The 144,179-nt window shown below is 38.0% G+C and overlaps 1 protein-coding gene across 1 annotated transcript; it reads right to left on the bottom strand.

Moving 5' to 3' along the window:
• Positions 1-61,787: 61,787 nt before the first annotated feature.
• LOC149141977 (uncharacterized) lies at positions 61,788-95,715 on the bottom strand. The gene is made up of 3 exons (XM_089448549.1): positions 94,970-95,715; positions 94,732-94,861; positions 61,788-62,486 (listed from the first exon to the last, which is right to left on the bottom strand). The coding sequence occupies exons 1-3, from the start codon at positions 95,360-95,362 to the stop codon at positions 62,260-62,262; spliced, it is 750 nt and encodes a 249-aa protein (XP_089304675.1). The 5' UTR covers positions 95,363-95,715; the 3' UTR covers positions 61,788-62,259.
• Between the last annotated feature and the right edge of the window lie 48,464 nt (positions 95,716-144,179).

Here is a 144,179-nt window from a genome sequence, read left to right on the forward strand (position 1 = left end):
AGAAGAGATCCACGACTATACATTGAAGAGGGGTGAGTGCGCTGAGACCGTGAAGTACGAGAGCCCATACCGATTGGACAAAGGTGCAGCTTAGAAAGAGGTGGTCCAAGTTTTCAGATGTCGATCTAAACAAAATGCACCAGTGCGGCCCTATAATGCCTCTGCGGGCAAGATTTTCACCTATCAACATTTTCCTATGAATAAGTAGCCAAGTGAAAAAATTCACCTTGGGGATTCCATATGCATCCCATGTGCGCTGCCAGATGGAAGGGTTGAGAACTTGATTTTGCGTGGATTGTAAGGCTGCAAAGCCAAGCACAGGGGTGTAGACTCTTGTCTTCCCCCATCTCCATAGATCTGATGCATGTAAGTTAACAGGTGTCGAGCCCTTTAACTTATCCAAGAGAAGGTGATTTTGGTGAAGTAAATGTGCTGGCAGGTTGGGGAAGACCCAGTCCTCCCAATTCCCCTGACTGTCCCAAGCAGAGATGTCGGCAAGACTGTGCAAGCCGTGTTGGGAGAGCCAGTCACGAAGATCAACTAAATCCACTGTATGTTCTAGGGGGGAATTGCCCATGATTTTATCTTTCCATATCAAAATATTTGCTCCATTTCCAGGCACCCTGTAAAGCTGGTTTTGGAAGGTGGCAAGCCCTTTTCTACATAGGTTCCAAAGCGGCGTGCCTTTGGGAACATTGTCCACTTGGAGGTTTCTCAATGAGGCTCCTTTGAAGTATTTATTCCGAAGTAATTGGCTGACTGGATGGTGTTTATTGGAGTAGAGCTGCCAAAGGATTTTTCCACCTAAGGCAATGTTGGCCAGGCCAGGGTCTCTAATTTGAAGACTTCCTTCCATCTTTGGCCTTTTCACTGTATCCCAACTAAATAAGTGAAATTTATTCTCATTTCCTATGCCTCCTTGCCATAGGAAGTTTCTGAGCAGATGAGAAATCTGATCCATGATTGTCTTTGGATCTAGGAGGAAGGAGGCCTGATAGATAGGGAGAGAGGAAAGGACGGACTTTATGAGGATTAGCTTGCCAGCATAGTTGAGCCACTGCCCACCCCAAGCAGCTATCTTGTTTCTGGTCTTACTGATGACTTCAGTCTAGAGTGAGGCTCGGTTAGCCCCCAGGGTTAAAGGCAGTCCCAGGTATTGTATTTTGTCCCAGGAGGCATAGCCCGGAAAGTCCAGGATTCTAGCAATTCAAAGTATGGTTTGCTCCTCTGTATTCCAACTGTACATTGCACTTTTTATTTTATTAATAAGTGCTCCTAAAATGATACAGAAGCTTTGCAGGGTCCCATTGAATTCCTTTGCTATTCGTGTGGAGGCTCCTCCCAACAATAGAGAATCATCTGCGAACAAGGCATGATTGATTGGTTCTAATCTAGTCGTCGGTCAGATGCCTGGGAGAGTACCTTTGTTTCTTTCTGCTATCAGTTTCCTGCTCAAGGTGTCTGCCATTATTATGTACAGAAAGGGAGATAGCGGGCATCCTTGCCTTATCCCCCTTGAAGCTTAGAAATAAGAGGTAGGTCGGCCATTTACCAGCAGGGCGATCCAAGGTTTGTCAGTGCAGGCCTTGATCAGGTTCACAAAAGCTGGGCTAAAACCAAAGGAGAGAAGAACTTTGTAAAGAAATGATAATTTTATCTGATCAAAGGCATTGGTCATATCCAACTTGATCAACATCCCTTGCTCCTTCCTCTGGTGACTGGAGTGCATGGATTCTTGTACAAGTATCACATTATCCAAAATATGTCTTCCTACTACGAACCCTCCTTGACTGGGAGAAATAAGCTTACTTAGCAGGGGTTTAATTCTGTTTGCGAGCAATTTAGCAAGAATTTTGTAAGAGACATTACATAACGAAATGGGTCTAAATCTGTCAAAGGTAGCTAGATTCACTTCTTTGGGTATTAAGGCAAGAAAGGTGGATTTGGTGTTGCCTCCCACTTTTGCCTTTTTCTGAAAATCCTTTTCCATTCTTAGAAGGTCAGATTTGATGATTGTCCAACAAGCTCTATAGAAGTGTGCTGAGAAACCATCTGGGCCTGGGGCTTTGTCAGGCTCCATGTCCCATATTACATTACTGATTTCTTCCTTAGTGAAGGGATTCATAAGATTTGAGTTATTCTCCTCATTAACCAAGGAAGGGATCTGGGAGAGGAAGTCATTGGAGATCACCTCATCTCCTATTCCATCCTCTGTATATAACCGCTGAAAGTGAGTTTCAGCAGCTTCTTTAACTTGGGAAAATCCTTTGGCGATTATCCCATCTTCTGAGGTGATTTCTGAAATGTGATTCCGGGAGAGGTGGGCTCTGAACTACCTATGGAAGAAGGCTATGTTTCGGCCACCTGCTTTCAACAATAGGCTTCGGTACTTAAGCCACCAAAATTCTTCTTCTTTTCTGAAGGAGCTAAAAGAAGCAAGTTGGGCAAATTTTTCTTTCTCCAATTCTTGCGTGGTTATGTCTTTGCCCTCCAACTCCAACTGCAATTATGCTAACTATTGGACAGTTTCTTTTCTATATGTGGTGAAGGTGTTGGGAGGCATTTTGACCCACTCTTTCAGAGCTGCTTTGGTTGCTTTCAATTTTTTCTCCCATACATAACTGGGTGACCCGGTGACCGTGATAGACCAAGCCTTGGCAAAAACTTCCATAAACCCTTCTGCTCTATCCACAAAGGGCTAAAGCGGAACGGTATAGGCCCCAGGTTTTCTTCCTCATCTAGTTGTAAGAGGATGGGTTTATGGTCTGAGGTGAGCTTTGGTAGGATTTTCGATGATACTATTCTCTTATCCATCAAACGAGAGTTCTGCACTAGGAATCTGTCGAGATGGGTTTAGATGTGTGTTGCCCCTATTCTGTTGTTGGTCCAAGTGTATCTCCCCTTCTTGGGTTTAAGATCAAGAAGATCCCACTGCTGAATTATGTCCTCCACAAGGGGTAGCAATGGATCTCTGCTATTGTTACCCCCTCTTTTTTCTTTTGGGTCAAGAACGATGTTTAGATCTCCTGCGATTACAATGTTCATGGGAGAATAGCTATCTACAAAATTGAGAAGTGTTTGCCAACACTCTTTTTTCTCAAGGTAAAGAACAAGAACATAAAGATTAAACAGGGCGAAAGTGAGCTTACTTGCTTTATGTCGAAGCTCAGTGTAAATCCAATGTTGAGTCTCGAAGGAGTTCTCCAGCTGGAACAATTCCTCCATCCAGACCGTGGCAAGTCCTCCTGAGGTTCCCCTTGCACTTATGGCCATCCCAGCTTTGGTCTTCCAGTTCGTTCTGCTTAAATCTAGAAGGGCTTCCCCTTCAATTTTTGTCTCTTGGAGCATGAGGATCTCTGGGGTTTCTATTTTCATGAGATCTTTAACAGCTGCAGCCTTCATGGGATTCCCCAAGCCTCTACAGTTCCAAGAGACTATACGCATTATTTAATTGGGGTAGTGGAGGAGAAGCCTCCCTATGGTATTTTGACTTATGAACATTTCTAGAGTGGACTGACTTCCTTGCATTTTTTTCCTCTCTGTTTCTTCCTCTCTTGCTTCCTTGAGGGATTTCCTCCCTGCCCGTTTCAAGGGCCTTTCAAATGTCTCCTCTTCCGATGAGCCTGTTAATTCTGATAGCGTCTTTCTTATCATGTCTACATGAGAGGATGGAAAAGAGCCTCTTTCTGGGGAGTCAGTTTGGGCGAGGGGAACCCCTGCGTTTCCGTCCTCGTTTAATGGGGGATTGACCTATTGTTCTGCATCACTTGCTATAACAAGGGTTTCTTCCTATGTGCTGAGAGCTGCGAAGGAATTTGAGGTAAGATCTGTTCTAGTGGGTATTGCCCCTTCCGGTTGTAGCTCTGTGGATGGCACAATGGGTCCTGCTTGAGCCGCTTTCCCTCTCAGTTTGATGGGCTGCTTTGATGAGGCCATCTTCTGCACTGTTGTCCATTTTTTTCCTTTCATTTTCTCTGCTTCTTCCTCAATTTTCTTTTTACAGTTTCTTGCAAAGTGCCTGTACCCATGGAAATGCTTGCACTTGAAAGGAAGTTGCTCATAATCCATTTCTTGCACGTGATACCATTCTGCCACTATTAGTTTTATGGCTTCTAGAAGCCCAACTTCCAAATCAACCTTGACACATATTCTGGCACAGGAGTATTGTCCCTTCATGTCTGCTCTGTCAATGTATTTTCCAAGGGTGTTTCCGATGGATTCTAAAGTCTTCAGACTCCAACAGTGCAAGGGTAAATGAGGGAGGCACACCCAGACAGGGACAACCGAGGGCACATCTTGGGTTGGGTCAAAGTCCAGTGTCCATTTGTTCAGGTACAGACCCTGGGGACCCATGAAGTATGGCCCATTTCTAAATATGAGGTTCCTATCTTCAATGCAGTCAAAAATGAAAACGAAATAACCCTTACCCACGAAGTGGCATTTTATTCCTTCTTAAACCAGTAGTCTCCAGTTACATTGCACCCATGATTCGATGGCTCTTGGTGATGGCCATAACCCAATGAACTGGCCGATGACACCTCTTTCGGCGATATTTAGTGTAGCTCGACAGGTTTCTTCAGCTGGGAGAGCGATGGTCAGGATTGCTTCCATCTTCTTGACGAACTTCTGTTGGGAGGCTAAAATAGGACATTGTTGCAGTCGCCCACCAGCTTCTTGAAAGCCAAGAGCTTAGGAGGAAGGGAGGAAGGAGGCTCAAAGCCTCCCTCTGAAGCCATGGTTGTGAGGAGGGGTCGTAGAGGGGTGCTCGCAGAGGTAGCTGCGGCGTGCGGGAGTAGGTCTTTCCATTTTTATTTTCATCTAGGGATACAGACTTGCTTTTATTTCATATCATATGTCTAGAGCAACCACTATCCATGTACCATTTACTGTTTTGACCTTGAGCATATAGAACTAGGTCACACTTATCAAATTTATTTTCTTCCTTCTTCTTTCTCCATTGCATGCATCCATCTATTCTATAATTGTTTTGAGATGATAATATATTGTATTTAAGCTGACATTCATATGACTTGTGCCCAAATTTGTGACAATAGATACATTCAGTGATATCAAGGAGAGAGGAAAATGCATTTTTTTCTAGATTCATGTTTGTTTTGATGTTTGTGAATCCATTATTAGCCTTACTTCTCTTAGAATTTCCCAAATCATTTTTTTCTGACATAAGCTCTACAATATATGGCTTTATGTCCAAAAATTTTACAGCAGTAACAATATCGATAGAAAAAATATGTGTACCTAGTAGTGCATGTCATTTAAGGATATAGCCATCTTGAAATTTGATAATCTTGTCTCCTCAAGAAGTATGGTCTTTGATAGTTTTTGTTTGATTGTCCATTCCTTTTGTATTTTGTACTTTTATGGCAGTGTTTCTTTGCAGTTGTTCATTTGATGTTTAAGTGTTGCTCAAATTGTTTTTCTCATCTTGACGTGAACTATCATTGTCTCCCTTGACAGCTTTTACAAAAATGATTGTCTTTTTTCCTCTACCTTGGATTCAGTGAATTCTCCTTCATAGCCTAACCCAACATTTATGAGTGGAGACTTCTGAGCATTTAATATCACATTCAGTTTTTTAGATCCTTTTATATGTTGAATATTCATGTTTGATTCAATTTCTGTCTTTTCTAACCTCTTTTTAAGACTTACCTCCTCTTCTTCCAATATTTCACACTCCTGAATTTTCTCCTTTATTTTCTACATCAAAATATCTTCCACCTTATTTTCTTCTTCAAGTTCAACTTTCAACTTGATAATTTCCTCTGAATTTGATTCTTCTTTTACATATTTCAATAAGATCTCTTTCAGCTTTCTATTCTTTTGTTTAAGCCTGTCTATTTCATCCCGAGCACTGATCAACTCCCCCTCAAGATCTACCTCACCTTCCTCTTCTTCTTCATATTCCTCACAATCTTTTTCAATTTATTCGAAGGCCATAAACATGAATTCATTAGTTCCATCTCCACTAGAGAATTCATTGGAACTTTCAGATACACTACTATCTTCTTAAGCATAGAATATTTTCCTTTTAAATTTTTTCTCTTTCTGCATTTTATTAGACTTGTTATTTTCTTTCCCTTTAGGTTTATTTTCTTCTTTCTTATAAGGAAATTTGGAGGCATAATGTCCCACTCTTCCACAATTAAAACACTTAAATGGAAGTTTTCCTTTGTACTTACTTGTACCTTTCTTCAACCTTCTGACAAATTTTTCTTCTTCTTCATTAAAATCTAAGCATGAACATTCATTTTCTTCTATGGACTTCTCTACCTTGAAATCCACCTATAATGACTAGCTTCCCTTTTCGAATTCTCATCCCATATGTTGTTAAGGAACCAACTAGTTGATCCCTATTCAAACCATCAATTTGTTTGTCTCTAATATAGTTGAAAACTTAGGATTGAATTTAGAAGGTAATGACCTCAATATTTTCTAAAACTATTACACTTCATTTGATTGTTTTTCCTAGACCGATCATGACATTTAAAACTTCATCAACTTTTAAAAAGAACTTAGTTATATCTTCATCTTCGTTCGTTTTTAAAGTCGTAAACTACTACTTGTAATTTGGCCATCTTTACCTTTTTATATCCTTCATGAATATTTTCTAATTTAACCCAAATATCTTTAGTTGTTTGAAATGCATTACTTTATTAAAATCAGACTCAAAAATTTGACTCAGAACTGCATTCATAACTTTTGTATTAGCTATAAAATCTAGTTTGGCATCTTTGTCACTCGTTGTTTCCTTTGGTTCTACATACCTACCATCACAGCAGCCCAGACTTCTACTCCAAGAGACAATAAATATGTCTTCATTCTCACTTTCCAGAAGGCATAGTTTGTACCAGTAAACAAGGGGGCTTTATTTGTTGAGCATCCTTCTTGACTAGATATTATACTGACTCAAGAACTCCTTTCATTTTTTAGACTACTACTGAAGGAATCTGCTTTGATACCAATTGATATTTATGTTTGGAAATCACTAAGAGGGGGTTGAATTAGTAATTTTAAAACTTCAATTTTTGCTCAACTTAAATTTCTTCTTATGTAGCTCATGATTTATGTATATACTCAATTATTAATAGTTTCCTTTTGTAGTTACCAGAGAGAGAAATTTGTAGATATACTTATTCATAATTCAAGAGCATTCACACAATATTCAAGAAACAACACATGAAGACACCAGATATAAGTGGAAACACATAAGGGAGAAAACAAGCCATACGGAGTCCTTCGTTAAAGACTCTACTTCTTTTATTGATGAACTCAAGGACATTAAGCTTGACTCTAGGGACATTCTTGTTAGTTTTGATGTTGTTTCCTTGTACACTTGCATCCCTATAAATGACGCTATGGAGGTAATCAACCGCCTAACTGATCTTGACATCGCTTGGCTAGTTGAGATCTGCCTCACTTCCACCTTTTTCAATTTCGAGGGTGAGTTCTTTGAGCAAACCTGTGGGGTTGCCATGGGCTCACCCCTATCCCCTATTGTTGCAAATCTTTTTATGGAATATTTTGAATCCAAGGCTCTAAACTCAGCCCGCCTCCTGCCTAAGCTTTGGAAAAGATATGTAGATGACACTAATGTCATCTGGTCTCACGACCAAGACAAGTTAGATCTCTTCTTCTATCATCGCAATAGTCAATCCTCGGCCATTAAGTTCACTAAGGAACAATAAGTCGATGGTTGCCTCCCTTTCCTTGATATTCTTATCTCTAAGAATAGTGATGGTTCCCTCTCCCACTGAGTGTTTCGTAAGAAAACTTGTAAGGAGCAGTATCTTCATGCTAGTTCCCACCATTTCCTGGCTTAGAAGTTGGGGGTTCTCGACACCCTTGCTACTCGTGCCTTAAGGATCTCTGATGAAAAGAGCTTTGAGGAGGAGAAATCCCATCTCCTTAATGTCTTTGTTGAGAACGGTTATAGTAGACACATGGGACAGAAGGCTTTCCTCAAAGCAGCTAGGAATTCGTTAACTAAAAGAGAAACGAAGGAACAGATTCCTGGTGTCCATCTTCCGTTTGTTCAGGGGACCATGAATAGGATTGCGAGGATCCTTAAGAAGCATAATGTCCCCTCGACCTTCAGACCTCTTAACACCATTCGTAGGTCCCTCGGATCAGTGAAGGATCCTATCAACCCTAAGGACATGAAAGGGGTATACATTATTCCTTGTTCATGTGGGACCCCCTATATTGGTGAAACTGGTCGCTCCATTAATCAAAGGATTAGTGAGCACGCAGCTGACCTTAAGCATAGAAGAACCAAGTCTTCTGCTTTGGCAGAACATGTGGAAAAAACCAATCATCATGTCTGTATCGAGGAGGCTGGTGTTATTGCTAGAGTGTCACAATTCCATCACTGGAAATTTAGGGAAGCCCTTGAGATTGAAAAAAGGCCGAACAATCTCAATAGAGAGGATGGCTGGAAGATCAGTAGTTGCTGGGTCCCAACCCTCTCCTCCTAGTCGTTTTCTTCCTTTCTTCCCCTCCCTAGGTATAGCTTTTTCTTGTTGTCTTTTAAGTAATTTCCCCTGGTTTCCCGTTTCTTGTGACCTTTGTTCTTTAAGGTGTGGTTGATATAGTTGGAGGTATTGTAATAGCACTTAATTTATGCTATTTGTTTTATTCTAATAACATAATGAAATTAATCTATGATAATATACTAATTTTAACCCTTAAATAAACTATTAATTAATTTTAAATATTAAAATATTCTTTCTAACCCTTAAATTACTCTAATATTTATATATTTAATAACTTTTATAAATAACTATTAATTTAAAAATTTATTTATTTTATAATTAACTTATTTTAATTTACAAATATAAGTGTATGAAACAGTCCCTTTAACCTATATTTTAATAAAAATATAACTAACTATTTATATATTACTCTAATATTTATATATTTAATAACTTTTATAACTAACTTTAATTACTCTAATATTTATATATAATAATTTTGATAACTAACTATTAATTTAAATTAATTTATTTTATAATTTATTTATTTTAATATATATTTATAATTATAAGTTTATAAAATTGGTCCATTCACTTTGATTTTAATAAGAATATAACTAACATAATTAACTTATTTAATTAAATAAAGGTTTTACCCCTAATCCTGTCTAAACTAACTGTTTACCGGTCAATTCTAGTCGTTGTCAATTTAGCCGTTACCTGGTCATGAAATATAGTTGTTGGATGTTCTGCTCTATCTATTTAATATGTAAAGCGAGATCTGTTCATTCAACTTGTCTTGACGATGAACCACACTGGTTGGTTCTAAACGCATCGACAAATGAAATACCATGTGATTTACGCCCAAAAATCTATCGTAAACGAATTTTTAGTTGAAAGTGATGTGAAGGCAAGCTCCTACTTCCTCATTACATCATATTTTTGTAGGCTACAACCTACAAGAGGCTCCTACCTCAAAGGAAGTTCCAACTCCCAAAAACAATTGTAGGCTACAAACCACAGGAGGTTCCTATCTCAACGGGCTACAACATGTTATTTATCAAGTTTCAACCTGAAAATAGACTGCAATCTCTCAATCACAATACTAAGTCAAGGATTCTAGTTACCTGATATAAATTTATGCTATCAATTCTACTGCACATATTCTATGCTTCTCCTCTTTAATTTTGTTCATCTTTTGCTATTGCTCATGAACCCTATCATACAAACTGCTTAACACCAAAAAGTTCTTTTTATATTCAACAATGTATAGTTTATAAGCATGGCTTATTGGTTGTTTGTATTCTCTGCAGGAATATGAAATGAGGAATTGTCTCTTGGTCTTCTAAAATTGTTCACTACTTGTCTCTTCATTTTCAATCGTGAAAAAAACAAAAAACAAAACAAAATTTTGTAATATAAAATAGAGAAGAAATAATATAGCTCAACAATAATGATTAAAAGAGAAAAATCATAGTTGTATTGGCTACACTTTCTAACCTTGTACCATATAGTTTTCTAGTTTAATGAAAGCATATGTTTTTTAGCTTGTGTTTCAATATATCATGTATCATTTTTCATCAATGGCAACTAGTCAACAATGTTCAACCTTGACACTAATTATCATATCCTTTGCACTTCACTTCACTTTCAGCCTTTGCATTCCAATCAATTTTGTAACAAAGAAATTCAACATAAATTAATGTTAACACAATGAACACCAATCAATTATGACCATTTGACATCAATGCCAACATTACCAACACCAAGTTCCCTTCTTTTCACTGCTTGACCTACACCCCCATCGAAACTCCCAAATGGATTACTAGCACTGCTTTTCCTCAAGAATGGAAGGGGATCTTCATCCTTGCTTTTCTTAGATGATGCAGCCACCATTGCCACACCAAAATTGACCTCTCTTTCTAATTCTTTCCTCTTAGATGCAGTCACTCCTAAACATGCTCCAATTCCACAAGATGGTAAGCCCAACAAATGCGCTTTCACATGAAAATAGTTTCTCTTGAATTATGTGTTGTAAAAGTTTCATTTAGAAAGAAAATTACCTCATCCCTTTAATCTGTTGCCTAACACTTGATCTCTTGTAACATACTTCCATAAGGGATATTTACTTTCTTGAGCTTGTTGTCTTGCTAAATTGATGTTTCTCTCAACATTTGAAGTTGTTGTTGCAGCCCCACTTCCAACATATGGAACACTAGCAGACCCTGATGAAAATTAAAGAGGTTGGGGGGCATCACCAATGGGTATATTCCTCCCATTTTTACCTCTTCCCTATTTCCATTGATTGAGGCATGAATATTGTAAAAATAAATAAATAAATGTAAACAAAATGCCAGGCACAAAAAATGGAAGATGAATCCACATACATATTGCTTGATTCACCTCCAAAACATGCCCATCTCCTTTGTTAGCCGCTCCCACAGTCCCACAGCTCTAAAACCACAAATACAAGTGAAGAAAAATGGCCCAAATTATCCTTTTATCAAGCACGTGGGTCCCTTTTTACTAGACGCGTGTTTGAAAATCAAGATTCGCTATGGGAGCGAATCTAATTCTTATGGGACACAAATCCCAATTTCCAGACATGAAGTTGCCTCAAATCAAACACAAGTCCCTTGAGAATCATGTCTGATTCACTCAATTCATGACATGTGGGGGGGTTTGAATCCAGTCACTTAGTGGGATGGTAGATTCACCTGATGGACATCAAGACTGCATTCTTGAACGAAGTGATAGAGTAGGAGGTGTATATCAAATAGCCAGGGGGTTTCAAGACGCATGAGAAACACATATGTGTGAAGGTGGAAGAGGGTAATATACAGGCTCGAACAAGTTATTAGGGCATGGTATGATCAGATAGACAGCTACTTGCAGCATATGGGCTTAGTGAAGAGCGAGGTAGATTCCAACCTCTATTATCTGATGGTAGGAGGTGAGACACTCATCCTAGTTTTATATGTGTATTATTTCTTCTTGACAGGGTCATCATGGCTCATATAAGACTACAAGACAGACTTGGCAGTAGATTTCAAGCTGAAGGATTTGGAACTGGTGCATTGCTTCCTAGGATTGGAGGTATGGCAGATGAATTGTGAGATCTTCCTTGGGTAAGGGAGATATGCTATGGAGATTCTGAAGAGATTCAAGATGCAAGACTATAAACCCATGTCCACACCTATGATTACCAACCAGAGGAAATAGATGCATCAGAGGACGCAGATGTGGACCCAACCTTATATAGGCATCTCATCAGATCTCTTATGTATTTAGTCAACACAAGGCTAGACATTTGTTTTGCTATAAACACTCTCAGTCAGTTTATGGTGGAGCCAAAGAGGGTGCATTGAATAGAAGTGATACATGTTTTGAGGCATTTTTGTAGCACATTTGATTATGTTTTGTGATAAACTCAAGTTGATGGTGTCATTTTGTGTCGATATACAGACTCATACTGGTTAGGCAGTTCAGTGGATCGGAAAAGCACCAGAGGGTGTTGCTAGAGTATTGGATCAAGGGTTGTCTCTTGGTGCAGTAGGGAGTATAATTTCATGGCATTGAGTTTTATAGAGGAGTAATACATGGAATTTAGCATGGCCACATGCAAATATATTTGCCTTCGAAAGCTTCAAGTGGGTTTGTTTGGTTAGAGGATGGATTTAACCAATATCTACTATGATAATCAAAGTTGCATTAGGTTCTATAAGAATCTAGTCTTTCATGATAAGTTGAAGCATATTGATATAACATACCACTTCATCAGAGATTTTGTATAATGTGGATCAATACAGCTACAACATATTCCCATAGATTAGCAGATTGCGCATATTCTCACAAAGGCCTTGGGTAAGGCAAAGTTTTTCTACTTTAGGTATAAAATGGGAGTAGTGGAGAACTCATTCCTCTCTAAGAGGAGCAGGGAAAATTTTAAGAACCCCCCCTAAATTTATAAACATAATAAATGGGCGAATCTCCATGGTATATAGGAAAAATGAAAGGCGATTTTATCAATAATATAATATGTATATATAATTTTTTGGCGAATCTCTCACCAGGCATGGCGAATATTTTACTCAATTATAAAATCTTGTAAGATCTTGGCGAGTCTTTCACTAAATAATAAAACTTTGTAAAGTCCTAGTGAATCTTAGCATAGGCTACATGCTGGTTTAATTCCCCCATTTAAATAGGCTACATTCCAGGTGAATACCATGGGTCAATACCATGTGCCATTTTGGTGAATACCATGGGTCAATACCATGTGCCATTTTTATTTTTATTAATTCTAATATTAGGGTTAATAATGGTTTTTTGCATGGTATTAATAACAATCTAATCCATGGTATTTGTCCCATAGTATTTTGGCCATAGGTTTCACCTAAATATAACCAATTTTTTGAGTGTTCGTAAATATAAGGTGACTTATGGAGTAAATATAAAAAAAATGTTTTATTTGTTTACCATACCTCTCGTTTATTTATATTTTTATTAATTTACCATACCTCTTTTACAAATATGGTATTTGGCCCATAGGATTCACTTAAATAAAACCTCTTTCTTGAGCCTTCATAAATAGAACGAGGGTTATGGACTAAATATAAAAATAGGTTTTATTTATTTACGATACGTCTAGTTTATTTATATTTTTATTTATTTACCATACCTTTTGAGTAAGTATAAAAAGATGTTTTAATTATTTACCATACCTCCACTTTACTTATATTTTTATTTGTTTACACCCTTACATGTATATAAGGTGACTTATGGAGTAAATATAAAAAATGTTTTATTTATTTACCATACCTCTCATTTATTTATATTTTTATTAATTTACCATACCTCTTTTATAAATATGGTATTTGGCCCATAGGATTCACTTAAATAAAACCTATTCTTGAAAATGGGCAAATGGATTCACTTAAATAAAACCTATTCTTGAAAATGGGCGAATGGATTCACTTAAATAAAACCTATTCTTGAAAATGGGCGAATGGAAGGTTGTAAGTCCTAATTTCAAGGGCTAAATTTACCTTTTTTACCCTCTCCCTTAAAATAAGGTGGGCTATTTGAGGTGATTTGTAAAAATGTACTATGATACAAAATATTCGCCCACTAAAAATTTAAAACCCCTTAATTTCGCCAAAGGGCGAACATTCGCCCCTAAAATTATCCTTGAAGAGGAGTGTTATTTTTTGGTAGTAGTGGATAGGTTTTCTAGTATTTATGGTGTCTATAAGGCTAAGGAACACATTTTCTCTAATATCCAAAAAAAAATTGCAAGAAACACCTCAATTAGATTAATCAGCCAATTATTAAATAATATCCTAAGTCTAAATTAGGAAAATTGGTTAATAAAATCAGATTAATTGAAGAAAATAAATTTTTCTCTAGAAACTTCTGGAAAAGTCACGTGATGGGGTCAATATGATCTTAGCAATCGATTATGATTAGATCATGTTCGCTAGTTTCTCAATGAGAGATTATAAGAGAAAATCAATGGGGTTTGTGAAAACACACTTGAGATGTTTGACTTACCTAGTTGCAGTGATTATCAAGGGCATAGATAAAGTAGAGGGAGACAGGAGCAGCAAGGATTTCAAAAGATAATTTGGGAGGAAATTTACCGAGAAAAATTCCATATATTTTCTAGTGTTTCAGTGACAGGAAGGGAGGTTGATTTTTTTTTGTAAATAGGTCTTACCAGGAGGTGCAAATTAGCTATTGTGCACTGACAATTTATCTAGTGCAAGTTACAGAAGCTACATATTGAGTTCTAGTCTCGAGATTAATTACCAGAGGAGCTACGAGTGGCTTCAATGAGTAGCAGGAGGCAATGTGGTTGTTGGAACAAATTTCCAGAGGCTGGTCAAATTTTCCAGAGCCAGTGGTGCACATTTCCAGTCACCAACCCGAGCAGCGGGAGGGGGTGCAAGTAGGTTGGGAAGAGGTCGAGTTATTTTTGCAGAGGAAACCTGTGTTTCCAAATCATTTTTCCAAATGGAGAAAATTGTATGTCGGAGCTTTTCCAATATTAGGAAAGCATTTTATTTCTCAAATTGCTGAAGAATTAATAATATAAAACCTCATCTACTGAATGGGTTTGCCAAATTGGGAATTTTCCAAGGACTATTGTCTAAAAATATTTGTGTCCATAATTTTGTGTGTGTATTATTTTCTCAATTCCTAAATTTTATTTGTGAATATTGCAGTAATGAATTAATCATTATTTGTCGTAATAATTTTTGAAGATAAATAAACTACATAAGTTAGAAGATTAATTTTTGGTTGTTGCAATTAAGGAAATTTCACAAGCACTCCTCGCTCAAGAGTTCCCTCTCTGATGACCTCCACTTCACCAAAATCACCATAGAATCAACATTCACTATTGCAATAGTATTATGAAAGTCATTCAACAGTAGGGAAAAAGTGATCCTCTCCCATAGCTTTCTCCTTCTTTTATAGGAGTCTTCATATGTGACACTTGTCCCTTCATGTAAAAGCAATTATTTTCATTAATTTAACATTTTGATTATTCACCCATCCATCTATCAGTCTCTCACCAAGACTATCCTAAATTATTTACTTAAATTCTTATTAAAAAGAATAATTTCCCTTATCCCAACATGACTCCCTATTTCTTCTCCTAATCTCTTGATACCCCTTTTATACTCTTTATTTTGTGTTCATTACTAAAATCAATTGATATGTCTCAAATTTGGTTCTCCAACTTCACCCTAGTTTATCACATGTTAAACTCTTAGATGAATATCTTTGTGTTGTTCTCTTTCCACATGGAGATTCTCTCGTGGAACTAAATTTATCTAATTTTAAAATATTATTATTTAATTTCATACACCACCATCTTTTCTTAAGAGGTTAAACTATCCTTGGAATAATGTTAACTCCATGTCCTCTTCCCCTTTTATTATTAGAACACTTATGTACTTGGGAGTTATTTTTAATTCACATTATCTAGCCAATATTTTTTCAAACATAAGAAGGACAGAGTTACTTAAATGTCCCAGTTTTTATAATTCTTCCTATTTTCCCTTTATCCCAAGGTTTACTCTTGATTTATTTAATTTGACTCTAAAACCTCTCTCACTACATGGTGTGAATTAGTGATCATCATTGCATGATTATCAGCTCTTAATTATCTTTCATTTTTTTCTTCTTGATGTCAAGGGTGCCAAGTCGATCGTGCCCTTCAAGAACTTCACTTTAAATTTCCAAAGATACCACATTGCTTTCCCTTCAAGCATCCTATGACTACGAAGAAAAATCGGGCGTGATGATGAAGACCATTATCCTCTCTTGTGTTTCCCTTTATAGTAAAACTAATAGTGTGAGGGATCAAGGAATCTGCCTTGATGTGCATCGCCCAGTAAATCCACGTGAGCAACCTAATCTGGGGTCCGCCATCATGGCATCACGATTTCAAGGTGAAGGTATCCCAACACCTTCCAGCCCAATTTATGGCAGGAGTTCTAGCAGATGAAATCATGGACATTTCCCCACCCCTACCATGAAGTTACATCTATTTTTACAACCCCGTCACCTATGTGTGAATCATTCGACCAAGCACTTAACTTGTGCATGCAACTACTAATATGTCTCCTATAATTATAACAATGTATTATTTACAAATCAAATTCTAACATTACTCTACTCAAATGACCAAACTAGAAATTTTATAACTCATCACACTCATGTTTGTGAAGGTGATCTCCTGCCACACTCAAACAACTATTAGTAATATATGGTCCCAAAAATAGTCATCCAAGTATATAAACATGATAGAACATCATTGAATTCATCAACAACCATATGTAACATAAGCATCAACGCAATGCAAATTGAAATCAAAATAAATACATCATAATCATCATCACATGGGTTTATAATAGTAAAAATAATCATCAACCCTGATGTCCTCAAATAAAGTAGAAGCCATAGAATTTGTATCAAAAGTCCAAGTAAGATAGAAGTGTTAGTCTCATAGTCAAGGTAAAACAAGGCATTACAATAGAGAGAAAAAAACAATGCTTTAATCACACAAGTTGCTCATGATGAAAAAGTGACTAGTTGGCTTACTCAATTACACTGTCCAGAATAAAGAAACCAACCAAGCACACAATATTTGATAATCCCACAAATGATTACACTATGCAACCAATTAATCAGTAAACTATTTATTATTCTCACCATTTACAAAAATTTGAAAGTGTCATGTAAATCGTGGGAATCGACACAAATAAAGAATAAACTTGTTGATTGGCCACACAAATTGTATGGAGAAAGAAGCAACGACAAAGAAGAAGTGTTCATTAGAGAAACCCATCGATATAAATAATGCCTTATGTAGCCTACGTAAACTTGAAATATTGGTCATTGGTTGATGAGGCTTTGGGTGGAATATGATTATTGATCAACTAGTCTTTTTTGTCGACAAAGGAATAAACTTTCTTTTTTGAGTAGTGGCCACAAATCCTTAATGCATTTTTCCTTTGAGTGATCAAATTTTGATGCTTTAAACTCTGTTGAAATGGAGTCGACTTGGACTATCAATTTCGCTTATTTTGGGTGATCCACTCCAACATCAAATTCATGACATACAAAAACATCCAACTTTCTTGTACGATCAAAGCAATGCCAAGTACCCTAGTCACCATTGCAATATGTTCTATGTTGGCTAATATTGGAAGTGTACTGAGAAGTTCTACATGGACTGAGTCAATTGGTTGATTTTTTCTACCTTGTCAGCTCGGTCAGTTGACTAGCAGATTCAATCGTGGGAGGACACTTGATGTTAGTCAACTACTAGATACATCTCTTCAATTGTTCAACTACCATAGAAATAGATAATGAACTTTGAATGTGGATAAACCAAAGCGTGGTTATTGGCATTGTCAACCTTGATACACAGCCTATTGGTGTATTAAATATTTTGACAAATAGACACCCATGGAATGGCCAACTTATATTGGAATTCAATGAATGAGCCAGTTGACAATAACTTTCTGATGCATGAGCATTCATCTAAGAAGAATCATTGTATTTTAGTAGACATAGGGGGTCTTGTATTTTAAGGAAGTTGGTTTCCTAAGCATTGAATTAATGTAATTACTTAGGTTTTGAGCGATTTTAATGAAAATAGGAATTAATTAAGTATTGTGAAGCATATTGTAAATGTTCTCAAATGGAGGGGAACATGAGGGAATTAGGATAGTTAAGAGTTCATAGGAATTGATAGCTTTGGAAATTAATTGTAGATCTTGAATTAGGAATTAGTTCATGATTTATAGGATTGAGAGGCTTCTTATGTTTTAGTTGAAATTATTAAGGATCTGAACTAGAAATTGGTTATAGACTCCTCTTGTATAAATGTAAGCCAAAAAGGCATAAAAAGAGTTAGTCAAGTTAGATAGTTAGTTAGTTAGGGAGTTAGAGTGTGAAGAGGTTGATTGTTTTTTTTTTCTGAGTAAAGACTATTCTATTATGTATAAAAAAGATAAAAAATATTTACAGAGAGGTTTGAACCTCTGAGGGGGATGTAGCCTGCCCTCTGTTAAAAAATTGTTGCAGTTAGCACTTAGCCCTCTGTTTACATAGATGAAAAACAAAAGCCCAAAACTCAATAGAGCTAGATAGGATCGACACTTTGTTTCCAGCCGCCCTATTACAAAATGCAGTTCTATGCAGCTATTACAAAAAGCTGGAAAGCCAAAATCATAAGCTGGAAGATGAGAAAAAACCATACTGAAAATACCAGAAACCATACCCACTGAGAAATACATCCAAAAAAACCGCAGTCCTGAGATGACTTGCTGAGATAGAGGAAGTTATGCCTGAGGTGGCAAGTCTGTATCTTCTTCATTAGCTTTGCGGGGAGAGCTAACCCAATGAACCATCACATTATCTTCTACTTCCATATTGTTGCAGCCTGGAGGAGTCACAAGATGCAGTACGCTGCCGGAGAATTGCGCCGGCGCACAAGCAATGATATCCTCATGAGAAGAGGCTTGCTGATGGCGCGAATCCTCTTGATGACCTTCAGCCTGCAGCGCCACTGGATTATTGAGGACATCACCCGCCATGCTTCCTTGAGAGTCACTAGAATTATGAGAAAGAGACCTGTCCTTGGAGTTTTCATCAGAGCCTGTGAGCTCATCTTCTTCCTCTGAGAAGATGACTGTAATGATAGCGGAGATAATTGGCTTGTTAAGCCTACTTTTAAATTTGAAGCGGGAAGAGTGAAAAGAACTGTTTAGGGACGGACCGGAGTGGTCTGATGACGGTGAGGCCGGCGAGACAGAAGCTAACGGGGAAATGCGCCGAGGACCAGATCCACCACGACCCCTAACACCTCCACGAGCTCCTGAACTACTACCCCGCCGGGAAATACCACGACGTCGGGCCATTGCAGAAAGGATTGATAAACTGAAAGGGCTAAAGGATTGAGGGAGAAAGAGAGACGACCCGCCACAATCTAAAAGAAACAGGAGTGAACAGACCTCTGAATTGAAGACCCCCAGGGATAACTCCGCACAGAGAGTATAAACAACCACGAGAAATAGCCCAGCACTGACGGACTGAACCCAACACCCTACCCAGACACCTTCAACAAAGACCGAAACGAGACCTCTTACAGAGATGGGCCAGAGGAGAAATGACTGACTATACCAGATACCTACAGGAAGAAGCAAAACCAAATACCTGAAGTTGGCTAGATGCGAGCGCCTATGGAGCCATGGTGGCTTCCAACTGCTCTGCCCTGCGCCGAAATTCTGAGAACATATCCGCCCGAGAATGTCACTGCCTGAATAAACCAAAGAGAATGTTGAGGCCAGAACAACTGAACCGCAACTTGTGCTCACCATCCTGAAATCCTTACCCCGCTTTCCTTGAACCCAATGCATCATAAATGCGAGTAAATGATCTGCCAGAAATCGCCAACCTAATCCGCAGTAATGCCAGATGTCGGCGTCGCTTGCTTGAGCATTAACAGCTCATTAAGGCACCCGCATCGGGGTGTGAAGAGGTTGATTGTAAGCCTACAGGAAGATTGTGAAATAGGGGCCACTAATATTGGAAATCAGACCTAAGAGAAGAAACTATGTAAATACTTGTTTATTAGTACAAACAACTTGATTCTGAGTTTATGGTGTGCATGGAGTTATGAGTTTTATGTAATTAGTGTAATTCTGCATAGTATATATATGAAGGTGAAGTTCGAGCAGAACACAGAGAAGAAGGGGAGTATGTAGGATCGAGGTTTGATCGATGAATCCGATCAAAGGATCCAAGTGAAGTTCAAGGATGGTAGTGAATAAGAATACACGGAGTTAAGCTCAGGAGGAAGTTTTGATGCAAAACAACTAAAGACCAGAACCCTGGAAGAAACCCGAAACCACAGGAACACTAAGAAATGGCCTAAATGCGAAGTAGGCAGAAAAGAACGAGAACCGTCAGATCATTTAGATCAATGGATATTAATGGTAGAAGAAGAATGGCAGAGGAATGGATCTAGATCATCATATCGATGGTGATCAACAACCACGGCGGGGGTAGGAGAGCATGGAAACCCTTGATCGTGGTTGGAGACCCGCACTAAATCCTAGTCGTCGATCTCAATTTCAAACGCTTACGTCACAGTCAACGGCAGGGGTTAGGCCTGTTTTAAACCCATGTGCTATTTGAAGACCCATAGGTCGTAGATTTGATGACCTCGTATATCCAACGGATATCGGGTCATAAAGTGATCAGACGTTAATCTCATAACTGACCCGAACATTTATAGATTAAGGATTTATAATCCTTATCGGCTCCGTAAGGCCGGGTAAATGCTGTGTAAGATTCCTGTGCGATATCGCTGTTGACCGTTGGATCAAGTGTGCCTTGATCAAACAATGGAGGATCATTGATTAGTTTCATTGATCGAGTGAACCATCAACTGTCGGATTGGGTAGAAGATCAACGGCGGAGATTGAAGCGATAGGACTTGGGCTTGAGCGGACCCGAAAAGTTTATGGACATGAGTTTAAGTTTGTTTAAGTTCCGGAAGATGAATGGAAATCGCGCAGCAGCCGTTGATCTGAGGAAGTGAAATTGACAGTGGAAGTTTGAACAGATAAAGGTGAGCGTCGAAAATGTGCAAAGGCCATGGATTGGAAAAAAGGTAAGGTTAAGTGCGATTTGTGTTATATTTCTATTATAGGAGAATTATAATAGAAATAAAGTAGATTAAGGGCAATTAACCATGGTATGATTAGTGTTGAGTAAATCCAAGACCAGAGTAAGAGGGTATGGTTAATATGTGTGGGTTTAAGAATTAACCAAAGTTTATGAGGGTTGAATAAGATTCCACTGGAGAGGTTAATTAAGGTTTAGACTATTGAATAGTCTTTGAAACATTTCCACATGAGATTTTATTAAGGGGCCTTAAACCTTAATTTATGAAGGTTTGACTAGGCAAGGTAAAAGAAATTCTTGGGATGAATGATATTATGCATTTTAGATGAATATTGTGGGTATTGTCGGCTTAGGCTGGCATCATTTTGGTATCAGAGCAGAATTGTGGTTGAGACATTTGGTAAAGCAGCACAAAGAAATCTTGTGTGAAAATTTCTTTGAGAAAATTTAGAACAGAGTTATGTGTTAAGATGTGTATGCAGGCAAGAGGAGATTAGATTTTAATCTGACAAACAGTAGGCACACAGGGATAAAGAATAGCAGAACTTGCAGATCCAAAGAAACAAAGGACAATCTATTCAAAGTACAGGTGAATGGTAGAACAAGATCATGCAAATGTCTTGAAGGTGAGATGTTATGTTTTGTTTTAATTTGATTTGAAGATTGGAGAGTGTGTGGTATTTATATTGATGCACAGGTAGCAGCATAAGAAGGTGAGAATATTGTAGCAACCTAGAGCAAGGAGTGCTCAATTGGTTCTAGAGGAAAGAACCAGAGAAATGCTAAAAGACTGAGCTCAGAGGAGAGAAGCTTAGTGAGGCATATGTAGCAAGAAGGAGACTTGTTACTACAAAGGTATTGTTGCAGCTCACAAAGGCAATTCCACAGAGGATGTGGGTAGAATTGCTAAGGGATAAAAGAAGCTGGTAAAAGTTTCTGAATGAAAGCAGAATGTGGCAGAACCTTGAGGAATTTCAACAGAGGTTGGATAAAGAGGACAGTTGTGTTCTTAGAAGATGCAGATGAGTTGAAGCCTAGAAGGAGCAAAGAGAAGTGCTCAAAAGAGGTTCCAGAGATAGAGAACCAAGGACTTGCCAAAATACCAAGTACAGAGGGGAGCTTGGTGAGGTAAGTGGCAGAAGGGAGGACTTGATTTTGCAAAGGCTTTAACGCAGCTCATAGTGAGTGAGTGAGGAGCTCATGAAGATAGAAAAGGAGAAAATGACTACTAATAGTCATAGCAGAGGTTTTGAGGAAGACCGCAATAGAAGAAAAGTGAATAAGGAGAATGCCAAGGCAAATGGAAAGGGAATGAGTCAAGAGGAAATTGACAAAGAGATTGTTGAGATGAAAGAACAACTCAATGTATTAATGATGATACTTGAGGAAAGCCAAATACTAAGATGGGTCTTGAAGAAAAAGCCAGTGAAGTGGCATAAGTTACAGAGAAGGATACAACAAAAGCAAGTACAGTGGCTTATGGGAAAACTCAGAGAAGCTGAGTTGGAAATAGAAGTGTCCATTTGTGAACCAGAGTAGGGTGAAGTTTTGGGTGAAGATGAAGACTTGAAGATTGAAACTTCAAGTGAGACCAAAGGGTAACATGATTTTAAATCTGATAATTTGTGTATGTTGGCAGGTGAAACATGTGAAGAAGGACAATTTGCTGACATTGACATAAAGGAGGAAGAAGACAAGCAGAATCTAAATTTTGTTCTGAAAGAAGATGAGATAGATAGGTCTCATGTAAATACCTGTACATAGTTGGGAAAGGGTTTTACTTTTTAGCATATTGCAAGGACTGAAAGTAGAGGAAGTTGGACTCATGAGGATGGCCAAAAGCAAGAAGAAGTAGAGAAGGATATTAAGCAAACAAGTGAAGGACTTGATGAGATTGAAGGGAAGACCATTGAAATATTTCTGAGTCGTGCAAAGGACTTAGAATAGAAGGAGGATTTGGTAAGTGAATCATCAAATGAGATCATGAGGTCTTGTGGTTTTACAACTAACAAGTTATATGTGAATGCAAGTTTTGCAGAAGACAAACTACCTTATGGAACTGTCTCGAATGAAGTTGAAAATTGCCAAGTAAAGTATGATGATGACTGTCTTTCAAATGAAGATCAAGTTGAGTTATTACAACAGAAGGAGTTCATAAATTCCTTTCTTAGTGGAGGAAATATCTTCAGTAGAGATGAGACAGTTATGTCTTATGATAAGGAATTTGCTATTGATGAGGACAAAGAGGAATTGATTTTCTTAAATGGCCAAAGGGAGAGTGATGGACAGACATCTAAAACTATCACAGAGATGGAGGATCAAAATTTTATTCTAATCAAGAATGAAGAAGTAGTGTCAACAAGAAGTTATACTTGTGACAAAGAAGAAGATAGTGGGGATTGTACAGAGCTTTTAGGAGAAATTTCAAGTGAGATGGCAAATTTATGGCATGAGTTAAGTCTTTTGGAGAAAAGGCTAGAAAACCAAAAAGTAAGTGTTTAGGTTGTAAAATCAGAACTGAATGAGAATGAAGAAGTTCACTACAATGGACAAGGACAGGAAGACATCATTGAAACAGATGGTGTGGAGGAGAGACTAGCTGACAGTCTCGTGAATTCTGTTGAGAATTTAAATTAGCATACTGATGTGCTGACAAAGGAGGAAGAATCAGAGCAGCATACTGATGTGTTGCCAAAGGAACAAAAGGCATAGAAGCCTTATGATTTTTATTTTAACAATTGTTTTATGATTACAGGTTTAGTTGCAGATGCTGGAGAAAATTTGGCACAAATGAGCAGCCAAATAAAAATAAAAGAGGAAGATTCTGTGGAAGTATTTAATCCATGGAATAGAGATGTTCAATCGCTGGAAAGAATGTTGGATAGTCTTGATTCAATACAGAAAGAGATAATCATGAAAGAGGGTAAGGATGAAAGGGAGGCAATAAAAATAAGCATAGGAAAAAGAGTAAGTGATAGAATTCGACAACTTCAAAGAAAAGAACAGCGGTTTGAAGAGTCAGCAGACAGCAACAACAACCTGAAACAAAGAGAAAGAGGTAATAGTAAGTGGAAGAGTATGGACCAGTCCAAGGATGTGTTGGAGATGGAGATTGAAGAACTACGGTGGTTGATGATGAAATAGTCTAGGTTGAGGAAAATGACAGCAGGAAGTGTCATCAATCAAAATTTGAAATTGATTGAAGAAAGGAAGATGAACCAGAAGACAACAGATATACAGCAGCACCGAAGGTGCAAGGCATTTGGGCAGTTACAAAATAAAGTTTGGGGCCCTCGAGGTTTTCTATCAACATATGAAGGCACATGATCAAGAGATCATGAATTTTTTCTACTTTGGGATTCTGATGCAGGAGCATTCATCTCAGAGGAATCATTATATTTTAGTAGACATAGTTGGTCTTGTATTTTAAGGAAGTTGGTTTCCTAAGTGTTGAATTAATGTAATTACTTAGGTTTTGAGTGATTTTAATGAAAATAGGAACTAATTAAGTATTGTGAAGAATATTGTAAATGTTCTCGAATGAAGGGGAACATCAGAGAATCAGGATAGTTAAGAGTTCAGAGGAATTTATAGCTTTGGAAATTAATTATAGATCTTGAATTAGGAATTAGTTCATGATTTATAGGATTGAGAGGATTCTTAGGTTTTAGTTGAAATTATTAAGGATCTGAACCAGAAATTGGTTATAAACTCCTTTTGTATAAATGTAAGCCAAAAAGGCATAAAAAGAGTTAGTCAAGTTAGATAGTTAGTTAGTTAGGGAGTTAGAGTGTGAAGAGGTTGACTGTAAGCCTACGGGCAGATTGTGAAACAGGGGCCAATGATATTGGAAATCAGGCCTGAGAGAAGAAACTGTGTAAATACTTGTTTATTAGTACAAACAACTCGATTCTGAGTTTATGGTGTGCATGGAGTTATGAGTTTTATGTAATTAGTGTAATTATGCATAGTATATATATGCAGGTGAAGCATAACACAGAGAAGAAGGGGAGTATGTAGGATCGGGGTTTGATCGATGAATCTGATCAAAGGATCCAAGTGAAGTTCAAGGATGGTAGTGAATAAGAATACACAGAGTTAAGCTCAGGAGGAAGTTTTGATGTAGAACAACTAAAGACCAGAACCCTGGAAGAAACCTGAAACCACAGGAACACTAAGAAATGGCCTAAACGCGAAGTAGGCAGAAAAGAACGAGAACTGTCAAATCATTTAGATCGACGGATATTAATGGCAAAAGAAGAATGGCGGAGGAATGGATCTGGATCGTCAGATCGACAAATCCGTTAGATCGACGATGATCAGCAACCATGACGGGGGTAGGAGAGCGCGGAAACTCTTGATCGTGGTTGGAGACCCACACTAAATCCTAGCCGTTGATCTCAATTTCAAACGCTTACGTCACAGTCAACGGCGGGGGTTAGGCTTGTTTTTAACCCATGTGCTAGTTGAAGACCCGCAGACCATAGATTTGATGACCTCATATATCCAACGAATATCGGGTCAGAAAGTGATCGGACGTTAATCTCAGAATGGATCCGAACATTTATAGATTAAGGATTTATAATATTTATCGGCTCTGTAAGGCCGAGTAAACGTCGTGTAATTTTCCTGTGTGATATCGCTATTGACCATCGAATCAAGTGTTCCTTGATCAAACGGTGGAGGATCAGTGATTATTTTCGTTGATCGGGTGAACCATCAACCGTCGGATTGGGTAGAAGATCAACGACAGAGATTGAAGCGATATGACTTGGGCCTGAGCAGACCCGAGAAGTTTATGGACGTGAGTTTAAGTTTGTTTGAGTTCCGGAAGATGAATGGAAATTGCGCAGCAGCCATTGATCTGAGGAAGTGAAATCGACGGTGGAAGTTTGAACGGATAAAGGTGAGCATCAGAAAATGTGCAAAGGCTGTGGATTGGCCAAAAGGTAAGGTTAAGTGTGGTTTTTTTTATATTTCTATTATAGGAGAATTATAACAGAAATAAAGCGGATTAAGGGCAATTAACCATGGTATGATTAGTGTTGAGTAAATCAAATACCAAAGTAAGAGGGTATGGTTAATATGTGTGGGTTTAAGAATTAACCGAAGTTTATGAGGGTTGAATAAGATTCCGTTGGAGAGGTTATAAATTAAGGTCTAGACTATTGAATAGACTTTGAAACATTTCTGCATGAGATTTTATTAAGGGGCCTTAAACCTTAATTTATGAAGTTTGACTAGGCAGGGTAAAGAAGGGGCCTTAAACCTTAATTTATGAAGGTTTGACTAGGCAGGGTAAAGAAGGGGTCTTAAACCTTAATTTATGAAGGTTTGATTAATCAGGGTAAAATAAATTCCTGGGACGAATGAGATTATGCATTTTAGATGCATACTGTCGGTATTGTTAGCTTAGGCTGGCATCACTTTCACTGGGAGTGAAGTTTGACTTGCAGCAAGATATGTCAGAGGATTTCATCTACCCTAGTGTAGTAGGTCTATTTATGTTTTGAATGTAACAATCAACTTGGACGAAAAACAATACAAGACCACACATAAGCTCGACTATGTGGTACATAATGTATATGCCTATGCCATATTGAGATGGATGGTATCATTGTCATGGTAGTTGACACAAATGATTTAGCCAACTTAGTGGATTGTTCAACGGGTTTTATTTGGGTAATTTGTTCTAATAGTAACAAAGGAAGTCATAGACAAGGAGAATTTTGAGTTGAGTATAATGTGTCATGGTTGAACAACTTGCCTCATCGAGAAAGTGAATGTGGTTGCCTCCATGAGTTTTTTTAATCAGATATGGAAGTTATTATTAATTGAAGCTCGATATCTTAATGTGGCCATGTTCTTTTTCAACGGTAACTATATACAAATATGGTGTACATAAAGCAAGTTATGATACCGAATAAGGTCGAGTCAAATTTGTTGCTCAAATCAACTTGTATTGGCTCAAATGGAAAGAATATGAAGTTAATGTTTTATTGTTATTCTTTTGAAACTAGATCTTTTGAATTATTGTAATGTAATGGAGTCTCATATAGAAAGAGAAGTTACATGTTGAGTCTATAATTATGATTTTTGACAAAGTTTTTCAGTTACATTATGGGTGAAAGCATGAAGATGGGTTACACTTTTGAGTCAAAAGTGGCAATAAAATTTCAAGTTTTTCCTCTTTTATCGAATTGAAGCCCTCAAAATTCATATAAGTACTATGAATTTTCCATTAAATGAAATGTTTTTCCTTGCAAATTTTTTCACTCGTCTTAAGATGTATGTGTGTTAGTGTAATGTGTAATTTTTAAATATATATATATATATATATATATATATATATATATATATATATGAGCATAGTCTACATAGAGAGAAGTAAGTTTTTCATATTAAAAAATTATTTTTTTTATGCAAAATTTTATTTTTTATTATTTTTCGAAGTTGGCGAAGTAATATTTCAATTGCATTTTGCAGACACATGTGTTCACGTAAGGTTTTTTCAACTATTTAAATAAATTGAAAAAATAAGAGTACCCTTTGGAAGAGGACTCATAAACGAAGATAGTGGTATTTTTTAAATTTTTTCGTTGTGTATATTTTATGATATTGATTTTTTATTCAACCTCTTTAAAATTGTTCAAAAAAATTCAAACATTATGTTTAAAAGAAATTAGATAAAAAAATATTATATGGAATCAAAAATGTCAAACTCATATGCCATTTGATAGAGGGTTCCTTCCCGAATCCAACATGATCAACTCCACCAAAGACAAATTACTCTTCCACTTACAAATTTTGTAAATTTTGCTTGGAGTTTGCTAGGGTACAAAATGGTGTTGCAGAAGAGTATGAACTAAAACTCTGATTTTTAGGCCCTCAACAACTCGATCAAGTGCTTAAAACGCTTGATCGAGTGTTTGAAATTCAAATTTCAAACAGCTCGATCGAGGATTTCTTAAACCCTTGATCGTGGTTAAACAAAGTCTCGATCAAGCTATCATAATTACCTTTAAAAAATAAAAAATAAAAAACGAAACCTCCCAATACTTGTCTACAAGTGAATCATAAAATTTGTTTATTCCGCAATTTTTTTTATAAATATTCAAATATATTCCAATCTCTAATTTTCCTTAATTATAAAAAAAAAACATTATAATATTATATAGATAACTTTTTTCAATTTTGAAATTCTTAAAAATAATAATTTTTTATTGTTTTGATTTTAAATATAACATATTTTTATACTTAATCATTTTATAATATATATATATGTAGAAATTTTCAATAAAAATAAATCAAATTATAATAAATAAATAAACAACAAATTAAGCTAAAATAAATTTTATAATATTATTATTTTAAAAATAATTTTATACACACATTTAAATCTAGATTACTCAAATTCAAATTAGTCAAATAATATTTTAAAATTTATGATTTCCTTGTGTTTTTATTATTTTAAAAATATATATTACAAACATAAGTCAGAGTAAAAATTTCTATATATAATTCACACTTGTGCAGACTGATGACAGAATTGAATGCAATCACATTTTACATGTTGAGAGAGATTTATAACCGCATATACCATTGCATCCATTACAACTATATTAATTATAACTTACAACTATTACAACTACATTAATTATTATTGTACTCTTTTCTTTTCATGAACAAGTGGATATTACTGCATTATGTGTGTGTGTGTGTGTGTGTGTGTGTGTGTGTGTGTGTGTGTGTGTGTGTGTGAGAGAGAGAGATTTTAATAGATATGATTAAATATATATTTCCAGCAACGTCAAATTCACATTTTTGAGATACACTTATTCATATAAAAAAATTATAATATTTATTAAATCAAATTGATAAATTTTCTTATGTTTAATCAATTTATTATTTAAATTATATTTATAATAAATTTATTATTTAAATTATAACATTGAAAATTTAAATCATATTAAAACTAATTTTTAAGTTACCAAATTATAAATATAAGAATATTACAATTTCAATTGCAAGTGGGATAGAATCATTTTTCAAATTTATACACCAAAGCCCTAGAAATGCAATGAGAAATTAATCCAGACCATTGTTAATTACCTATTCAAATGTAATTAATAATTAAATTTGTTTTTCTTTTAAACTATGAGTACTTAAAATTTTAAAGTTTGCATATCAAGCGCTTAAAAAAGGCTCGATCGAGAGCTTAAATGTCTTGATCTAGCCATCATTTTTTCTACCCAAACGCGCCCTCTCTCGCCAAAAAGTGTAACCCAACTCCATGTTTTCACCTTTATGTTATTTAAAAATTCAAGAACGGGTGAAAAGTGGGAATTTTTTAAGGAAAGAAACCCTCTCCACCTTTGTAACTTAAATTAATTTCTAGTTGATAAGATTGGCTTCCTGCCCACACCCATCAATATCAAGTCGATACTTATTGTAAAAATATCAACAAGCAACAAAATTAGTTTGTCTTAAGTTAATGTTATCCTTCTTGTAAATTGAATTGCAAATTCTAAGGCACAAAAAAACAGGAAAAAAAAACTAGCAATGACAAGCAGCAGAACATTTAGTCCACATATAAAGCATATTTGATAGTGCAGAAGAACATGAGATTGATTGACAACCTAAGAAATAAAGAAGAACCCATACATACCCAAAAAATCCATTGCCACAAAAGTACATATGAATAAGATAATAATAGACAGAAATTGAAAAAATAGCTAAGCATCAAAGAAGAAAGCATGAATGATCAAGTGAGAATATGAAAAATATTGAAGTAGTAACATTGATTGAGAATATTGTAGGAGTATAAGATAGAGGTTCCAAGAAGAATAGCAAAAATTATTCGATTAAGCACTTAAAGTAGGTGATGAGCAATGAAAGTAGTCAAAAACATGATGAGATGAACACATACATAATGAGCATAAATGAAATGATGATGACACAAGAATAATTGAACTAATTGAGCCCCCCAATATGAAAGTTTCAGAATTATTACTTGGTTTGTGGGAATGGAAAAGAGTTGGTATGTTGATGTTGTAGACCTTCACTAATTTTATGCAAAAGAACTCACAAGAACGATATTCACATGCTGAACTCATTTGTAAAGAGGAAAGGGACCTATAGATTGGAGAGGAGTTGCCTAATAATTCCTGGTTAGAGTAGTAGTATGTATAGTAGAGGCAGCTAAGCACCCTAAGACTGCAGAGAATGATTTAGGAGTCAAGATTTTCAATAAGTAGTCATCTAGCAATTAGAATTCACAATACACCTTGTATATGTACATCTTCCTATCCAGATGGCGGTTGTTGCGGCTGAGTTACCTATGCAGACCAATATGCTTGGTTAATATACATTAAGGATACTTCTGCAAGAGTAGAGGTCCAAGACATTGTTGCACCCTTGCTCAGGATGAGCAAAGCATTGATGGTGGGGGAGATGTTGTAGGGGGCTCTTAGGCCTATGTAAGTCATCATACATAATTGACTAAGTAAATGCGAGTTACAAACAATAAATGTATGAGGTAAAATGAATTATTGGTTGGAGTGAATACAATCGCTCCAACCACATCTCTTATGTATAAATACATATCAAGGATGAATACAAACTCGGTTGGAATTCCTTCCCAAAATTGCATTCTTCTTGTGTAATGTGCATGTTTTCTATTCTTTCATGATGTAATGTATTCTTTCCTGCATGTTGAATTTAAGCCTTCAATATCAATAAAGAAAAGGCACATTTTTTTTGTCATTATGGTGAAAACAGTCACAATCAATACTATAATACAAGGCTCTAGCATCGCACTTGTGCATCATAGAGCCCTATCAAAAATGTTTGAGAACACAAACAACACAATATCAACACAAATGCATAAGAAAAAAAAAACAAGCAAACAAACGATTAAGTTTTGTGTCATGATGTCCCTGTATATTGGTTTTAAGTGATTTCCATGTAAGTTTTTCAATTCATTTTGGAATTTCCTTGTTTGAAGTTTGTGAATATATGGTGTTTGAAGATTGTGAGACCATTTGAGTTTAGTAGAGGCTTCTTGGGACCCTATTAGATCAAAGATAAGAATATTTCGACATTTTTAGTTTTCCTCGAACTCTTTCTTCCAATTTTTATTATTTACTGTGTTTGGTCTTGTATTTACTTTTGGAGGTTTGAGATTCACTAGGGTAATGTTATTTGAGGGTATGGTTCGATCCACCTGTTAGTTTCAGTCTTTCCAGCCTTCCTTCAGTGATCAAACATGCTCTTACAAAGTGGTCTCAGAGTTTCCAGGTCAAATTTTGTCATTTCAAAGTGTTTTCAAGCAAAATTTGGTCACTAGGCATTAGGTCTAGGGTTTGCTTCCACTCCTTCTAAAAGTTGTCCAAATGCCAATCTATGTCACTATTCAGCTGATTCTATCATCATTCATAGGGTTATCACTATCATGTCAATGTCTAATGAGTCATTTTACATCTTGTTCATGCTTCAGTTGCACCTAGGCAAGGTCATTTCCCTCTCCTAGGGTTTTGAAAGCTAATTTCTCTTGGACGATCAAATCATCGGCAAAACTTGTTTCGAGATGTTCATACACCTTCCCCTATCCTTCATGTACCTTATCAAACACTTTCCATCACTAAGATCCCCCAAATTCCTCATTTTTGCACACACCCTAGTTTCTAGCTACAACCTGGCAATTTTCTAGGTTGGGCCTGTGTTTTGCCCTTTTGGACCCCTTCTCCTCACTCGATCTCCACGATTCCACTTTCCCCTACTTCCTAACATCCCTCCCCACTCCCAAAAATTTCCCCAAGAATTTAGAAGCCTCTTATCCCCTTCATTTCGCTCCATTTCGACAAAATTCCTTGTTTCACAAATCGAGACAAGTCGCACTCAAATGATGTTCCAGAGCAATAAAAGATGAATTTTGGAAAACTGAGAGAGGTTTTTGTCCATAACATGCCAAAGAAGAAAAACCTCCTTCACTTTTTGCACAAGTGTCATGGTTTTAGAGAAATGTCAAAATTTCAATCGCTAGAGCCAAGGAGGTTGGCCAAGGCACAAAAATGGAGAAAAGGCCCGATCCCCTCCACATCTTGGCCGAGGCCTCACTGAAGGACCAAGGCACTAAATAGCCTAGCCACAGCAAAAATCCCAAGAAATTTTGAGCATTTTTGGTAAATTTTGGTTTTTTCAGGCAATTTACAGGTTTTCTCCATTAACGGGTCTCACCCCCAGCGCGACCCTTCATCGTGGCAACTCCATTTTGCAAAAAATCAGCATTTCTAGATTTTTCATGAGAAGTTACATATGCTCATCCATGGCCAAGAGATTTTATGAAGTTTTGGGCCTCCAGAAAGTCAAAAAACAAGCAAAAAATGACTTTCTGCCACATTTTTTAGACACAGAAAGCAGTCTTGGGAGATTGCAATTTTGGAGGGGCAAATGACCACCAAATTTCGAAATTCTAGTTGGGTTGGAAATTAGACTCACAGACCTTTCCAACAAGCCTACTCTTGCTCAATTTGGACACCTGGAAGTGCCCCAAAAGTGGTCCCAAAGGCGCACGACCCGTCAGGCAGAGGCGCGCGACCCGTCAGGCAAATTTCTCCAAATTTCAGTGTACAGCTCAGAAAAACGCAGTTTGACCCTGTTTGACTTTTTGGGGTGGATTATTATCCTCTTTGATGTAATTAATGTACTTTAATGACACTTTTACACTTATTTACCTCTTCTAGAAGATTCATTCATGAAATAGGTGAAAATTAAATGAATGAATTGGTTTCCTAGCTTATAGAGGCAAGTTGTTTTGCCTGCCTAGTTTTCAGTGCTTATTTTAGAAGTGGTTGAAACAGCTCCTAGGATAGTGAGCTCGACCCCTAGAGGCAGGGAAAGATATTAGATGATCTATATTATGTACTTTCTTGCTCATTTTCATGGTTGGACTCTTGAGGGAGAAGCTATCATTGTATTATTCACTGTATCTCTGCAATTTTTGGCTAAGGAAGACCAGGGTTGTGCAGTCCTTTTTGGGATTCTTGTGGTTACATGTATTGATGGTGTGTTTCTCTATGTACTTGTAAGTGTGTTATGTGAATCATTTCCTTTCTTTTCCTTCTGCACATTAAACAAATGAAGTGTTAAAGTAGAATTCATGACTGTCATGCTCTGCTTTTAAGTTTGCTTAATATCAATGTTTTCGACTGTTTAAAGGGAATTCAAGGTTATTGCTTGCTCTCTTTAACTCCTCACCGGTCATTCTCATCCATCCATCTCTATTAAAGGCATCAATATTGTTTCCTACCTCGCCCCAAAGAACTCCCTACGAAAACTGTGTCCAATCCCCGCACCTAAAAATTGCCATTTCCCCAATTTTCCACCAAAAACCCTAAAAATCCCAAATCAACCCTTTTGATCAGTTTACTAGCCTAAAATCATTGTTACCCTATTGGTCATCTCGCCCATTGAAGATCTTTACTGAGATAGACCGGAGAGAGCCCTCTCCTGCCCCGTAGGGCTAGCTACGAGGCTAAGTGGTTTGATGTTGCCTTGAAGTTTACCTTTCTCAGCCTGAGGTGAAATTTCAAGCGCTAACATACTGGCGACCATACTGGGGAGAACAAACTTGTCTCTTGATTGATGTGTTTGTTTCATAAGTCTTAGACGGAGCCTGAAGTTATTCTAGGTAGCCTTCGAAACGCTTTTTCTTTGCATAAGCGGAAGTAGATAAACGTTGCTTCAGTCAATCTCCGTGAGCTTGTGAATACAGCACTTCATTTGCATTTTACCCCAGTACATGTATCAAGTTCAGATCTGATTGTTGATGGTGGACAACGATCAGACACTTGAAAGGCTGAAATCATTCACTTGGCCTCTCTAAATCATTTTCGAGATCAGATCCAAAGACTCCACTGGAGGATGATCCCGACCAGCAAAAACATGAAAGGACAACATGGACAGATCAGGTATTCAAGTTGGAATTTCGTCCAAGACATTTTGTTCTTTGTCATAAATTATTTCTTCTCTTTTCCCAAGAATGTCAAGAAGGCTTTGCAAAGTATATTGTATTTGAGAAGAGATCCTCGGCCTGCAGTTGATTCTTTCCCTTTGAAGATTGTGAATACCAAAGATTTGCATACCTTTGAGCTTGATCAAGATCCTTGTGATGACCATATTCAAATTGATGAGTCTCAAGAGACCAAGACCAATTATATACCTGATGTACATACCCATATACCTTGTAAAATTCCAGATCGGTATAAACCTCTTGTTTTACCTTCTGTTCTTCATGCTTTCCCCAAAAACTATGATCTATACTTGCCGAGGTTTGATGATAAAAGTAAGAATGTCAACGCTGAGCAACATGTGCAGAATTTTGAGAATTTTCTAGATCTTTTTGAAGTTGATGATGAAGATGTTAGTATTAGGCTTTTTTCTCTTTCTTTGCAAGCCAAAGTGAAGAGTTGGTTCAAAGCCCTACCTGATGCGAGCATTTCAGATTTCCAGCAGTTTGTCAAAGTTTTTCTCGACAGGTTGATGATCGGGCAGAACCTTCTCTTGATTGTAGAAGAGTATAACCAGCTGAAAAGGATGCCAGGGGAGACAGTACAACAATTTTCTGCCAGATTTAATCAAGTCTATTATTCGATGTCAGTTGATATAAGGCCTACTCCTAGATCGGCTCTCTTGCACTATTCGGGTGCCTTTGATCTGGAGATGGAGTTTCAGTTGAGAGAAAGGGATATTGCAACACTTCAAGAGATGCAAAACAGTGCAGTAAATGTAGAGGCGCATCTGCTGATCCGATGGGCAAGGTTGAAGGAAGAAGAGATGAAAAACATAGATCCAGCCGAATCAACATCTCTAGAGGTAAAGCTTGACATTTTGGTAAGTGCAGTGGAAAAGATGATGGACAAGATCAACGCAAGGAATGATTATGATGTTCAATCCCATGGCTTGTCGAATGAAGAAGAACAAGTTGCTGATCCAAAACATTTTATTTCTTTTCCTAGTTGTCATAGATCTGATAATGATTGTTTTGTAGATCACCTTGGAGAAGAGAGATCTGTTGATATGACATGTATGCTTGATGATGTCTTTTATACCGATGATTTGCCTCAGTTTGATCAGTATGATGATGATTATGTTCTCCAAACAAAAGCTAATCTTGGAGACAAATCGGCAGCTAGTTTGTGGGAGGAGAAAGTTCATTTTCAGCAGCTTGAATACAATGTTCAGCCATCACATATCAACTATGACATTGCCGAGGAAAGTGCATCAAAGTTTGAAGTAAGTGAAGGATATTTGCCTTTTTGTTTTGATTCGTTTCAGTTCATCAGAGATAACTACCATGCAATCAGAAATCAAATGTCAACAAGTCTTGATTTGAATCATCTTGAGAGCAAATGAAATTTTGTTCAAGACTTCTCATATTCAGATTTGCAACCCCCGAAAGCCATTGATTGTCAAGTTGCAGCTGAAGACTTGGAAGTGGACACACATGATTTAATGATTCAAGGTGACTCCGTACCATTCTGTTTCGAATCATTTCAGTTTTTGAAGGGTAGATTGCATAGTAAATCTTCAAATGAACAGCCTATCGCAAATCAGCAATTTCTCAGTGTTAATGTTGAGGATGAGACAGATAACAAAATTCTTGAGCAACCTGTAGCATCAGATTTGCAGCCACCAAATTAAATTGAAGGGCAGATTACAGATGAAGTTGTGGAGGATGAATTACATGATTTGATGATGCAGGAAGATTCTATACCCTTTTGTTTCGAAGCATTTCAATTTATAAGGCAGAATCTTCATAAAATCTCTCAAGAAAAAGATGAACAGCTAGAAGGATGACATACATTTTCAATGGATACATTGCAGCAGTCTTTTCAGGTTTTTCATGATCTAATAGCTGATGTTTTGGATGAGGTTTGCAGTCAAAGTCTATTTCCATTGATTACAGGTGAGCTTGAAACGTGTATTGATACAAATTTGATCCGGCAGCCGATTTCTTTGTCATTTTCAGCAGAGGTCTCGTCACAAGGCTCAGATCAAAGTTTGCATTCATGGTATGAAGGAAAGAGAAGTAATCCATTGGATGAGCTAAGTTCCAGTGTGCTTGAATTTCAAGATCCTTATGCAGTGTTTTTGGAGGCGGATAGAGAATTCATATCATTCAACAGATCTGTTTCTAAGTTGTCATGGGAGTTACCTTTCAAGAGTTCTCTCTTGTTATTCATCAGCGAGAACTTGTGGAGAATGCAACCAGCAGACGTGATACTTACTTGGTTGCATTGGTTGTTTCATTTCACTTGATCAGGTGATGAATGAAAGTGTTAGAGTAGGTTTTGATGAATAAGCTCCACTTTGAGCATCATTTCCTGTTTGTCGGTTGTGTTTAAGTATTGAGTCAGTTTTTAGTTGAGTGAGAGTCAATTTGTGTTGTCAAGTCATCAGTTTTCAGTCATGCGTTTTAGCTTGAGTTTTTGACTCCATTGCCCAATGGATGAAGGCACTATCTAGCTCTTCCAGAGATCTGTCTTTCTTGGCGCCTCCGAGGAGCTACCATCCCCATTGGAGCCAATGTTAGTGTCAGTCTTTCCAGCCTTCCTTCAGTGATCAAAAATGCTCTTACAAAGTGGTCTCAGAGTTTCCAGGTCAAATTTTGTCATTTCAAAGAGTTTTCAAGCAAAATTTGGTCACTAGGCATTAGGTCTAGGGTTTGCTTTCACTCCTTCTAAAAGTTGTCCAAATGCCAATATATGTAACTATTCAGCTGAGTCTATCATCATTCATAGGGTTGTCACTATCATGTCAATGTCTAATGAGTCATTTTACATCTTGTTCATGCTTCAGTTGCACCTAGGCAAGGTCATTTCCCTCTCCTAGGGTTTTGAAAGCTAATTTCTCTTGGACGGTCAAATCATCAGCAAAACTTGTTTCTAGATGTTCATACACCTTTCCCTATCCTTCATGTACCTTATCAAACACTTTCCATCATTGAGATCCCCCAAATTCCTCATTTTTGTACAAACCCTAGTTTCTAGCTACAACCTGGCAATTTTCTAGGTTGGGCCTGTGTTTTGCCCTTTTGGACCCCTTCTCCTCACTCGATCTCCGCGATTCCACTTTCCCTTGCTTCCTAACATCCCTCCCCACTCCCAAAAATTTCCCCAACAATTTATACGCCTCTTATCCCCTTCATTTCGCTCCATTTCGACAAAATTCCTTGTTTCACACATCGGGACAAGTCGCACTCAAATGATGTTCTAGAGAAATAAAAGATGAATTTTGGAAAACTGAGAGAGGTTTTTGTCCATAACATGCCAAAGAAGAAAAACCTCCTTCACGTTTTGTACAGGTGTCATGGTTTTAGAGAAATGTCAAAATTGCAATCGCTAGAGCCAAGGAGGTTGGCCAAGGCACAAAAATGGAGAAAAAGGCCCGATCCCCTCCACATCTTGGCCGAGGCCTCACTGAAGGACCAAGGCACTAAATAGCCTAGCCACAGCACAAATCCCAAGAAATTTTGATCATTTTTGGTAAATTTTGGTTTTTTCAGGCAATTTACAGGTTTTCTCCATTAACGGGTCTCACCCCCCGCACGACCCTTCATCCTGGCAACTCCATTTTGCAAAAACTCAGCATTTCCAGATTTTTCATGAGAAGTTACATATGCTCATCCATGGCCAAGAGATTTTATGAAGTTTTGGGCCTCCAGAAAGTCAAAAAACAAGCAAAAAATGACTTTCTGCCACATTTTTGAGACACAGAAAGCAGTCTTGGGAGATTGCAATTTTGGAGGGGCAAATGACCACCAAATTCAGAAATTATAGTTGGGTTGGAAAGTAGACTCACAGACCTTTCCAACAAGCCTACTCTTGCTCAATTTGGACACCTGGAAGTGCCCCAAAAGTGGTCCCAAAGGCGCGCGACCCGTCAGGCAAATTTCTCCAAATTTCAGTGTACAGCTCAGAAAAACGCAGTTTGACCCTGTTTGACTTTTTGGGGTGGATTATTATCCTCTTTGATGTAATTAATGTACTTTTATGACACTTTTACACTTATTTACCTCTTCTAGAAGGTTCATTCATGAAATAGGTGAAAATTAAATGAATGAATTGGTTTCCTAGCTTATAGAGGCAAGTTGTTTTGCCTGCCTAGTTTTCAGTGCTTATTTTAGAAGTGGTTGAAACAGCTCCTAGGATAGTGAGCTCGACCCCTAGAGGCAGGGAAAGATATTAGATGATCTATATTATGTACTTTCTTGCTCATTTTCATGGTTGGACTCTTGAGGGAGAAGCTATCATTGTATTATTCACTGTATCTCTGCAATTTTTGGCTAAGGAAGACCAGGGTTTTGCAGTCCTTTTTGGGATTCTTGTGGTTACATGTATTGATGGTGTGTTTCTCTATGTACTTGTAAGTGTGTTATGTGAATCATTTCCTTTCTTTTCCTTCTGCACATTAAACAAATGAAGTGTTAAAGTAGAATTCATGACTGTCATGCTCTGCTTTTAAGTTTGCTTAATATCAATGTTTTCGACTGTTTAAAGGGAATTCAAGGTTATTTCTTGCTCTCTTTAACTCCTCACCGGTCATTCTCATCCATCCATCTCTATTAAAGGCATCAATATTGTTTCCTACCTCGCCCCAAAGAACTCCCTGCGAAAACTGTGTCCAATCCCCGCACCTAAAAATTGCCATTTCCCCAATTTTCCACCAAAAACCCTAAAAATCCCAAATCAACCCTTTTGATCAGTTTACTAGCCTAAAATCATTGTTACCCTATTGGTCATCTCGCCCATTGAAGATCTTTACTGAGATAGACCGGAGAGAGCCCTCTCCTGCCCCGTAGGGCTAGCTACGAGGCTAAGTGGTTTGATGTTGCCTTAAAGTTTACCTTTCTCAGCCTGAGGTGAAATTTCAAGCGCTAACACCACCATCACCTCCCCTTGGTGGGTCATGCATGTCACGCAAGTGATCATTTTTCCATGACCACATATTTATGGCAATTCGTTGCAGCATGAAGGAACACTTCTTGAACATGACAGGGAATAGAGATTTGCATTGGATGTAGTCTCCTTTCCCATAGAAAAAATACTTTCCTTTTCCTTTTTTATTAATATTATAATGTGCCTTGTATTTATAGAAAAACATCTACAAACTTCAATACAAAAAGTAGAAGGATATATATAATGAACATCATAATCTCTTCAAAGAACAACTAACATCGAAATATAATTAGAGTAGATAGTGGAGTTAAGAGATTTGGAATCCCTGAACAATATGGTCCCCTTAACTAGGTGTTGATGGTGTATCTCATCCCACCACATGTGTCAAAGGGGAAAAAATGAGCTACATTCATTCTCAAAAACAAACTTACACCGTACTTTTTAAAGGATGAAAAAAGTTAAGATTCGTACATAGTACCATTTCCTCACGAAAGTAGCACACATAAGAAAAAAACCATCTCCAAAAACTACAGCATGCAAATGAAACTTTCCTTGAAAGAGAATTGAATATTAATCCTCAACATGGCTCTAACGATGCCTAGGAAATGGACAATCCCAAAATATAAGCTTTTTTGTCTCCAAGGGATGAAAAATTGGACATAACCCATCTAAAATCACGCTCTTGGCTTAAGGAATCCCCTAAAATATCACCAACCGAACAAAACCTCTCAACTATAATAAATCTGAATAGACCACACACTATAAAGTGGGCACACCAAGTTGTCATGAAATTCAATGGACACCCACCTTTCATTAAGAACTAAGGATAATAGATGTCACTGATGAAAAACTAAATAGAACTACCATGAGTCATACTCAAAAAGAAAGCAACCAAAACTCCAACCCTAATCTCTCCCAAAAGGCCCCGATGTCATGTTTATTTTAAACATCTAAATCAAGGCTCCTCAAATCCGTAATATAAGAATGGTTAGGGGAAATCAAATGAAGGTGTTGAGAAAAAAACTACCACTATTTCTAGCCACTAGAAGAAGAATCCCGCAAATCTCTCCAAAATACAAATCCTCTCTTACTAACCTGTGAACCTGAAAATGGGCCAACTCTATAAAGCAAGTCCCCAAAACATTCATGCTCCAAATGGACCTACTAGATAGATCCCACCTAGCTATAATTCCCTCTAAATGGAAATGGAATAAATTTGCAGCATCCCTCCATGTTGCCCAAGAAATAAGGGAACTAAAGCCCTTAAACAAGGGAGGAGAAAACCAAAAAGCCTTTTTGACCCAACAAAAATTTTGTCCAGTAATCACCCCATGTTGAAACAGAATCCACCAAGCAATGAAACCCTCCAAATTTCTCACCACCCACTTGGTTACAAGGATGCTATCTTGAGTCACACATTATCAAACCATGTCCCCCCATTGTCCTTAGGCATAGTACAAATGTCCCAAGGTACCAATGTCAAACCTCTTTGGTCACCATACTTAGACCACATGTAATATTATAGAATATTCTATAACCACCAAAACTAAGTCCTACTAGGGAACCAAAATTTATCATAATAAACTTAGGAAGTCTAAAGAATATGTTGAATAACAATCAACTTTCCAGTAAAGGGGAGGTCCCTATGATGTCAAACATTAATATTACTCTAAAGCCTCTACAGACATTAATCCTACACTGGTACAAATGATAAACAAACCCCAATTGGGATACTTAGATACCTCACAATAACACCAATTTGGATGTGTATCCAAGCTACAAGGATCTAATCCATTGATGCATCCATCCTAACCAGCCACTAGTTTGTCTTATGGGTATTGACCATTAAACTAAAAACCAAACAAAATGTGTCCAAGCAAGCAAGGGATCCATACACTTCCCACTAAAAAACACTCACAAACATAATGAAATCATCGAAAAAGTGGCTTTTAACCATCTCAAAACCATTTTATATCTAGATTTTGTGAACATGTCTTGTAATGCACACAGACTGCAACAAGTATCCCATAACATCTTTCATTAATACATATAGATAAGGAGACAATGGCCATCGTTATAAAATGGAGCAATGTCACAAAATATATGGGGAGAAAGAATTATTCATTGAGACAAAGGAAAAGGCACTGGTGAAGAGGGTATTCACCACAGCTAAACAAGGGAAACCAAAACCCAAGCAAGTCAGCATCTCGAAGATGAATGACTAGTCCACCCAATAATAAGTTTTTTCAAAGTCAATTTTGAGGAAAAAAAGATATTGACCAAACTCCTAGGCCCACTCCATACCTTCCCATGTTGAAACCATGGTGTCAAGTATAAATATCTCTTTAGCAAAGCCAATCTACTAATGATACACCACATATTGTGCAACTAAATAATTCTGCAAAGCCAAAGCCTTGGCCATGATTTAATATGCCACAATGAGAAAAGTAATAATCCATCATCCCCTAATAGAGTCCTCAAAGCATTCTTTGAAATGAGCTTGTTTAGTTCCTGCTTAAGAACCTCTAAGAATATACCTAAAGCAAAGTCTTCAAATCCCAAGCAGTGAAAATCACCCTAGTGGAATTCCACATGGCCTTATATAACTCATAAAGAAGGTCATCCATGCCCAATAACCTACTATTCTTCATGGAAATAAAATCAACAAGTAACTCTTCCCACAAAATATCAATATGTCCCAATCACCACTATAGACCTTGTCGAAACCACCCTACTACAAGCATCATTAGTGGCCACCACCCCATTTGCGAGTGTATAAGGAGAAAAAATATGCTAGAAATGAGAACTTATCATACCTCTACATGAGAAGGGTCCTCTACAAGAGAGGAATATTTGATATCAAGATGAAGCACCCTATCAACAACCACATTCTATTTGAGGAAGTCAAAATATAATTTGGACCCTTTATCCTCCCCGCCCCTCCAAATCCAATGAAGATGATAGTGAACCATGATTCCCATGGAAATAATCTCTATGCACTATCATTTCCAATCATATAACCTCTTCCTAAAGGGTATTATTATGAATATATTCCTCCAAAAATATGTGAATCTCCTCAAGCCTAAGTTGAGCCACATGCAACTCCTTGTTCTACTTGTGAACCATCATCCAAACCCAACCATGCATAAAATTAATCATGCAACAAGTCGTTGCCTCACACCAAATTATTCATCCTATAGCTCTCATTACTTGAGGAGAAAGTCCAAACTATATGAATGAGTTCACAGAAATCTATTAAGTCAAAATAGGAAACATCATTAATTTGTCACCTCCATCAACACATTCATGGAGTGATGTCTAAAAAAAGACATGTCCTCCTAGACTCCATAGAATCAAACCAATCTAGTCCAATCCTAATCACATCCATTTCTAAAGTTTGATTCAAGCAAGCACACTGCCATAGATGAACCCCTTTTTTCCAATTGATGGCAAATACATGGAAGGATTCCTTACACCTACACCATGTCTGATTTCCAACTCTATAAATCACTATACCTAAGCCACCACATTTGTCACCCTTCCGGTCCACCATATTAAAATCATTGCCAATTATCCACTATGCAACTAGAAGAGAAGAAGTCATCAAATCCCAAAGTGTACCACATTATGCATTAAGATTAGAATCATATCCCACACACAATCCAATCTATCAATTCTAGATCAAAGGAGTGACACAGACTAATCATTTAGACTCGAACCAAATTCAACCACAAAGTTATGCGAATAGGATGGAATGCCAACAACCACCCCTCCATTCCATTAACAATTCTCTACAATCCAAAAAGGGCCATTTCAGCAATGCTTCATCCAATTGCAAAGCTCAATATCTACAAACTTGAATCATAGTAAGAAAACCATTCCTGACAAGAAATACCCTAACACTCTTCAAACAATCTACATGTCACTAGGAATTGTAGAGAGAGCTTCATTCCAAAGGAAGATGAAGGTATAAATTATTGAACCTATTATCTATCTCAAACGCAAGCTAACGATGATCATGTGAATCATCGTATCCTTATATAACTTCACCCAGGTGTTTCTTCCTTGTTATTGACTTGCATGACTTTAGTAACAAGGGATAACATAAACAAAAAACATAAGTGTAGCAAGTTTTTCAATATTCTCGAGTCCTATGACCGTGCCCCAAAATAGATAAATAATTGTAAGAGAAAACATCCTTATTCTTTTTGGATTTCACCTCCCAACCTAGCTCAATCTCCATTTCATTAGATCCAAACAAAGTTGAGCCTCCTTGATGCAGGAGACAAGACTAGAGTGACTGGGGGTTGTCCCATCGCAACAAAAAATTTGTTTCTCCTAGGCTAATCCACCAATCCACTCACTTTTATTAACTCTATACCCCTTGTTGCAGTACCATTTATATCTAAACTTGAACCACCAAAAACGAAACAACCTACTCCTACTCTCACACCACCTAAATAGGTACCATCCACGTCTACACCAACAACCAAAAAGGTACAACTCACCCCTACTACTCGGTATAATACCATATGTGTTATTGATCCCTATACTATAAGGAGAAATAACACCAACACCAACATCCACATCTACAAAAACCCCCTAGCATAAATCATCAAAGAGGGAAATCCCTAATCAAATTATCTTAATCCTAAAAAGAGAAGCAAGCATTCAAAATAACTAAGATGCGGAACATTCTACTACTTGATGCCACCAATAGTGCAAACATAAATAAAAGGGGGAAGGATTTTACAATCAAGAATATGAACTTTATGAAACGATTTTGCAAATAAGTTCACAAAAGGGTGTAGGGAATTCTAGCCAAAGCAAGTAGTCAACATGACCATGATCCTCAGTAATAAAATTTTACTTCTAAGATTCCACATAAGCAAAGGAACCCATAATTTTCTTGGTACCACACTAAAGCATGTGACATGCAATGGAATCTAAATTAAACAAGAGGAATACATATTTCAATCCCAAGCCACAATAGGAATTCAAGGAAATTCACTTAGCATTTCAAATCAAAATGCACCATTTGTTCAAAGCATCATCATCTTACATATGGTGAAAAAATATAGCATCACACCTCTCATCTATAAGTGCACCATTCCTCAAAATACTTCTTGGTATCAATAAGGAAGAAGTTGAAATTCTCTATATATAAACCCATAAAGGAACCAACATTGACTATAGGTTGTACAAACAGTTCTACCTATGACTCCATTTAGGTTGGAGGAGTGACATTAAAGCAAAGAGCTCCTCACCCATCACCTCACCCAAAGACACAAGAACAATAGAAGACTCACCAACATGTGAGTTTCATGGAGGGACCACACCTTCAATACCCAAAGTTCCCACTATCTCCTCCTTTTTTATGTCCATTTCCTCAATATTGAGGCTTAAACTCACCACAAGCTCCTCATTATTGGTGACAACAATACACTTTAAAGGAAGAAGGGGGCACTCTTTCCTGTTCTTTCTCACACTAGAAACCCCAACACCCAACTATTTTGCATTCAAATAAAAAACTACTTGACATATCTATCACTCTTGGCACTAACAAACACAATGTAGTTAGGAATAGTTCCACCCTAATATTGACCTCACCTATGATAGACATTGTCCCTTCCATATCACCACCAACTTGACCTCTAAAGGATACATTAAATTGATTTCGAGCACAATAAGAAAGAAACATGAAATGTCAGCAGAGGAAGCTACAACAAATAAAGGTACATACATAAGCTTAGAAGTCCATAACTATACAAAGACATAGATTGGTGGTGAGATAGCTTGTAAGGATGCCCATATGGACAAGAATGAGAGTAGAAATAATGATGTCAAGGGTTGTACAACTGCAAAGGATGAGAAAGTAGATACAAGTATAGCTATAAGGATGACTTTGGATTGGATAATTATATTTTTTTTCATCCATCTCGATGCATTTGGAGTGGAAAAAGTGGAGGAATCATCTCATGGGACCGTTTTTACCGATGGGACCTAGTTTGGCGAAACGGGGTCTGCAACCTTCCAGGAGTTTTTTGAGGCATCAAACGAAATTATTTTGGGCTAAAATTTGTTTCTTTAGTGCAACACTTTTTCATGCTATTCTACACACATAGATCTTTCCAACGGTGCAAGAATCGCATCAATCGGAGTCTGTATGCAAAATTTATGCCACTCAAACCTTCTTGTTTTCACACCTATAATTCGAGAGGATGCCACGTCAGCCCCCATTATTTATGGAAAATGGGCTAGCCACGTGTTTTTTAATTTAAAATACTCTAGAAAAGTCTATTTTGTAACTCTAGTTAAGAGTTGATGTAGTCAAACTTAACCACTAGTAGGCTATCGGGTTGTGCTATAACCAAGCCACTATGAGGAAGAGGCATATTCCATTCCTTCGAGAGCATTTTGTTCCATAGCTGAGCAAAGATAGCCAAGAGAGATAGGAGGTAGAGCACAGAGAGAGGATTTGTGCACTGTAGCAACCCACGGGCCAGAGGCATTACTTCTTTGTACTTGCAGCCATATTTCCAGACAAAGAAAGATAGTGAAGCAGCCTCACCTTCCGGTTAGGTTTTCTCTCGAAAGGGTTTCCCATAGAGCATATATTGTGTCTTATGTGTATGTGAGTTTATTTTTTCGTTCTCTACTTTTCTACATAATTTCCATTCACGTGCATGCACTAATGATAGTAAAATCTACAGATCTACAATTAAATAAAATTGTATATTGTAAAATTTGAGCATTTTAATATATTATTATCATATTTGTTGTGACGAACTGTCCAGTGAAATATCCACAACAATTTACGGATCAAAAGAAACATACAATCACAAGGGGGGATTTTGGTGATGCTACAACCATGACAATTCAACTAGGCATTGGTACAAGTGGATTTGCAAATATATGTTTACTTAAGAATGTGATGGTGACGAAGGTATGCTTGTAAATGGTACATCTTCTAAGAAATATAACAAGATTTGTTCCATGGGGAATGGATTTAGATTTTCTAGGTGGTATTATGGCATTGGGGAGCAAAAATATGGTGTTTATATTGCTCTATGGAATTTTCCTTCTTTGAGAGTTTTCACACATAAATCTTTTTGTCTCTACCTTTTCTCCATGTGAGTTATTTTGTGGAGTGCACTCCTTTGATTGTTTGAATGTGATTTACTAAAAGTTAGAGATAGAAAATTGCATTGTAAAAAGATGAGTGGAATTGGAGACTTGCATCTGTAAAGAATTCAAATAAAAATTCACACAAGCAATGCCCATTGTAACATACCCCCTACTATACCTAGCCCTTAGTAAGGGTAGAAGAAGGTAGTTCCTATGTTGACCCGATCTCCAATGTCCCATTATGAAAATGGGGTCTAAATTTTTTTCTCTTTGGAAACTATCTCAGAACATAAAAAGGATAGCATTGTTGCATTCATCTCGTCAAGACCTTTCAAACGATATAATTTTTTCTCCAATTTGACTTTCGAATCAAAAGATATGGCTAATTAAGGTCTCGGTCAATCAGACAATGCCACATCATTAGGTTTGTTGTTTGGACCCCACATGGTCCCCATGTGGCTTTCCAAGTCACAAGCCTCATGGACGCTACTAACCCGTTCATACTCATTAGACCCCTTTACGAGGTCCAACATAAAATGGACATAATATATACATACAAAATATATATATATAACACACAGGCAAGAGCCCTTCTATGGCCATGACACCACCCACATGGTAGAATTTACCAAGTTACGGACTCACTCATACGTAAGACCCATCCAAACAATGAATGAGCACACATATGAGTTTACAAGATAGGTAGGTGTGGGCCCTCTATGGCCACGTCACCCCAGGACATAATTCCCGACAGGGATGAACCCTACTCCCCATTGGAACTACCAAGGAAACAATCTTCCAGGATATATGGCATATGCATCAGTGATAAGCTTTAGTAACTCCTTCTTGACTCATACATAAAGCATAAGGCACGCAGCACATGTTCCCACTAAGCAGGCCCTACACGCCAAGTCACCCTGGGACTTTAATCCCCGGCATTCAGCTATGAACTCCATCTAAAATCTTCAGGGTCCAGGTTCCAAGGTGACATCAACTCCTAAACATCGAGGTAATTTCATCCCTTGTCACATCCTCCATGTCATGTGCCACATAATTGTGGATCCCACCACAGAGTTATCCCATATTATTTAACTAGGTGGTCTTCCTTTCATCGTTTTGTGTTGGACATTCAACTAGCCCCACTACCACATCATCCCAAGGATCTGATCCTAGGAATTTCCCTTAGTGCTCCACTTGAAACCTCTAAGGTACCAAACCTTCGGGGTCATCCAACAGCCATGGTGCTCAACCATCGACGGTCCAAATTTCTCTTGCTTAAGTGCTTGGTCACTGCACCTGGTCACAGGGTCGAAGGGCGGGGTTAAGCCATTTCCTTCTGAAGTATTGTGCTTTGGACTCAAATATAATTCTTGCCCCGCACTTAGAAATTGTTATTAAATGTATAAGGGCCTTCACTTGTGCCTCTCATACATAGTCTATAAATGTACAAAGGTTATTCCTTCAAAGCTTCTTAAGGCCTTGGCCCAACGTACGAATATAGAGATATTGAGATATATACCTATGTATCGAAAACGTTATCCTTCCTGAGCTTATAAATAAACACCAAGGAGATATACAGGCCAATTATGCAGATCATTAAAAAACAAAGAGAGCATTTTAACAGCAAGGATTTTCTCATCCTTCATGCTCATATAATTAGAGTTAATTCAAGCTCAGAGTAAACACAGGAATTGAACCATTCCTTCAACAGCGCAACAAAATAATAAATATTACAAAGATCTACCCATCTCTCAATACGCATACCATTTAGAACAATTTGCAGGCTTAGGATGGATATAGGAATAACAATTCCTAAGAATATATTATAGGCATCTACAATACATTTCCATGTTAGATGGACCTCCCTGGTCATTAACTTGAGTAAATTAACAGTTTGATGCCAACGTATAATCATCAATACATGAAAACATAAGCAATCATAAACATATCAGTCCTTCAGGGATGAACCATTCCTCATCCATGGCATAGATCTTAGCATTATATAGGAATTCATTTCCTCAACATATCAATGTATTAAACCAGCACAATGAACCAATATCATCACAGGCATTAAACCCAACACATTAAACATATGCATAACATTCAGAGTGCAAGAGCTTGAGCATACCTAGTTAATTTTGGAAACTGCAGTAAAATTCCACCTTGGACAGCTCAAATGACCAAGATAATGATTGCATTGGTTTCCTCTTTTGAAAGGATCAAAATCGACCTAAATATCACCCAAATAGGTTAAGAGGAAGTTGAGTTATGAATTATTTTATTCATACATACATTATGGAATGGGTCGGACCTAAGCACATGAGTAACTGCTTAGGTCAGTCTCAACCCCAAGTGATCCCTAGGGAAAGCCTATAAATAGAATAGACCTCAAGATCATTTGGACACATCTTCTCTTCTCCTTTGTCTTGGTTCGCACAGGTTCGACGAAAGGAGTTCGCTCAAGGGTCTGAAATCACAGGCGAAAGGTTCGCTCTAGGTTAGGGTCTTCTGGATCTCGGTGACTGGCATAGAATAGGGCATTCTGGTCCCTGTTGTAGGCACATAAGCCTATGAGAGCAACTATAGACCCTTGGATGCTGGCACAGAAGCTTATGGGAGTGACTCTAGGTTCATAGGCAAATTGGAAGGTTCTTGTCCCCGGTCACTCGCACAGAATAGTCCTAGGAGCGACCAGGACATCAGGGTCGCTCACACAACAATAGTAAGGGAGTGACTCTGGGTTTTAGTAGTATTATGCCATAGTCACACGCATGAAGGTTTCCTGAGAGTGACTCTATTGTCACAATCGCTTGCATACAGTATTCGAGAGAACGACCTAGGAGTTTTGATCACACACAGACAGTTTGGATGAGAGCGATCCAAGTTCAGATCTAGGGTTTGACATCTTGGCTTCAGCAGACTTCAGTGATCTGATAGATCTAGATTTCTCTCTACTATTGTACACATTTGTATATCTGTATATATGATTTGTTAGTTTCCGCTGCAAACATATGTATTGGGCTCATTTCCAATGACAGCAGTGCTCAACAGTGTTTAGCATAGTGACAACAGTATACAACAATTGACATCAATTTGTAACAGCACATTACATCCATCAGTATGAGGGTTCTGATTTCTAGCATGATTAGATTTGTTTCATAGATATCATTAATTTTTGTTGCATATACAAAGTTATGGATCATTGTACTCTCTTTTGTGGCATCATTTGATGACGATCTAAGAAGAAGAAGAAGATTTGCAAGGGTTTTCCCCATAGTTGCTTTTTCCCTGGTCTTGGACCAATCCTGGTGTCTCTATATGTGTGAATGTTTTTCTTCTAATGTTCCTTTTATGTTTTGTTGCATTGATGATGTTGGTGATGTTGCATTAGTGGAATTTTGAGGTCTAAAATGGGCCTCCTAAAAAAAATGTACAACAAAAATAAACTTTATAAAAACCAATAGGATTTAAGATGATGATGTCAACCATGGGGGATGATTCACCATTTTTGGAGTAAAAAAGTACAAAGATTAAAAAATAATAAAATAATAAAACTACTTTTTCAACTTATCTCCCTAAGTTTTTACTCAAATTTTGAGCGGGAGTACTCGTTGGATGAAAATTTTAATTCCTCATCCAAGGATTACTCATGTTGCATACTTTTAAAGGACCATACTACACAAAAAAAATAGAAATACATGAAAAATCATGATTGCAAACACATTTTTCATGTATTTCTCATTTTTCATGCAGCAAGGTCGATCGAAAGTATGCAACGGGTACTCTTTGGATGAGGAATCAAATTCTGCATCCAACCAGTGTTTCCGCTTGAAATTTGAGTAAACCCATAGGGAGATAAGTTGAAAATACGAGTTGAAAAAATAGTTTTGTCTTTTTTCCCTCTAAAATTTGATGATGTAATCTAATCTTATTTTATATTTCCACTATTATTTTATAATTTCCTTACGAGGCCCATTTTAGACCTCAAAATTCCCCTAATGTTTATTTCTATGTAATTGCATATGTTGATGTATAATAGTGTAGATCTGAATGATGCAATGATGATATGGGGTGAACTTAATGTATTAATGATGAAATGCAACTAGGATATCAAAGAACAATGTTGCCCTATGAAAAATTAACATGCTATCAGAGCTAGGCTAAAGAAAAAGTCATGGAGATCACCCCGATGATGACACCATTGATGGAAGCAAGAAGAGGATCATGGAGACCTAAAAGAATTATAGGGTTTGAAGATAACCCTAGGCATCTTGATTATTAGGGTTTGATGGATTCTATGAGGTTAGGGTTGAAAAGAAAACCTTGGTTTATGGAAACCATATGAGATATGGAACCTAGTTGGTCAATGTGAAGATGCTCAAGCCGTAGATGGGATAATCCCTCGCAGATGTGGTTGAATACTTGAAGACAACATTGGTATATGTACCATGGACAATGATGGCTCTTGAATCTTGGTTCAAGAGGGATAGGATCGCCTCTCATTGAAGATAAGTATTTCTTGACTTATGATGCATCCTATTTGTTATACTTATGACTCTGATGATTATGTTTGTTACTTCCTGCATATGTATTTGAGTATATGGATGTGTCTAACTTCCTTGATGAAATGTGATGAGTAGATCATTCTTGAGGATCATTTTGAGATGCAGATCTAGAAAGAGACAAAGAGGTACTTGATGAAAACATGACAAAGTGATTTAAGTGGCCTATGTCTAATGAAAAGGTCCACAGGTAATATCGCACGATAGGCATGGTATGTTTCAGCTATTGGCTCAGTAAGCCCCAAGGTATGATGAGAATGTCTCTTTCTTTAATGGCTCATACATGTATATGAAAGTGACTTGGATCTATGTCTCCTATAATGAAATGTTGCTCCTAGTGATGAACATTTCTGATCTTCTTGAATTCTATAAGGCTATCTAATGTTGATGCATTGGTACACTTGATGTTTGGCTAACATCTATGATCTATCTATTGGATATCTTGATCCTATAAAGAAGGCTAGCACCTTGGCTCTAGAAAATTATAGTCTTGATACTTGTCATGATGAATTTCATATAGGAGTATAGTTCATTGACTCCTATACATGAGTTTGTTAGTAATTCTTGTGATAAGCATGATCAAATCATATGGAAAGAGCGATTGACACTCTTGTTGTTTTGATAAAGCGTTATTGAATGACCTAACTTGATCATATTGGTCTTGAGGAACTTAGTAACCTTGATGTGAGAAGTATAAGTGTAATATTGATAAGTAGATCTCTTACTAACTATGGTCGTGATGGAGTGACTTGATAGAAAGTGTTATTGTGTTCATAATATTTGAGATATGATATTGCATCTATCTAGTGCTTTGAGTCTAACCTTTGACGAAAGATTGATGTCATGATGTTGATAGCCACATGGTTATGATCTAACAGATCTATTGTTGCATGACTCAAGTAGAGACAGGTTTCTTACATGAATGAAGATGAATGATGCAGATCCCCAGTAAGAGGGATAATCTCTTCTAAATATTATTAGCCTTACTACTATTTGTATTCTATGTTGCTGAAGTATGATTTATATGCATCTAACAATATTGATCTACAACAGAGGCTTAGCCCATACAAAAATTAAGGTTTCTTCTCCAGACACAGTCACAGATATACGAGATCTCATCCCTGGACACACGCATGCTAAGGCCTAGATAGCGTCCAAGCATCTAAAGTTGCTCTCATGCTATCTTGAAGGGAGTGACCAAAGGTTTGATTGTTGTTGACCATCATCTGAAGCTTTCTGAAGGTGTTTGAATTCTGAATCAAAGTATCTCTAACATATTTTACCATTGTTAATTGATTTCTAAATTTGTTAGGTTAAATTGTTGATCACATAATGAAGTATTGTCACCTGGAAGATATATGTGTTGCAGATAGCAAGATATGCAAGTAGGAAAAGCTTGAATGTTTGCCATAACATAAACATGCAGACTGAACTTGTGTTTGCAAGTGACCAAGACATACATATAGATATGTCACTATGTTTGTGCTATAAGAGGATGGCATGATTTGGCATTACTGGTATATATGAAAAGTGTTTTGACATGATGTTTGACAATAACTTTGAATTGATGATTGAGATGTGCTTTGACTATAGATCTCTCTACAATAGTAATTTGGACTAGACCTGATGTCTAGTGATCTGATTTGACAATTGTTAATTTGTCGTGATATCAGCACTATGTGGGCATGATGACTTATGTGGGTATTTGGATATTGGCCTCCTTGTTCTTATCACAATGGTTGAAACAATGATAGTTGTGATTCGGCATGAAAGTGGAACTTTCATGACTAATCCTTGGTGTATTCATTTGCACCCACTGACAAAAATCACTGGTTTTATGATTATGAGAATAACTTAATAAAAATTGGATTGATAATGCATGGTTGATGACAACTTGTTAGTCATGATTTGATATGAGCTCCACCTGTCTCCTGGTTGAAAGAATTGATAATGTGATATTGATGACTTTGATAATGGTCGTGATCTAGCTTCTAAACTCTAATGAGTTGACTTTGTTGTTGATGGTACAACATTGAGTTATGTAAGGATGATTATGTTGGCTTAGCAAGGCATTATGCTTAGAGAATTGCAATCCAGATATGTCTAGATTTGACATTTATCTGATGAAGTCAGGATGATGAGTTCCAAGGTATGGCTTTGATATTGATTATGGTTTTGGTTTTATCCTGATGTTTTACTTGTGACAGGTGATGAGCCTCTGATGATCTAAATCAGAGGGAGATGGCTTATGAAGCTTGAAATGATGTACCATGGCATTATGAATCGATTTCTGGAATTTGGAAAAGAAATTCCATATTGCAAAGCTATTGGAAAATGTTTTTGAATAATGAAAATTGCAAATCCTTGGATACTCTAATTTGAAGTTCAAGATGTTGTTGAACTTGACATGGCATCTGACAATTGAAGCATTGATGTTCTATTTTGAACATCCATATGTATAAGTATGATGTGCATAGAACCTGAATAAATTCATGAGTGAGTTTCTTCACTTACATAGATTTTCCGTCGAGCATGCTTTGAAATATCTGCATGAGGTATTCTATTTTTAGAATGAGATATTTCTCCTATGATATGTATTTGCATAGATGTATTACTGATATTTGAGATTGTTTGGATGTTTCTTTAGTATGCGATCTTCCATGATGTCTTGGATGAGAGGTCCATAGCGTGACCGAGGTTGATCATGATGTTGCTAACATGGCTAGCTGTGAGGCAGGATACGGAAGCTCCTTAGAGAGTTGTTTGAGCATGATCTAGATATGACATGGATACGTTGTGATGATCCAATTGGCAGTATGTCCCATATTTATAGTTGGGACCGAGATACTTTCATATATTGAGATAGTGCAGTTGTTAGAAACAAGCTCAGGGTTTTGGTTGGAACCTCCTTAAGAGGGAGGATGATTATGGTATCCTTCTGGATTTATGTGATGATATGTGATTTGACATTATATTTGATTTAGTGTTCTGTATGAACAGGAAACAGCTGTTATTGAGACAAGCAGATGGAAGATATTCTCTCAAAGGCATCTTGGTTTTCAAAGAGCATCCCCTCCAAATGAGGGGCAGCATTGATCGAGGACACTGAGCCAACTCTTCCTACCATGTTTGAGCTCCCAGGGTGAGGAATTGAGATGGAGGGCTCCTGGGGTTGAGGGAACTTTGGACAATAGGTTTTTACCCTATCTATATAGGGAGTTACCCCTAATTTTTACCCACAGGGTTGGAGTTGTAGCTCGCCCTACCTTGGTCTTAGAAAATTATACCCCAGTTGGCATCCTAGCCACAAGTAGGGCTTGTTGAGAATATTACCCTAATTTTTACCCACAGGGTTGGAGTTGTAGCTCGCCCTACCTTGGTCTTAGAAAATTATACCCCAGTGGGCATCCTAGCCACAAGTAGGGCTTGTTGAGAATATTTCTCCTCATTTGGCCAACAAGTTGAGGGTATCCTTAGGGGTGTACAACCAAAGGCGATTTTGATGCAGGTGTTCTACCACATTACTATTATGGATCATTGATGAGAAGATCAGTAGACAATAGGATGGGATGAGATGACTCGATATGATTTCGGGTTGAGGGTATAACTCCCCGATGAAATTCCATGGTTGAGCGTTTACTCCCCTATGTGATGAGGTATCCTATTGCTCGATATGGGTGGAAGCTATTTCTCCCCAATATAGTTCCAGGTTGAGATATTCTCCCTAATGGTATGCTCTCTGATGAAAACATTCCAGATAGCAACCCACCAATAGGGATTCCAGATATCATCCTAATGGAGAGAGGGTGGTAACTTGAGCTCCCCTCCGGTATCAAATTCTTCTTCTTCTAGATCCTAGAATGTTCAGCATATGAGTAGGAACAATCAAGAGATAAGCAAAAATATGCAAAGGATAGATCAAGATGTACAATGATGATTTTTTATGATGATACACTCGAGATGGACATGGCACAATGACTACATGATAGAGATGATCCGTGATGATACGTGACGACACTCGATGATTCCATAATGGCATATTTTTCGATGGACAAATATTGGCAAGTGGAATTCTCCCTAGTTGAGAGGGGGTGTTAATTTTGGCAACTGTGGTAACATTCCACCTTGGACAACTCAAATGACAGAGATAATGATTGCATTTGATTCCTCTTTTCGGAAGATCACCCAATTTGGTTAAGCGGAAGTTGAGTTATGAATTATTTTATTCATACATACATTATGGAATGGATCAACCTTAACTGCTTAGGTAAGTCTTAACCCCAAGTGATCCCTCAGGAAATCCTATAAATAGAAGAGACCTAAAGATCATTTGGACACATATTTTCTTCTCTTTTGTCTTGGTTCGTACAGGTTCGATGGAAGGAGTTTGCTCAAGGGTCTGAAATCATAGGCAAAAGGTTCGCTCTGGGTTAAGGTATTCTGGATCTCGGTCGTTGGAACAGAGCAGGGAATTCTGGTCCCTAGCCGCATGCACATAAGCCTATGAGAGCAACTATAGACCCTTGGACACTGGCGCAGAGGCTTATGGGAGAAAATATGGGTTTAGAGGCAGATCAAAAGGTTCCAGTCCCTAGTCTCTTACACAAAATAGTCCTGGGAGCGAACAGGACATCAGGGTCACTCGCATAGCAATAGTAAGGGAGTGACTCTGGGTTTTAGTAGTATTATGCCACAGTCACATGCATGAAGGCTTCCTAAGAGCGACTCTGCAGTCACAGTCGCTTGCATACATTATTCGAGAGAGCGACCCAAGAGTTTTGGTCGCATACAGACAATTTGGATGAGAGCAACCTGAGTTCACATCTAGGGTTTGACATCTTAGCTTCAATGGACTTTAGTGATCTAATATATCTGCGTTTCTCTCTATTGTTGTACACATTTGTAGATCTATAGACATGATTTGTTATTTTCTGTTGCAAACATATTTATTGGGCTCATTGACAATGACAGCAGTGCTCAATAGTGTTCGTCACAGTGGCAACAGTATACAACAGTTGACATCAATTTGTGATAGCACATTATAGCCATCAGTATGAGGGTTCTAATTCCTAGCATGATTAGATATGTTTCATAGATATCATTATTATTTTGCTGCATAGACAAAGTTATGGATCATTATACTCTCTCTCGTTGCATCATTTGATGACGATCTAAGAAGAAGAAGATTTGCAAGGGTTTTCCCCATAGTAGGTTTTTCCCTGGTCTTGGACCAATCTTGGTGTTTCTATATGTGTGGATGCTTTTCTTCTATTATTCCTTTTATGTTTCGTTGCATTGATGATGTTTGTGATGTTGTTTCTATCGATGTAATTGCAGATGCTAATGTATAATGGTGTTGATCTGAATAATGCAATGATGATATGGGGTGAACTTAATGTATTAATGATGAAATGCAATTATCATAACAAAGAACAATGTCGCCCTATGAAAAATTAACATACTTATCTTATTAAATTTCTCAACAACTGAGATTGGGACTTCAACTTGCCACCCAAACATAGACAAGTTGCAGCCAAGTCTTTCATACAGTTGTCACCTCTTATCCAGATTCCAAAGTTTGAGGTGGAGTGCTTTCATATGAGTTTAAAACCAATAGTATCAGCTGAAACAAGGTGTCTCGAGGCTACCTCACCTCCACCCACCAATTATCAAAACAAATAAACACAATAAACCACTTTACTCGCATACAGCCATCATCCACTCAGAGGATTAAACCAATATCATCCACTAAAACAGGGTGTCTCAAGGCCACACTACCTTCACCCACCAATTATTCAATGATTTCACATCAAACATGGAACATTATCCTTTATACAGAGGGACTTGCAGCATCCCAACATCTCTAGTGATTTAGACGTGGAGACTCAATTCAGATGTGGAGATAGATATATAGTTAATAACGTGGAGGTTTTATAAGCTATGTTACCTTGGGAGGAATAAGAGTGCACTTTCCAGCAACTTCTCAATGGAAATCCCACATGTGCCAACCCAATCTCATGGAACTACCATCATGTGTTATCATCCCACTAGCCATGGGTGCCTCCACCGCTCAGAAGTTGTCACCAGCACAATCTCTAGTAGGTTTATCAACCCTGTAAGGCACAACCATTGTTCAGTGATTATCAATCAGCAAGCCCTCATGGATTTCTCAACTGGACTATCATCTGAGCTCACTTTGTGATTATCAACCAGCAAGTTTTCACGAGTTTCTCAGTTGTGTTATTGTCAGAGTTCACTCTACTTCTTGAATTCTCTTAGTCCTCTTATCTTTCCTTCCCTCTCGGCAATTCAACTTGCTCATCAAGGGCCTCTCGGCCTCCTCTTTTCCGTGTTCCCCTCTTCGTTTGTGCACATGAATCGTGTATCATTTCACAAACCTTCTTGACCTCCTTTCTCTATACAACAAAAGCCTCTCATGGTCGTTCTTTCTTTTTGTGCATCGCCTCCATCTCCTTAGCACGTGAGAACATCTCCCTCTAGAATGCTCCCCTCTCCTCCACTTGTTTTCATGCTTTCCTAACAGACCAACCATATGTCATTTTTCCAAAGCTTCACATGGTCAACCTTTGAATAGCACAACACATGCTACTTTTAAATTTTTGTCCTCTTCTTGCTTATGGTTAGGGCTATAGGACACATGGGCTTGTCCTCTTCTTTTCAGTCAAATTTATTGCCCAAACATCCCATTTAAAACCACTCAGCCAACTAAGACCAATATTTAAAACAACCCATTCCTCAAGAAATATATTTCCTCAAGCAACTGGAATTTGTGTCCCCCTTCTCTCAACCTTTTAAATTATAATTACATAATTACAAGGGGGAATCAACCCACAAGGGATGTCACACCTAGTCTAAGGTTGGATAATTACTTTGATCTATATTATTCCATGACAAGTGGTGGGTATCCTTGTATTTGACTATCAAGCATTTATGTAAAGTGACAAACCTTACATTTTGAGTGTGTGTACAAATTTTTGTATTAATTACAAAAATAGCATTACTCATTTACTATAGCATTGCTACAACTTATTTCCACGACTGTGGTCATACAAATAGAAGATAAGTGACATAATCAAATGGAAACAAGCACATCATTTCCCTCTTGAAGAACGTTTCCTGACTAGGGGAATCCATATGTTTGAATGATATTTTCCTAACCCATGTAATTGTTATAGTGTAATTATTTCAATAGCATCTCACACAAATATATCTTGATATATTACTTAAAATAATCTCAATTAATGAAAATATTGCTCCTAAATTCATTTGTTGTTATTAGACTTGATGATTCAACATCTAAAAATGATTCAACAGCTAAAAATGCAAGTTATGATAGTTATTTTGGTTGAACATAACTAAAACATTTACAACGAACAATTAACAAGTGTTAGATCAATCAATATTTTTGTTTGGTTTATGGATAAATTATTGCAATACGACAATAATGAACAATCTCCGTGGTGGAATTTTCCACAATTAATTTTAGACCCACAAAATTGAGTATGAAAGTTATATATATATGATGGAAAAACTTATGTATGTTGAAATACGCAACATTCTTTAGAAGTGGATGAAGAATTGAGTGAAAAACATCTTTGCGATTTTTTTCGGAGGAATAAATATATTTAATTCTACCCATATATGGTTTTGTTTCAAAGTGTAAAAGGCATTCCTATTTCTTTGTTATGAATGAGAAATATAGAACTCATTACAATCATTGCTATGTTTAGTTGTGAGCAAGAAAAATCATGTTTATTGTACCATCGAACATAGAGGTATTTAAGTGCAAGGGGTGTGACTAACCGTGACAGTGTTGTATGTTAGCATCTACGAGCACTATAATGCTAACATGGCAATATGATGAAAATCAGTGTGTCATTGCAGCGTTAAAACACATCTTGTTCACGAGATAATGCACCTTGTAGATATATAGTATATGAAGTGGGATTGAGGTTTCCAATTAAATAATGAAAAAGAACTCAATTTATATAACTTAACCAATATTAGTTAAATGTAATATTTGTAATTACCAATGATTACAAAAATTAGTAGTTGTAGTCATAAGTTTTGTTATGTATTTTAGAAGTATGAATGTCACTAAAGGGTAACCAATATAGATTCATGTTAATCCCAGAAATATCAATTGTCAAGAGGGAACAAATCTTTTAGGTGCAAATCTCTTTTACAATGCAAAACTTAAAGAAAGGTTTGCACTTTGAGATATTTGATCCCTCTTGACACTTGATCCGAATCAATGTGTCATTGCAGCGTTAAAATACATCTTGTTCACAAGATAGTGTACCTTGTAGATATATAGTATACGAAGTGGGATAAGAACCTATAGGTTCAAGGATTAGAATCATCATCGAAGTTTCCAATTAAATAATGGAAAAGAACTCAATTCATATAATTTAACAAATATTAGTGAAATATAATACTTGTAAGTGCGAATGATCACAGTTATTAGTAGTTGTAGTGATAAGTTTTGTTATGTACGCTAGAGTATGAATGTCACTAAAAGGTAACCAATATAGATCCATTTTAATCCCAAATATTTCAAGCATCGAGAGGGATCAAATCCTTTAAGGTGCAAATCTCTTTTACAATGCAAAACTTAAAGAAAGGTTTGCACTTGGAGATATTTGATCCCTCTTGACACTTGATAGATTCAAGGTTTATATATATATATATATATCATGTGTCAAGTCCACGCTAAGCATGGAATGAATTATGCATCTCCTTCATCTTGACCAACACACCAATAAATGTTTTAACCATAAGAAATTTTCCATCTTCATTTGTTTTATATAACATATATAATATATAGTAGACATTGAAATATCTTACTCAACATCACCATTGATATATTTTATTCATGATCCACATTGTCCACATTAAAATGTTTTTTTATTATTAATATATTTTTAAATACATGTCTCCCTAATATTGGGAAGTATAAAGCATATATTTGGGATCCTCTCTCTCTCTCTATCTCTATATATATATATATATATATATAAACTACATTGAATTTCTTTCCGTTATTGAATTTTTTTAATGCAACATACTAACTTTGTACTAAAAATTGAATAAATTACATATTTCTCTCATAACGTAAAATGAAAATATCACACAAATTTTCATTTCAATTACTTTATCTCTATAGAAAATTATGTTATTTGAAATGAATACTGAAATATATTTTTTTGGACACCTTATGTAGACAAAATAAGTTACACATTTTCTTCATACTAAATTTTAATATCAATATTATTTTTTAAATACCACATGTTAACTCCATATTGTATTGAATAGTGAGAATTACACATCTCCCTCATATTACTGAATATCAAGTAATTATAGATGAAGTTAGAAATATGTTTCCTTTCAATTACTTAATTTTTCTATATAAATTTAATATAAAATTAAGATGAAAATTAAAATATTTTGTTTATGATTGAGATTTCTTTTTTTGTTATCACAACCTTTTACATTGTTAATGCAAGTATTATTTTATTATTTTTAAATAGACCATCGTAAAACAATATCTCCATATACTAAAGTGTAAAATAACTCTAAACCCAATTAAAAAAAAAAAAAAAAACAATCTAGACAGAGCCTTGAATTTACACTTTTTTTCTCCAAGTTGAACAACGATTCAATAGAGGTACCGACAATATGGTATCGCATGGTAATTGGGTAGCAAGGATATGGAATTAGAACTAGTCACGAGATTTGAAAAAATTAATTAGCATAACTAGCTTTTGAATTAAAACTTGAAATGAACTTTATGCGCCTTCTTTCTGAAAATTCTTGAAACATTTCACTTGGGAGGCATGTTCAAAGTGATAAGAAGCATCCCAGTTCATTGACAGTTGTGTGTCTAATGTCTACCGGCTGATTTTTACACTTCCGGATAAATATATATCTCACGCAAACAAGATTTGCACGCTGCTCAGAGCTTCGAATGATCTCACATCCAAGAGTACTTTATTAAGAAATTTTACACGCCTAATTAACTTGCAAAATATCATGGCACCACAGAAAATCTTTCCAAAAAATTACAATGCAGAACTAACGCAATCTAGAGTATCAACTTTCAGCTAGCAAGTATAACAGTAGTTCAGTAGTTCTCAAGACAAATATTGGTAACCACCAAATGAATGATAGATTGTGCTGTAGTGATTTTATTTGCATATGACAGAATTAGTTTTCACAATGCTCATGACCTATGGCTATGATAAATGGGAAAATAAATGATCTTGTACACTTTCTACTCTCTAGTCATCTAATCATCTGTAACAAGATTTTGAGGGCAGAAACAATTCTGAAGATTTCCACTGCTTCAAGAAAGATTCAGATGTATTTATATAATGCATGTCAGTAATTCATCATGCGCCAATCTGTTGTTCTGAGTGAATATATTTTCCACCATTCAGGGAATATTTTTTTATATTCTACTTATTTTTAGTACACTCATAGTTTTTCCCTTTTATTATTTGGTCTATTTCCATCTTGGGGCCTCAATGCCAATTAAATTGTTACCATTTTAAAAAGGCTATTATCCCAGAGTATCATTATTCTAATGTTTATAAGCTATTACTATTTCTCTAATAACATGTCTGGTTTATCAAACCAATCTATTAAAACAATGAGAGAACTTCCAAAACATTTCATTGATAAAGATCGACTCTGACACTAGTAATTAGTCCACAAGTAAATTGCTATAGAAGTTGAGACATAAACATTGACCATCCCACAAAAAACTCAGGTGAAGCTACTAAGCAGAAGACATCTCTCATAGATAACCTATGTTGCATGAGTTTCTGGAACGTGGGAATGTTGGGAACTTGGTTACGGGTGTTGGGAACGGCTAGAAGTTTCCCCAAAATTCACAGGAAATTGCTAATCGGGAACGGTAATATTATATAATAAAAAAAATAAAAACATAAAAATAAAAAATATATAATTATATAATAATCAAAATTAATATTAAATCAAAATATTCCAATATTAAAATCAATTTAAATATTTAATCTCTCTGATATATAAATATATTCTCTGGGTGCCTCTCTTCCTGAATCTCTCCCTTTTATATATATAAAATATTAAAATGTCAAGTTCATTATCAATTTTCTGACACATGACCAGTATTTGAAACAATCTGCCTTAAAAATACAAAGAAACAATTTTACCTATGTTTCTCTAGTTATTCTTATGAGAAAAAGTGAAGCGACTCTAATGGTTAAGCATTGACTGCCACATACAATATGCACACAATCTTTTGCTATACATATACATAAACAAAAAAATAAATACTCATAAGCATGACATCCCAGATATCGCCCTTACATTTAGGTGTCACACGCTTCCTTAACCCATCAAGAGATTGCTCCAGTTTCTCAATTAAGGATATCGGTGTTAAGGATGTTTTTGGCCTTTCTTCTTGCGAAGGTTTCAACAAAGCCTCATGTTTTGTGGGCAGTTCAACATATTTGTCTACATGCTTTGTATTCCCCAACCCCAGAGAATGCGGGAACTCCAAAAAAACTGTCTTCAAAGCTATCGAAACTTTCCCAAGCTCACATTGCAGCTCCCACAGAAAAGGGAATGTTCCCATACAGTTCCAAAGCTTCCGGGAGCGCGGGAACCACTAGAACGGGTTTCCCACCTCTAGGGAGCGGTTCCCATGTAACAGAGTAAATAACCCATTGTTTAGAAATTAATCTTGTTATCTTTAGATTGAATGCAATTCAAATTAAGAGACAGTTAAAGTTTCAAATTTTAATCTCTCCAGACTGCTCCTCCATTCAATTAAAACAAGCTTATGAATATCAGAATCCAAAGCTGACTAGCTATTGAAAACACAAAAAAGGCATAATTGCACCCTTAAGACTGGGTTATTGCAGCTTCCAAAGGTCTAGTTCCCATTATTTTACATATAGGAAAACTGTCATCTCCACTAAGAAGCTTTAATGAAGGATGCACATTAATATCCCGTACATGCAGTTTTTCACCAATGTCCAAATTGCTCAAGTCAATATCGATATAAGGAGGGATAAGATCCGCAGGGCAAAGATATTCAATGGTTTTCTTTATCGTATTGAGATAGCCACCTGCCAGAGAGAGATCAGAACAGAGATCCATTAACTAAAAATATTATTTAGATAAAATTATGGTGTGTTGGAAACTGTCAAACTATATATTCCACAAAATTAATAGTCTTTGAACAGCCATTAAATTCTAAAAGCATATAATGGAACTTTTGTTGCAAAGAATCACCAGAGCTGAGATGATGTCATTCCTTGATGGATTCCCTGGTTACAACCGGCTCATAGTAAAAAGTGATGATAAGCACAAGACAGCCTTTGTTACACCTTAGGGTACCTTATGAATATCGAAGAATGCCAATTGGACTAATCAATGCAGATGCTACATTCCAAAGCGCCATGGATTATGCTTTCAAAGACATCATGAGAAAGATTATCGAAATTTACCAAGATGATTTGACGGTATACTCCAAGCAGAGGGCACCCCACATATCTCATCTTAAACAGATTTTTGAGAGGTGCAGGCAATACCATATATCACTCAAACCAAAGAAGACGATTTTCGGTACTACCTAGGGAAAGCTGCTTGGTCAGATTGTTTCCAAAGAAGTTGTTAGAGTGGATCCCAAGCAAATCAAAGGAATCAAAGAAATTGCTCCACCAAGGCACCAAAAATCTCTCCAATCTTTCTTTGGGAAGATCAATTTCATTAGAAGGTCCATTCCCAACTTTACAGAAATTACCAAACCATTGACTAGGTTATTAAAGAAAAATGCTCCTTTCAAATGGGATGAAGATGCCAAATCAGCATTCAGTAACATCAAAGAAGCCATAATAAGGTCACCGGTAATTGTAAGTCCTGATGATTCTAGAGATTTCATTGTATTTTCTTTTGCTTCTAATGAAACTATTGCAGGTATCCTTCTCCAAAAGAATGAACAAGGTGAAAAACAACTTCTAGCCTTTATGAGCAACACACCTAGAGACTCAGAACTAAATTGTGCTATTATGGAAATGTAGGCATATGCCTTGGTCGAATCACTTAAGCATTTCAGAACATATATTGGATACAATAAAATGATTTGCTAAGTTCCACATCCGGCAGTCTCCCGAAGGATCTCTCTCTCAGCAAGATTGTTTGGGAACCCTAGGCAAGTGGGTGTCAAAGATACAGGAATATGATTTGGAAATTAAACCCACTAAGCTCATAAAAGGCCAATGGTTAGCTCAACTTATGAGAAAAGGAAATGTATAAGCATTGGGAATGAAGGATGACGCATGTACCTTAGTATGTGCCACAACCAACGAATTAGAAGGATGTGGTTGGTACAGCGACATCATTTCTATCTCAAGAACCTTTCATCACCAAAACATCTTCCTCTACATAAGAAAAGGTCATTGAGATTGAGAGCAGCAAAGTATTGTTTGATTGAGCAGGGACTTGGTTGGAAGAATCCCAATGGATTGGTCGTTAAATGTGTCAGTCCAGATGAAGTCACCAAGTTGACAAAAGAAATGCATGAAGGCTTATGCAGAGGACATTATTCGGAAAAGAACACCACACAAAAAATTCTTAGATCGAGTTATTATTGGCCTACAATGTTTACAGATGTCCACAAGTTCATTAGAGAGTGTGTCGCCCATGTCAGTTTTTCACAGGAAAGAAGTTGGTAGCACTCCCTCTTCAACCAGTTGTAGTGAAAGCTCCTTTCCAACAATGGGGCCTAGACTTCATAGGAGAATTCACGGAAAAATCAAGTAATGGTCACTGACGGATCTTAACCGCTATAGATTATTGCACCAGGTGGGTAGAAGCAATCCCCACAAAAAAAGCAACCGATTCAGTGGTAATGGATTTAGTAGAAGACAGAATTTTCACAAGATTCAGGTTCCAAGTAAGATTACTATTGACAATGTCGTAGTATTCAGTTCAGCAGCAATGACTACATTAAGCTTTGATTATGGCACTGTTCTATCTCATTCTTCCAATTATTACCCCCAGGGTAATGTATTAGTAGACTCAAGCAACAAGAATCTCATGACAATAATCAAAGGAACAGTTGGCGACAATAAGAAGTGTTGGGATAGTAATATTGAAAATGCTTTATGGCTTGATAGAATCACAAAGAAAGACTCCACTGGCTAAAGCCCATTTAAGCTAGCTAGTCTATGGGATGGATGTTACATTTCCCATTCACTTCAAGCTTCCCATATTCAAATTATGCAGTAGCACTTCATTGATTGGGATGGCTTGTAGCAATGGATCAATCAAATTATGGAACTTGATGAAAGGCAAAGGCATGCTTGTGATCACCTATGGAAAATTCAAACCAACACAAAGAAGTTCGATAAGAAGGCTCGCCAACATAACTTTCAAAAGGGGTTTGGTCCTCTTGTGGAACAAGAAAAAAGTGAAAAACCAGGTAAACATGGTAAGTTTGAAAGTTTATGGTTATGACCTTATATGATTGATGAGATTGTAGGTACAAATTCTTTCCATCTATGACATCCGGACAGTGAGAAGCTCCCCTTGCCCATGAATGGGCAAGCCTTAAAACTATTTTATCCAAGTAATATCTAATGCCGCTAAGGCATCCTCAGGTAGAGTAAAAGTTTTCTTTTCTTTGTAAACTTGTGTGGTTTGAGTCATTGATGTTATTACATTGCAAGTTAGATTAGTTTGTTTTCGTAGAATTTGATACTTGTTTTTGGTCTCATGGATGCAAGTTTTTGAGTGATGGACATTTGGAGATTTTGAGGTTCTCAAGCGCCCCCGAAAAGAGCACTTGTCCTACAGTTGGAGCCAGATGTTACCCCTATTTTAGTAGGGGCACTCTAGATATTTTTTTACCACGCCATATAAGCCCAAATGATGTGTGCCTTATAGCCTTATAAAGCCATGTGGGTGTGTGTTATTTTGTGAAAGTGACTCTTAGATCCCCATTGGTGTGGACAACCATGGCTACTCCTAGTATCATTTGTTTCATGATCTGTCTATCTTTGTGGCATTGTTGACTTCCCCCTGGTGGGCAGTAACTCCCTGCCTTGATGGGTATTCTTATACCCTGGGATGGTCTGTGGGTATCATGGAGTAGGCATTACTAGGACTCATGGTTTAAGGGAGCACTTGCATCAATAAAGCCTTGTAAGGGTGATCACCATATGTACTTTTCCCTGACATTATCCCTTCTAATCCCGGTGCACCCCCTACCCCACATGTGCCATGTGCCTTATGTATTTTGCATTCCCCTTTGGCCTTGGATTTGCATCCTGATAGTCTCACAGTTCCCAATGCATTTGCATCTCCTTAGGCTACATGTTACGTGTCTTGAGGCAAAGAAGGTGTCCATTTGATTCTCTATGCCAAGATGGAGCATTTGTCTGATGCAGTCAAAAAAGCCCTCATAGATATCTAGTTATAGTAGTGGACCCATTTTTGGGACAAGGGGGCTTTCCATGCAGCTTTACACCAACAACATTAGAAGGCAAGTGATGAAGTGGACAAGGAAGATATAGCAAGTAGGTGATATGTACAAGCCAAACCAGCCCAACATTCAAGTCGAGATGACATATTCAAGCATTTATTCCACACGTGGGCATGATGTCATCATCTTTGGGCCTATTCAATGGAGTAAAGAAGGAATATGTGGGCAAATGATGGAATGTTGAAGCTTAATTGTGCAAATTGGAGCCCCCAAGGGCTAATTGTCAAGTATCAAGTCCAAATTACTCAAAGAAAGGGTCGAGATCCTTCAAGTCAAGTTGGCCACTAGCATTCCAAGGAAGATAAGGAAGCTGAATTCTTCAAGGAAGCGAGAAAGGTCCATCCAAGGTAGACATTGAGGCATAAAATGAGCAAGTTAGCCCCAAAGTCTAAAATAAGAAAAATAAAGTCAATTCAAAGGTCACGTACAAGCATTATCACTCAAAGAAGGCAGTCTTTAGAGGATTAAGGGCACATTAAGGGAGGACGAGTCCTCTTGAGGCAAGGAGAAGCCCTTCTCAAGCAAAGATAATGAAGCATATTGGCAAAGGAAAGCCCCCAAGGGCAATTCAAGCTTCTAAAGTCAAATTCAAGCCTATTTTGAAGCATTTTTTATCTACATCAGCTAGTCGTTTGCAAGAAAGGGAGGTTGAGCCCTCATTTTATGTGCCAAAGGGTCAAAGAAGCCACATGTTGCAAGGTTGAAGCCTTCTACAAGTCAAGTGTGAGGTCCAAAGCAAGGAAAGGTTGCATTTCAAGAAAAATTAATTGAAATTCAAGCAAAGAAGGCTAGCCCAAGGAAATCATCCTCTCAAGCATAGTGGCCAACCCTAGCCCCATCTGTTTGAACTTTGAAGGTCAAACGAGGGTCAAATGCAATCGTTGCACCATCATAGTGGAGCTAATTTTACAAGCAAGCCATCCATGAAAAAACAAGTGGAACGTTTGGTCATTAAGAGTCAAAACGTCCCTTCTTGGCCTCTTTTTGTAGCACATTGCCTCTTTTGGGGTTTACTCAATGTAAGAATTTTAAAATTTTATTTGTTGACTTAGCTTCCAAACATTTTATGGATGGTAAGTTAATTATTTTGAGGTAGACCATAGGTCTTCTCCTTAGCAAATCATTGTGAATTTGTTGAGCTATCTAATACAACGTGATTTTTTTCATGAGAAAAAGGAGTTTACACGTGAATTCTCTTTTTTTGTTTGGTTGATCAATTCTTTTTTCAAAGGAAATTTTTGGAGCAACACAAAGTTACTACAAGGCTAAGCTAATTGATCTAAGAAGACTTGGAAGAGGTCTAGGATTCATCTCACACTTTCTCTTAATTCATACAAGGTATTGTTGTTCTCTTTTGGGACATGATTCGCTCTCCCCTCTAGAGGTAAATAACCTTATCTTCTATAATTTTTGGTCTCTTGGTTGGAGGATTTGCTTCTTGGAAGGCCCTCCTAGTAGGATTTTGGTTTTATTACTTGTCTTGTCTTGAATCTTGATGCTAAGGTTGTATCCTCGCTGTTCCACTTAACATTCCAAAACCTCAAGCATTAAGATACCAAATCAAGAGAGGACACAATTCCTTGTCCTTGACAATTGTGGAAGAAGGATCATATCCTTGATCCAATAATTTACAATCAATCTCTTTACAAAATCAAATCTCAAAATTTATTGTATTTTTGCAAATTTGCAGTTAGCATTACATATATAAAACCCTAAAAAGTTATATTTCATAAAATCAAAATGATTTCTTATAAAAATCCCAAAAGTATTTCAATAGTGAATATCTTCACTAAATTGTGGTTTATATTGCATTTATTGATTATTTCATTGGAAAAATCACCATAAATATTGTATTTGGGGAAGCCCTAAGGTTGTACGAGCCCCCTTATCTTATCCCATATTGTTGTACTAATATCATTTTCAAGTGTTTTGAAGCTAACTACGAGTTCTGGAAACATTTTACAGCAATTGGAAATGAATGGAGGTAAACCACTGCCTTGGGATACGTGAAACTTAATATAAAATCTTTTGTATTGATCATATTTGATCTAAAGAAGTTTTTAATTGATTATTATTTACTTTTAGATTACATATTGGCATCATCCTTTTGGGTCAAGTCAATTTTCAGCCCTCATGGTTGTGACCTATTTTCTGGGTAGTTAAGTTGTAGATTGAATATCTCTCAAACTTCTTACCCAAATTTGGTGTTTTTGTGCCCATTGGAAAAGTCTTTTTATAGTACTAACATCTCCAATCAATTCCTTTGAGTTTCAAGTCCATCAAAAGCCATTTTCAGGCCTCTGAAGTAGCCTTCTACTTGTTGGCTTAGTGCACTCTTCAGAAATATAAAAGTTACAGGTCCGAACAGCAAGTATATTTTTTTCTTACAGCCATATAGAACAGGTATAACTCCATTTTATTTTCTATTGTGGTAAGAAGTTCTCATACTCAATTTGTAGCACCTTCAAGCTTATTTTCTTGACATATTGAGTATTTTCCTTCATTGATCTGTGATATAAGTCCGTTGTTATATCATTAATCAGATCAGAATTTTGTTATCATATTAACTCCTATGTCTTCCATATACTTCATTTAGGCACCAGTCTATTTATTCTTTGGTTGAGATGTTGTGTGTAGGGACACCACCCGTGACAGTTTGTAAGAGTTGGCCTAAAGTGAGAATAATACGCTAAGGTGACATTTGGGGCATTCCAAATAGTACTTACCGCATAGTGTTAGGATATTCCGACACATAGGATATAGTTAAGTTCAACTTGGTCTAGTGTAGAGTTAGGTATAGAGTTAGGTAAAGTGTGTTTCTTTACCGTTGTACATTTTGTAACTTACAATCCGACGGTCACGATATGTAGTGATCCGACGGTTCACTCTCTCCTCGGTATTACCGACACTTGATCCGTGGCTTGACACCCGATTGGTCCATGAGTTCTATTTAAAGCGCATGGAGGGTCATTGTTCGGGTAATCCGTGCATGAGAGAAGCTTATGTAAATTTTCATTCTTTGATTAATAAATTGCCTGTAGTAGCCACGTTGGCGCAGGCCGTGGACTGTTTCCCTCTTTGAGGGTTTTAACCACGTCAAAAATACTGGTGTATTGATCTGTGATCTGGTTGTGAGCGGTGTCCTTTTGGTGTTCTTTCTGAGGAACTTACCCTGTAAATTACTACATGGTATCAAAGCTATTTGAGGGCCGCGTCCGTTGGTGATCCAAATCTGAAGCCGGTAGAACTGCATGCGGCTGTCGTTTCCTAGATCTGTTGTTTCTGACTGCTTTCGGGCCGAGAGGACTGCTCTGTTGCGTTCGGAGCATTTGTTCCAGTGAGGAACCCCTTTCGTTTCACACGAAAAGGTTTCCGGTAGCCCTAGCTACGTCATTTTTCAAATCGGGAGGTATACAGTGTTTTTGCAGTTTACTGTTATTTTCTCTCTGCTTATTTCGGTTTCGGTTTATTTAGCCCTTTTTTAACCAGATCTATACCTTTCATTTCTGCGTATACTCTTTGCCCTGCGACTCTGTGCGATCTGGGCAAATCAGAAACAGAAAGGAAGGATTTTTCTCATGCGTATGCTCTTTTCCCTGCACCTTAGTGTGATCTCGGAAAATCAGAAACATTGAGAAAAATATTTAGTTTTTCGGCTAAAGCTAACTTTGAGCCGCAAGGTTCATTTTTTTAAATATCTAGTTTTTTGGCTAAAGCTAACTTCGAGCCGCAAGGTTCGTTTTTCTTTGCATATTCGTGTTGGGTTTTGTGTTTTGTGTTTTGTAGGGAAAAAGAGCTTTCTCAAGGCAAGCACGCAAACCAAGGCCCCCCCCCTCTCTCTCTCTCTCTCTCTCTCTCTCTCTAATTTTTTATATAGATTAATTGGTTCAAAGCTATTTTAAGAGAGTAGAGGTCTTGGGTTCAAGTCTCCATTTTGTGGTGGCGGATTTTTTCATTCCCGCACATTCGCGCACTTTGCCGGCAACTTCAACAATTTTTTTTCAAAAAGCCATAACTTCTTCATCCGGAAGCCTTTTTCAGAGCCGTTTTTTTTAAAACAGCCTAATTTTTCGAGATCTATCCATTGGAACACTTACTTTCAGCATCTTCAGCTTCAGTTTTTTTTTTTTAAATGGAAAGTCCATGCCAAGTCATTCTTGACAGCACTAACTACTTCCAATGGATAGCCTACATGGAATATTTACTTAGAAGTAAAGGTCTCTACAGAATAGCCACAGACCAAGAGAAGAAACCAAAAGATGAAGACAAGGCTGCAAAATGGGAAAATAGACAAGATCAAGCACGTGGTTTGATAGGGATGTCTATTTCCCCTGATCTTAGATTCCATATTGCAGAACTTGAGACTCCTCATGAAGCATTGGAAAAAATCACTAAAGTTTTTGGGATTAAAAATGAAATTAGAGCCCATCAACTTGAAAATGAGTTGCTTACTTTGGATCCTAATAATTTTTCTTGCATTGAAGATTTCTTGTCCAAATTCAAGACCCTTAGATATCTCTTGGAAGGTGTTAAGGTTAAGAAAGAAGATAGTAACCTTATTTATTCCATCCTTACTAAGTTGGGACCAGCCTACTCTGTATTTGTTTCCACTTTCCATTCTACAAGGGAAGCTTTCATTTGTCAAGGAAAAGACTACAAGGCCCCTTCCTTTGACTCCTTTTGTGATTCCTTAATAAGAGAACAAGAAAAACTCTTACACCTTGGTCTTCTTAATCTTGGAAACTCTTCCAAGAAAGCGTTAGCCGCCCAGCAGCAACCAAATTCAAAGAATCCTAAGAAGTCATATCCTCAAAAGAATGGTCCTAAACCAAACAAGGGTCCTAAGCAAACTCAGCCTCAAAATGAAAGATCATTTCAGCAAAATGATAAGACCAATAAAAACAAATGGAAGAAGACTGATAGACATTGTAACTTTTGTAATCGAGATGGCCACTTAGAATCTAAATGCTTTAAGAAGATGGAAGCCTTGGAAGCCGCAATGAAGAAACATAACATCCATGTGGAGCATACTTCAACTTCAACTTCCGGAATGGCACTTTCTGCATGTCGTTGTCAATCATCTCAGTCTGGTTATGCATTAAATGTATCTTCTTCTTCTCCTCATGAGAGGCTCATTGATTCTGGAGCCTCTTATCACATGGCCAAAAACCAAGCCATGTTTTCTTCTTTAAATGATTGTAACACCAAAAATATATATGTTGGTGATGATAGATCTCTTAATGTTGTAGGGACTGGAACTGTTCATCTAGACAATGGTCAGTTTAATGATGTATTATGTGTTCCAACCTTATCCTGCAACCTTCTATCTGTATATCAGATAACTCATTCAGGTGAAGGTAAAATTGTTGAATTTTCACCTCATGATGTTGTAATCAAGGATCTGAGAGATCCTAAACAGATTCTAGCTACTGGTTTGCTGATGATTCCACAAGGTTGTATAAGTTTCACAACTTTGGGTCATCAAATCTTCCCTCAGTATTTGTTGCTCATAATGATGAAGTGAGCAAACTTTGGCATGAGCGATTTGGTCACTTAAACTATCGCTCCCTTCAGCATCTATGTAAAGAAAATATGGTGACAGGTCTTCCTATGGTATCTTGCAGAGATGGTGTTTGTTCCGGATGTGTACTCGGAAAACATCATCGGGACAGTTTTGACAAACGTGCCTCTTGGCACGCCTCAGCCCCTTTACAGCTTGTGCACAGTGATTTATGTGGTCCACTTCCTGTTGCTTCATTCTCTGGCTGCAAGTATTTCTTAACTTTCATTGATGATTTCTCCAGACGCACTTGGGTATACTTCTTAAAACTCAAGAGCGAAGTATTTAACACATTTTTGGCCTTCAAAGCCTTTGTTGAAAAACAATCTGGACATCAAATTCTTAAGCTAAGAACTGATAATGGTGGAGAATATGTTAAAAACACATTCATCAACTTTTGCACCGAAAATGGAATTCAAATGCAACATACTGTTCCATACACTCCACAACAAAATGGTGTAGCTGAAAGGAAAAATCGCACCTTAAAGGAAATGGCTAATTGTATGCTGCAATCTAAAGGACTCAGTCTTAGTTTTTGGGCCGAAGCAATTAATTGTGCAAATTATATAATCAATCGCACTCCTACTAAGGTTCTAAAGAATATCACTCCAGAAGAAGCTTGGAGTTCCATTAAACCAGATGTAAGTCACTTTCGTGTTTTTGGAAGTGAAGCATGGGCCCATATTCCAGATGAAAAGCATAAAGCTTTAGAACCTAAGAGTGAGAAATGTACTTTTGTTGGATATTTTGAAGATGTAAAAGGTTATAGACTTATTCCATTTAAGTCCAAAAATGTTATCATTAGAAGAGATGTAAAATTTGATGAAAATAAATCGGCCTGCGAGCCTAGTCCGGCGGATGTGCCACCTCTTCCTATCTCTTCTACTTTTGAAAACATTTCTTCTTCAGATGATGAAAGTGAGGATGATAATCCTCCCCCACCTTCTCAGGATCCTCAACTTCCAAGATGGGTCCGTGCTACTCGGGATGCAGCAGGTGATCTTGCCGGTGATCCTACAGATCAGCGACGTACACGTTCTCAGTTTGAAAGAGCCTCTTCTTTACTGGCTCAAGCTCCAGTAAATCATGATCCTGACACTTTTGCAGAAGCTTCAGGCCATCCACATTGGGAAGCAGCTATGAATGAAGAATATCATTCATTGTTGACAAATGATACATGGGATCTTGTTCCTCTACCAAAGGGACGCAAACTTGTTAGATGTAAATGGGTTTACAGAACCAAGTATGGACCAGATGGGAAAGTTGATAAACATAAAGCTCGTCTTGTTGCTAAGGGTTTTTCACAGGTTGAAGGCATTGACTACACTGAAACCTTCTCCCCTGTTGCCAAAATGAACTCTATCCGCCTTGTTCTTTCCCTTGCTGCCTCTTTAAAATGGGAAGTCCATCAGATGGATGTTAAATCTGCCTTCTTGCATGGGGACTTGCATGAAGAAATCTATATGGAACAACCCATTGGCTTCATCCAAACAGACTCCAGCCTTGTATGTCGACTTAAGAAATCTCTTTATGGTCTCAAGCAAGCTCCTCGGGCTTGGTATGCCAAAATGGATAGCTTTCTTTTAGAATCTGGCTTTTCTAGGTGTTATTCTGACAATACTGTCTACACCAAGAAAGTGGGCAACTCTCTTATCATCCTTGTTCTTTATGTTGATGATCTTATTCTTACTGGTAGTGATCCCAACCTTATAAACCATGTGAAGTCCAGCCTTAAAAAGAAATTTGAAATGACAGACTTAGGACACTTACACTATTTTCTCGGTCTTCAAGTCTTGCAATCCAAGGAGGGTATTTCCCTTTCCCAGTCCAAGTATGCTTGTGATATTCTTCGTCATTTTCACATGGAAGACTGTAAGCCAGCCCCTTCTCCCTTTCAGTCTGGAGTCAAACTTTCAGTCTCTTGTACTTCTCCTGAAGTTGATGCTACCTTATACCGTCAACTTGTAGGAAAACTCTTGTATTTAACCCATACTCGTCCTGATCTTTCCTTTGTTGTTGGCCTTGTTGCTCGTTTTATGCAAAACCCCCGTGAAAGTCATTGGAAAGCAGCCAAAAGAATACTTCGTTATGTTCGAGGTACAATACAGTTTGGGATTCATTACAGTGCCAAAGCAGCTCCTCTATTAGTTGGTTTCACTGATTCTGATTGGGCTGGTGACCCTGATGATCGGAAGTCTACTGCCGGTTATGTCTTCACTCTTGGTTCAGGACCTATTACATGGGCTTGTAAGAAACAGGCTGCCATTTCTCTTTCGTCAGCAGAAGCAGAGTATCGTGGTGCCGTGGAAGCTAGTAAGGAAGCCTTGTGGCTTCGTCAGATCCTATCAGAGTTTGGCTTTGAGCAGCAGCATCCAACCACACTTTGGTGTGATAATCAAAGTGCCATTCAGCTATGCAAAGATCCAGTCCAGCATCAGCGCAGCAAACACATTGAACTACACATGCACTTCATCAGAAAGCTCATTCATGACCATGTTCTTGAAGTGCAATATTGTCCAACAGATGATCAAGTTGCAGACATCTTCACAAAGGCTCTCACAGAGGCGAAGTTCACTAAACTTCGATATATGCTTGGAGTTCAGGAAGTTGTCACTAAGGGGGGATAGGCTCTAGTGCCTCCTTCCTTCTCCTATTGTGTCATATTTGTAAATCCTTCAATCCTATCCCAAGTTGTTCTTAAGGGGGGATGTTAGGATATTCCGACACATAGGATATAGTTAAGTTCAACTTGGTCTAGTGTAGAGTTAGGTATAGAATTAGGTAAAGTGTGTTTCTTTACCGTTGTACATTTTGTAACTTACAATCCGACGGTCACGATATGTAGTGATCCGACGGTTCACTCTCTACTCGGTATTACCGACACTTGATCCGTGGCTTGACACCCGATTGGTCCATGAGTTCTATTTAAAGCGCATGGAGGGTCATTGTTCGGGTAATCCGTGCATGAGAGAAGCTTATGTAAATTTTCATTCTTTGATTAATAAATTGCCTGTAGTAGCCACGTTGGCGCAGGCCGTGGACTGTTTCCCTCTTTGAGGGTTTTAACCACGTCAAAAATACTGGTGTATTGATCTGTGATCTGGTTGTGAGCGGTGTCCTTTTGGTGTTCTTTCTGAGGAACTTACCCTGTAAATTCCTACACATAGCAGCTTTGGTTGTACCTTGCCAACCCTGCTAGTTTTAGCAGTAACACACCTTGTTTTCCATGATAATTTTAGCTGGTACGTGAATAGAAGATTTGCATATTTTAACTCGTCTGGCCAGGTTGAATGACAATATTATGATGAATACAGCTCTCAAACATTGCTCTACCAAGCTGTTAAAAAAGTGGGTTATGGCCAGGAAATTCAGACTTCAGTTCAGGCTAAAATTGTACTTTATGGAGCTTCCAAATCAGTGTCGTTGCCACTTCCACCTGGCTGTCATATACCACATACATGATGCATATATAGCATATTTTTACAGCCATAGTTAAGGAGGAGCATGGATAATTCAGAAGTTTGGAACAGCAGTACAGCCTACCAAACAAAAGGTGATTATCATCACACTGATTTAGGAAGAAATTTGTGGTGGGAGTTTCTTTTCAACTTGGAGTAAGATCTACAGCATTCATATCAGCACAAGAGCCAGATCCTATACATAGTAGACATAGAATTTGTTGTCTCATTCTTAGAAAATATGTCCATGGTTTTGGTGTTAGGATTTGATACTAGAGGTGGCTCACTCACTAGTGTTTCACATGATGTTATGCATACAGGGTTTTTCTATTTCCAGCTGATAACAAAATATCTTTGGCATTATTATCAGAAGAATGCGCCCTAATCAAAATATTTTGTTCAGGGAAAAGCTGTTTGAACTTACAACGCCATTTTTACTTTCGGTTATTGACAAAGTTTGAGAAGCCCTATCTACTAGATATTACAGGTTGTATGCAAAACAAAAATTTGCTGAAGTAGACATAGAAAGATATATCCGATGAAAGGCACTAATTAATGGTCAGGTCATCTCTAAAGGACCTCAATCTAAAATAAAATTTCCAGATGAACTTTGAGTTACATCATAGGTTGGCCCTGACTTGATTCTGTGCACATATTTTCAAGGGTTGGTCCTGACCTAATATGGGTGAGATAGTAAGAAAGTGGAACAGATCTCATTCTTCTGAGGTTTGTAGGGCACTTCTCTAGCAGGTCTGACCAAGCAAAACCAACAGTCAAAAGGCCTATAGCAACAACACTGAATGGCAGTCAGCAGAGCTGGTCATTCTTCTTCAGAGATTCTAGGCTTTGCTTAAATTTCCTAACAATATGCAGCCAAAATATCACTACATTAGAACTATGCAGCATACAAATAATAAAGGGGGATGTCCGAAAATTTATCCATAAAATATCAAAACCCTTAAAGGATCTACTATACTAATGCCCTGTTTCAGATTGAAAGCAATTCCAGCATAGTACATCCAGATGTGAGGATTTGCTGATCTCAGGAATAATCAATTCACAGCCTGTTACCCCCTCATTGATGATACACATTACAGACAGCGGTCTATGTAAGAATAGCCAATCCACAAATTGAAGACACAGTGTTTGCAACAAAGAAGCTCTAGCCTCTTATTATGGCATTACTAATCTCACATCTTCACAACATGCTTTACTAAGGAGGGAGAGCTCTAAATTTATAGATGAGGCTCTCAACAACAGTCCTAATTAGATCCACAAATTTAGGACACTTGTCGTCCACAACATCTTTGGAGACTAAGTCAAAATTATTTTTTAAATTTGCAATGCTTGAAATCCTCACAAAAGGAGGTCAATATCTCATAGAAGAAGGTTGTAGCCTACACAAGAGGGTTGTTTAGGCCTTTTAGGTCCATCGTTCCACAAAAAAATTGCTTGAGTGACCCTCAAAAATTCAAGAATGCTTCCTTTGCTTGAACGCTCCAATACTAGGCCTCCACATTGCTAGGATTGAGGGTAGACCTCCCAACGGCTAGCACATGGATGTCTACCATTGGCTAAGGTTGAAACTTGCTTCAAAAATGACCTTTAATTCAACCTTGATTCTTGAACATAACTTAGAAACCTTCCTTTGACCCAACATCCTTCAATTGTGCTGAACGTTCCTTGACTTGGGCTTGAATTCCCCTCCAACGGCTACAATATATGGACATCTTCCTTGAAAGTGGCTTGAACTTGACTTGTAGATTGATCAACGGCTTGGTTTGTGAGTCCCTTGCTTGATTCCTTGAATTGAGATGATGTATTGATGAAAATAGTTTGTATGGATCCATTATGTCTCCTTTGGTGAAGTCAATTTGGTACCTTTGCTTAGAAATAGATGCTCTTTCACTCTTTTCTTGTCAATTTGTCCTTAAATTTATTTGAAGACGCCTTCTTGTTTGCCGTGTTGATTTTCCTTAGTCCAAAGATTCCTCTTGATGAGTTAGCAGGCTCACCTATTGGAGAATATAGTAGGGCAGCTATTAATTCAATTTCTCATTAACCTTAATAAATGTGTGTGAACTTTACTTATCTTCTTGTGTTTCTTTGTTAGATATTTTCAACAAACAATTATCAAGAGCAAGAACAATAAAGAAAATGGACACAAGTATTAGGCTCCAAGCCAGGGTGAAACCCCTCCAAGGGGAAAGCTCGGAAAGAATCTCTTCTCTTCTTATAGAATTTGCTTCAAATGAGAAAACGAAGACCAAAAACCCTAGACCAAGTCCTCCTCCAAGCACCAAATCAGCCCTCCAACAAAGCCCTTGCAATTAGTCAAAGTCTTCCAAAGTCAACAAGAGTCAACGTCCTTCAAATCAACCCTAATCCAGCTCTTGGCTCAGCAATTCAGATCTGCAACTAGACCTGCAACTCTTCGGCCCTGCAACAACACTAAAACCCTAATTTACTTCGCATGTGTGAACAGAAAAGTCCAAATTTTAGTCTCTTTCTTTCGTTAGGGTCTCCTTTGCTTCTAGTCTTTTTGGCTTCAAACCTTGACCTTCTTGCAACAAGGTTTCAAACCTGCAACTAGATCTGAAATCTCAGCGTTTGTAATAGTTGCAGAAACCCTAGTTTCTTCGCACGTGTGACAGAATATAGCCCAAAAATAGATTTTCCATGTTTTTGAATTCTCCTTACTTGACCTTTGCTCTAGCTTCCTTGACGTTCCTTGCTTGAGTTCGAATTGGTGATGAAGGAGGTCGAAGTTGCTTGTATATATAGCCTTTCCATGAGGTCAAATACCTCTCTCTAGGCTGACTTGTCACTACCAGGGCCGACTTGTGCTTGGAGGCTCATAGGACTTTCTAGACTCAAAATCAATATCTTTTACATGTTACAACTTTCCCAATAGGGTCTTATACAATTGACAAGGACTCTCTTGACTCAAGAAAAATATTCTTTTGACATGACAAACCCTAGGAGCATAAAATGCATGCTTGACCTATATGACCTATACAATGAAGCATGAAACTCATGCTTAAAAATAATATTTTTCTTTCTTCTTTTTCTTATAACATAAGATATACATATTGACATGAGTACAATGACAATTATGAAGACCAAAACTAGTTACATTTTCCAACACTCCCTCTTAACTAGGGAGGTATTCATAATTGTATAACCGGTACAAGGTTATTCTCAAACTGAAGAGTTCTCATAAGAAGATTCAAATTGGTAAGATATCTTTAAGCATCAACATCATGACCAGCATTGTCAACATAGTAAGGCCTTAACTTGACAAGCTCTTCTTATATTAGAGCATAATGCTGGGAGGCTTTACGTGAGATACCACACTACCTCTTCAAGGTACATACCCCATCCGGATGTTCACTAGGTATGTCCTTTTAGGACTATTCTTATCTTGGATTCTCAATCCTCAAAGAATATCAATCCTCTTCGACCACTCTTATCTTGGATACCTGTCCAATCCTCAAAGAGTGTTGGTCCACTTCCTATCTTGGATTTTCTATCCTCAAGGAAATCTCAGATGCTTATCCAATCCTCCATTCTCCCTACCATGGCCTTCACTAGACGTATGGTTGTTAGTCCTGGCCTAGTGCATGACACATGATAGAAGAGAATACAATGTCCATCATCACTCCCTCTCAACTAGGGAGGATATCCTCATTCCCACTTAATCAGGGAATAAATCCGTGTTCCTTAAATATTTAAGGAGACTTCTAACTCCCTCTCAAATATAGAGGAGATTCCTTTCACTTCCTTTTAATTGGGAAGTCATAACCACAAGCTCTTTAGCTTGTCTTCATAAGTGTATCAGCTACCAATTCTTCATGGAGATAGTTGCATGGCTCCTTTCTTTGAGCTTCTTTCTTCCTGGATTTTGTAGAGCGGTTTTCTTCCTTCAATCTTGTGACAGGATTCAAGCCATCAACCTTCCATATCACTTTCCTTTAGTCATCATCAATGAAGGCATTATATTGAGCCTATCGAACTAGAGTTAATCATAGATTCCTTTAAATATGAAAGTGATCTTCACTGAAACATGAACATTAGGTTATCCTCTTATATTGCTACCTTTCAATCCCAAGATGATAATGTGAACATTTTGACTACATAATCCTTTAGGGATTGTCAAGACCATTTACTCAATCCATATCTCCTTTGAATCGAGTACAATACCAACAGTTGAACTTTCCTCAACTGTCATTATGTATTTCTACAACACTCTTCTAAGTAGCAAAACAATATGTCAACCATATAACCAATACCAAAATATTAATATTAATATTAGACTTAGCTTATCATGATGGCCCCTTTCATCAAAGTATTTGCTTACTTGTGAGACAACATCTTCTCGCATGGGCCATCTTCATCTTTTACCAAAGATCCTTATTCATGCTTTGTGATCAAAGTGCCCATGGAATAAACTGACCAACAAGTTGCAATTTCTTCTTCGGAGTTGTCATTATTAACTCTCTTTCTATTTTCTAGAGACCATTCTTGATGTTGACCAATATCATCATGCTACTTTGTGAGAGAGTCTTGACCTTTAGCCATGTTCAATTTCTTCTTTCAAGCATCATGTAACCATATGGAAGACTTACTGAGCACATTCTCATAGCCAACTCTTCTTGCATGATTCTTGTAGATATGAATCTTGCCCTAGAGAGAAGTTACATAAAATATGCACACCTTCGCTTCCATACAACCATCTAGCCATCCTTTCTTGTACAAGCTACCTTCTTCTACTTGTTCAAAGATAGGTTTTTTTTCCAAGGAGAGAAAGACTTTCATTATGCCTTTCATACTGCAACTTGACCATCTGCATTCCTTCATCCTTCAAGAGTATTGTTTCCATACTAGATGGAATATATACTAGTCATAATGCTTCTTCCAAGAACCTTCCAAAATTATGGTTCTTATAGGATCTTGATGATCCATTTTTGAAAAATGATTACCTCTAACATTATGTTAGAAAATGTTTGGATGAACTATAATATGCAATATGGTCCCAATCTTCTCATTCTTTGAAAGCTAGAGATTCCTACCAAAGCAACTTAATCACGTAGACTCTAATTCTTCTACTATCAATTGCTTCTTTCTATGATGCCATGCTTTTACAAAAAGAAAAGATTTTCCTAGAGTATACTACAATGCATGCTACTCTACTTTCTACTTAATAAAAGAAAGACAAATTGCATAAAGAACCTAGTATAGATGGAGCTTCCTTCAATAGTAAAGATCCTTGGGATCTTCTCCTTTTGGCTTCTTCTCAGGTTCTCCCTTTTCTTCAGCTATGTGAGCTTCACTTCTTTCCTTTCTTTTGTTGTTCATCTTGTTTGGACAATCCCTCTTAAAGTGTCCATACTCATTGCATCCAAAACATTGAATTTTCAACATATCTGTTTTCTTTTTGGACTTTCCAAACTTCCCTTTCTTCATCTTCTTGGACCTTGCAATAAAGGCTTGAGACCTTTCATTTGATTCAGTGTCATCCTTTGCCTTGATCCTAGATTCTTCCAAGATACATTGAGCCCATAACTCATCAAAAGGTGTAGTATCTTTCTTTGAGTAGATATTAGTTGCAAAACTGCTCCAATCAGGTGGCAAAGTATTTAATACACAAATAGTCATTTTAGAGTCGGAAACAGTTTCCCCAAGCCCTTGCAACTGATCTCTTATTTGTGAGATCTCCATAAGATATGTTGCCATGTCTTCATCCTTTGACTTCCTTATTCTATATAGTTGATTTCTCAAGGATATCTTTTGACCTGATGTACTAATAGAGTACAACTTTACCAACTTATCATACATAGCCTTGGATGTCTTCAAATCAATAGTGAAGGGAACAAGATGATCCTTAATAGATTCAACAATGATTCTTTGTGCTCTTACTTCTCCCTTCTCCCTTCTTGTATTTTGCTAACTCTTGAGTCTTCTCTTTGCCTGGTACAGCCACTTCACCAAAGACATATTCCATGACTTCATTTTCTGTGAGTGCCAAGTCAATCCTCTTCTTCCATGCTAGGTAGTTTGTTGATCCAACAAGCTCGTTGCTTTCCTTGCAAAATGTAGCCATATGATCTGTAGATTGAGACATAGAAAACAATATGATACTTACTTGTCAACCAACAGCCCTCCTTCTTGATGATGTCTCCAACTATCTTGATGTTTTTAAGACCTACAAAGAAACTTTAAAGAAGCCCTAGAATGATGACTGCTAGGATCAACTTCAAAGAGTGGATGGTGATCCTAAGATTCTTTGATGCTTCTTCTTCTTCAAGATGATGGAGTGTACTAGAGAGCTTCCAACGAGAACTTGTCCTTCCTTCCTTCAATGAGAACTTGAACCTTCTTGAGATGATGAAATCCTTGATGTAGTAACCTTCCTTCTAGGTCAATAGGTCCTCACTTTCTTTCCTTGTGTCCTTTTTGCAAGTGAATCCCCTTAACAAGAAATCCCTTCTTATGTCAACAAGACGATCTTCCAGCTGCCTTTTCTTTCTTCACCTTAGCTCTGATACCATGTTGATGAATACAGTAGGGCAGTTATTAATTAAATTTCTCCTTAACCTTAATAATTGCTTGTGAACTTTAGGTATCTTCTTGTGTTTCTTTATTAGATCTTTTCATCAAACAATTATCAAGAGCAAGAACAATAAAGATAATGGACAATAGTATTAGGCTCCAAGCCAGAGCAAAACCCCTTCAAGGGGAAAACTCGGAAAGAATCTCTTCTCTTCTTATAGAATCTGCTTCAAATGGGAAAACCAAAACCCAAAACCCTAGACCAAGTCCTCCTCCAAGCACCAAGTCAGCCCTCCAAAACCCTTGCAATTAGTCAAAGTCTTCGAAAGTCAACAAGAGTCAACATCCTTCAAATCAACCTTAATCTAGCTCTCGACCCAGCAATTCGGATCTGCAACTCGATCTACAACTCTTTGGCCCTGAAACAACGCTGAAACCCTAATTTACTTCACACGTGAGAACTAGGAAAAGTCCAAATTTTAGTCTCTTTCCTTCGCTAGGGTCTCCTCCTTTGCTTCTAGTATGTTTGGCTTCAAATCTTGACCTTCTTGCAATAAGGTTTCACACCTACAACTAGATCTGAAATCTCGGTCTTTGTAATCGCTGCAAAAACCTTAGTTTCTTCGCATGTTTGAGAGAATATAGCCCAAAAATAGATTTTCCTTGTTCTTCTTGAATTTTCCTTGCTTCCTTGACCTTTGATCTAGCTTCCTTTGATGTTCCTTGCTTGATATCAAACTTCTTGCTTGAAAGATCGAATTGGTGATGAAGGAGGTCGAAGTTGCTTGTATATATAGCCTTTCCATGAGGTTGAATACCTCTCTCTAGGCCAACTTGTCATTGTCAGGGCCGACTTGTGCTTGGAGGCTCATATGACATTCTAGACTCAAAATCAATATCTTTAACATGTTGCAACTTGCCCAATAGGGTCTTATACAATTGACAAGGACTCTCTTGACTCAAGGAAAATATTTTTTTGACATGAAAAACCCTAGGAGCATGAAATGCATGCTTGACCTAGATGACCAATACAATGAAGCATGATACCCATGCTTAAAAACAATATTTTTATTTCTTCCTTTTCTTGTATCATAAGATACATATATATATATATATATATATATATATATATATATATATATATATATATATATATATTGACATGAGTACAATAACAATTATGAAGACTTAAACTAGTCGCATATTCCAACATCACCAAGCTCCACATGTGTGGCCTATCATGTGCATGTGTCCAGATTCATTGTACCTATTCTTCTTCCTAGTCTATAAAAAAGAAGCAGGTGTGCCACTGTGTTGGTTATGTTACCCGCCAAAATAACCAGCCAGTCGATCAGCCAGACAGCGAACAAACCCTACCAACCACCATTAGTTGATGATATGTCGTACATCTCTGCCACTTGCATCACCCATGTGCTTCTCACCCATCTAGCATTAGCACATGGACGAAGGTGGACTACCATTCAAAAGGTACTTTGATCATTTTTCAATCAGGTGCTTATACTTGTTTTTTTTTTTGGGTATTTAGTATGGATTATGGGGTGATATGGAAGATTGACAGACCTTGACCATAAACTTGTTTTCTCACCTTGCTTGGGGGGTTAATCTCTTATCCTAGTCTAATATGACCTCCCTTAAGGCCATTTAAATTATAGGAAGGGAAATACCTGGAAAGCAATGATTGAGATAGTGTGTTCCATCTTCCCTATATCATACTTGACACCTTCCATCCTACATTACAAGCCCTATATATCACCTCCATTCTTCGGGTACAACTTGTCATTGGTTCTTGGGGATTTGGCACTCATATGTTCACATACCTTGAGTAGGGCCCAAAAACTTTGCGTTGCGAGGTTGATGCAGCTAAGAGAAACAGAAAAAGCATATCATGGCCATAATAAAATAAAAGAAAGAAAAATGAAAATGCAAAAGATGGTCAAGACAATAAGAATTAGCACATGGGAAAAAGCCTAGCATGAACTCTACTTACCTCATATGGCCATCACCCGATTCCTGAGCACATGTTGCTACAATACATCATAAGAAGGAACCCTTGCATGTCCCAACTCTGAGGAGCGATAAACTGACTCATCTTAAAGGGGTAATAAAACTGCTACATCATACAATGCAAGCTCCAACCCTTGAGCTATATGCAATAATACAAGGCAAAATCAAGAAAAAGTAAAAGGCGCAGAAGAGAGGTGGAAAAACCAAGGTCGAGTTGGTAACTCATGCATCCATGAATGCTCCCTCCTCACATCTATACACAAGATGTGGGCAACCACATTAGCTAGTCACTTTGGTCATCGCACTTGGCCATGAAGTTTTCTCCCCTCTGTTACCACATTATTACTCACTAAAACCTATCAACTGTAGCATGGACCAAAGAACTGTTACTTTCCCCTCAGGGGCTGGAAGCACCTAACAAGGTTAACCTTTAGCCGCCAATACCTAGGGAGAAAACACCTTTGCAAGATCAAGGTCCTAAATTTAGAAAGGGATCATTATTTGAAGTATTGAATTGCCCTTGACATTCAAGTTTGGTTCACTTAGATGCATTATTGATCTTAGTCCCTAACAACTGGTTTCTTTCACTAGAATTCATGTTTTTCTTGTCAGGTGGTTCAACAGCCTAGGCCTTGGGCACCTACTCTACAGGTATCCAAGCCCTTCAGAGGAGTACATTGACACAAACAAGTGAAGCGTTGACAATCAGGAACCTCCTAGTAGCATCATCAAATGACATGTCCCAAAGCACCCAGGACGTTGGTTGACTTTGACCTAGATTTGTGGAATCTTCAAGATGACATAGTAAAACCCAGCATGCCCCCCTGGCCTTGACACAACTTGATGGGAAGCAACTAATTCAGAGCCCAAATGAGGATGACCTCACACTAAGAGACTATGGAGGGCTTATTGCACCAGAGCCCGTAATGTTGGACCAGAGGAGAACTCCTTTAGCAGTTGGATACCCATGGAGACCACTTTGTTGCACCCCAGCTGGATCTTGGGACCTCACAAGAGGTAATGAGGTGAATTTGAGGGTCAACCCTCAAATCATGGACCTCACGGGCATCTACACCTTCTTGGAATCCTCATCACCCTTGGAGGTGGCATTTGGAGCATTTATTGTTGATGATGTCAGCATGAGAGAGCTTACAGCTCACACGTGTGGGCTAATTAGGGCATATTTTGATAAAGTTAGTGGGTTGGCTTGAAACCCAAGTACATTTTAGCATCAAGCTCATTTTAGGGGCTTTGTTAGGCTAACTATTAGTCCTAAATTCCTAATCCTCATATAAATAGAGGATAGGCTCATTGTATTGGATCATCATCACTTGTGACTTCTTTCTGTTGAGAAATGTAACTATGCTCGGTCTTCAAGATTGTCATTATACTTGTATTATTGTATATTTAATGTAAAAAGAATAAGAAGAAAAATTATTATAAGCATGGGTTTCATGCTCAAGTCAATTAGGTCGAGCATGTTCTTCATGCTTCTAAGGCTTGTCAAGACAAAAGAATTATTTAAGAATCATTTTCATGTATATAAGACCCTAATGGGCATTTTGTGTCAAGAAAGAAAATTTATTTTTGTATCTCAAGGTTCAAAAGAATCCTCCAAGATCAAGTCAACCTATCCTGAAGAAGTCGGCCTAGAAGGCCTATTCGACCACATGAAAAGGTATATATAGAAGTGAATTTCGTCCTCGTTTGAAAAAAAACACAATCTACAAGTTTGATCTGTAATAGCAAGAAGAAGAGAAGAAGTGTGAAGAGGCTAGAAGTCAAGGAGAAACCTTAGCAAAGGAAGGAGGATCCATTCTTGACTATTCTTGCTCACACATTGCAAAAAGGAAGAGGATTTCAAATCTGTTGCAATGCCAAAAGTTGAAGAATGTGAAAATTTGGAAGACCCAAATTTCTACTGCAACAACCGATTAAGTATCTTCTATTTGTTAAATTACTAAACAAATTATTTACTGCATCCTACAGCAAATACGGAAACGAATACATAACAGCCTTCACCAATTATATTAAATATGGAAACAAGAAACTGACCAAGAAAGAAATACACAACACATGACACCGTTATTTTTGGACAAATGTCCCCAGAAAAACCCAATGCGAGAAAACCGGTGCAACAGCTGAGGGTTTGTATTATTAAGCAGTAGTTTTCTGAATACAATCTTTGGATGCCTTGTTGGCTATCTAATACACATAATCTAACTATAAGAAGATTAGTGAGAAATACCTCACATTGTCACTGGTGATCTGACACTGATCCATGCCGTAGATGGTTGGCCCCACGTTGGCTCTGCGCAGCTACTGCATCAACCTACACAGTTTTGTGTCAACTTCTCTAGGGATCTGCATCACCTCTTCCCGGATCTCCTTCTGTCTGGAGCTTCGTTCCTTTGTCTCTCCGGTCTCACACCCTAGCTTCTGGCTCAAGAACTCGACTTCCCAGCTAAATTTCAGACTCCCTCTGAAGCTTTGCGCTGCCTCTACATGAGCATACGCTGCCCAGCGTAGCCTCTGCGCTGCCTCTTTTGGATCTCTCTCTACCTCCTCTGCAATGTATTCCCGGATCAGGAAATCTCCCTCTAGAACTATCCCTACCCCTCACTGCAAGAAATCACTTCGATCTTCTCTCTAGCAACTACTGCACTGCCCTCTCTGAGAAATTCGATCTCTTGATCTCTCTCCGATGTGTTTTCCAAATGCCCATCGAAGTCCTTATAATCCTCCAGTTGAGTAATCAACGGCCCAGATTAGATTCTAATCAATGGCTCAGATCATTTGGACTCGATCTTCGTCTTCTTCTAGAAGTTTCACCCTTAGTTTGATTAATAACCTTTAATTATTTTAATTTCCTAAGTTTAGACTTGGGCACCCATTAAAAATAATTAATTATTTTAATAAAACTGTCTTTGGGTGGAATTTCCCAAAACGATTTCTAGGTATTCTAGAATGCATATGTACAAGCCTCCCTACAAACTTTGAGGCTTAGATCACATTCGATGCTACCAGAAATCAACACTCCCTCTTACCGAGGAATGTGCTCTAGTAATGCAACCTGTTGAAGCATCACCCTTCTCTATAACATCTCCCTCTATGTTGCTGATGTCTGACATCACTGCCCACCAACTAATACGGAATGCTGCATTTGTACTATTGCTGACCCTGCCACTACCAACACTGCATTTGTACTGCAACCCTTGTAAATGTTTCATTTGTGCTGTTGTTGGCCCTGCCACTGCCAATGCTACATCTGCACTGCAACCTCTCCAATTGTTGTTGTTATTACTTCAGCAACGAAAAAGCATCCAAAATTGCTAAACATGTGTTCAGTATGATGCATCTGTTGCTGGAGTTTTGACTACTGCTAGTGTCTACGTTGTTACTAAAGCCACTGTGTTGCTGCTGACTCTGCTTTGTGCCAACTGCACTGCTGCCAACACTAGTTTTGCATTGCTCAGATTATGGCACTCCTAGCCACTGCAATTGTTACTCCAACACTCCTCTGCACCAACTAACCTGGTCCATCTTGCTACTTCTCATCTGGGCTCCCGTAGCAAGGTTTTGATCCAAGAGGTGGACTCCTCAAGGATCCTGCCCATCTGTAGTTCTTTCGAACTTACAGTTCTAGATCACCCCACCTCTCTCCTAGAGGTATCTAGGCAACCATGGCAAACTCTTCCTCCTCGATCTTTGCAGATGCAGCCTTCAGATCATATTTCTCGTCCTTGCCCTTCTTCTTAAGAGGGCACTATGTAGCGTAGTGACCAAATTCACCACACCGGAAGCACTTGATCTTTGAGACATCTTTCTTCTTTCTTCGCTGCTCCTGTTGCCCCTTTGATGCAAGGGCTACATTTTCTTCCTCCTCCTTGGGCTTCGTCCCACTGCTGCTACTGCTATCAAGTTTGCACTTGACTAAGTCTCTCCTCATCTCTTCCTGCTGAAGAGCAGCCCACATTCCTTCCCAATCTGGCAATCTCTCTCTGCCCAGGATACTCTGGACAAACACTTGCCATTCTTCTGAGACTAAATTCAGGGCCAGCCTCACCATCTCGGTAGGCTGAGGTGTTGACCCCACAGCTGCCAATGAGTCTCAGATTTCCTGAAGCTTCGTTAGGAACGGATCAATGCGTTCCCCCTTCTGCATCTGCGTGGATCTCATCTTCTGCTCCAAGTACATCTTTCGTTGCTCAAAAGATCCTTCGTATAGCGTAGCCAATGCTTCCCACATCTGTCGGGTAGTATCTTTGCTGGCAATGTGACACACTACGTGATCTCTCACTCCGTCAAGGATCAATCGCTTGGCCTTTGCCATCTCACCCTTGTACTTCTTGAGTAGATCTGGATCCGCGGGTACAGCTACCACACTATCGACATAGGTTTTGAGATCGTGCTCATCTAGAAGACATGAGATCCTTGCCTTCTAGATCACATAGTTGGATGCACCATCCAATCGATCTTGATCTCTTAACCCACTAGATGCCATCTCTGCCAATGAAATGTCAAACTGCCTCCTCTCCTTTGCGCAGCACTAGGCTAGCCTACGCACTCCCTGCTGGAGTTAGTAGATCTGCTCCTCTTTGTTGCTGCTCAACAATAGAGAAATTGGACTTCTTGGTTGGAAGTCCTCTGAGGAAGAATTCCATCAAAATAGTGTCTCCTTCTCTCTTTTGACGTTTTCCTGCACTAGAAATTGCTGCAGAAAATTGCATCTCTCTAGAAAACTGCTTTGCGCTAATGCTTTTGCGTTGCTCCCTCTAACACTGGCAAACTTCGATCTGGAAATCTTTCTCTCTGTCGACTCACTCAGAGAGAGATTTTCCCACGAAAATTTGCCCTCCTGGCTTGGACTACACAATCCCTTTGAGGATTCAATTTTCTGCCTACGCAACTTCCTCCTCTTTAGAGCTGGGCTCTTCCAGCTCTGCTCTCTTGCTTCACCTACGCTTCGATACCATGTGAAAATTTGGAAGACCCAAATTTCTATTGCAACAACTAATTAAGTATCTTCTATTTGTTAAATTACTGAACAAATTATTTACTGCATCCTACAGCAAATACTGAAACTAATACACTACAACCTTCACCAATTAAATTAAAAGCAGAAACAATAAATTGAGCAAGAAAGAAATACACAACACATGACACCGTTATTTTCGGACAAGTGTCCCCAGAAAAATCTAATGCGGGAAAACCAGTGCAGCAGCTAAGTTTTTGTATTATTAAGCAGTAGTTTTCTTAATACAATCTTTGGATGCTTTGTTGGCTATCCAATACAGAGAATCTGACTGGCAGAAGATTAGTGAGAAATACCTCACACTATTACTGGTGATCCGACACTAATCCAAGCCCTAGATGGTTGGCCCCACGCTGAATCTGCACAGCTACTACGTCATCCTACCCAATTTTGTGTCAACCTCTCTGGGGATCTACGCCACTTCTTCTCGAATCTCTTGTTGTCTGGAGGTTCGTTCCTCTACTCTTTGGTCTCACACCCCGACTTCTGACTCAAGAACTCGACTTCCCAGCTAAATTTCGGACTCTGAAGCTCTGTGCTACTTCTAGGTGAGCATACGTTGCCCAACGTAGCCTCTGCGCTACCTCTTCTAGATCTCTCTTTGCCTCCTCTGCAATGTATTTCTAGATCAGGAAATCTCCCTCCGGAAATATCCCTACCCCTCACTAGAAGAAATCACTTCGATCTTCTCTCTAGCAACTACCGCACTGCCCTCTCTGAGAAATTCGATTTCTTGATCTCCCTTCGATGTGCTTTCCAAATGCCCATCAAAGTCCTTATAATCCTCCAGTTGAGTAAACAACGACCCAGATTAGATTCTAATCAATGGCTCAAATCATTTGGACTCGATCTTCGTCTTCTTCTAGAAGTTTCACCCTCAATTCGATTAATACCCTTTAATTATTTTAATTTCCTAAGTTTAGACTTAGGCACCCATTAAAAATAATTAATTATTTTAATAAAATTGTCTCGGAGTGGAATTTCCCAAAACGATTTATGGGTATTGTAAAATACATGTGTCCAAGCCTCCTTGCAAACTTTGAGGCTTAGAGCACATCCGATGCTACCAGAAATCAACACAAAACAAGTTGCAAACTTGCAGTTGAGGGCAGAAACTCTGAGTTGACCAACAAATGAGAAGTTTGACTTCCATTGATTTTGTTGACTTGGACTTATTTGAAGAAGCATTTCTTGGAAGGTTGACTTGGTGCTTGGAGGGAACATTTGTCTTGGTCTAAAGGTCTTGAATGTCTCATTTTGTCTTGGTTCTATAAGAAGAAGAGAATTTTGAATGGGTTTTCCCCTAGGAGAGGGGTTTTTCCCTAGCTGAGAGCCTACATACTATGTTCTATTATTGTTGTGATCTTCATGTTCTTTATGGTTTGATAGTTGCTTGATGAAAAGAAGACAAGAAAATATAAATTAAAATTATCACAAGCTATTATCAAAGTAAGAAAATATTTTTTCTGCCTTTTGATTTTCTAACATGGTATCGAAGCTAAGGTGAGGAAGGAAAAAGGCAACTTGAAGATCATTTGCTCTAATCATTTTGGAAGGGATACAAGGAAGGGTATAAGGAGAGGCTCTTGGGAAAGAAAGGCTACTTGGGAAAAGAGTTTTGAAGACATCTTTGAAGAAGCATCTAGGAAGATCTTTTGAAGGCTCTTAGAAGACATCATTTATCATTATCTTAAAATAAGATCTCTTTCTCTTGAAGGATCTTATAAAAGTCTTTTGGGACCATCATTGAAGAAAGTAGTATCAATAACCTTTGGGAGCATCATTAAAGAAGGAATAACCAACACTTTAGGACTATTATCAAAAGCAAGCTTGGAAAGAAGCCTATTAAAGACTACAAGAGATCAAGACCTCTACAAGAATGACATTAACAAGTGTACCAATGGCATCAACAATGAAATCAGAAAATAAGCTTCAAGGAGCTTCAAATTTTAGAGCCTAGAAAACAAGGATGGATCTTATCCTAGCTAGAAACAAAGTCTTGGACATTGTGCAGGGTAAAGTTAAAGAACCTACAAATGATGTTGGATGTCAAGTCTCTTCCTAAATTATTTTGGAGCAATATTAATTTCTACATTTTGGGGCCAATTTTGGACGTGATGGGGAGCCATTCGATGTTATTAGGAGGCTAGACTTAGGAGAAGTTATTTCGATGTGGTTAAGTATACGTGGGGGCCACCCATACTAGGGGAATATGCATTCACTAGTTCGATTTGCATGGAGGGGAAATCGATGGTTAGGTGAGGGACCCACAATAGAGGGAAGATGGAGGGAAAATTGCTCCACGAAATCTATATAAGGAAAGCAGCTCTCCTCATTTGGATATCTTATCTTTTGACATATTGAACTCAATCTTAGTTGCTCGAGTTACTTAGCCGGGTTACTGTGTTATTTAGCACACGAGTGTCTCCGAGCAGAGATCTCAACCCTTGCTTCGGTGGACTTCGAGTGCCAGCCCTAGGAGGGAGTTCTTCTTCATCTCAGTTCGTAGCAGCAGCAGGGGGCAAGTTACAGCAGCTGCAAGTCGAGTACCAGCAGCAGCGGGGAGTAACAACAACACAGGGATTGCGCAGTCACAGCATGAGGCACTCCGAGAAGTTGGGGAGACAGGAGCATCCTTTCATCATTTTCAGGAGTATAGAGGGCAGCTACAGACAAGAGGGCCATCCTACACACAGCTCTCATTTCATCACACGCAGGACTATGTCATCTCCTCCATGACTGTGCAGTCATTGGAGTGAGACTCTTTGGGGCAGCACCATCTGGGGGAGTTTGGAGCTGGGGTGCTGGGAGATCATTTGGAGGGCCATTTGAGGAGGATTGTTGGAGTTGGGAGAGCAGAGATTGACAGGATCAGTCACAGCAACAAAATTCGAAATTGGAGGAGGGCCAAGCTATGAAGGGTCAATTTTTTAAGGTTGGAACCACTTTCTGGGTTTTTTTGGGTTTTGGGAAAGGATCATACTCCTAATTTTATAGAATTTTTTGCGCAGGTCTGAGGGGTCAAATAGAGGTCTCAACTCAGCTAGCAAGTAGAGGAGCTAAGGAGAATTTGGGCAAAAATTCCAAGGTCAACATTTGGCCAATTCCTTCATGGGTTATTTTGGGTTTCTTGCGTAAAAGCTGGGATTAATTTCCCAGAATTTTTTGAGCAACAGGGAAGGCTCTAACAACAGATCATTTCAGGCAACAGCACCTTTCTAGGCAGTAACAATGCAGCGTTTGTGCCGGATTATCGGCAGATTTGAGGAGGGTGTTCCCTTGTTCATTTTGGGGCTTTTGTTGGCTTGCCTAGAGCAAGCCCAGGTGCACACATTCCAACACCTTGTTGTACACCTCTTTCCATTTAATAAAATGAGTAGACAGTGCAGTTTGGTCTCCAATTATGTGGTCTAATGGTCTGATTTAATTTTATGGTGTTGTTTTTAATACAAATATACAAACCTGAGAATTTATGACAATAGCAGTAAAGCCTAGATCATAAATGTCAATGCTGATCAAACAAGATGGAAATCTTCCTCTAAGTGACTTGGTCAAGCCCAGTCAACTTCAATCTTCAACAGTAAGCTCAATGCATCCTTCTAGCTGCTTGGAAGATCCTCCACATGGCAGCAACAGGCTGCTGCAATCACGATTCAATCTGGTCAACACATTGACCCAACACTCCTCCACAAAATGTTGTTGTCCTCCACTGTTTGCTTGCTGCTCCTGCAAATCTGGTTAGGGCACAATATGCAGCCCTTAACCCTCTACGCTGTCAGCAAACTAAATTTCTATGTTGTCCTAAGGACTCCTACAAGTAGCCCATCAAACTGACTCAACACATACAAGATGCACTTCAAAATGTGTGCACTAGCGTTGCTGCAATTCTGGACTGGTTAGGGCACCCAACCACAGTCCCTAACAACCCTCAAACTAACCCAGAATTGCTTCCTCTTGTTGCGGTTGTCCTCCAATAGGGTGTTGCCCTCCACGCTGCTCCTTTAGGGCAGTTTCAAGCCCAACGCACAAACCTGTCTCCCCAAAAATGGTTGCGGCATCCTATAGATCCTTCACTATGCTTGCGGCAGCTTCTTCAGCAGTTTCTTAGCAGGACTGTTCACCCTTCAACAAGGCTCTAAGACAGTCCCCTCACCCTCGACCTTCAATATCAAGACTGCGGCCCTCAAGATAGCACCTTGGCCTCCTCAACAATGCCCAAAACAGTCTTCCATCCCTCACTGTCCTGTCCTTAGCTTGTTGTGCGTATTAGGGTCTCTTTGTTGCGGAATTAGGGCCACCTTTTGACAGCAGATTAGGACATCCTTTGTTGCGTATTGGAGCTCTCCTTAACAGCGGATAGATCTCCTTTAATCTCCGACGAGATCTCTTCTTTAACTGCGGCTAGATCTCCCTCTTGACCTCTCTTGCCACCAAACCCAAACGAGTGGAGAGAGATCATGAGAGATGTGTGTAACAAATGACTTGAGGTCTCCTCTATTTAAATGCAACGTTGAGGATAAGTTGGGGGTAATTTGCTTACTGACCGACCTTGACAAATTGTTAATAATATGAATTAATTCATATCTCCATAAATACATGTCGGAATCGGATGATCTTTAGATCAATCCTACACCTCTTGAAGAGAGGAAACCAAGAAAAATATCAGCTGCCATAAATAAGGTGACCCATATGGAGTTTGGCCCTAGTTGCCAATTTTAACATTATTGTTGAAATTCATTGTATGAATTCTAGATGATAGCATTGTATGCATTACTCACTTATAGAATGTGAATGGAAATCCCATTGGTGAATCTTTAAACTAGCTCTCCCAATTGATTTTGCTCCCTCACAAAAGTGATAGCTAGGGTTTTGAAACCTAGGGTTTCATTATTCCCTTACTCCTTGCCAAGATTTAGCATATTTTACACTCCCATAGACTCCATCATCCCAAGGACTAGGCATTGGCCTTGGTCACTTTGTTGATCATCCACAAAACTTCACTTAAATCTCATTTTCTCTCTCTTAAACTGATTTTCGGCCCCTCGAGGATAAGCCGCTAGCTAGGGCTAGGGCACAAATTGGACTAGGGTTGAAGTCATTGGCTTGTGGAAGGATTCAACATTGGAAGGAGTGTTGGTTGCCTCAAAATCAGCCCCTTTTAGTGGCTAATCCATCCATTTCAAAGTTGAAAACTTTTGCCCTAGGTAGATCTTGCCCTAAAAAAGCCCTAGTTTGCCCTAGGCTTCAACTTGAGTCTTATTGAAGGCTTATTGTTCCATTGGTTGCTAGTATTCATTGTTTAGAAGCCTTTTCTTGGCCTTGTGACTCTAGGTTGATCCTTTTGGCTTGCTATTTACCAAGTCGTAGATCATGTGTACCCTAAATAGGTTACGTTGGAGGATGTGAATTGCCCTATCATAATAATAATAATAATAATATCCATTTTTAAGGTCACAGCCAAGCCAGACACCAAATTGGTGTATGAGACCCCCTTGTTTGTGGGACAAGGGACCCACCTCCGCGCAGCGATTTGACTGCTAAGTCTACGAAGGCATACATACTCTACCCCCCTCTGGTTTTGAACCTGTGACCTCTTAGGAGGAAACACATGCTCTTAACCATATTTGATGAGCATTGTTCTTAGAAAGAGTTGTCCTCTATAAGTCTATCTTGTCACCTTATCCCTTGGACTTAGCATATCTCTCATAGGTAACCTACTGAAGGGAATTGGTGAATTTGTCTCATCTATCAATAGGTAGGTCTGTGATGGAGCGATGGGAATGGGAAATGAAAGATCGAGGGAACCGATGTTTTCCAAAGAGTTGCTGCTGCTGCCCACTCTATTTGATTATCATGTTAAAATCTTCCCCCAGTACTCTAACAAATGTATATCGGTTCAACCAACTATACGTGAAAACCATGTAGAACTTTATACCATGGCAAATAATGCTTGCCATAGAATGACCACATTTTCGATATAGCATAATATTTGCAACTATTCATAAGGTTGCTGGTTTTCTGAACAAATGGAGTAATCTAAAGTGACACACCAATCCCTGGCCTCTCAGCATGAAGCAGAGTTGTACAATCTTATGGTGGTATACTTCACTGAAATTTTCACAACTAAATATAAATAACTACTCTGCTGTTGCTGCTACTACTACCGATGTTGACTTCGTGATGGGATTTAGCATACCTTTTCTTAATCCTGGACAAACATCCTCTCCTTTAAACACCAGAGGCACGTCCACTTTCAGTTTAGCATGCTTGGGGGCCCAAACAAATACCACGTCGAGAATTTCCTCGGTGCCAGGGCGCCGGTGAACCTTGCCTCGTGATTATATTTACATAAGATGTCAGAAAGAGTAAGTTATATTTCAGAGTCTAGGGTTCAGGGCAGCAAATGATTTTGATAGGAATATAAGAGCGATTACCTTACGCGGCACAACCCTTCCTCTCTCAAGTAAATGGCTTGAGCGAGGGCCCGCAAGCACCTCGAGCTCGAATGTGCGAGACAGGAAGAACTCTTGGCCAATCTTATTCACAAGGCCATGGATTTGATCCCTTTCCACGCTCAACAGCCTTTTGCGCCGAACAGCATCCAACCCATTCTCCTCCTGTTCAAAAACAACGCTCGGCACTAACCCTGACTTCCTCTCCTTTGAAGCGAAGAATCTACCAGCCCTTTCTCTAGGAATCGCCTGAATAACCTCTGCCTCTGCCTCGGCTACTCTGCTGTAACTCAAACCTGTAAACAATGCGCATTCTCCTCGCCCCTTCGCCCTTCCCCAAATCCTGTTCGCCTGCTTTACCCAAAACATAACCATCTTACTTTAACATCCAGGCACTATACATTCCTCAGCCTCAACTCTTTAACAGCATACCATGATCATACTTTCACAGTCGACCATTCCTCGTCCTCGACTCTTTAACAGCATACGATGATGCCACTCTCAGAGTCAGCCACAACGTAGCTAAGTATGACTATGAGTTCATTGCTGGGGAATGGGATGAACAGCATGAGAAGTCGCCGAGGTTGATGAGTGTGGGCTGCGTAGTATTGGGCAGATTTAGATTTACTCCAGACAAGTATTCATTATAGTACATATAGATGAACAGCAACAGAACCATTGCAGCGCAGGGCACTCGCTGGCTTTTAAACAAATGTAGTTCTTTTAACGCGGCCATCAATCCTTGTTGTTTACAAATGATTTTGTAGATAGAGTAGTAATGATCAAATTCCATCTTTCTTGTTTACAAATGATTTTGGTTGATGATTATGAGTGGGATTAAACACTTCAATATAGTAATTTTTCTTTATTCCTAGCTCCTTATCCCAAGTACGTTTGTGGAACTTTTCCATAACAAAAGCTTTTATCTCTTTGCTGTTTATGGGACACGCATTCAAGCAAATACCCTATTTACTAAACCATATGTTATTTTGTTGCATCCAAGTTTTTTGCTCTTGCACAATCTATCATTAAAGACAACCTTAGGCCATCTACCTTCTTCCATTTGCTCAATTTTTTTTAAATACATTATGACTCGCACCATAGCAATTGCTTCAATAGGAGCAGTGTCTGTTTCACTTAACAAGATATCATAAGGAACTGCACTTTTAATCTTAAATTTGTTTGTAATCAAACGCTTCTGAATTTTCTCAATTTGTCTCCACTGCATGTCGGAGGTACTGCTAACCCACAGTTCACAACCATAGAGAATCACCGGAATCACTAGAAGCCCAAAAAGAGTTTGAGTGGTCTTCCAGTCCCATAACTCTGCCTCTCTACACCTATTTTGAAAAGCATAAAATGCTTTCCAACCCCCCAAAGTTCTTTTCTTTCTACAACCATTCCAGCTTAGATTTTTGTTGAAGTCAATTCCGAGGTATTTGTAATCCGCAACTTCTTCCAGAATGTTGCCTTCAAAGTAGAACTTATGTTGGTTATGTTTTCTTTTCTTAGAGAAGACCACTACTTTCGTTTTGCTGATATTGACTTGCATCCCCACACTTCTACAAAAATGCTCAAGGGATAGTAAGTGCCCTTGCAAACCAAGAGCCGATTTAGCAATCAGAGTAAGGTCATCTGCATACAAAAGAAGCCTTATAACAGACTTGCACAAATAGATACCATCACCCCCTTGCGAATTTAACCACTCCTCAAGCTTGTCGATATATAAACCAAAAAGGGTAGGAGACAGTGGGCAACCTTGCTTGACCCCGATATCGCTTCTAAAACTTTCAGAAATGCCTGCTGAAGTTCTAATTTTGACTTTCACCTCTTCATACAGCCTATGCATAGCTGCTCTCAAATGTTTAGGAACCCCAAGTTCCTCCATTCTTTGCCAAAGTTTATCCCTAGGAACCGAGTCAAACGCTTTTCTGAAATCAACAAAGCAACAAAAGACTTCTTCCTTTTTCTCCCAAACTTTTTCAATGATGTGCCTTAAAGTTATGCAATGATCAACTGTGGAATGCTTAGGTCTAAAACCTGCTTGCCCTTTAGCACGCTTATCTCTTTCTTCTGCCCACTTGCTAATTTTGTTTTCTAGCATGCTTCCAAATAGCTTTGCAAACAAAGGGTTTATCATGATGGTCCTATAATTGGAGGGATTATTGACATCACCGCTCTTGAAAAGAGGTATTGCCAGACTAGTTGTCCAATCTGTGGGGAGCCCTTGTTGTATGATGTTGTTGAAGATTTTTGTAATGTGAGGTGCAAGAATCTTTGAGCCCCACTTTAGATATTCTGCTTGGAGTTCAGCTAAGTCTTTTGCTTTTCCAACACCCAACTTCTTGATACCCATCTCTACCTCTTGTACCGTGAAGAGTTTAGTATCCGTGTTGACCAAGGGGGGAGGGTCAACCTTGGGAACCTGCTGGTAAAGTTGTCTTGCATAGTCCAACCATTTAGAAGCTGTAATATTATTTCCAATTTGTATCTTTTTCGGTTGGAGCTCCTTCCAAAATAATTTGGGATTATTTTTCCCAAGGAAAATTAATTCTTCCCTCCTTGAAACCATGAAATCAGTCTTTTTCTTGCTTAGTAAATGCTTGTAAGATTTGAGCTTTATGTTATCCTTGTTTGACTCTTTCCACATTCTCCTTGCCTTTTTGCATTTCTCGTCAAACCAAGCATTAATCGGAAAGCAATTTGTTTCAGACTTCTTAATTTTTGTTCTTTTGCACTTTGCAAGTGCGCATTGAATTAAATGTGTTAATTCGTGACTATGAAGGCTATGAATTGTAATTTTCTCCTTCTCAAAGAGCCTCTCTAGCGTCATTTTGAAGGTATTACAATTTTCTGGGGTCAAAAGAATTTTGCCCTGTGGGAGATTTTGTTGGACATGCTGAATTTTTGACTCCAATTGTTTCTTTCCAATCCAAGAGAAACATAAATAAATTGGCTTGTGATCTTATTTCAAATCCCACAGCTGATCTCCAACCAAAACTTCTTCCATTTTCTCACACAAACCATGCGAGCAAATTACATAATCTACCACACTTGCTCCATTGTAAGTATTGCAAGTGAAATTACCGGACTTTGCCCATCTAGTCAAGCCATTACAAATGACTAAATCAAAGGCCCCACATAGAGTAAGCAATTGTTCACCGAAGATATTGCAGCGCTTGTCCTCTGAAATTCTTTCCCACTGATGATTATTTTCTTCTGTAAGCCAAATAGGGTCACAATCATCTTTACAACAAAGAATGCTAGCTTGCTCACTTGCAGTCCTAGCATTGAAATCACCCACTATAAGGACTTCACCTAGCTGAGAATATGTTGCAATATCCGCTTTTAAAGCTACAAATGGATCTTTGTGGTCAAGCCCTCTACCTTTGTATATTTTTGAAACCTGTGGCGCAAAATAGCATGCTGCAATTCTGATGTGGTTTCCATTTTCTGATATTTTAAACCAAATGAATTGCTTATTTGAGTCTTCTTTTTCTAACTGAATGAGACGACCTTCTTTCTCCCTTACTAAAACCATGATACCCTCGTGCCCTTTGCCATTCCATGCTGCCTTGTTCCACACTGCCATCTTCCAGTATCCTTCAAACGAAGGTGTCTTGCACCCTTCATGCTCATGTGTTTCTATGAGGCAAATTATGTCTCTGTTTTCCGCAATAGGCCCTAACCCAGGTCCTCGTCTCCATGGGTAACCTCTGCAGTTCCAACAAACTAATCTTAAGGAAACCTGGGTATGACTTGATTGTTATTTATTTTGACATGTAAGACTCACATTTGAGTCTTTGTCCCTGTTTTCCCATACTGACCTTGCTTTCTGATTTCCTGTTGAAGAGTTTGTTGCCTCTTCTTTATTACCATATTGCTGCTCTGTTCTGGAAGGAGGTCCAAATTGCGCTATCACAGCTTTGCCTTTATAAATCCATGCTCTCTTTCCTTCATCTCTTGCTGCCCTAACCTTTAAAATTTCCTCTCTTCTTTCCCCCTGTTGTTTTACAGTTAAATATTCTTCTAGGAAAAAAGAGAACCCCTCAAGAGATGTTTCTTGCTTAGAATAATATATTTATCACGCAAGCTAGACATAATGACTTTTATGGGCCTGGCTCTCTCCCCGTTAAACTTACCCACCCTCCATGCTTGGCATATTTGTCCTTGCCATAGCAACTTGTCTTTCAAGAAGTCTCTTGCAAGGTCAAGAGTACATTCATTTTTTCCATAGTCTTTCACCCCTTTAATAATTATGTTTGCTGCGCTATTTTGTCTTTCCTTGCCTTCACTATCTTGCATGTTGTCAGCCTGAATATGTGTTTCTCCTTCCTTATTAGCAGAATTGCTAATAACTTGAGCCCAAGTTTTGGAAACTTTGGTGGAATCTTCTTTCATTTCTTCTTTTGCATTCTCTTCATGGTTGTTTATTTGGACAATCATTTTCCCTTTATCCTGGGATGATTTCACATTCACTATCTCTGTACTTTCCACTACAGATTTCTTTATGTTTTGCACATCCGCCTTCATGCGTTGCCATTCTGTCTTCCCTATTAGGAGAGCTTCCTGTAGCAATGCCACTTGTTCTTCTAAAATTTTATTGCTTTCTGTTAACGCCTTGTTCTCAGCCGTTATTATATGAATTTGATGATCTCTTTCCTGCCCTTTAGCTTCTAAAACCTCCAACCTTTGTTTTGCATTTAACAATTCTTTCACATAAAGATCAAATGACCAGGTGAGAGGTGTGGATGTGGGACTATATAAGGCAAAATCATCAATGGTTTTTCCTTTGGACTTCTTGTTGCCATGTGCTTGTGGAGGAGACTTGTTTGAGTGCTTTTTGCGAAGGACTCGGTTACTTTTCTTTTTAGACTGTTTCTTCCTTGCTTGCTCCCATTTTAGACGGGCTATTCTTCGTTTTAAAATGCCCCGATATTGTTTGGCATTGACCCAAACCCACTTCCCAGCTTTGGCGGATGAGGCAATTTTCACTTGCCCTAAATCATTTGTTTCCACATGTTCTGAAATTTCTAGTTCCTTTATCATGTTTGAATGCATTTGTTGTTGCTTGCTTGCTGCTCAATACTTTCGCTGCATAAAAATTCTCTGTTTTCACACTGCTCATTGTTCGCTGCTCGCTGCTCTCGCTGCTGCCCACACTGCTCTACTTATATCGCTGACCACACTGCTCACCACGTTGCTATGCTCATAAATGCCCTGCCCCAAAACCCCATGGGCTCCATCTTTAACTGTTCTCTCTGCGATGAAATCAAACGGAATCACATGAAATTATTTTGCTCTCTCCGCTGCCTGAGCCCTGCAACACTTCCCCTTGTGCGTTTGCACTTTTGTTTCTTCTTCTCTCTGCAAACGAAGGGCGTTTCTTTCTGCAAACGGGTTATCAAACGGGTTTCTGCAAACGGGTTATCAACCAACGGGTTTTTGGATGAACCCGGGTTTGTAGATAGAGTAGTAATGATCAAATTCCATTCCAAATGGAATGGTAATAGGATTAGGATTAGCTTCTTTTTCATTTCGTTGTTTTTCTATGGAAGATTTATTTGTTGTGTGATTTAATCAAGCTTTGGATTTCCTTTCCAAATAATTTAATTTTCCACAAAATTTTGAATTATTTTTTCTTCCTAAACTTCACATAAACTAATTATTATTAATGAAAATTTCCATATTGTTAAATTTAATTTTTTTGTCTTTGTCTTTCTCTTTGTTTTTCTCACCTAAATTCAACGAAACAATTCTCCGTAAAATCACTATTTTTATTTATTTGAAATGCATTATGGAATGCATAAATAAATTCAATTAAATTGTTGTTTTGAGAAATTCATGAAATAAAATAACTGATTTTAAAATGATATAGGAAAATTTTCATTAATATGTTTAAAACATTCTATGTTTTTGTCTTTTTTTACATCTCTTATTATGAGCTTTGCCCAAAATCCAACCAAAAATTATTGGAATGGTGGATTATATTTGTTATATATGTATAGGCTGACTGCCCTAAGGGCTTTTCAAGGCCATGAATCCGCTTCAACATTAAAAAAAGCATTTCAAACAATAAAAAATAGTGATATCATGAAAAATTGACAATAGTGAGAAAGCCAAAAATGTAGAGTAGTTAGACTTCACCAAAATTGAGAGTCTAAATGTTCAATGTTTTTTCCCTTTTCTGCGCATATTTTCCAATGAATTTTGCCTCAAATCTAGCCAAGAATTATGGGAATGGCAAACCAGAATTGTTAAATATGTATGAACTGAGGGCAGCCATAGGCTTTTAATGACATTCAATCCATTTATGCATTGCATTTGAAACAATGAAAAATAATGATGTTGTATTGCCAAATTACAACAAGAAAGACAAAATAATATAATGACCAAACTTCACCAATTTAGCATAGTCTAAACATTTAAAAATTTTCTCTTTTCTAAGCATATTTTCCAACAAGTTTTGCTCGAAATCCAACCAAAAATTGTTGGAATGGCATATTTGAATTGTTAAATCTATACAAGTTCAGTGTCCCCTCGGTTTTTTAGGGCTTTGAATCCATTTATACATTCAAAATTGCATTGCAAATAACGGAAAATAGTGATCTCAACCATAATTGCATAATCAAACTCTTGAGAAAGGCAAAAATGTAGCACAATTAAACTCCATCATTTTAGCATAGTCTAAACATTCTACATTTTTCCCTTTTCTAGGAATATTTTCTAATGAGTTTTGTCTAAAATCTGACCGAAAATGGAATAGCAGATTAGAGTTTTTTAATTTATATAGAATTAGTGCCTCAATGGTTTTTTTAGGGTTCTAAATCCGTTAATTTCAAACAATGAAAGAAAGTGATCTCACCCAGAATTGTTTCGTTGAATTTCAAAGATAAATGAAAAAAAAAATGTAAAACAGTTAGATGTTGTCAATTTAGCATAATTAAACTTTCTACATTTTTGCCCTTTTATAAGCACATTTTCGTATGAGTTTTGCCCAAAACCCAACCAAAAATTGTTGGAATGGTAAATTATAATTGTTAAATTGATAACTATGTACCCCAAGGGTTTTTCGAGGCATTGAATCCATTTATGCATTTCAAACAACACATAATAGTAATCTCACAAAATAATTGCATTATCAGTTTCTAGCAAGAAAGGCAAAGATATAGAATTGTTGGACTTCATCGATTTAGTAGAATCTAAACGCTTTATGTTTTTCTTTAAAGGAAAAGGATTCGCCTCTCCTGACACTCCAACTGCTCCCAAAAATGTCTCAACCTCTACCTAATTTCTCTCGTGGTTACAGTTTTGGATCATAGCAGCTCTTCGTGGAGCATTTTTATATTATCAATTATGTTTCTTGTCTTTATGTTTAGACAACATCACAAACATTGCTTGTTTTTGGTTAGTTTTTAGAAAAAAATATTGCACTTTCACCACTAGTCTGGTTACCCCAATGGCAAACCGCAGTGGGAAAGATCTTGACTTGATTGCATATGATGTAATTTCTTGATTCAACAATAGAATTTGAAGCTTACAAAAAAAAAACTTTAAATTTTTTCTTTACAATTTTTTTCTTTTTTTTTTTCAATTTTGGAATAGAGTTGTAGTCTTATCTTCCACCCAAACCCCAATTGATCTAACCATATGAATGGTAAAGTGTGAAATAGAAGTTTTGGAGAGCTTTTGACTTTGTGCAGTTGAGCCATTAAATCTCTAGGATCTACACAGAGAACCCCACTTGAGTCAGAGGAGGACTAACTAGAAGCAAGAAGAGGGTTGGTAAGGTGATAGTGGCCGCCTGGAAGGTGCAGTGGAGCTTACACTTGAGATTTTGGACTTTATCTCTATAATTGCGAGATTTTTTTGTAACATGGCTATAATTGGAAACATTTCTTAGGCATGTTGAAACCAATAATCGTAAGGAACCCAATTCTCTGTGTTTTGTTCCTTATTTTGCATTGATATCTTTTAGAATTTACTAGCCATTTAATTTATATCACTGCATTAGTTATAATTTAACAATTACACTTAGTAACATTTATCATTTGAGTTTTTCTTATAAATTTGTATAAAATTAGATATAATTTTCAAATAATTTATTTTTAATTAATTTAAATAAATCTTTTTCTTTTTATAATTTAATAACCATTATGACCAATCTAGCTAGACCACAACATTAGAGAGACATTTGATATAACCCTTTCATGGTACCAATTATCGAAATGAGACTTTAGATGAAAACAATTCAATCAAGCAAGCTAAGGTCACCCCTGATTTAGGTTACACAGACCGATCCAGAGATAGAAAAAAAATTCAAAGAACCCTCAGATCTTTGGCTTAGCAAAACATGTGAACTAGCACAGATTCTCTTGACTTCGCTGCAAGATTCCCTTAATTAGGCATAGTTAAAAAAATTCATAGCATTAACTTAATAAAACGCATATTTTTTTTTTATACAATTATATATGGTTTAACGGTAAGTTTTTGTGGTGAAACCATTGAGACCGTGGTTCAAATCTCGGCTCAAGGAGTAGACTCCCCTTATCCAAGAGTCTTGGCTCTTACTAAATCGTAAGATCTGGTATATCTAGCTTGTAGGTTGTTGGATATACTCTTAGTGTTATAGTGGCAGCCATGAGGTTTGATCCTAGGCCTGACCCAAATTAGTCCAAGGAGTTACTGATTCCACCATGGTTTAAAAAAAAAGCATAATTTTTGTTAATGTTTTACCCTTGGGTTTCAATGTTGGTTCTTTGTAAATCTCATTGTACCTAAATTTCCCAATAAACTTGATGCCACCTCTGATAGCTAAGATCTAAAATTATCTAAATATTTTATTATATTAATAATTTTGTGAGAAGACACACATTTGAATACATCACGCCTCTACGATTTTTTTAGTTTTGTGAACAACCATATGTGATATTGTCAAAGTATTTATTTTTGCAATGCAATGTTTAACATTGTCAACACATTGTTAATGCACTTATGACAATTATCCCTTATTGTTCATTATTGCAAAATAAATAAATTATGATATGTGATATAAATTCATTAAAATGTAAAATAATTAAAGAGCATTTATTAGCCTCTATGGTTAGCTTAGTTGGTCGAGTCCCTGTGGTTAAATTATCTTTGTTATTGAGAGGTGACGGGTTCAATTCTCTTGACACTCTCGAGGTTAGGCTCCATGGTTGAGTCAGTAAGAAGTGATCCTTTCAAGTAGGTCTGTTTGGTACAAATATTTCATGGATGCAGTTGTCACCGATCTTTGGGGACCGTCAACTGCATGAAAAGAGAGAGTAAAATTAAAGAGCAATTATTCTCTTGTTTGTCAATTTCATTATTCCATAGTCCCACATTAATATATGGTCATTTGGAAGAAAAAAATTATCTTTATTGACACTGAACGCATTATGAAATAATGACATGGTGTTTGTTTATGCAAAATAAAATTCTCTTGTGGTTTAAATATGGTTGAAGAAACATAATAATGCTTAACATGATTACACTTTATCTCTAGGAATGATATTTCTTAGAGATCTTTTAGGCTAGAGACATGTTCCAACATTTCATTATGCATTTGAAACTATGGTTTGGGAAACATACACTTGCGGATATCAAAGACTTCAAGAGGCTACCCATTAAGCTTAAGACTCACCATGTTGGAGGTCTAAGTAACCCTTGTTGGTACTCATTCAAGCAGGATTGCATTAGATTTACTTGAATATGGAAATCACTTCCACATATCTTAAGTATATTAGAAGTCTCCTAGGCCTCTTGAAACCATTCATTCCATTACCTAACTATTATATTGTACCGCAAACAACGTTTAGGAAGATTACCCTCTTGTACGATGGTAATCGAGTAATATGGCCAAGGGAACAATCTATTCTTCTCGGTCAGTGCTCTAAGGGATTGGGCCAAGTACCACTATTCAAGCCATGTCAATATATTTGAGGGATATAGGATATGGAAAACCCTTTGTCTATGAGAATTTCAAGCCCATAAATTCAAAAATTTAATTTGCGTTATTTAACTAGCATTTACACTTTTATTGTGGAATCAATAATTAATAGATGCATTTTTCATTCGCTACAAATACATTGCTTAAATCATATGGTCAGTATGTTTTAAACACTCCACCACCAACTTGCACCAATAATCATTTGAATAATTACCAATTAACATTAAACCATAGTCTTTTAGAACAAGTTAAAAGTTTACTCCTAGCCATATTCTCACTCATACTACACAATAGGCTTGGGATTAAAGCATAGGGAACCCCCCTTTGGTTGGGAAACCACCCTTAGACCTAGAAGTGAGGGACAATATTGTGGGGCTATAGTGGGTAGCTTGTCGAATATTTCCTTAGACTTTCCCCTTGGTGATGTTAAGAATTTTCTTCTAGGGAGAATTCAAGAGATAACACATGGGGTTGAAGAAAACATAATAATGTCCCTCTAAATTGATCACACCTTCATTTTTTTCACTTTTTACTTTTGATTTGTCAAAATTTCTTTCCATTGCATTTTTTAACTCTAGAGATATTACAATAGAATATTATGCATTCACATTTATGTTAAATGCTCCATAAAAATGAAAAATTTGATGATACTCATTATCATCATCATCGAAAAAAAGGTGGAAAAGAGAGCCTACAGAACTAGTATCCTAGTATATTCAAATCTGGTAGTCATACCTGATTTTTTAGACAACAAAACACAACAAAATTGGTAGATTGGTAATGGTAAGTTGTAACTCATTGGATATTGTGCAAAAATGTCCGCAAGACTCTAATAGAGTTAGTCATAGACTTGCAATTTGTAGCTATCTTGCACACCTGAGAAAATTTGCAGCAAAACACTATGCATCGACATTTTGTTTTAAAGCCTCCATAAAAACAAAGACAATGATGCTACTCAATAGTGAAATGCTCCATTATTCGTTAATCTAATTGAAATCCATTGAGAAAGGGTGAAAATGTTGTCCAACATATGCAATCCTCTTAAAATTCCTTCTTAGTCATTATGCTTGTAGCCTATTGATATCTTCATATTAATTATTGTCTATCATCACCCAATGCCCTCCTTAATTGTTGTGACCCATCTATCACCTATCAATATATACTTATTAGTTATTGTTTAACATTTCCTAGGGCCCTCCTCAGTTGTTGTGACATGCCTGTTAATCAACTGCATTATACCAGCCCTACTTAATCACCATTTCATTGTCAAACTTTCAATGGGAATAGTGATATGGGTTGTAGGCAGTAGGCATAAAGGAGTGACTGTGAGCATTGAGAATGGATAGTGGCTTGTACATCAGCTTGCAGGCTTCATGTATGAGAGAATGAATGTGGGAATTAGGTATGAGAGGCTAGAGTATGACCAATGGTGTGAGATACGACTATGAGCAAGAATGTGGGTAGGAGCATGAATGGTAGTGGACGAGCATTTTAATTGCTTATATTCATAGCTTTGGGGATTTGTTTATTATTTTTCATTACTTAAAATGCATTTAAAGGTTAATAATCTTTGACATCATGACGATATGTATGTAAACAAATGCTTAAATAATTTATATTGAAAGAATAAATTAAACAAAAATGATGTCCAACTTCATTACGAGTCAAAAGGTTGGAATTTAAACAATTAAGTGTGATTTTATAATGCTTGTAAGAATTTGAATATGTCATTTTATAGTGTACATATTAGGAAGTTCTCTTAAGAATGTTTTGTAATTTGATTATGGTTGGGTCAAAATGTTATTTGGACTTATCTCTTGACTTTAAAAAGATCAAAATAATGATTTCTTAAGGGGTTTAAGATTTTGGTGTGCTTAATTTAATAATAACTCGGTGTGCATTGCTCAACCCAACACCCTTTGTTGTGTTCCTCTCTTTGTTGAAGATGGATAAGGGTTTGGGAGGACCCTTATCTAACTCCTCGCCACCCCCTCCAAACATAGCGGCATTCAACGCCCTTGTTGTTGGAGGGTCATGTTTCCATAAGGCCAAATACTCCAAATTTGTGAAGAATATCAATGACATAAGAAAGGTGGAGGTTCATGCCTCTCAATCCAAATCAGTGGCCTTGAAGCTTGCAAATCAGGGGCTTATTAGCCAGTTTATGGGCTTATGGTCATCTCTTTGATCAATGTGGGCATCAATCAATAAGAAATGGATACCTAATATTAAAAATAAGGTTTCAACATCATTTTATGGATGAGGTTTTTACAGCTCCCTATATGAAGACAAAGTAGATTAGGATCTCATCTTCAGGAATGGTCCATATTTCATGGGGGGCCAAAGGTTATATCTAGACCGCTAGAGTCCATATTTTAATCCTAAATGTTATGTTTTGATACCAGTCTCAATACCAGTCAAGCTTCCCTTCTTCCCACTACATCGTTGGAATGAGGAAACTTTTAAGAATATAGGAAATGCACTTAGAAAATACATCGACCGACTTGAGCCACAAGAAGGATTACAAGCCTGCACTAGGATTTGTGAGGAGGTGGACCTAGAAAAGGGTTTACCGAGAATAATAAATCTAAACTTAGACAATTTGTTTCACATACAAGAAGTTGATTACAATCAACTTCCATTTGAATGTAAGTTTTGCCATGAATATGGTCATTTTGCATGTAATTACAAGAAGAATGTGTTGACATATATGTGTGTGTGTGTCTTTTATACTATTTTTTTATGATTTTTTTCTTTATCCATGATCTCATCATTAAGCAAATTACACATAAGACATCAACATTATAACATTTAAGACAGTAAGGATCATAAAGAGATAGCCACCCAAAGAACACAAGAATTTACTCTGGTAAAACCCACATGGGGGAAAACCTTTTCATTAGACAAATTTTCAAGTCAACAAAGATACATCTTAGTTAATAACTACGTCATACCTGGTCCATCCTCCTACTCACATCATATGACCTATGAATAGGTTTGTTTATAATTATGCCTTCTGCCTATCACAAAACTTGATTCTTCCACAAAAAATTTAGTCCCTTCATAAAGACTTGGTCCAACATTTCATCCTACTCCTTTTGTCCAACACATAAATTTTGATTCAACACTTCATCTATCCCCTTTTCATCCATCACAAGGATATGTTATTTCCATAGAGCATAGAAAGATTATGATCCCTCAACAAGAAGTTTGATCCTTCTAAATTCGCCCTTCAAACCTCAGACTCATCCTTTTTTTTTGGTCTCAGAACATCTGAACTGTCTTCAATAGAGAGATGTGAATTACCTCATAGATGTGAGATTCTTTCACCTTAGAGGAGGACGAAAAGTCACATATAAATAGTCTATTATTGAGTTGAATGGTTGTGTCCTTTGAGGGAGGGGTGACTTGACTAGGAGGAGGCCGACTTTTACTTTTTGGAGACAATTTTTTTTTTTTTACAAATTCAAAATTTTCCTTTTTACAACCAACATGAATAACATGTCTAATATAATTTTCTTTTTGTTTTCTTTTGAATCAAGCATGAATAAAATGCCTCAAATACATCAAGGACAAAAATAGTAATTATGAAGACCAACCATAGTTACAAAAATCAACACTTTCTCTTAACTAGGGAGGTATTCATAATGACTATCTAGATGTTCTCATGTTGAAAAATTTCTCTAAGAAAAGGTACAACTCATTGAGAGGATTTTCATCTAGGTCAACACTCTTGACCTACACCAACATCATCATTATACAATAGGTACCACAACCCAGGTTAGCACTCTCCAACCAATGGCACTCACTTAACTAGTCACCATGATTCGGTGGGTGCCTCACCTCATGGTACTCCAACTAGTCTAGGTTACGATCACCCATGTTTAAACCTTAGGGACACCCATGTCCCAACTCGAAAGGCATAACTCTAGGCCATGATGTTGAAAAGGCACCCACTCCATTGAGTGTCCAAACCTCAAGGGCCATTCCTCTCAAGAATGTATATCCCTCATGTTATCTCACCAACAATTCAGGTAATGCTCATGTTATCACCAATAGTTCGAGTCATACCCTTGTTGTCCATGCATCAATAGTCCAGGCCATGCTCATGTTATTACTAATAGTTTGAGTCATACCCCCGTTGTCCCCTCATCAATAGTTTGGGCCATGCTCCTATTATCACTAATAGTCTGAGCCATACCCCTATTGATGTCACATCAGTACTCCCTCTCACTAATAGATGGGTTCTCCATAAGTCCAAGCTTGTCCCTAAAGTATACAAACTTCACCCGGGACAAAGGTTTTGTTAGCATATTAGTTTTATGTTCAACGATGGAGATATAATCAACTTCACTGCTCTCATCTTATACCACATATTTGTATTAGATCTCAATGTGTCAGTGGTCATCTACACCTAATCAAACAATCCTGTAAGTTGGAGCCATACTGCTTCTCAACTTGCCAACCAAGATACAATATACTCGGCCACTGAGTGCAACAAACATTTGCTTCCTACTCATCTAAAAGATTATAATGGAGCCCAAACTAAAGCAATATAGAAACTTTATTTGTCTTCAACACTCATTTCCCAATGTGAATTCCATGTTGGTACCAATTGTACCAACTGTACCATGTTGGTACTCCAACACATGTTGAGTTGCATTCCTTGGCTCAAGCATAAATCGATCTGCTTCCTTCACTTTATCCATCATCTTGGATACATCGATTACCTAACTGGGTATATATCTTACCATGGAAATCTTGATTTTCTCCCTTTTCCACTGATGCTATCAACTATCTAGTCAAGATATTTCATCTTGAATTCTAAGATTAACTCCCTCTTAAGCTAAAATAACGGTTCTCGGAGGATCCTTGACTTCTCCCTCTAGAGAAAATCTTTCAATCAATGTAACTCCCTATAACTCATGAGCTCTTCTACTTTTTTCAGAAAACAAATCATATAGGATCAATCTTGATCCATCAACCCAAGAGGAGTTTGTACAAAGCCTTCCTTATATTTCGCAAGCATAAGATTTCTTCATATACCTCACAAGCTTGAGGTAGCTCTTACATACACTTCTTCTTTCATATAAGAAGATGATCTCTATATCAATTTGATATATTAACAGAAACCATAGAGATAATAAACTTTTAACAGAAGTGTACCAAACAAAATAGCCTTCACCCTCTTACTAAGGTAATCCTTTATACTTCTCTTAAGTTTCCATCTACTTGGAATTCACCACTAACTTATTTTTGGCATAAATCAAGACAGATTTTTAATCTTATTGATTTGTCTACTCCCTCTGAACTCAGATCCCAACTAAATAATATCTCTCAACACAAATCCCTTTTTTGGGAGGGTCCTCTTATCATAGCTTTATTCTTCCATCTGTTGCTATAGACTAGGCAACCATATATATATGTATATATATATATATATATATATGCAACCCTTACTAGGAGGCCATGGAAGAACAATTACAACCAAGCAAAGAATATAAAGACAAGAGACTATTTACTAGTAAGATATCAATAATCAAACTTCGAGAGTTAGCTTAATTGGTTGAATCCCTTGTCATTAAAAGCACCTTTGTTAGTGGTAGGTCACATGTTCAATTCCCTTGACGCCCTCAGGGCCAGTCTTTGTGGTTGAGCTGACCGGAAGTGATCCCTTTCAATGGATCTACCTAATACACATATTCTGTGAAATGATTTGTAATATTAAATTTGAATATAGAGACCGTTTTACGACGTTGAGGCCTGTTAGCTCTGTGTTGGACCATTGATTTGTCATTATAATTATCATTCATTGACATCTATTTCATCCATTTATATTGTTCTTTTATCACGCCATTTATCATAATTTATCATATAATTCCATTTCATAATTATTTATGCTCTTATGGATAAGCAATGTTTGTTCTCCTTTAGTGTGTATATATTGAAGCTTATTATGCATGATTTTGATAATGATGGTTTATGAATGGATTTGTTATAACATCACTCACGATTTTAGTCTCCAATCTCTCTTCCAGATTGCAAATATGAGCTCTAACTCATAGTCAAATGTTCCAACTCATAAATTTGTTGGATAAGAAGCGATGATTTTGAGTTGGATATTACAGGGAAACGAGGACGAATCTAGAAATTTCGCAACATGGGTTTTGTGAAGAACAAGCCAATTTAGTTTTTCTATGATAATTTTTCTAAAATTAGCTTTGGATTGACAGAAACGCATGGTTCCCTTAAGGCAATTTTCCCATATTTGTTATTGTAGCGATTTTCCAAATTCTCCCAATTACAATACCAAATTCAACTTGTTTCAACTTATTGATGGTGGAGAGATATTTCATATCTCAAATTTATTATTGATTTTTTGTAATCAATCTAAAATTTTAATGGAAATCATCTTGTAATCAGTTTAGTTGTAAATTTCCCCTTGCTCTGTGTGTATTCAAATGAAGACAAAAATCAGAGAGAGTGGTGGACAATTATTGAATTAGAGGCAGAGCTCATAACCATGTTGTATCATTTTTTATTTTTTAATGAAAGGACCTATCAATGGAATTTAATAATTGTCTACTTTTAATTTGATTTGAGTTTTTCTTAAGGCAAATTTACTCTCGGACAGTCGAGCCCACTCCCTTGGACGAAGTGTTGCCTTGAATATGTAAAGTATATCCATTTGGTATGTGTTGTATTTACATAGATTGTAGGTTGTTACTTTTTATTTGTTGTTACTTGGTGTGAATAAACAATTGTTACTTTGAGTTCTGATGGTGTGTGATAACTCTAATGTCAATACAATTTGTTATATCTCTTTTATGATTAATGTTCTTTAGATATTCGATTATTGTCCCTTCGAATTTGTGTTGTTGTTCTCTAAAATAATAATTGTTGTGGTATGTAATGATTTCTGATTTATTTTGCAATAGCTAATGATATTAGATTAGCATAGTAGAGTTGAAGATTTCTGTAGGTTGAGTTTTAATTTATGTTGCTCATTAAATTCGTATTTTTGTATGTAAGTTTGATTCAATTAGAAATAGAATTTACTTTCGATTATGTCATTTTCTTTCTGATTTTTACTTTCCTCATTCATTTTGGTTTTCTAGACTTGAAATACTTTAAGAGTGTGCATAGGATAGATATGCTTTTAGTTAGTATATGATGAAAAGATCATAGGAAATCTCATGTGGAACCAGCATTAATTGTTGGCAGTTGCTTACATATATTTTGTTGATTCCTTGAAATAAAAAGACACTCCTTGTGTTGATAATTAATTTCTAGGTGATTAGTTGTTTTTTATTAAGTAATTAATTTCCCTAACACTCTATAGATTCTGACTCGCCCCTTATTCATTATGCGTTGTAGCACAAATTCCTAGCGACCCTATCGATGAGGTTGACGTCCCTCCTGAGTTACCTTTGTTTAAATATTCTCCCCTATGCCCTTCTCCCCCGTGCATATTTCTCCCTCCTTTTCACTCCTCTAGCCTATTGGGCCTGAATCTGACTAGTTGGTCGACCATGAACAATCCGTTCTCCCCACTCCCCTAGATTAGGAAATTATATCATTTAACTCCCTAGTTTCAAATGGGCCAAAATTTCAGAAGGCCACAAATGCTAGATTTATGAAGAAGTTAGATGAGATCCCCAAAGTCGAGATCTCAACTCCACAAGCTAGACTCTGAGTCCTCCAAGTTGTGGATTTGGGTCTTGTAACCAATTTATGGGCCTATGGCCCTCCCGAAGAACAATATGACAATGGATTTAGAATAACTAGAAACCATTGATAGAAGGAGGTCACCTCATCATTATGTAAAAAAGGTTCTTTGAAAAGAAATCAGATAAGGATAAGATTTTATGCAGTGGTCCTTACTTCATGAGGGTGCAAGGGCTATACTTGGTTCAGTGGAGCCCTAATTTTAATCCAAATTGTGGCGTTCCCACTTTTGTTCCTGTATGGGTTAAGCTACCTTTCCTTCCCTTGCACTATTGGAATGATGCCACTTTCAGAAAGATCGAGAACACTCTTAGGAAATATGTCAATTGTGCTGAACCTAGAGATGATCTCTTCTCTTGTGCAAGGATATGTGTTGAATTTGATCTAGAAAAGGGACTTCCAGAGGCAATAAACCTTATCATGAACAATTAGATTCTTATTCAAGAGGTGGATTACGACCAGTTGCCATTCAAATGTAAAACTTACCATGATTATGAGCATTTGCCAAAAATTGCCTTAAAAAACGTAAATACCTACAAAAGCAAAGTGAGCAAGGGGATAAATGGAAACAAGCCAAAAGGAGGAAAGTCTCTTAAAAACAAAATCCAAATTAGATTCAAAATCAAGCCCTAGCTAAGGATTTAGGACCTTATTCCCCTAAGAACAAATCAACATAAGAGGGAGAAGGCACAAGCAATGCAGGAAATGTGGAAAACTCTAGCAACAAATATGAAGCATTCAAAAATAAAGAGGAAGAGGGAGAGATTCCTCGGCAAATTCCCCAGCTCGTTGATCCATCTACTAATCTCATGGATGTATAAGGCCCGATAGAGGGGTCCATAGGTGTTAGACTACATGAAGAAACTGAGCACTTACAAGTTGATTCCACCAAGGATGAGACAAATTTTCTCTCACCAAGAGAAGGCACAACAGGAGCCCCTTTTTCCAACTTTACGAATAAAAAATAAAAAATAGAAAAAATCAAGGAAATCAACCGAAGAACACGTAGATCTAGGAGGAAATCTAATAGAGAATTAAGAATCAAGCAAAGAAAAAAATGAAAAATAATTAGGACATTAACCAACCCTCAAAAACATTCAAATGGGTGACAATGGAAGTAAAGGAAATAAGAGAAGTTCCAGATCTGCCACACCTAAAGGTGCTTCCCACACCAAAAGTAAGCAATTATTGTTCTCTCTTGGAATTGCAGGGACTTGGGATCTTAAAAAACTAAATTTGAAGTAAAATATCGCATCAAGAAAGAAAGACCCTCTATAGCCCTTCTCCAAGAGACTAAGCTTGAAGATCAAGAAATCATAGCTTATCAATTCAAGTTGTGGAATGGATGTAGTATCTCTCCAGTAAGTGCTAAAGGTGGCTCAAGAGGATTATGCACTCTATGGGTTCCACCTTTGGTTCATCTCCTTAACTCCTCCCAATTAGTTCATTAGCTTGCCACCACTTTCTTAGTCCTTTCTTCCAATCAGGTATGCACTGTGGTAAATATATACATGCCAATTATTTTTAGAGAAAAGCATGATTGTTGGGCCTCTCTTCACAATCTGATCGATTATGAGTTTGGATCTTTCTTATCTTTTGGGGGGGATTTCAACACTACCCTAGGTAGTGGAGAGAGAAAAGGAGGCTCACTAGTTCGAGACCCCTTCCAGGAATATATGGAAGATTTCATATCACAAATGAAATTGATGGATATTAAGCTTGTGAGTCTTAAATACACCTAGAACAATAAAAGGGTAGTCCCAATCACATTACAACTTGATTAGCTCGCTTCTTAGTATCTGATGACTTCCTCAGATGCAACCTCCTCATCAAATCTTTCATTTTTTCATGGAATGGCTATAATCACTACCCAATCCACTTGTATCTCACCCCTCTTATCAATTTCAGGCTTATCCCATACATATTTAGTCCCATCTGGATCTAGCACCTTGATTTCCATGTGATAGTTTCTCAAATTTGGCATCCTTGGGTGTATGGCAACCCTACCAGGATATGGGAAATAAAGGTTAAAAAGAAACATTAAAGATTAGGCAAAATCCTCATTGCATCCTAGCCAATCTAAGATTCAAGAGATGGAAAATATATTGGCCAGCTCCACACATCCATGGAAGAAGAATTTGTATCTACAAAAATGACGAGGGAAGATAGGCTCCTATTTGAAAAATATCATTCATTACTGAAAGATGAATAGGTATACTAGAGGTTGAAATCAAGAAGCTTATGGCTTTAACGAGGGGATAGAAATACTAAATTATTTCACAAGCAAGCAAAAAATAGAGAAAGAGAAAAAACCATCTAGGAAATTGTGGTGAATAGTAATAAGGTTGGAGATTACTAAAAAATTAAGGAATGAGTAATGGCCTTTCACAATAATCTTTACTCTTAGTAGGACCCTCCCTCAGAGGAATTAGATCTCTATATGTTGTATCATATCCCACATGTGACTAGGGAGGAAATGAACATGAATTTCTCCCTCCTTCCCACTGAAGAAGAGATTCGAAGAAGTGTTTTCTCTTTCCATCCAGACAAAGCCCCAGGGCCCAATGGTTTCTCAACTCATTTCTATCAACATTTTTGGGATATTATTAAGTGTGACTTCTGCAAGATGGTAGGTTATTCACTAAAGAATGGTTGCATGGGAGGAGGGATCAATTCATCCTTTCTAGCTCTTGTTCCCAAAGAAAATAACCCATCCTCATTTCAAATATTTCAACCTATATATTTGTGCAATGTTTCCTACAAAGTGATATAAAAAATCCTAGCTGAAAGACTAAAGTGATTTCTTCCAAAGATTATATCAAATAGCGAAGGATGTTTTGTTCTAGGTAGAAAAATCTCTGATAACATAATTATGGTACAAGAGGCTATTTTCTCAAGCGGAGCGAGATCAAACAAAGGGATGGGCATTAAGCTAGATATGGCCAATGATTTTGATCAAGTCAAGCACAATTTTCTATTCAAAATGATGAGCATGATGGGCTTCGGTAATACTTTTATTAAATGGATCTCTCATTGCATCATCTCCCCATGGATTGCCCCCCTTGATTAATGGAAAAGTCACAAAAAAATTTGAAGCTTCTCGGGGTCTATGATAAGGTTTTCTTCTTTTTCCATTTTTGTACATTTTTATTGTTAATTCTCTCATCGAGGGGCTTGAATTTGAGGGCAACAATTATCGTCTTCCAATTCTTAGATTCTCTTCACTTGTCAAAAGTGCAAAGCACTCTCAATTTGCAAATGATACTATTTTTCTAAGAGGGGAATCAATGACTATAGCCAAGAGATTGAAGTTGGCACTCGATCATTTTTTGACTGCTTCTCTAGGTTTAACAAATTTAGCAAGTCCTAGATATTCACATGGAACATCTCGATGCCCATGAGGCTTCATATAAGAGCAATGTTTTGTTTCAACACCACAGAAGGATGGAAATAATTTAAATACATGGGCATTTCCATTTGTCTAAAATCCCTCTCCTCCCATGCATGGAAATCAGTTCTATCAAAAATAAAATCCAAGCTCAAATCTTAGGGAGCTTGGTGGATCACTCTTGCATGAAGAATTGTGGTCATCAATTTTGTTCTTTCATCCATTCCAATTTTCAAATTCTCTACTTTTCTCACCCCTCAATTTATTTTACAATCCTTGGGAATAACAATACGAAAATTATTATGGGAAGGCAGTAAAGGCACCAAGAACAAATTCCACTTGATTATTTGGGCCACAATCAGTCTGTCAAAAGCTCATGGAGGATTAGGGGTCAGAGACACAACCTTCATGAATAGAGGCATGGGTACAAAGTTTGTCTAGAAAACGAGAACTCAAAGGGAAGCTAAGTGGGCTCAAGTTCTATCAAGCAAATATGCTCAGACGGAAGGAAACTCCCTTCCCCTAATGTGTCCTTGTTCCCTTATATGGTAGCTAATTACCTCATCTACTGAACTAGTTAGCAATCATCTCAATTGGACTTTAGGGAATGGCTCATCCATTCATATATGGCAAGACTCTATTTTGAGTCGACCTCGACTCCATTATAATGACGATATCTGACCTCTCCAACAATATCTATCTAACTAGGGAATATCCTTGCTAGCTCACATTTCCAGATGGAACAAAGTGAATGATGGGACGGAGTTTAGATCATATCCCCCTTGCTTATGCTAACCTGGTGAACAATTTTAAAATCCATTTATCACGATGCACCCCCTTAAATCGTCACACTAAGGATAATTTGGGATCAAAATATCATGCTTATACAGTAAAGGTGGGGTACAAAGATTTGCTTTTCTCAACATACATACCTCCGGAATCCTCCATGTGGAAGAAGCTCTAGGTAAACAATGCCATACCTAATGTTAAAACTTTATGTTGGATACTTTTTCACAAGAAAATTCTGACAACTGAAAATCTCCAGAAAAGAGGAATTGTAGGACTGTCACGCTACCCCCTTTCCAACCATCATGAAGAATCTATACCTTGTTTGTTCCTTTTCTGCGCTTATTCAACTTAGGTATGGGCTTCATCTTTGGGATCCTTGTTCATTCGTCCTAACATGCTTACATATATTTCAAGGTTCTTTAATAATTGGCAAAAACAATACTATGGGTCGTTAGTGGGGAAGCCTTTCTTGAAATGGATTTGGAACTCCCTCCCGAAATACATCTACTGACAGATTTGGTTATCCAGAAACAATTTTATCTTTAAGGATGTCCCTATATTTCTACTAGATCAACAATTATGGAATCACTCTCCCTTTATGTGGAATTCAATTGAACTAAGCAAAAGAATGGAGACTCTACCCTGGATAAGTTAGGGAACTGTTGGGTGGACATGCTCATCGATCCACTAGGAAATCTACCCCATCTAGCTCAAAAGCACCACATAACAAAAGAGAATTGGAAGCTTCACTTTTCAGATAATGAATTTAAAGAATGGGTAATTAAGCAAAATAAATGGATGCTTTTATTTAAAGGAGCTTCATAAAAGAATCCAGGGGTGGCAGGAGGGAAATGGATTCTTCTCAATCCCAAAGGAATACAAGAACTTAAGTATGCCTAGGGTTTATGTCTTAAATAAAACAACCTTGCCAAAATATACAAGCTTTATTTCAGCCTCTAGTTGGTCAAGGACATGGGGGCTTCTTCAGTTGCATTAATAGGTGTTTCTCTCATCACAATTAGGCATCTCCTCAAAGGATCTCTCCCTTCCAATAATCAATTATCACTCCTTCTTTGCATAATTAGAATCACTTTGGAATCCTTCGCTCAGAAATCATATTATCATATTCTTTGGCATCAAAACATGGAAGTAAATGCTCAAGAAAATAGAGCTTTCCAACTAGAATTAGGGAAATATGCAATCAACAGATAGGGGGGGATGCAACATATACCATAATAGCCCTCCATATGAAAAATAGGTCTTATTATTTCAAGTGGATGGATGAAATAAGGTTCCAAGTAGCGCAAAAAAGTGCCTCCATAGGGTGCACTCAAGATGGCATCGAGATGTCATCACCCACTACAAGGTGGTGGGCGACTGGATCACAAGACAGGCACAATCTTTCTTATCTGAGATGGAGAGGACATAACCTAATTTAATATGTGTCATTCCTTTTAAATATGTGCTTACTTTGATGAGTTACACAACGTGCAACACCATTTGATTATTGTTAAAACCGATCATTGAAGTGTGGGAGATTACAAAACCTCGCGTAGCATTCAATGGAGATCAAATCAAATCAATCAATCTGAAGATGTTTCGAGATGCAACCAAGGAGAAAAATATTGGTATTTATGCAGAGAGGAGGAAAGATCCTCATGCCTCCAGAGGTTCCACTTGCTTCCTAGAGCAGGGCAAGTTTTCTTCTCAAGGACTGCAGAAGGTGTTGCATTCTCATCCTTTGGTGCCTCGATATGCAAGAATTGTGATAATCATCTTTGTGGATAGGAAAAATAAATTTCTCTCAGAGAAATCAATAAGTTTTTTATTTGCAAAGGTCCGTAGTATGAAAATTCCAATTGCAGGTAGAATTGATTATCTATCTCTTCATATTAGTGTTAATTCTCCCTAAAGGGCCTACCTTGGTGTTATAGACATTTTTGTGCCTTACAAAATTGAGCATGAAATGTCCATAATCCAAGGGATCCAAAGTCCCTAAAAGAGTTGTTCCCGCCCCTAAAGGAACAAGGTCAACCAATTACAGCTTCTCCCAGAAGTTCTCCACCAAAAACCACTCAGAAACAGTCAATTCAGGATCAATTCAGATGCTCTACTAGCTGCCTGCGTTGCAATGCACCCCAGTACACTAGCTAGGTACGTTGCAACGCACCTAAATGCACTACCAGGGTGCGCTGAGCGGGAAATGACAAATGGCAAGCTCATTCAACGAGGTGGAAAGACCATGGAAGCTTCCAGAATCTTCTCCAGTGACACTTGCCTCAATGAATTCGACTAGTGATGAGTAAGAGGCTCTCAACCTCCAAGTGGAAGCAAGAACTGACAGAGAGAAGCCACAAGTCAAAACATAAGCTGACTCATCCTCTCTGCTTACATCTATATATGGGTCTCTCACCCAGAGATCCAGGAGGCTGGAATTTTGTACTTTGTAGAGAATTGCTATTGGTTTGAGATTGAGATTAGTACATTGGGTGATTTATGCTTTGTTGGAGGAGAGGAAGGGATTCCTTTGCTGGGAGGTAGATGCTGGATCAGAACTCACTTGGTTGTATCTCCTCTTGGACTTTCTTATTCTATCAATACACTATTTGAGTTTCTCCTACATGCTGTGTATCAATGATGTTTTGTTATATTCGCATGTTTAGCTTAATCTGATCTTGAGCTTTTTATGAATGTATATCTATATCTTCGTGTAGTTTCTCTCTCTTGTGATCTTGTAGGAATTCGGTGAAGCTGGGCCGGTGAAGGAGCAAGGAGCTGGGAACCACTGAAGAGAGGAGCGATTGGATCAACAAACTAGCGGAAGACACAGGTTAGTTACATCCTTCCTCCTCATTTACATTTCATAAAGAAGAATACTCAATTAGTTTTCCTTGTTTGTTGCTAAGGCACTATCACACCTTAGAGTGGGATAGGGGCGTTCTGAATAGATACTTTTCCCAACAAAAAATTGGCGACTCCACTGGGGATTGTATCTAGTTAGTTTATTTGTGTTTCTATTGTTGTTCTTCTCATAAACTCAGGAGTGCCGAATCGAACTGCATTTGCCATTTACAAATGCAAAGTAAAGATCTGCCACTCTAGTCCACTCACTGGGCCTGTTTTTATAATATGAACAACTGATCCACAAGTGCTCTAACAACCCTTTGTGATAGATCTTAGTCCTCCTTTAAATCATCCTCCTAATTGTACCTAATTGATAGCTTTTATCTGGCCAAAAACTGTAGATTAAATTGCAAACCGTGACCCAGAACCCAGAGACAATTCTCGTTTCTGCTTCAGCGCAAACTCTGTGAAGAGGTTCTGCATTTCAACGCAGGTCCCGAGAGGGCTACCTGCACTGAAGTTCAGTTTCTCTGTGCTGGGGGTGTGCTGATCAGCCTTTGCCTTGTGCAGCTGTGGTTCCCTGCTTCCTTTTGCTCAGTTTTATCCCTGTTTTTTGTAGCCTGTTATCAGTGTGTGTACCTATCTGAAAACCCCTTTTCTCTGCCTTAATTCCGCCTCAGTTTTATAAAGAATTTGTATTTGTTCTTTGTGTATTTGTTACATCATTTGCAGTTTCCCATTACAAAAGTAAACTAGTCATACTATCGCCCTTAGATCTAGACCTGTCGTAAGTGTCGTTTTGATCTTAGGAGTGAGTTTGTTTGTTGTTCACAGTTGATTACGCTTTTACTTTTGTCTTTTGGTTTGAATTTGTGAATTTCTAGTGTCGAAACAAGTGTTTAATTCAAATTCATAATCGTCTTTTTGATTTTCGAAAGAGGCTTGTTTGTGTTTTTCACTTGAAATCGAATTCAAATTTGTACAACTTTCTTTTTAGGCATCAATATTAAGAAAGTGAAAACAAATACATGCATATGTGCATTTGCATTTTGACAGTTTGTATGTTGATTTAGGAAAAGTGCATTTACAGTGTGCTCTTTTCTCTTTGAGAAAAGATTGTGTCTTTCTTTTCCCCTTGTAGCTAGGATTTTCATTGTTGAAAAGAGATAAATGCTTACTTATCATCTTTAGACTGCATTTAGGAATTGTATATACATCTCGTGGTGATCCAAAAAGGCAAACTTCTAAGAAAGATCAACCTAAAATAAATTGAATGAACTTAACAACGCTTTGTAACTTAACGCACAACATAGAGGTCTAGGCTAGAGACGTGTTCTGGCGTCGTAAAACCTGGTCACTGGTCGCCTCACTGATGGTTGGGTGATTCCTCCTAAGAGACTATAAGTGCCAGTACGAATTGTGCTCCCACGTACCGTCGAGTATATATTGGGAGACCCATATAGGCATAAAACCTTTATCCATAGGAAGCCGTGTCGGCCGCCCTACTGATCGCAATGCACTGAACACAGCATTCGGGAAGATTGACCGCCCGTACCTTAAAAAGTATTCTGCGGTTTTGCGAAAAGTTTGGCACACCCTCTACCTAGATCTCCAGAGCAGTTCCTTTTGGCCTTTTTCAGACTCTATAACGGAAAAAGTCCATCCGAGCATTTGTCACTTCGGGCTCGTTAAAACATCGAAGGCGACTAGAGTCATCTTTTGCTTTTTCTCGACTCTTTAAAATTGAAAAAGCAAGTTGTGTCTAAAGCGTCTAAAATTCATTTAATTCGGAAACACATTTCCCTTGTTGTATTTTAGTTGATCGAGTAATCCGAAATCGTGGAAGAAAGTCAATTGAAACCCCGTCGTTCGCGGAGGCTTACGAGTCAACCGTCTTTGTCTCCGGAATCGAAAACAGTACAGGCAAAGCGAACTCGTTTAACCGGTTCGAAATCTCCTATTAAAGTTAGAACAAGTGTTCCAACAAAATCCGAGATTCCGGTTACTCCAAACATTTCTGGAAACCCTGCCTCTACAGAAGAAGTTCAACAGCCACAGAGGGACAGTGACACTGATCCTAGTCTGAGAGCAAACACTTGTGTTACTGAACCAGTTCCATCTGTAACCGGTTCGGAGAGTCTTGCTCCTCAAACATCTGTCGCTGTCGATTCAACCCCTTCTTCGGCACCAGAAATATTTTACGGACCTGACGGTCTTCCCCTTCCACCTGGTTTGATTGCGATAGAGGAAATTGTAGAAGATCCGCAAGCAAGTACTCCAACACATTTTGGAGTCGGGGTCACTCTATTTCCTTCGACATCAGAAGTTAGTCTACCACCAGTGGAAGTTCCTGTAGAATCGCTAGGTAATCTTTTGGATAGACTCAAAATGTCTGAACAACCGTCAACATCTAGGACTGTGTCGATTGACACAGCGACAGCGGAACTCCCTGTCGTCACTCCGACAATGTTTGCCGGCGTACCATCTGTCCCGACTAGCTCACAACCGCTAGAAGGAGTCCATCCAGGGACTATTTCGACAGTATGGTCCGTTCCTATTTGTTCCTCCGGAATAATATCTGACAACTCTTATGTTGAGACCCGACAAATTGATCCATTTGGAGGTCAATTTGGGTAATCCAGTCCCCAAGGCAGACAATCCCTTTGAGTTCCAGATTGCCACCGTATGGGGGGCAGTATGCCCTTTCATTACCCCCTCTGGGAGGATATCCATACGGGAGTTCACAACAGTATTCAGGTTATACTGGAATTACATCAAGTGGTTGGGTACCTATACTACCCCAACAACCAAGAGTTGTGTATTCTATGCAACAATGTGTACCTATGTCGAACATCCCGACTACACCAGCTATTGTGACAGTGTCACAAGTTCAAACGCTGCCTGTTGTGTGTCAACCTCAGATTTCTCAGGTTGTAATGCAACAGCCCCTTGACCCTGTGACTCAACCACAATCGCCAACTGGTGGGACGACACAGGTCCAAACGGGTACAATTACCTCGCACCTTGGTCCAATGGTTAGTATAGTGCAACAGAACATGGCTTCACAACCGTGGCTGGTGCAATATCAACAACCACAATTCCAACAAGTATACCAAGGTTCTGAGCAGCAGATCTTTGCGAACAGTGGACAGTCGTACATTCAAAACGGTCAAAATCAACCACTTTACAATGGTCATGTCCACCAACCGTATCAGTCATACCAGCATCAACTACATTATGCTGGTATGCAAAGGCCAACTGCTCAGGCAATTCCATCATATCCTGGGTATGCTTCACCTAACCTGAATCAACAGTTACCATTCGTGGCAACTTTAGAGTTACCTGATTTACACCGGTTAACAAACGATCCAATTGCTTACGCCCCTTGGTGGCCAGCGATCCCTCATAAACTTCCATCAGATATTCCTAAATTTAATGGAAATCCAGGTGAAGATCCATCGAATCACGTGATGACATTTCATCTATGGTGTTCGTCAAACACCCTAAACGATGATTCGATAAGGTTTCGCCTTTTTCAGAGGACGTTAACGGGTCCAGCGGCAAAATGGTATATTGAATTGCCTAGAGCTTCGTTCGACAACTTCAGTACCTTAGCCACGACTTTCTTAACCCATTTTCAATTACCGATAAGGTATGAAACGGGAACGGAAATCCTAACCAACTTCAAGCAGACAACGACCACTCACATATCCGATCATATACATGAGTGGTGACGTCGTCGTAGGATGGTAAAAACGTACGTTCCCGATCAGCTATTAGCTGAATGGTTTATCAAGTCGTTACTTCCTGCTATAACAGAAGATGTGGCAAAGGGGGGAGTCGTAACGGAAGAGCAAGTCATCGCTCATGCACAATATCTAGACTTGGTCTATACTCAGTCTGGCACGCTCTACGATAAAATACCTGACGCCCCTAGACCGGAATTTTCAATTCCTCCTCCTCCTAAATCAAACAATTACTCTCACGCCGGCGATGGCGTGATTGGCACGACAAACACGAAATCGACAAAGGCTACGTCCAAGAAAGCCCGTAAGATTTCAGATCAAAATGCAAAAGACGAAATTCTTGCTTTGGAAGTAAATGTCGTATCGACATAAGGGCAAAGAAACCAAACAACCAGGAAGAAAGAAGTAACAAAACAAAGGGAAGAAGAAGAAACAGGGTGAGTCATCTCCTGAAAAAACTTCTTCAGACCCTCCTGTAAATAGGAAACCTCCCTTTGGGTGTCAGATATGTGATGAGAATCACTGGACGAGAGAATGTCCATACAAAGCTGAGCTTAAAAAATTCTTTAAGAGTTCGCAAACCTCAACTGTGTTAACTGATCCGTTTCCAAATCCAGGAACAAATCTGGTTGATAGTGGAAATGCTTCCCCGTCGCAAGTGCTAATGTTATCGATTTCAAAGCAGCAGAATGATGCTTTGATTTCGACAAGGAACAAAGATTATGGGAATCCGCAGCTGTCGAACGACAAGGATAAAGATCAACCAAGTAGTTCGACAACAACTTCGACAGAAGTTGTACCACCCATCATTCCTGAATTAACAATAAAACCGCCAAAGGGAGTAGTACACAAGTCAACGTTTAATCCCCGCGCTAGAGCGGCACAACATTATAACATAGTGGAAGATTTGGCCCAATCACCATCCGCTATGTCGACTCTTGAGGTGCTACAAAATTGCCCATCCCAAAGGCAGGCTTTGTTATCAGCCATTGGTGGGGTTGATCCTAAAGATTCCATTCTTGTATCCTTCGACCACAAAGGATACGATCCTCAGTTACCAGCCCAACTAGCTTTCCTTATTCAAGTGAAAGCCCTCAACAAAACTGTTCATCGAACAATTATTGATGAGGGGGCATCTACATGTATTATGTCGATGAGTTGCTGGGAAACTTTAGGATCTCCAACCTTGTCGGGATCTTCTACGACATTAAAAGCATTCGACGGAAGGACATATACCCCGTATGGTATCCTAAATAACTTGAAGGTTGAACTAGGGGGAAAAACAATAGAAATAGATGTTGAAGTCATCGATGGAAATCTTGATTACAACATCCTACTAGGAAGACCGTGGATATATGCCATGGCAACCGTTGTGTCGACCTATTTTAGAAAGATTGCATTTCCCTTTCAAGGAGGGATTACAATCGTCGATCAACAAAACTTCCTCCCTAATGGTTCTCAAGTTACAGGAAGCATTCCCATGATCCATGGAAGCCCCCATTTGCTTCAAAATATCGGAGTAGGCCTACTAAAAGATCCTATACTAATGGGAACTTTCACTCTTCCACCTCCAATCAATCTGGCGGAAGTAGCGTCGATAGGAACCTGCAATATGATATCTTCCGCAAAGATTTCAGAAAACGATATCAACATGGATCATGCAATGGTTTTGCCCCCAAGCCCAATAGAAGTATTATAGCAATCAATATTTCTAGCATGGGAGGCAAACCCGAATCAACGCTCGTCAAGCGTTTGGGTAGATAGGTCTAGAGAATATGGTACCCCTTCAAATCCTTGGTCGCGAGTGCATGGAACCGACGAAGGAATTGTACAATCAATGTTGATTGAAGGGACACCATGGAATGATTTCCACCATCGTTCCCTTCTTCCAGAATGTGAAGAGGATACTCAAGGTGACCTTTATCACCCTTCAGTTTTTGAATTCCTATCAAATACTGTAAATACAGTGGATTCCGAGCGAAACTTATCCAATATTGAAGAGACAATAGCCATAAATATCTCGACTAAAACGAATGTTGTAGAGAATATTTATGTCGGCAAAGGATGTTCTCCTTCAGAACTGGAAATATATAATGCTCTTTTTCGCGAGTTCAGAGATGTCTTTGCTTGGTCATATGATGAAATGCCAGGCATTGACTCGAGTATCGTTGAACACGAAATTAAGATGTATCCAGATGTCAAACCGGTACGACAACGACTCAGGCAGGTGCACCCCAAGAAAGCCGCTGCCATTAAGGCAGAAGTTGAAAAACTTCTCCATGCTGGTTTCATCTACCCGGTTCCTCTAACCGATTGGGTATCAAATATTGTCCCTGTTATGAAGAAACAAGGGACAATAAGAGTGTGTGTCGATTATAGGGATGTAAATCAAGCTTGTCCGAAAGACAACTACCCTACACCCTTCATCGACCAGATAATTGATGAATGCGCCGGATGCGAAATCTTTTCATTCATGGATGGATTTTCCGGGTATAATCAAATAAATATCCGTCCACAGGACCAGTCAAAGACTGCATTCATTTGTCCGTGGGGCACATTCGCATATCGAAAATTACCCTTTGGTTTAAAGAACGCAGGGGCGACGTTTCAGAGGGCAATGAATTATGCCTTCCATGACATTAAGAACATCGTTCAACCATACCTCGACGACCTTCCGGCTCATTCGCGAAAGCGGACTGACCATCCGCAGCATTTAAGAGCGATATTTCTACGTTGCCGACACTACAAGATACGACTCAATCCACACAAATGTGTATTTTGCGTCAGTTCTGGTCGTTTACTTGGCTTTGTAGTCTCCAAGGATGGGATTCGTCTCGACCCGTGCAAGGTACAAGCAATCATAAATTTGCCTCCACCTTCAAATTTGCTTCAGATTCAGAAACTCCAAGGGAAAGCAAACTTTCTGAGGAGGTTCATTCCAAATTATGCCGAACTTGCTAAAGGTTATACACGTCTTTTGAAAAAGGAGGTACCCTTCGTCTGGGATTAGGTTGCGCAAGCTTCCTTTGATGCTTTAAAAGATTCCTTAATGAAAGCATCATTAATGTACGCCCTCGATTACCAAAGAGATTTCAACCTGTATCTGGCTGCAGCAGATACGACCATCACAATGGTTTTAGTTCAAGAAGTCGATGGAATTGAACACCCTATATATTATTTAAGTAAAAACTTAAATGATACAAAAAGTAAATATTCTTATGTTGAAAAACTAGCGCTTGCAGCTGTTCAAGCGATACAAAGGTTTCGACACTATGTCCTCTTTCGGAAAACTACCATTCTGTCTGATTGCAACCCCATGACTTATATATTGTCACGACAATTGCTGGGGGGCAAATATTCAAAATGGATAGCAATCCTTCAAGAGTTTGATCTGGAATTCGTAAAATCCAAATCAAAGAAAGCTCTAGTTTTTGCAGAATTATTATGCGATCTCCCATCGTCGTCCAACGATGAAACATCCGAAGAATCAATCGTGGACGAGAATTTGTTTCTGATATCCACAAGCAATGAGTGGTATGGAGATATAATAATTTATCTCCAAACCCAAAAGTTTAGGCCTAGCACCTCTCACTCCGAAAGACTACATGATCCGTCGTGGTGTCGATACAGTTCTGAGAAGGTGCCTCACCCATGAGGAGGCCGAGAAAGCTCTGAATGAGTGTCATTCAGGAGCTTGTGGGGGGCATCAATCTGGTTATGCTACAGCACAAAAAATCTTACGAGCAGGATACTTCTGGCCAACCATGTTCAAGGATTGCATAACCGCAGTCAGAAGTTGCCATGCTTGTCAAATTTTTGATAGCAAAACCAGAAGACCACCCGCACCTCTACAACCAATAGTTGCTGTTGGGCCGTTCGCCAAATGGGGCATCGATTTCATGAAATGTAACCCCACCTCGACCGGGGGGCATGGGTATATCATAGTCGCAGTTGACTATTTTACCAAATGGGCCAAGGCGATGCCTACATTAGATAACACTGGTGAAACAACTGCCCTTTTCTTTTTCAATCATGTAGTCACCAGATTCGGCATACCACAGGCTATAGTCACGGATCATGGATCGCATTTTCGCAATCACATGATGCTTGAATTAGCTGCCAAGCTAGGATTGTCTCATGACAGCTCTACTCTGTATTACCCGCAAGCCAACAGACAAGTTGAAGCGATCAACAAGGTCCTGAAGCGTATGTTGCAAAGGATGATCGGAGTTCATAAAAGAAGATGGCACCTAATCCTGTACTCAGCCTTGCGGGCTTACCGAACATCGGTAAGGAATGCAACTGGGTTCACACCCTTCCAACTGGTATATGGCCTGGAAGCAGTCTTACCAGTCCAGTGTGAAATCTCGTCTCTTAAACTCGCAATTGATCTCCTCCCCGGAACTTCAGAAGAAGAGGCCCGTTTCTTGGAATTAATCCAATTGGATGAAACCCGTCGTGATGCCGCTTTGGCTAACGAAGCCCATAAGAAACGAGTCAAGGCGCAGTTCGACAAAAATGTCAAACCCCGTGTCTTCTCAGAAGGTGATTTGGTCTTGCTTTACGACCAAGAATCCGATAAATTGGGAGCAGGTAAATTTAATTCCTTATGGATGGGCCCCTATATTGTTAAATGAGTGTTAGCGAAAGGAGCCTACGAGTTAATGGATTATGACGAAATTCCACTGGCGCAACCCCATAATGGGTTGTACCTCAAGCGTTACTATGCTTAAATAGTAACCGATATGCTTTTGTTGTATTTTGTTTTCGCTAAAGTGTTCATTTTGGTTGAGTAATCCACCATTTTACATTTATTGCAGATGTCAAACCTTTTGGAGACATGTGTTGGATATGCCGACGGAGCGAGTCGTAGTTCGCGGAACCTGTCCTCCGCAGCCTGGGCCATTTTTGATCCAAGTGGCGAGTTAGTAAGTTTCAGAGGTGTATGTATTGGTCAATCAATGAATAACATCGCTGAGTATAGCACGTTGATAGAACTTCTCTCTAATGCCATCACCCATGGTATACGCCGACTAATCGTCAGGCTAGACTCACAACTCGTAATACTACAACTCAATGGTATATATTCCGTCTGAAATCTAGCTATTTATCGCATGTTCCTAAGAGTTAAGATTTTGGAAAGACAATTTGATTTTATTCAATATCAACATATTTCCAGAAACTTAAACACATTAACCGACTCATTAGCAAACTATGTGTTAGATAGACATTTGCGACATTTATAAAAAGAAACACATCATCAATGTTTTACATGTGGATCACATAACTCAACCAGAATAAAACCCCGAAAATCAAAATATATATATAAGTTGTTTATGGTTTACATATAATGTTCTGTAACCAAGACAAAATCGGTCACATGACCCGAAAACTCAAAATTCTAGGGGGCACCCTAGTCTAATGATGCTCGTGATAGCACGTCACAGCCTGTGCGATCATGCGTAAGAGACGAGTCCCTCGTCTAGGCACACCAGTAGTATGCCGCTGCAACTGTAAAGGTAACTCGTCGATCCTCACATCTAGAATACCGAGAGTAAGGCTCTCAACTTGCTCCTGCACAGCTGTGAGGGTCTCGGCCACATCAAGGTCACGAAGAATAACCCTCCCAGCAGCCTCTCTTGCTGGGGCAACAGCTGGCACTCTCAGGCGAACTACTGGACGAACAGGACCAACATCTGCATGTACACATGAGTTTGATTAAAGTCTTGATAGAATAAAGCACAAGGACATTATAAATAAAAACAGTAAACAATGATATGGTCGAAGATTTTACCAATAGCACCCCACTGCTCGCCATCCGGCAGTACTAAATCCGGATCACCCCGGAAGTCCATGCCAGCATATGGATACTCGGAATAGACCATCTCCTGACGATCAAACCACCTGAAGAAGGTATCAGAAAAAGAAACCTGAGATTGACCAGCATGCCTAGACATGTGGTCAACCCATCTCTACATGCGTGGTTCAGTAGGAGAAGGCAAGTCGAGTGCAATGTACTGTGGCTGCATCAGTGGTATCTTCTCCAAGGCGAAGGCGGTCAAAATAGAACCAAACCCAAAGTTCTTCAACCTCCCGTCCTTTACCTTGGTCAACTGACTCTTCATCACGAGAAGTACTGCGTCACACCAGTTGAATATTTTCGGTTGGAGGCACTCCAAGGCATGCTGCATATAGGATCTGTTGGCTACATGAAGAGACGCACTCCCGACCATCTTACCAAAAGTATACAGGATGGACCTAAGGGACCTGTCAGCAACATCACGGATAATGATCTTGCCGTCTTTACTCAGCTGAGATCCTTCCCTGCAATACTGGCGGACATAATCTCTCACAGAGTCACTCCCTCGGGCCAAACCTGACAAAGAGATGGGGGCACCCAGCCTCAACAAGCCAGTCAAGAAGTAAATGTCTACTACGGTCAAAGGGATAGATTTGCCCCTAATCTGAAAAACTTGGTTGATAGGATCCCAAGCATCGAGCAAATACTGCAGTAGGTTGATCTGCTGTCTCATGCTAGAGATGTGGAAGAACTTCAACAGACCACAGTTCCGCAGCGCGTTCACCGTAACCGGATCATGTAGGGCAATCATGTCCTCTTCTTCATGTTCTCATTCTCGCCATGTAAGGGTCATTTTGCTCCAAGATCTCTGAAAAGAAAACATGAGAGGAGTTAGATCCTGGTTTTGATGAGAAACAGGCAAAAATTTTCATCAAAAACTGTGCAACAAAATCCTTTTCTGCGCCCAGCGCACCTGCACAGTGTTCCACCTACGTTGAAGGTCAAACTGCCTTCATACTGCTTGACATTCAGCGCAGGTTTCGACTGCCCAAGGTGCGTTGATGGCAGAGCGACCCCATCAAACCCCAGGGGCTCAGAAAATCAGGGAATGATGCACAGAATGCAGAAAGGAAACCATGAAATGAAAGAGCTCGGGTTTAGCTCCTACCTGGTCCAGACGGCGCCGAGAATCGTCCACAGAATCTCCCGAAATCAGCTGATGAAAATCAAGGGGGAAGAGGCACCTCCAGAGCTCCAACAAACTAAGTTCAAATGAAATGGTAAAATGAGAGGTAAAAACACTTTTTACTTGCTTTTTACATAGTTCAAAGTGAAATATTAGTGTTTTAATCTCATTTTCAAGCAAATGTTATTCATTTCTAACTAGTTTGATGCAGCAATTGAGGGTACAGTACTATCTTTGAGAAGGCAAAGCTATTTATGGTAAAAAACAAAACTAGACCATGTTATCGAGCAGTTTTAGCGCATAGTTCATGCTCGTTAAAAAATAAACATAAGATTGAGCAAGTGTTTCAATTCGCGTTTAAGCTCGTTAAAAAATAACCACCGTGAATGTAACATTATCAGCCATTAAAGCCTTGGTCATGTTTGCACCGTCACCTCCACTTTTCCATTGGCCGATCATTCACCTCCATATGATTGTTTACCCATTTTGAGGAACAGCTGCGAAGAGTGATTTCACTAGCCATCCTTGTGACACTGCCGTGCTTGGAAAATTCCAACCCTTACCTGGAATCAGTTGCTGCCCATTTTATCACTCGTTCCTCAAAAGACGGGTCTTCTTTAAGCTCTTTCCATTTGACTCATAAAATATGAAAAGATTGCCGAGTTTTGGCCTTCCAGCTCGTTAAAGCGACCGGAAGAGCTATCCCTCCTCTAGATTTTAATCCTTTTGGACCTGAGGGATTATTGCACAAAAAGATCGAGCGCTTGTTTTGTTCGGCTCGTTAAAACTATCGAAAATTCATCCCTTCTGTATTGTTTTATACTTTTTCGGACCTAAGGGATTAGATGACGAAAAAGGACTTCCAGAGTTAACTTTACGTACCTTTTCAGACTCTCTAAAAATGAAAAGGACCGAGTTATCTTTGTCGTTAGACTCGTTAAAAAGATTAATAGCGACAAACTTGTCTTTAGACGAGAACGAGTTTCACTATCGCTAGGCTCGTTAAAACATAGCGATGGGTTTGCCCGAAGGGAAAATTATAGAACAAGCATATGTTATCCTCCTCAAGCTTGACAAAAATAAAGAGGTACTGGTCAGCAATGACTGGGGAAAAATTGGGAAGAAACTCAAAAAACTTTTATTGGTAGCAAGTCGCTCTTGAACATGACACTTCCGCTCCGTGCCTGAGTCGGGTTGGGTTGTTTCATTCACCGGTCACATCACCATGGTCTCGCCATACCATCCACCTTTGGGGTAAATGCTACCGATCCATCACACAAGTGTCGCCGATATGTTCAAGAGAAGTCATCCAGAGAAGTCAACCGTGTCCCATCCACTACCATACATTATCCTTCATTCTTTCATGACCGCCACCCTGAACCATATATCATCAGATCGTTTTCACCTCCATCAAAATCATTTGCTCCGTTCCGTGTCACTGATGTGGGATACATTAAGGCCCTCCTTTGACGGATCGCTTCTTGTCGACATCAGCTCATTATCCAAGAAGTTGATCTAGGAACACCCCCTTCAGTACTTTGAAGCTTGCATGCCTCAATGGCAAGTTTCCCACTTCCGGCGATAGATATACATCAATGACCTTCGACCGAAAGATTTTGCGTGGTGTTCGACGCCAAGTCCTTTATTCACACCACGTGAATTGTACTGTAGTACCTTGAGGGTCATTATCATTATCGATGATTCCTCTCGCGCTTGTTAACAATTTACATCATCGACTGGTAATCAAGCGATGTCTTTCCATGTTCGACTTCAAAACATTTCTCACATGGATCGACTTGTACTTGGAGTGAAGATAGGACGAGATTGAAGACCCAGGATCTAGTTTCATCCATTCGGGCTGCGATATATATTCAGGAAAAATAAAGACATTGACATGTACAGCATTGCAGAACAGATAATCATCCTACCAAAAGGATGATGATTTCATCATAATCATCAGTCTACCATCAGACAATTGTCTGTCCTATGTACATAAAAATGAATTTATAAAGCTAAGCATGGGAATGCCCGCCTCAGCTAGATCATGAAAACAGTATGAAAAATAATGTATTGTATTGTATCTTATTATAGGTCTCCTCCCAGCATCGAAAGAACTTCGGATCCTCCTAATAAAGCATTTCACCCGATAAACGGCCTCATACTTTAGGGGGCAACTGTTATAAACATTTTTGTGCCTTACAGCATTGAGCATGAAGTGTCCATAATCCAAGGGATCCAAAGTCCCTAAAAGAGTTGTTCTCGCCCCTAAAGGAACAAGGTCAACCAATGACAGCTTCTCCCAGAAGTTCTCCACCAAAAACCACTCAGAAACAATCAATTCAGGATCAATTCAGATGCTCTACTAGCTGCCTGCGTTGCAATGCACCCCATTACACTAGCTAGGTGCGTTGCAACGCACCTAAATGCACTACCAGGGTGCGCTGAGCGGGAAATGACAAATGGCAAGCTCATTCAACGAGGTGGAAAGACCATGGAAGCTTCCAGAATCTTCTCCAGTGACACTTGCCTCAATGAATTCGACTAGTGATGAGTAAGAGGCTCTCAACCTCCAAGTGGAAGCAAGAACTGACAGAGAGAAGCCACAAGTCAAAACATAAGCTGACTCATCCTCTCTGCTTACATCTATATATGGGTCTCTCACCCAGAGATCCAGGAGGCTGGAATCTTGTACTTTGCAGAGAATTGCTGTTGGTTTGAGATCGAGATTAGTACATTGGGTGATTTATGCTTTTTTGGAGGAGAGGAAGGGATTCCTTTGCTGGGAGGTAGATGCTGGATCGGAACTCACTTGGTTGTATCTCCTCTTGGACTTTCTTATTCTATCAATAAACTATTTGAGTTTCTCCTACATGTTGTGTATCAATGATGTTTTGTTATATTCACATGTTTAGCTTAATCTGATCTTGAGTTTTTTATGAATGTATATCTATATCTTCGTGTAGTTTCTCTCTCTTGTGATCTTGCAGGAATTCGGTGAAGCTGGGCCGGTGAAGGAGCAAGGAGCTGGGAACCACTGAAGAGAGGAGCGATTGGATCAACAAACTAGCGGAAGACACAGGTTAGTTACATCCTTCCTCCTCATTTACATTTCATAAAGAAGAATACTCAATTAGTTTTCCTTGTTTGTTGCTAAGGCACTATCACACCTTAGAGTGGGATAGGGGCGTTCTGAATAGATACTTTTCCCAACAACACTTGGACATTTGTAGGATCTACTTTTATCTTTCAAATTTCTTCCCCATGGGCTTTTGAACATTATACACAATGTTTCTTCTGCATCTATAGTTTGGATTCCTTGAGGTCTCCATTCGAGTCCCATATTTACAAAATCCTATAGGAAATAACTCTTTGGAGGCACACTCATTTGGACAACACGACAAGAAGAGGCCTTTTGGTCCTCTTTCCTTTAGTCTTCATTGAAGGAATCAAGAAAATGTGGTTGGTCTAAAACCTTTCAGTGTCTCAGCTTAACATGGAGAACCAAGATAACTCTAGCTCAGGATTAGGATGTCTGTGTCATCTCTGGCCTCACCCCCTATAGGCAACAATGAAGGGGGTAATGAGATAATACATCAATTGAGGTAGGAATAATACTCCATCTTGTTCCTCCTATAAGAACAACATAAATTATAGTCCAAAATGTAATAGTTTGAAGAGGAACTCCAATGGATTCAAAGCCTTTTGGAGGAGATGCACATTCAATGAAATTATGGAGAGAATAGTAGCACTGCAAGCAGTGCTTTACGAGGAAACTTGGACACGATGTCCACTGATCCCCTATAGAAGATATATGTCTTATTTATGCAAATGTATTGTGTTTTGCGGTCAATTCTGTAGAGTCTGTAGTTGTAGTTATTTCTACAAATGTTTTGTCCAAGATAGTATGGTAAGAATCAATTTTGAAACTTCATATATGATCTCAGAAGAAGATCTTTTGCCTCTGTAATTGAATGTAATTCCATAGTTTTCCCATTATAATCCGAACACAAAATTAACCAAATTCCTAATCATTTTTATAAAAAAAAAATAGCAACATTCAAACAAGAGAGATATAAAATACTTATGTTTTGAGAGGAGAGACAACTCACTCTTGATCTTTAGAGTTCTTGCATCCATATGAAACCTTTTCAGCTTCATCCACATAATTATTATGATGGAATTCCTTTCTTGTTAGGGTTAAGGTTTCTTCTTTAAGTAGAACGTACAATCCTAATAATTTTTCCATAAACCCTAGGGATTTCTTCTTGAACCATTTTGCATATTAGGGTTTACAAAACCTAGAATTTCAATTTCACATTTTAAATACCAAAACCATGAAATTCATCATTATCATTAACTGAACAAGGATACTTTTTCCACTAATTATTCTTGGTTCAAGTAACCTCGCTTTCTCATAATCATTGTAGTAGTAACAATTTCAATATGTAAGGAATGACTCCATCATTCTATAGTACCCAAGCATAATAGTAGATGCAAGATATCTTTCGTGGCATCGACAACAAATTTAGTCAAAACTTCAATGTATTTAAACATTTTTTCATATTACTTTATCTGAAAATGGCTTCATCAAGAAGGCTCTTCAATTTCTAATCTTGAAGAGGGACTTGGCCTTTCTTTCTGACAACTAAACCCAAGATATCTTAAAAGGATCATCTTCAGATTTTGCAAGCTAATTGCCAGGCTACTTTAATTCAAAAATATGGCATTTTAGACTTAGAAACCAATATGATCTTGTTTCAACGACCTTCCTGAACTCCAAAACATCATCATGATTCTTAAAAGGAAACTCGGTATATTTCCCATTGCAACCAAGTTGACAATGATACCCTACTTTTTTTCTTTCACGACTGACCATTCATAAGTCATAAAATAGATGTCGATTTTCAACAATCGTTTGTAATGCAAGATTTATGAGATATATTGCACAAAGCAATTTTTAAAGGGAGGCATATATTCAATACTTCAATCTATCATAACCTAAGAAAAAGGATCTCATACTTCTCTTATGTGGCCATGTCTTGATTTGAGCCACAACTCGAATTGTAACATTGTGATTACTTCTTGCCATATCAAGACAACTTACATACTAATAATATTTCCTTGAGGATTATTCATCAATGAAATGAAACATTGTATTGTTGAGTTTTTCAATCTTCAAATTATAGAGATTCAACCTTTCATACAAGACCTATACTTGATCTTGACAAAGTTCCTTAAAGAGATCATTGAGATGTCAACTTCAAATTTTTGTAGTATTTTGTTGATCTCTTTATGAAGTTGAATTTCTAGTGCTTTAGCTCATTGTTGTAGAATATACAGAGTCATACTTCAACCTTATCACACATGTCATTAAATCATTCTCTATTTTTTAGTACAGTTCGTTCCATAAAGGATAAAGAAGTGTGCAAGTACAAGAATATTTCATGACTTCTCTATGTGAAATTCTATCTTTAATCAACCCCTTAATCTTCATCTTTGACTGAGATATTCTTGGCCCTACTATAGAAGTAGTCTGAGGCTTTCAGACTTGTAGACATGATTGACCTCCCACAATTTCCTTTTTCCTCTAAGGTGTTTTGGATATTTGAGACCATGATTGAAAAAGAACTGAGACATTCTTTTCCTTTACTGAAACAAAGATTCTTATACCATCTCTGATTACTAGAACAAAGACTTATACTAGAATAGGAACATAGACAATCTTTGGCGTAATCCTTAATACTCCTCTTGAGAAAACCTTTGAGGTTTCTTCGGTCACAAACTTTCAAGACTTCGATCCAAGGTATCTAAACAAATTGCAAACTACGATAAGTTAACCTCCTAAAGAGATTTGAAGTATATAATTTATTAAAGAGTCTCAACTTCCCATGATAGGTTAGATATGATACATTTGGCCTACACAAGACATAATTCTAAGGATTCATGGTGTGGATTGACCCTTGATAGGGTAAGAGTTATTTAGATAATTATTAGGTAAAGCTCCAATATGTTTGCTTGATGAGCAGAGAATACATTCAATATTCCAAATCAAATTGTAGAAGAACATTTCATTGGTTGAGACAACACTTGCGATTTCCTGAGGCTCCTATAGCAGACTCTGATATTATTCTTCCTTTAAATAATATCTCTTCCTAAGACTAGATTCGACCTCCTAAGATTTTTGTTCTAGATGGACTAAGGATTTAATCCTATAGGATCTTAGAAAATTTTGAAATTCAGAACACATATTCAGAGGATTATTAAGGTTGAAAACCTTTTAGGGATACCTTAAAAATTTGACCTATTTAGCAAAAACATGATTTGCTTTCTAGTAGAGGACCTAGGGCATTTTCCATAACAAATTCTTGGATCTATTGAGGTGCTCGATTTAATTTTGTCTTTCTTGTTGCTGAGATTAGGGCTTCCTTTTTCTTCAAGATTAGAGCTCCTCTTTCACCCAAATATATGCTACCATGTCGATGTGTGTGTGTGTGTGTTTTCTATACCAATAATTTATTTTGATGATTTTAATCCTTTATCCATGATCTCATCACTAAGAAAATTACATATGAGACATCGACATTATAAAATTTAATATAGTAAGGATCATAAAGAGACAACCACACAAAGAATGCAAGAATTTAACCTCGGAAACCCGACAACCTTTTCAATAGAGAAAAAATTAAAGTCAACAAAGATACATCTTAGTCAATAACTAAGCTAAACATGCTTCATACTCCTAGTCAATTCATTTACCCTATGAATAGGTTTGTTTAGAATTAGGCTTTATGCCTATCCCAAAACTTGATTCTTCCACAAAAAATTTAGTCCCTTTACAAAGACTTGGTCCAACATTTCATGTTGCTCCTTTTGTCCAACACAGAAATTCTGATTCAACACATTGGCCTCCCCTTTTAGTCCATTGCAATGATTTGTTCTTGCCATAAAGCACAAAATGATTTCAATCCCTCAACAGAAGTTTGATCCTTCTAAATCCATACTTAAACCCTTAGACTCATCCTTTTCTTCTAGCCTAAGAACATGCAAATTGTCTTCAATAGAGTGATGTGAATGGCTTCATAGATGTGAGTTTATTTCACCTTGGAGGAGGACAACATGTCACATATAAATAGGTTATTCTTGAGCTGAATGGGCGCGTTCTTTGAGGGGGGTTGACTTGAATAGGAGGAAGTTGAATTTTACTTCTTGGAGCCAAAAAATTTCTTTGTAAGTTCAAAATTTTCATTTTTACAACCGACATCAGTAACATGTCTAATATAATTTTCTTTTTGTTTTATTTTGACTCAAGCATGAAGAACGTGCTTAAAAATTCATTAAGGACAAAAATAATAATTATGAAGACCGACCATAATTACAAAAATCAACAAAAGGAAGAAGAGCAACTAAAGTAGCCTAATAATGGAGAACAATGGTAGCAACAGAAAAGGAGAAGAAGCCACACAAGGTCAAACAACCAAGATTCTTCTTAAGCAACCATAGGGCACAAGGGGAAGGGCCCATGTCTCAAAAAATGTATTGGCAAGTTCCTAGAGAGGGAACCTCTGCTAGTAATAACAAAATATCCCAATATCCAAACAATAAATTTGATATCTTGAATCAATTGTTAGACGAAGGGGGAATTCCAACTATTGTAGTGATAAAGAAGAAGGCCATAAGCCTCATTAATCCCTCTTCTCTTATAACATCAAAAGGGGTGCCTCCGTTATAGGAGGCCCCAATGGGGACTCAAGGAGGTGGTTTAGATTTAGAAGAAAAATTTCACTCCCCCGCGACCTCAAAGCTTAAGGTAGAGGATTACCAACAAGCTTTGGAGATGAAAAAATAGATGTTGATATGAAAAAGGAAATAGATCGTTTGTAAAGAAATGTAGAGAGGAAGACAAACCAAAAACTTTGGAATGAAAAAATTGAAAAATATAAGGAAATGGGGACCCAACTGATAAAAAATCCATCCAAAATGGTCATTAGAAATGTCAAGAAAAATAGGCCTAACCTCCATTCTAGAGGCATCAAATCACAAGTGAATAATGAAGTTCCTCTCTTGGAATTGTAGGGGTGTTGATCGTGCTAGAAGCCGCCAACAGTTAAAGGGTCTTCCTGATATGAAGTCCTAATTAGAGCTCATGTTGTTAGGAGTAGGATGCCCAACCAGAAAACTAGTCCAGTTGCCATAGTCTTAAAGATTTGTCTTAGCTGCAATAAACGACACAAGAGAAACACACTAGCAAGTTACCTTTGTGATGTATTTAATTTCAAAGTGTATAATTGTTATTTCATGGCATGGAAAGGAAAGGAAAGGAAAGTGAGTCTTTAAGATAAAAGTAACAATACTATCCTAATAAATACACATGCATATATCTGAAAGAATCGTTAATAATCTTGCGAAATAGTTCTCAAAGAAATAACGATCATAAATGAAAAAGACACACAATTCAAAAAATGCATACTAAAGTCAATGAAATAGTTAATTTTCATTAGTGTTTTGAAACATAAACATACACCACAAACACAAATAATAATCTTACAATCATTCACAACATATGTATGAAAAGTGTGTTGACTCCAAGAGCTTCAATTATAAAGTGAAAGTCCTAAGGTACACAATGATACAACACTAGTTCCAATAGTGGAACGTTAAGCAACTACTTGCTTCTCAAAAGACTAATCTTCTCTCCTATGCCTAACTTGAGAAGCCAAGGTGAAAAGTATTTTGCTTGAGCTATGAGGGTGTATATATAACAAATGAGGTGACTCTCCACCTCCCTTGTGACCTTTGAGCTTCCCTCATGACTCTTGAGCTCCCATGTGACTTTTCAAATTCTTATCAGACCCTTGAGCTTCTACATGACTCTTCACATTCTATGTGTGGCCCTTAGGCTTCAAAACATTTTTACATTTCTCATTTTTTGAAAATTGCATAATTACATCCATAAATGATGTGGCAAAATACAATGACACACAAGACTCTAATGGAGGCACTTGGACAAGCCATGACTTGGAAATGATGACATGGAACTTAATTGTGTAGTGCTTATGTGAAGTTTCTCTCCTTGCTTCCATCTTTGTATCTTCATGATAAGCCTTGCATGTACTTCATCTTCATCCTCGAAGAGGCTAGGATGATGTTGAGTCTTCCATGCGATCTTGATCTTCCTTCTTCTGTCATAATCCAATGTTTCCTCATCTCTTTGCTTCATGATCTCTTTATGATTTCATCTTCACAAGTGTCTTCTTAAATGATCTCCTTGACATCCTCCTTGAGTACCATCCTATCATGTTAAGGTACTATCACCTACAAATTAAATTCACTCATGACAAAATGACATCATTCCCAAAATCTCCTAGGCTATCTTGTTCTTCATGCAACACATTGAGTGAGCTAGGACAAAGTGTAGGATTTGGGAGGAGGCTCAAGGATTGCGTAGTGTGTAGGAATAGAAGGAAAATGTGAGGGTCTAAGCTATAAGAATATGTAATGTGCAGTGACTAAGGGACAGGAAGGTAGGGTTGCACAGTTGAGGGAGTTAGGGATTCAGTGAGGCACGCTTGCTCACTGTGATTTTGCAATGGGTAGTTGTGGAGGCAATGACTGTGTAGTTGAGCAAGCCAAGGACTGAGACATGGCTTGACTACTGACTGAGAATGTGCAATACATAATGGAGGCTTGACTGGTTAAAGAATGCACTGTGAGCAAGTGTAAAAGGTAGAGATTGGGCATAATGACTGTGCAATGTGCAGTTCCAGGAGGTAAGGATGGCTAACTGGGGCTTGATACTACGCGGAGTGTAGTTTAGGAAGGCAATATGAAGAGTGGTTGGTCGGGCTAGTTGCGAAGACAAAACTCTTTAGAAATTGACTAAGTGTGGGATCAGTGAAACAAAATATGAGAGAAAAACATGTAACAAGACTTGAAAGTGATCACACATTCATAAACGATTAACCACATGACAATGAAACACTTAACACCAAAATCAACATACATCCATTGAAATGACAACAAAACAACACTTTCCTCCAAGTGCGACACTTAAGATACACCTTGCGACACTAGTGTCGATTGCAATGAGAAAGTGCACAGTACTTTGGCAATAAGTATAATGCATATATCTATTATAGATAGAACCCATTAGTACAAGAGAAAAAAACCAAAGCTATTACTCCCTTTCTCAAAGAGAAACACTTCCCTTAACAAAGAAAACACTTGAAATTTCTTCACAAAGGGACTTGGAAACTTAGAGAACAAGTATGGAATGTCTTTAAAAACTCGAAACAACAGTTTGCATGGTTAAAGGGAGTCTCAAAAGTTCGAATATAGGCCAAATTTCCGAGCTTGTTGTAGCAATAACAACACTTGGCGATTCACTGGAAGAACCCCCATCTTCTCTGTTCTTGTCTAGCTTTATGCACAGGGTCTAGTCTTCAAGAAGTATTGATTCATTGTGTGGATCACACCAACTTCCTCATTTAACCCAATTATAGATGTAGTCTCTCCCATCCCCTTTCTTGGTTAAACACATTTACAAATATTTCCATATCACAATTGTTTTGATCATCGATAAGGGTGATATGTAGTCACGAGTTTGAGATGAACATAGTTTCAGTTCCATCTCTAGTGTTTCTTTGATACTAGAAGGCTTGTTCAATATGTTGATGGAGTCACTACAGGAACACGAGCATTGCTTTGCTTGAGCGAGCCTGTTTAGTACCCCGATGAATTTACTCGCTTCGCCGCCCTGTGTAGGAAGCATTTCTCTTCTTTCACCCCTAATTTTATTTTCATTATGATCATTAGCACTTTATTGGTGTTTATATCACCAAGGTGGAAGAGGATCTTGAATTATTGAGAGCAAGAGAGGTTGTTCCTTCAAAGACTATTATATACCTCTAAAATTAATATGCTCTCCATTAGTTTTCCCCTTTCACTTCTCTACTTGATTCAATCAATAGGAAAACACCATTTGATTATAGCACCGAGTCAAGGAATGAATATCCTAACATAAATATGGGTATCATGGTTTTGCTCAAATATTTTCATTTTAATGGATCACATTTTCCATTTATACATCATTGACCTTAAAAATATTAAACCAATACAAGCAAGAGGGACTGAAGGTTAACCAAGTGTTATTGTATGTCACAAAGCCCTTTAAAATTTTCAACACATCCATTAGAACCATACAAAACACTTTCACACAAGGTTTTATTTATAGAACCAACAAAAAAAAAGACGCTAGAAAAGACACAACATGACATGAACGAAACAAACAAACAAAGGACAAGGAAAAAAATATGTACATAGGTAGGGACACAACCCTAGGTCGTTATTGGAAATAATGTTTGAGATCTTGGCCACTAACAGGGAGAGGGTCCATCTTCTCACCTAAGGATCGAAGGTGATAAGTATGGTGGCCAAGCTTACCATGTGCAACAAAGGGTATGATCCACATGGATTGGATTTTGGTGTGTTTACCTTTCTCTTCACGGGCTTTATCCCACTTCAATACTAGGTCTCCCACATTAAACTCCTTGTTCCCCACAATTTTCTTATCAAAACAAAACTTGATATGACTATGATGAATAACAAATTTTTCTTTCGTTTTCTGCCTTTCTTCCTCTAATTTCAAAAGGGTGTTTATCCTGCTCTGAACAACAACACATGGTTTACCTCAAGATTCTTAAGAAAGGTTAATGTTAAATGTTAAGAGGAATGATAAATTCCTTTCCATACACAAGGAAGTAAGGGAAGTCTTTAGAGAGGGTTTTGGTGTGACATGGTCAACGCACAAAGCATTCACAATTGCATTATGCCAGTTCCTATGCTCAGAGTAAACAATTTTCTTGATGATGAAAATTAAATTCTTGTTATACTTAGGTAAATTGTTTCCCTGAGAGTAGTAATTAGATGAGTGCTTTAAAACAATACAATTTTCTAATGCAAAATCATGCAACTTCAACGATGAAAATTATGTTGCATTATAAAAAACAAGTGACATAGGAAAGCCAAACCTCGTAACGATATTCTGCTTAAGAAAGTTGATGGCTTCCCGCTCGTTGACTTGTTTCAATGGAATTGCTGCATCCCACCGAGTAAAATAATATGTAGTGGTTAAGATATATTAATGTTTCTTTGATGAACGTGGAAATTTTTCTCCAATAACATCTAATTCCCCATGTTGAAAAGGTTCTTCAATGACAATGGGCTGCAATGGGGTGGTTGACTTCATATTGCGACGAACACATCTTTGACAAATGAGACACTTATGGGCATAGGCATGTGCATCCTTAAATAATGTGAGCCAATAATAACTAGCATGCATGACTTTATGCGTAGTGGCACTGTGTCCACCAGCTAGCCCATCATAAAGGTCCTTCAATACCCTTTCTAAATCTTGTGCTTCTAGGCATTTGAGTAGGAAACCATTTGGGTGCTTCCAACCATGTACAAGTTGATAAGATATACATTTGAGTCGAATATCCCTCTTTTGCTTCATTGATGAGTGTGACAGCAAGGTGTCATGCTCTAGATATCATCGCACATTAGTGTACCAAGACATGGTTGTGTTTTTAGGGGTAGCTTTCTCGATATTTTACATTTTTTATTTCTTGTTCCCATCCAAAAGGTTCATCTTCTAGTGAATTGACCGCTTATGTTGCAATCCTACAAATACCATGGCCTTTTATCATATGAATTGGCTTGAAATCTAGATAATACTCTTAAAGGCTTGTCATACAATTCCCTCTCCTCTCACCCAACTCTTGTTGCACAAAAAATGTTTTAACTGTTGGGTGAGGCATAAAGATGATAACATGGCTTTTGAGGAGGTAAGGCCTAAAGTGCTTCACTGCCTTGTATATTGTATAAGCATGTTTATCAATTGTGAGATAGTTCAGTTCAAATAATTGTAAGTCAACACTCATAAATGATATAAGCTGCTTCTTTCCTTGATCGTCCTTTTGTGTGAGAACATCTGCAAGAAAAATATTAGAAGCAAAAGTATGTAACAAGAAATCTTTGCCAAAATCCATATTATACAATGTTGGGGCTTCAAAAATCGCTTGTTTGATTGGGTGAAGGAATCTTTCTCCCTTCGATCCCACTTGTAAAATGCATCCTTATTGATCATCTCTTGTAATGACTTAACAATCGATGCATAATCTGAGATGAAATTTTGAAGAAATTTGATTTTCCCCAAGAAGGATTGCGTGGATTTCTTATTCACGGGAAAGTGATCTGAGCAATAGTCTTGACCTGTTTGGGTCCATTTTAATTATGCTTTTATCTATAATGTGTCCTAAGAGGTTGTCCTCGGACACTCTGAAGATGATCTTCTTTGGATTTAAAGATATACCATATCTTTGATGCTGCTCAAAAATTTGCTTTAGATGATGAAAGGGATCAGATCTCTTCTTAGAAAATACCGTAACATTATCCAAGTGCACCACTACAATTTGTCTAATCAAACGTTGAAAAATGATGTCCATAGCCTGCTGAAAGGTGGCACCTACATTAATAAATCCAAAAGGCATCCGCCGTAATGAAAATGTACGCTATTTAGTCCTGAATGTGGTTTTGAAGTTGTCGTGTTCTACTACTAGAACCTAGTTGTATCCAGAAAATCCATGTAATAGCGAAAACATTATTGACCCATATACCCTCCGAAGTATCTGTTCCATAGATGAAGCGGGATAATTATCTTTATCTGAATCCTAGTTCAGAT

Source organism: Pinus tabuliformis, chromosome X (assembly GCF_031772625.1).
Source record: "Pinus tabuliformis cultivar Carrire ecotype Pingquan chromosome X, CPIR1, whole genome shotgun sequence".
NCBI classification, from domain to species: Eukaryota; Viridiplantae; Streptophyta; class Pinopsida; order Pinales; family Pinaceae; genus Pinus; species Pinus tabuliformis.

Excerpts from the sequence above, each read along its gene's own strand:
- LOC149141977 (XM_089448549.1), bottom strand. The coding sequence starts at position 95,362 with ATGGTTATGTTTTGGGTAAAGCAGGCGAACAGGATTTGGGGAAGGGCG. Across the intron at positions 94,862-94,969 it reads GAAGGGTTGTGCCGCGTAAG|GTTCACCGGCGCCCTGGCAC; the intron begins GTAATCGCTCTT and ends TCACGAGGCAAG. Across the intron at positions 62,487-94,731 it reads TTGTCCAGGATTAAGAAAAG|GTGGCTATCTCAATACGATA; the intron begins GTATGCTAAATC and ends TCTCTCTGGCAG.